Here is a 144,179-nt window from a genome sequence, read left to right as displayed (position 1 = left end):
ACTGTATATTACGCGTTTGATTGGCTGTTCCACAAAACCCTGTGGGTGGCACTATTGTGTAAAAATGTGTATATAAGAACAATAAAACCACAGTTCTGTCTGTTCTTGCTTGACCCTCAATACAGAGCCTCGTCTCATACTTGGGGGTGGGAGGGGTGGGGGGGATTTATTTGTATGCTTATCCTGTTCGGCTGTTTGGAGTTTAAATCATTCGTATGGTTTTTCCAGTTCGGCGGATTGGTGAATTCTGTAGCTGCCTTTATCTTTGGAAAGGTAACATCTCCTAAACAGCTTTAACCCCTTTTATACCTGGGGTGCCATCACAGTGTGTATCTGTGTGTGGAAATTTATATAAGTATCTGTGTCATTATGTGTGTGCATGCATGTGTGGCAGTGTATATGTATATCTGTAAATGCAAATGCACTAAAAAATGTCCTGCGCTCAAATGCCCGCTACTCATGGGTGGCAGCAAAGACCATAGTACACATCAGCCAATAAAATTTAAAGACAAAAGGTTTCCTTACAATATACAAATAAAAGTACAGAGTCACAGCGTGTTACCCAAATATAAACCAACAACGCTCAAAACACCCGTGTGGTAACCTCTCTATCCACACTAAAAATCACAGCAAATCATATACATACAGTGGGTGGAATGTTGTGGTTCAAGATTAGATACAGTGATATTGAGGTCGATGAAGTAACTGTGGAGATATAAACGTACAGATACCTAGTGCAATATTGTACTGTAAAATACAACTTCAACATACAGTGTATAGCTCAGTACTCACAAGGAGGGAGCCAATTGGAAATGGCTCAGTCCTGACGCCTGTGGGATAATTAGAAGGGATCCCACTCCCTTCCAAAGTGCAGGTGCTTTTCTGTGTCTTTAAAAAAGGAATGTCCACACCAATGTGAGATTGGGGACTAAGTCCTTTTATTGGTAAGATAAAAGTGGATATGCAGCACAGCAAAGTGCAAATAAAATAAAAGCAAAACAAAAACAAAATTGATAAAATCACTAAAATAGTGCTGTAGTAAATAAGTCCACTGTGGGGTAAAAGAAATTACTTGCAAAACGTGTTTCGCCCAAGTCCTGGGCTTCCTCAGTTGCTACAGGTGTCTTTCAGATGTTCTGTTTATGTACCCACTTCGGAGGGTGTTCATTTCCGGGTTCGCGCCGGTATCTCCACTTCCGGTCGCGTGTCGATGACGTACTTCCGGTCCGCGGTCCTGTTGTTGGAACGCATATGCGTTCCAAATCGTCAATAACTTTATTGTTCTTTGACAAAGTCCCATATACATGTCAAATCCGATGTCCATTTAGTAAAGTGGAAAGAAGAGCAAAAAATAATAACAGATCTTCATATTAAGACCATCCAAATGGCTAGAAATATATAAATTGAGTTAGTATTGGGAAAATGTGATAATGAAAGAAACAGTAAACCTGGTGAGAAGGTGATTTATGAGTATCATCTTTCATAGGTGGAACGTGCAGCATTTAAAAGTGTATGAAATTAAATACTGTGGTAAGGGATTTGTGGTTAGAACATCAATTGGAATATATAGTTTCTAAACAGAATTTAAGGCATAAATAATTATAAAACAGAATAAAAAGAAATAAAAATCGAAATAAAAATTGATATTAAAATGTTATAAACAGAAACTTAGTTTAAAATAACTTTTCCATACATGTTATAAGAAATGGCATATTTCAAAGTCTGCATTGAGGCCGTTGGGTATGAGGGTATTGAAATTAAAAATGAATTTCATCTCTTCTTTGCCTAATTTATTAATATAGTTACCTCCCCTCCAATCCTTTTTAACTAATTTAATTGCACAAAAGAATAGTCCTGTAGGGTCCTGGTTATGTCGAGTCTTAAAGTGTTGGGAGACAGAGTGCGTTTCCAGACCTTTTTTTATGTTGCGGACATGTTCTGCAATCCGTACATTTAGGGGTCGTATGGTTCTTCCTATATATAGGAGATTGCATGGGCATTTAAGTACATAGATAATTCCCTTCGAATGGCATGTAAGGTGGTCTTTAATTTTATACGGGCGACCTATTATTGCACTTATGTCTATGAAGTGTCTTTTACTGTTTTTGGTGCCTCTACATGGTAGGCACTCTCCACACCCATAAAATCCTATCAGGTCGTTAATAAAGTGCTTAGGTACTGTGGTTTCTAAATTGCTTCTAACCAGCGTATTTCTTAAGTTGCTGGTGCCTCTAAAAATCATTTTTGGTTTGGGGGGTAAAATATCCTTAAGTATGGGGTCGTCCTTCAGGATGTGCCAATGTTTATTGATGGCTTTCTGTACTTTTCTAGCATTTCCATTATATTTACTAATAAAAGGAACCCCTTCGTAATTGCGTGTCTTTATTTTGGGTTTGTATTTTAAAAGTTGGTTTCTTTCCAGGAGTCTAACTTCTTCCATGTCTTTCTTTAGGGTGTCCTCATTATACCCTTTCTCTATGAACTGTTGTTTTATGTACTCGGCCTGTTTGGTATACTCCGTTTCCTCTCTACAGTTCCTCCGGATTCTTTTGAACTGTCCTTTGGGGGCATTGGTTAGCCAGGGCTTATGGTGGCAGCTGTCTCTGTTGATGTAACTATTAGAGTCCACCGGTTTGAAGTAGTTCCTGGTAAAAATACGTGATTCTTTGATGTAAATATTTAAATCTAGAAAATTAATGTTATTGTTACTCACATCACTAGATAGTTTAACGCCCCAATCATTGGTATTAAGGAATTCTAAAAACTTGGTTAATTCATAACTACTGCCTGTCCAGATAAAAAATATGTCATCTATGTACCTGCGGTAGGACACCAAGTTCGCCCTCCATTCATGGCCACTAGAAATAAAAGATTCTTCCCAGTATGCCATGAACAAGTTTGCGTAACTGGGGGCGAACTTGGTGCCCATCGCTGTACCGCAGATCTGTAAGTAAAAACAGTCTTGAAACCAGAAAAAATTGTTGGTTAAAATTAATAAAATCCCTTCTAAAATGAACTCTATTTGTTCCTTTTTAAAAGATGACTTCTCTAAAAAGTATTTGGCTGCTTCTATTCCTTTATTGTGGGGGATGGCACTGTACAATGAGCTGACGTCACACGTACAGTGCCATCCCCCACAATAAAGGAATAGAATCAGTCCCCAATCTCACATTGGTGTGGACATTCCTTTTTTAAAGACACAGAAAAGCACCTGCACTTTGGAAGGGAGTGGGATCCCTTCTAATTATCCCACAGGCGTCAGGACTGAGCCATTTCCAATTGGCTCCCTCCTTGTGAGTACTGAGCTATACACTGTATGTTGAAGTTGTATTTTACAGTACAATATTGCACTAGGTATCTGTACGTTTATATCTCCACAGTTACTTCATCGACCTCAATATCACTGTATCTAATCTTGAACCACAACATTCCACCCACTGTATGTATACAAAAGGTTTCCTGCCCACTACCAAAATCTCTTTGCATATTTATATAAATGGAGGTAATTTAGTAACTCCAATGGTCACTAGATGTAAGCCCACCTGCCACGTAAAGGCAAACCTCTTAGGTGGGTTCTACACTAACAATTTGTGTGGTTTCCTTCAGCTTCAGGCAAAGAAATCTCTAATGAGAGAGATAGGGATATGTTTCTAAACCCCTACAATACCCCTTTCTTTACATGAAGCTCAAGGAAGCAAGGTGAATTGTTAGGGTAGGACCCACTTAAGAGGTTTGCCTTGACTTGGCAGGTGGGCTTACATCTAATGGCCATAGAAGTTACTAAATAACCTCTTGTCTGTTATATATTCCTGGTAATGAACAGGTAAGCACATAATGGTTTGTACTGACCCTGTATATATTTGCAGGGTGCTATTATATCCCCTCTGAGGCAACTGTTTTTCTGAAGAAAAATACATTCAGTTTTACTAGTTTTTCCTCATAACTAATGTTTCCATTCCCTTTGCTAACTTTGTAACTCACCTTTGCACTTTTTCTAGTTCTGCAATATCTTTCTTTCAAAATGCTGCCCAAAATTGCACCACATATTCAACGTAGGGTCTTATCCTTGATTTATAAGGAGGCAAAATTATATTTTGATCACGTGAATCAATAACCCTTTTTATCCATGAAAGCACCTTACCTTTGCAACAAAAGACAAGCATTGCAAACTGTTGCCAAGTTTGTGATCTATAAATGTTTCCAAGTCCTTTAATGTAATGTTATCCTTCACTCATCAGCCTAAATCTAAAAGTAGCGGAGCGCAAGGGGCGCACGATAGCCCTGGCATTAAAGGAAGGGGGCTCTGACTTCATACACCTCCTGACGACATAAGGCTCAGAGAGACAAAGGGGGCAGTGGACGACAGGAGCTGACACGCAGAGGGGCTAGATATACATACAAGAGAGTACCGAAATTCCTAACCAGAATGGGCTGGGGGAGAACTCCGGGGGACTATAGGGCACGACATCACCACCCTGCAGTGGCGTACACATGACCCATGGGGCCCCGGTGCGAAAATTGATCCGTGGGCCCCCCCCCTCGCGCTTACTCTGCGCGGGCCGGGGCAGCAACACATGGTGGCGGGCACCTGGTCGCAGGGGTTGCAGGGCTGCGACCGCGGTATGTACGCCAGTGCATGCAGATGCACACACACTTAACCCCTTAAGGACCAAGTAACACACAGTAACACACTCACTGACACTCACTAGCAGACACACACACTCTAACACAAACACCAACACTCACACTAACACACACATACTAACACTCACACACACTAACACTCACACACACTAACACTCACACACACTAACACACTAACACTCACACACACTAACACTCACACACGCACTAACACTCACACACACTCACTCACTCACACACACACTAACACACACACACACTAACACTCACACACACACTGACACTCACACACACTCACTCACACACACTTACACACACTCACACTCACTCACACACACACTAACACACACACACACTCACACACACACTAACACACACACTCTCAGGGGAGAGTGCTCCCTCGCGCACCGGCCAGCCTGACTGCCCGCCGGGTGTAAGCAGGGCCAGCCTCGGGGGGCCCGGAGGTGGCCGGCTTCAGGGCCCCCCAGGAGAAGAGGCTGGCCCAGAGCGTACATACTGGGTCGCAGGGGCGGCCGGGCCCCCTTGTGGGCCGGGCCCGGTCGCAGCCGCGACCCCTGCGACCCTGGTATGTACGCCACTGCCACCCTGTGTACTATCAAGTCGCCTGATAGGGGTACCAATGCCTTAAGACTCACACAAAGGGACACATCCTATAGTACATGCCTCAAAATTCCACACCCATAATTGACACATAGCAGAGTTCATACCCTCACAAGGCGGTACACACTCCAAACTACCTGAATAGAATATTGTTCGTCCAATTTGTCTTTTGAAATTACAGTTTATTTGAAAAGTATAGTTCATGTCACCTGAAAAATGTGAAAAATAAAGAATGTCAAAAAAATTATAACTAAAAAAGGTTTAATGATATTCATTGTGGCATACATTAAACAGGTAAAAGATAAAATCTTCCTACAATCTCTGATTACTTTTTAAATTAAAATATAGGAATAATGTAACAGAAAATAATAGGCAAAGTTCCTTTTGTAACCGCTGGCCCTTATTCTCCGGGTAGAAGATGGGCAGAAATCACCCCCTGTTTTCTGGATAAGTGATGTGTAAATAGCTATTTAGGCACCATCTATAGAGTGTCCTGAGAATGCTCATTTTATATTAATGTTGTCCAATTTTCTAGAGAAAAGCTTCATATTTCCTCAACTAGTCCATGTTCTTTTTTTGTTCCTCCATGGGTCTATTACTTTTACCTTACTGCAGCTTAATCCCTGGTTTTGTAAATGAATCAATATTTTATTTTAGGTGCATCAGTTCATCAAAAAAATGCAACACAGATAAGAGGTTAATATATTTTGTTACTATGTATCAACTAGAGACTGTAAGCTCATTTGAGCAGGGTCCTTCTCAACATATCATTCCTGTAAGTTTTCTTGTAATTGTCCTATTTATAGTTAAATCCCCCTTCTCATAATATTGTAAAGAACTACGGAATCTGTTGGCGCTATATAAATGGCCACAATAATAATAATAATCATAATAATAAAAAGTGAACACAAAGTCTAAACCATATGTGGGTGGAATTTGGTAGGGAATGCTGCCCTCATGTGCTAAATGTTTGTAGTGCATGTTAAGGTTAAAAGAGTATGTATGGACAGAATATCTTGAACTGAGAGTAAGAATCTTAGCAGGTATCGATGTTGTAAAAATGGGTAATTTTGAGAATTCATTTTATGTCTCTGTAGTTACACAATTATTGCTTGGGAACATTAAAGGTACTCTGTAGGCACAATAACCATGTCATCTCATTTAATGGATGAGTGCCTGTAGTGGCCCTGTGCCTTCATTTAAATTTCCACTTATCAATTTAAAAAAAAAAGTTTAACACTTTTAGTGAAACATAATTTTTTTTGACATTTTGTAAATTGCGTTTTTTTTGTGTTTTTTTAGATAAGTTAACTTTTTTATCTGATTGAGCAGTCATGTTGTGGATTCAGGGGTTTCTTCTTTCCACCAGGAAAGGAGAGAAGAAACCCTCTCAATCCACAAAGAAAAGAGGAAAATAACTTTTTTTTCCCGATAAAGCTAACATACAAGGGCACTGCTGAATCAATTCTAAGACTCCTGATATTTGAAAAAAAAAACAATTTGTTTTTGTCTTTTAGAACAAAAATAACACTGCACATGCACGCAAAAAGAAAAAAGCAAGGAGGGAGCCGGCAGCACTCCCCCTCCCCCTTCCTTCCCCCCCCTCTCCCTACCCCACATTAAAACCTATGGGGGTCACTATGATCCCCCATATTAATAAAAGGGAGGTTAAATCCTCCAGCATGTCCCTACTCGCGGCATGACATGTCGACTAAAAAAATGTAAAACTACTAGTTGCTGCTCGCTGTCATTTAAAACTGGATATAAATAAGTATGGGGGTCACTCTGAAACGAAAGGGCAAATGCCAAATGCATTACCTTTTCATTTCATTTTGTTTCATTAATAGACTCCGTGCTGCAGGGCAATTAACCCCCACAGCACGGAGAAATAACACTGCACAGGCGGGGGAAAAACCTATGTGGGAAGAAACCCTCTTCATGGCCAGGGACAATCCTTGAAAAGTTGTTTGGATAAATGCCTGACCAGAACACACGATGACCATCCACTACTGTTGATTAATCCCTTTGCATAAACCAACTGTACTACAAAAGTGCAACAAATCAAGGTTAGATCTGTTTGAATTTAGCTAAACAATGGTCAGTTCAAACCCATGGTAACTAATTTGCAGGAGGAAGGTCCAGGAAAGCAAAGTGTTGTCATAGAAGTGTAGCCAATATATAGAGTTCCACGTTTTCCATTGAGAAGATAAATCGATACAAATAATGGTCCATATAACAAATTATTGTTTTTTTCCTAATCTTTATCTATGTTCTTTTGTATGTTTTTTTCTCTATCAAAACAGTTACATGGCTTAGTCACCATTAGTATAAAGATGAAATACTTTGTATGTCACGTGTTTTTCAAGGTCACTGCCTCATCTAAGTTATTCACTGCAGCTGTTCTGCAACTTGCAAATTTCTCTTGCTGGCTTTACCAAATTAGAGGCTGGTTATACATTTAAAAACGAACAAGCAATATGTACTTCTATTTGCTTTAAGAGCGTGTACATCCTTTTCAGATGGAAAGTATTCATTAATAATTTCAAGAATTACTATTGCACTCTCTAAAGTTCATGGATCATTTTAACCCCAGAAATCCATTAGTCTTTACAGACTGTTGCAATAAACAGTAGAGCGAACAATTACTGAACGAATAATGAATGTATTTGGGACTCGACAGCCAGCAAACTTTCACACCCTTCCATTAGGAAGCAGCACATGGTAGGAAATTGATGCTTCTGGTGCACAGATGGCTCATCAATGCTTCTTACATGCCTCATCACTAAGGAAAACTTAGGATGAAAGCCAACGTATAACGCCATATACCAGCTCTCTCATTCTGTTTTAAAGCAAAATAAGTTTTTAGTGCTATCAAAAGCATATAATTAGTTATCTTCATATGTACCATGTTGGTAGAACCAACATACATCATTCATTACTACTAAGATTATCATGTTTGGTAATAGAAGGTAAAGTTGAGTTTTCTTTCAGATTGTTTTAGCTATAGAGATTGTAAAGTCACTAGCAATCTTCTAGTCTAGTTTTCTCCAGAGTGTAGCTTGAGTCTAAGAAAAGATGGTTAATTTGTGGTTTCTTTTTTTAGCCATTCCCTTTGACCACGCGTCTGAGAGCACCTCAGTTACGGGATTATTGCCCTGAGAGTTATTGAACCAGAAACACTTGAGGAAGTACTGGGAAAATTAGTCAGCCCAGTTAACCTGTAGAGGTAGGACATGTCTGGATCACTCAGGAACAGAAAAAAAAGCTAGGCCATAATCATTGAAAGGAGTCTAGGACAAATCAGAGGAAGCTATGCATGAGTATCTGAGAACATTGCATGAGAGGTGTGTAACATCCAGGCATCCTTCAGACCAGCGATATCCAAATGGTCTGATTGTGCGGTGAGCTTTAGCAGTACTTATTATGGGTTTTTGCAAGGAGATATGCCCACTGCAGTTTCAAGTGATGGTTCGAGTTCAACCTGTACAGAATCCATTCAAGATGGAGGAAAACCGTGGACATATTATCGTACAAAAAAATACCAACACATGAAAAATTGTCCTTTAGTCCATAAGGAATCGCAAGACATACCCAAGCAGGAATGCAAGGAAATCTCTGAATTTCTTCAAATGAATTTGGTTAATATGTCTAAGAGAGATTTAACTAATACAGAGATACCTTTACTTTCAAAATGTCTTTCAAACTTTCAAAAACCTTTTGAATTAGACAGTTGTCTTAAAGTGATGCATGTCCCTTTAATTCTACCTTAGTTCTGGAAAATTCAAATCTGGAATCAGGTTTCTATACACACAATGAAACAGAACTATTTAAAAAAAAAAGGTTTAAAAAAGGACTCTTCCTTTTAACTAGTACACTTTTGGGGTGTTTCAAAGGACTGTGGAAGCTAAATTGATGTATCTGCATGAAAGTGTTCATGATAGAAAAATGCGAGTTTCTACTGACAACTTATATAAAACAGAAATATTAGCTACTAAAAGTCCAAGTCAGGGATGCCCAATAGGTAGATCTTCAGATGTTTTAAAACTGCAACTTCCATGATGCATTGTCATTCTAAAGGCATACAAAGCATCATGGGAGTTGTAGTTCTACAGCATATGGGGATTTACCTTTTTGGTACCCATGGTCTAAGTGATGACTGAACAATTGTTATTAGGGATCAGGATAAGGGAGGAGCAGTAGTATTATTGGATAGCGATACATACAGAAGTGAGACCCTTAGACAATTAGAAGAAACTAGTACTTACAGTGATTTGAATTCTAACCCGGTCCTTACGTTTAATTTAGAACTTTCTCATTTTATTAATGATGGTCTTGAACTTGGGATTCTGGATAAAACTGTTAAATGCTTATTATTGTAGAGCATTACATTACACTGATAAATAAATCACCCAGTGATCATCCTGGCCAGCCAATTGTGGCTGTTCTGATACCACTGGGGGAATCATAATAAGTTTATTATTTTGTACAATTACTAGTTTGTGGACTTCCAAATTATTTGTCGGCCTCATATTCTTGTTTATTCTGGAACAATAGATCAATAATGACTTCAGTGTTCTGTAAAAGTTTCATTTTAGAAGTTGGAGTACGATTGTCTCTTTGATAAGCACTTTTTAAATAAAAAATTAATGAATTAAAGGGACTCTCCAGCGCCAGGAAAACAAACCGTTTTCCTGGCACTGCAGGTCCCCTCTCCCTCCCTACCCCCATCCCAAGTTGCTGAAGTGGTTAAAACCCCTTCAATGACTTACCTGTATCCCGCGCCGATGTCCCTTAGCGCTGGGTCAGGCTCCACCTACGCTGCTCCCCCGCGGATGTCAGCCGGCGGGGGATACCTATTGCCGCGCACGTGCATTAGACCTCCCCATAGGAAAGCATTGAATAATGCTTTCAATGCTTTCCTATGGGGATTTCGGCAACGCTGAAGGTCCTCACATAGCGTGAGGACGTCCAGTATCGTACAACACACTTTTCGTGTTCTATGAACACGGAAGTATCCTCTAGTGGCCGTCTAGCAGACAGCCACTAGAGGAGGACTTAACCCTGCAAGGTAAATATTGCAGTTTATGAAAACTGCAATAATTACACTTGCAGGGTTAAGGGTAGTGAGAGCCCATTGGAGTGGTCTGGGTGCCTGGAGTGTCCCTTTAAAGAAAATGTCAAGTTGCATTGATGAGTCTATTGTACATCCATGTAAATTAAGGTTTAACAATATAATGAAGGATCTAGTGCATGGAAGCAAAGCAAGCAGTACTTTGCTTTATGTAAAAAGAACAAGTGCCAATTCAAAGGTAATTTGAAATCATTTTTGGAAAGCAATAATTAAAAATCATAAGTTTATTTGTTTAAGTGTATTTATCTTGCAATTAACATATTTAATTTGCACTGACAAACCTTAAGAGTCTAATTATCGGTTTTATTCTGTTTCTTTACGTGAGATAAGTAGAACAATATTGTTTATAGAACATTAGAATTACAAGAAATGTTTCTATCCACTGAGTACTAATCACTATACGCACTGCAAAAGCACAAAAGCAGAGCAAATATTGTGCAATGGCATATTCTAAGTCACAGTAGTAATTTGAATTAAATCCACAATATTTTATTCACAGAAATATAAAAAAGTAAATGAATACAGCTCTAAAACACCGTGTGACAATTTTACATGACATGAATTAAAAAAAGTAAAACATTTTCTCTTTTACAGAAAATATAGGATTTGGCTTAAATTGTTATTATTATTCACAGTTAGAGATGGATGAATGTCCATGCAACGTGTAGGAGCCAATCACAAATGTATTCACGTAGTTTAACAATCATACCATACATCTGTGGCATTTTGTTAAATATTAATCACCACTTGTACAATTCCTTTAAAAATAATTTTGTCATTGCACACATTTCCATTGTATATATGTTAATGTATGTGTATGCACCACTTTTATGGCTTGTTTTTGTGGGTTTTTTTTTTCTTCTCCGTCATTGTTTTACTGCTTTTTTTATATAACCAAAGAAGGTTTCAGAGAGGTGTTTGGGGGCTATACAATGAGTAAGGAAATTAATTAAAGGAAATATCTACATTACAAAATTAATTCATTTTTAATGCATTTCAACAAAACACCTTACAAATATGGATTTTTATTCATTTTTATGTTTTTATTTTCTTCCTAATTGCCTAAACCCTTAACTTTTCTTACTTTCTTGCTTTCTACTGCTGAGCTGATCTACCACCTTTTTGCCCAACGCAAAAGTTCTTGTTTGTTCTGGGCTGTTTCCAATCAAGTGCTTCATTTTGTTGAGACTCCATCGGTGCTACCATGCTTGAAGGCTTCATCAAGTGATCTGGCTCTCAGGCCGACGGCCAATCCATTTCTCATGACAAAGGAGTATTGGAAAATGATGTGTATCCAAATGTGTTACTCAGTTATTGTAGAGGAAGTGCCTCTAGTGACTGTCTGGGAGGTTTGTTTAACCTTGCAATGTAAACATTGCAGTTTCCTCAAAACTGCGATGTTTAACATTGCAGGGCTAAAAGGACAGGTACATTACATCAAGATCACTTCATTGAAATCAACTGATCCGTTTAACTTTAGTGGTCCTTTAACTACCTTTTGTCATGTTTAAATAAATTTGCTTCCTGAGTTGGACAGAATAAAAATTATTTTACTGTAAACCAAAACAATGTTTCTCTCCACAGCTATCTCAAAAGGAAAAAAGATTCAGCACATATTTACATAAAGGCTGCATCTAAGTCTACATGAGCAATGCAATATTTAGGTGATAACTAAGCCCTGATTTATGGATAATCCTTAAGATAACTGGAATTCCTGCAGGTGTCTGATGATTTCGCAAGGAGGAAAATGTATGTTTTACAACAAAGCTTGAAGATTAGGGAAATATACAAAAACTCTAGCTTGCCAAGGTCCGATATAAATTAATCTATAGAGGGAAGATTCTTAACAAAATTGAAATCCTAAAGAATAGTCCGTAGATTCTTAGCTGAGGTCCGTCATCGGAGCAGCTTCCTACATTAATCAGAATTTGCGAGGATAATCTGTAAAATGTAGCTGAGGATTCAAATCCGGGCAATCAGTAATACAATTAGGAGGGGTATAATGAGGCATTAAGCTGAACAGGAAATTCTGCAGAATGGTTTATGGAGGTGTGGAGCCAATCTCTGTAGTTTCAGTAGCAGCTGCAGTGGGGCCAAAACTGTAATTTCCGGTGTTTAAACAGATAAGAGATAATGGAGCACAGTAAAGGGTTAGACACTTTATTAGTGTGAGGTTATCCTGGCAGGATATATGTCTAAATAACCAGAAGTAACATGATACAATGGGATCACACAGGAGCATCACATATCGCAATACACCGCAAGGACATCCCTCATTTTTGTAATAATATATATATATATATATATATTTTTTTTTTTTTATTATTATTATTTTTTTTTTTATTATTCCTGGGTCTTTTTGAGATTGTTTTTTCTTAGAGTTAAATTGGAACAGATTTTGGAAGGAAGTATTTAGTATTAGAGAAAGGAGAAGTGGTATCCAATGGTATGAACATGAGAACATAGTCATAATTGCTATGAAAGGAATTGGGCTTAGTAGATGATTGTTTACTTTTGCTGTATGCAAACTTGGCTAGAGGTAGAGGTTTGACCAATCATCTTGCTTGCTATTCCATTCACTCTTTTTTGCACATTAGTTTGCGGGTGACATTTTTTCTGAGGATTTGTTTGTTATGGATACAGAGGTAAAAATGGAATTCCAGAATTGGGAGGTGAATTGAACACCTCTGTAACCAAATGCATTATTTGATGAAAATGTGTGACAAGGTTCGTTTAATCCAGAATTGAAGTACATGGTATAAATGAGCCATTTTAGTGAGTCTGTCAATTATAACCAATATACTAGTGTATCCATTGGATTTTGGTAGATAAACAATGAAATCCATGCTTATGGATTTCCATGGAGAATCCGGTAGAGGGAAAGGTAATAGGAGACCTACGGGCTTGAAGGGGAATTTTTTTGACAGACATCACTTATGTTTGCATAAAGTTTATAATAACAGCGGGGACACCAGAATTTTCTTTTTAAAAGAGATACGGTTTTACCTATACCAGGGTGTCCAACTAAAGGGTACAAGGTATAGAACTTCTGATCTCATGGGTTCTGTTATATACAGGTTATTGTTTGAGTACTATCACCCATTGTATTTTGTCAAAAATGGTAGATTATTTATCTCTTGGTCAGGATGCTGCATCTTTAGTTATGGATAGATGATTGTGTCAGAGCATCTCCAAAATGGCAAGTCTTGTGTGGAATTCCTGTTAGGCAATGGTTAGTACCTACTACAAGTGGTACAAGAAGGACAACCGGTGAACCAGCATAAGGGTGTATGTGAGTCATTTACCTGGTGAGGAGATGGTAGCAGCATGCCCTATGGGGAGAAGGCATAACTGGCAGAGGCAGTGTTCTGCTTGGAAACCTTAAATCCTGGCATTCATGTGAAAGTTACTTTGACATGAACCACCTATCTAGAAATTGTTGCAGACCACATACTTCATGGTAATGGTGTTCCTTGATGGGAGCAACTGCAGCAGGTGTAATTGTAAGTTGAAAAAAGTCAATGAGCAATCGACAACCCATTTACTCCTTCCACTCTGTAATAAAAAGGTTAATTTTATATTGATCACCGCTTCTTATGTTGCAAAGTTCTCATAATAATCTTGTGTTGCAAAGTTCTCATAGTAATTTTCAGTTTTTTTTCAAAGTTCTCAGAATTACTTTCAGGCTCTTTGCAAAGTTCTCATAATAATCTGATGCTGCAAAGTCTTATTGTAATGCATGACTTCCATGTCTTGGGCATCTGGCCAATGCTTCAATATCAAGTGACATCATGTTCTCACGAGAAGCTGCACGTCCATACTCTTATTGCTGCGCATGACAGCTGTTATTAGAGTTCTATAAAGAAGGGAAATTCTGGGAGATTTGCCAGAAGCTTCACCTGTGAGCAAATGTGCTGAGAAGGAAATTGCCTGATTTATTTACTCCTGGCAAAGGCTGACCGGAGCTTCCCAGCATAGAGTGTGGACCTGGATGTTATATATAAATCGGTGATGTCTTCTTCCTTAACTCTTGTAAATATTCTTTAATGATACTATTACTTTGCATCCCAGAAAATTGCAACACACACCCTAAGAAGCTATTCCACACAGCTGTAAGAAACTATGACCCTATTAAAAGGTTATTCTTTTAGGGAATGTGTGACAAATAAGGCACAAATACAAGTGTATAATATAAATGTATTGTTAATAGTGTCTATAACGTATATACTTGATTATAAGCCGAGTTTTTCGGCAAATTTTTTGTGCTGAAAAAGCCCCACTCGGCTTATACTCGAGTCAAGGTCAACTTACATTGCCATAATACAGACCAGGACCGCCTGGCTCATTAAAAGCCCGACGGTCCTGTTGGGGGCCGGAGCAAGCTGTTACTTACCTTTACAGCAGCTCCAGTCACCTCCGTTCAGCTCCCCTGTTCAGCTCCCTGTGTAACTCTCGCAAGATCCACGGCCGTCAGAGCCCGTGGCAACACTTCGCCTGCGGCACGCAGACCGCGAGAATTACACAGTGAGCTGAACGGGGGAGCTGAACGGAGCAGAGGTGACCGGAGCTGCTACAAAGGTAAGTAACAGCTTGCTCCGGCCCCTCCCCCCCTATACTGATACTATACTGCTGATCACACAAAACACATTACAAGGGCAGCTGACAGCTATGTATCATTGGCCATCGTAAGGTTTGTGGATGTTTATTTTTCTTACGTAGTAACTTGTTTTGAAAGAGTTAACATACTTGTCCACATAGAATAGTGTGCTCTATGTTACTAATCGAGCACCACTTTTATAAGGTTATAACACTGTAATCATACCTTGTCATCTGTTCAGTGTCATACACACAGAGCATTTCTGTGGTTTTTTTTGTTTGTTTTTATTAAAAAAAAGTTATTTATTTATTTTTCATTTATTTCATGCACTTATCTCAGTAGTCGCCTTTTCATTCTTTATCAACAAGCAGGGAGGGGGGACAAAAAGTTATAAATTAAAATAAAATAATAAAAATATTAAAATAATGCCCTCCTCCCACCCAGTGTATGTATATCACACACTACACAAACACACACACAAACACTGCATTCACACAAACACACACTCTGCATTTTATACACACACTGCATTCATACAAACACACTCTGCATTATATACATACACACTGCATTCACACAAACACACACATTCTGCATTCATTATATACACAAACTACACATATACACACACACACACACACTGCATTCATTATTTACACACACTACCCAAACACGCACACACACACTGCATTCATTATCTACACACACTGTAAATAAATAGTCAATTAATTTAATTTATTGTGATCTGATTTTATTTAGAAATTTACAAGTAGCTACTGCATATCTCACCCTAGGCTTGTACTCGAGTCAATACGTTTTCCCAGTTTTTTTGTGGTAAAATTAGGGGCCTCGGCTTATATTCGGGTCGACTTATACTCGAGTATATACGGTAAAATACAGTGGAGGGCTTACATTTGTTAATATGACATAATACACCTAGTGCAATCAAAGAAGGTGATACCATTTGTTTATGTATCCTTAAATATCCAATGTCGAGAGTACTTTTAAGATAAGTATAAAAAACTAAAATAGTGCAGAGTATGGTTTCACAAATAAAATAAAAGCATAAACCTTTAGCAAGTATATACTCTATTTAAACTTCATATCTAAAATATCAAATCTACAATAATAATAATTTGCAATTTTTATAGCGCTTTTCTCCCTGTGAGACTCAAAGCACTTTACAAGTAAACAAACATAAAGACGTAAAAGTTAGGAGTTTCTGAAGGTCAGATGAGCGTACTGAATGCCTGATGGAAGAGGTGGGTCTTTAGCTTTTTTAAAAAAAAAGACTGTAAGGACGGTGCCTCTCTGATTGCACACAGTAAAGAATTCCAGAAGGTAGGGGCAGCGTGGCTGAATGCCCTGGAACCTGAGTCTGTCTTTATTCTTGGCACTGACAGGGGGGATTTGCTGTCTGACTGAAGTGAACGCGATCAAATTTAGGGTGTCAGGAGCTCAGGAGCTCATTCAGGTACTGTGGGCCCTGATTGTTTAAGGCTTTGAAGGTCAGCACGCCAATTTTAAAATATGTTCACCATTTAATTGGAAGCCAATGCAGGGAGTGGAGAACAGGTGTTATGTGGCAGGAGCTAGTTTGATTATTCAGTAGTCTGGCTGCTGCATTTTGTACAGTCTGAAGGCGATGGAGTTCTTTTTCTGGGAGGCCGAAGTAATGTACATTGCTGTAATCTAGCCGAGAGGATACGAATACATGTATTAAGATTGGCAAATCATCCGGTGGAATTAAGTGTTGTATCCTGGCTATGTTTTTTTAGATGAAAGTAGGAATATTTTATTACGGAGGAAATCTGCTGTTTAAATGATAGTCCAGAGTCAATCAGCACTTCCGAGGTTTGGTACCTTTGATGAACTAACAATTTCAACGATTTCAACAGGGCAGAGAATCCCTCTAATCCATGTACAGGTCGTTCTCCTTCAGCCTTTTTATACGAGGGTCCCTCAACAGGCACGACAGCATGAAAGACCCCATTTGCTACTCATGTCCCGTTCCTTGTCCTTAGTGATCTCACTGAAGGTATGTTCTTCTCTCCAGCCACATACAACACCACGGGTACCATAGAGGTGACAACGAGCACCCTGGGATGCCTGTTGTGGTTGGTCTTCCGCAAAGCCACATTCCTCCTCTGATTCCTCTTCCTCACAATCCTCCTCCAGCATTGCCGCAGGTGCAGCAAGCAATGCTGATAAGGCTGTTTCTGGTGGTGATGGTGACCACAACTCTTCCTCTTCCTCTTCACGCTCATCTACGGCCTGATCCAGCACTCTTCGCAGGGCACGCTCCAGGAAGAAAACAAATGGTATGATGTCGCTGATGGTGCCTTCGGTGCGACTGACTAGGTTTGTCACCTCCTCAAAAGGATGCATGAGCCTACAGGCATTGCGCATGATCATCCAGTAACGTGGCAAAAAAATTCCCAGCTCCGCAGAGGCTGTCCTAGCACCCCGGTCATACAAATAGTCGTTAACGGCTTTTCCTTGTTGGAGCAGGCGGTCGAACATTAGGAGTGTTGAATTCCAACGTGTCGGGCTGTCGCAAATCAAGCGCCTCACTGGCATGTTGTTTCGCCGCTGGATATCTGAAAAGTGTGCCATGGCCATGTAGGAACGCCTGAAATGGCCACACACCTTCCTGGCCTGCTTCAGGACGTCCTGTAAGCCTGGGTACTTATGCACAAAGTGTTGTACGATCAGATTACACACATGTGCATTGCACGGCACATGTGTCAACTTGCCCAAATTAAATGCCGCCAACAAATTTCTTCCGTTGTCACAAACCACTTTGCCAATCTCCAGTTAGTGCGGAGTCAGCCACTGATCCACCTGTGCGTTCAGGGCAGACAGGAGTGCTGGTCCGGTGTGACTCTCTGCTTTCAGGCAAGTCAACCCCAAGACGGCGTGACACTGCCGTATCCGGGATGTGGAATAGTACCTGGGGAGCTGGGGGGTGCCGTTGATGTGGAGCAAGACGCAGCAGCAGAAGAGGACTCAGCCGAGGAGGTTATGGAAGAGGATGGAGTAGGAGGAGTAGAGGAGGTGGCAGCAGGCCTGCCTGCAAGTCGTGGCGGTGATACCAACTCCTCTGCAGAGCCACGCATTCCATGCTTGGCAGCCGTCAGCAGGTTTATCCAATGCTCAGTGTAGGTGATATACCTGCCCTGACCATGCTTTGCAGACCAGGTATCAGTGGTCAGATGGACCCTTGCCCTAACACTGTGTGCCAGACATGCCATTACTTCCTTTTGCACAATCGAGTACAGGTTGGGGATTGCCTTTTGTGCAAAGAAATTTCGGCCGGGTACCTTCTGTCATGATCTGCTCTGCTCTGTTCTGATGTCTGGACTTGGCTTCTGGTATCCAGTACTCTTGTTTCAATTCTTGTTTGGTTTTTGGTTTTCTATTCTATGTCTGGTTTTCTTTATGCTGGGATTTCTGGGTTCATTCCTATAGTCCGTCCCTGGATTTCCCAGTCTCCAGGTTTCCTTTAAATGTTTGTTTTATGTTGCCACACCCGTTTGTTTTCCATCATTCCTTTCTGTTTCAGAGTCCTGCAGGCAGCTGCTCAAAGCTTCTGCCCTTTCTTGCAGGTAAGTGCTATATATGTCTACTTAGGATGTTTTAGCATACATTAGGCAGTGTAGGACGTTGTTGGCGTTGTTGGCGTTGTTGGCAGGCTTATGAAATGTATGATCATATAGTGTGACTAAATCCCCATGATTTCCATATGTAGTACTTAGTTATTTCTCCTCTTGTTTTGCCTTCATTATCTTGTTTTGTTTTAGTTTGTATACCCAGTCCATGTATAGTCCAGTCCAGTCATGCCCATGTTATGTTCATGTTTTCCTCATGTCTTGTGTATATGTTCTGGGTTTAGCTTACTATCCTTCTCTGGTTCTGGGTTCTATTAGTTCTGTCTTGTTTTCATGTTTGGTGCCTATCTCTAGCCTTGCCTTGTTTCTAGTACTGGATACAATCTTGCTGCAGAGCCTCCCTATTAAGCTCCTGGGAGGTCTGCTTAATTTCCAAGCTCCTAGTTCCTGGTATCCGCTGAAGCTGATTCAGGGTCTTGGTATGTGGCTGCACAAACGCTGGTGCTCAACTCCAGGGGGCGTGCGGTTACCCTGCACCAGACCCTGCTAATCCACCTCCACACTGTGACTCCTACTTATCATCAGGCATTATAGGTACCGGTCGATGCGCCGCCGCCTGGACACTGTGTCCCGGGCACCAGACCGCCACCCTGACACCTTCCACTGCGGTGTCCCAATAGCTACAAATTTTTGGAACGCCTCAGACTCCACCAACTTGTATGGTAAAAGCTGGCAGGCTAAGAGTTCAGACAAGCCAGCTGTCAGACGCCGAGCAAGGGGGTGACTTTGTGACATTGGCTTCTTAAGCTCAAACATGTCCTTGACAGACACCTGACTGTGGGCAGATGAGCAGGAACTGCTCAAGGCGAGAGACAGAGTGGCGGATGGTTGAGAGGGGGCAAGGAGGACAGCAGTGGTTGACGTGGCTGAAGATGCTGGACCAGGAGGAGGATGGCGGCTTTGAGTTTGTGTGCTGCTTGTACTCATGTGTTGATCCCATAGGCGTTTGTGATGTGCGATCATGTGCCTTCGCAAAGCAGTTGTACCTAGGTGGGTGTTGGACTTCTCACGACTCAGTTTCTTTTGGCACAGGTTGCAAATGGCATCGCTGTTGTCAGAGGCAGACACACAAAAAAAATGCCACACTGCTGAGCTCTGCAATGACGGCATTCTGGTGGTGGCAACAGCATGCGTTGATTGGCGTGCTGTATGGCTGACCCCGGGTGCCGATGCATGCTGTCTGACTGTGCCACTAGCTCCTTGCGACGACCTCCCCCTGCTTCCAACTCGTCTCCTCCTCCTCCTCCTCCTCTCTGTCTCCCCATCTGAACTTTCCCCCTGTTCTTCTTCTCTTCTAGCGGGCACCCACGTGACATCCACGGACGCATCGTCATCATCAACTGCTTCACTTCTGACAACTCCGCAAAGGAAGCTGCAGCGGGTACAACATCATCATCATCACACCGTACGTCCATGTGTGTAATGCTGCCTGGCTGAGACATATCCTTGTTATCTACATCCTTTGGCAATAATGGTTGCGCATCACTCATTTCTTCCAACTGATGTGTAAATAACTCCTCTGACAAATCAAGTGAAGTGGCTGTGGTGCTAGTGTTGGTGGTGGCGGCAGGCGGGCGAGTGGTAACTTGAGAGGTGCCCGAAGCTAAGCTGGAGGAGGATGGTGTGTCAAGGTTCCGAGCGGAAGCTGTAGAAGATTGGGTGTCCTGTGTTAGCCAGTCAACTATGTCCTCAGAACTTTTCGAGTTCAGGGTATGTGTCCTCTGAACACTGGGCATTATTCTAGGGCCAAAGGGAATCACAGCACCACGATGGCCCCTGCGGGGTGGCCTGCCTCTGCCTGTCATTTTTTTTTCGATTAGTTGTACTATGCGTGCAAGCTACTGTGACAACAGATATGAGTGGCACTGTGCACTGGCAGAAGTTGGCAGAGTAGACGCTGTAGGCCTGACACACACGCTTGCAGACAACTAACTGCTATTCAATCTATTACAGTCAATTTTTTTATTTTTTTTTAAATGTACACTACTGTTACACCAGATATGAGTTGCACTGGTGTGACACTGTGCTCTGGCAGGCCCTGAAACGCACACGTGTGAAGGAAACTGACTGCTATTATATTACAGTCAAAAAAGTTTTTTTTTTTTTTTTTAAATGCAAGCTATTGTGACACCAGATATGAGTGGTGGTGATGTACTGGGCAAGTGGGCACAGTATACGCTGTGAGCCTGACACACACGCTGGCAGGCAGGCAACTGCAATTAGATTACACAGGAAAAAAAAACAAAGCAGACTGATGTTCTAGCCCTAAAAAGGGCAGAGATCAGATGAGTCTTTTAGGACTGTAGTGGACACTGAATACACTAGCCTAGCTATCAATTTCCCTATTAAATCAGCAGCAGTATACTGTCCCTCCTCTCACTAAGAATGCAGCTTCAGAATGAATCTAAAATGGATGCTGTCCAGGAGGTGGGAGGGTCTGGGAGGGAGGGTCTGCTGCTGATTGGCTGGAATGTGTCTGCTGACTGTGAGGTACAGGGTTAAAGTTTACTCAATGATGATGAATAGGGGGCGGACCGAACATCGCATATGTTCGGGACATCTCTAATCTTTACTCAAGTCCTTTCTTTGATCTCTTCCCCCCCCCCCAGCTATACTATAACATTCTTTAAGTGACTTGTTATGGTTGGTTTTTGGGTAGATTGGACCGGATGACTTGGGAAAACACATACTTGCTTGGTTACACCTAGATGTTAATTACTCTGATCTCCTAATAACGTGCATGGAAAACTGGTAGGCAGGAGAACTTCTAGAGGGATGATTGCTATTGTTGCATTAGCTGGGTGCTGTAAAATGCAACTGGAAGCTTTGATCATTATCACACTGTTATTAAGTAGATGACCCCAAGTTGTGAAACTAGTCACATACACAGAAAGTTTTATATAATATTGCGGTTTTGCATATCAATGTCCTACACATCCAGTCTGCAGTGTCAGTGACTGTCTTTCAGTGTGGAGAAAACAGCACCCTATCAGCTTCAGAGGTGGCTCTAGACTTGTTGAGGCCTTAGGCGAAACTCAAACATGAGGCCCCACTAACAAAAAGGTGAATTAAATTGAGTTGCAATACATGCACACTGTCACATATACACATTGATGCACAGTTTACCTGTGTATGTGCCTGAGATTGTGTCTGACAGAGTATCCTTTTGTGGCTTGGTAGGTAGTAATGGTGTGAGGGAGGGGCCATGTTGGGGAGAGGGAGGGGGGCTGGTAATGAGAGGGATGGGGTGATGGTGAGAGGGGGTGATAGTGTGAGGGCAGGGGGTGATGTGAGAGGGAGGGGGGTGATGTGAGAGGTAGGGGGGGTGATGGGAAGAGGGAGGGGGGTGAATACCTTTATTTTATTCCCTGGTGGTCCAGTGTGGGCTGCCTGGTGGTCCGGTGGCCATTATATCCGGTCCACCGAGCTGCAGACCATGTATCTTGCAAAACCCGTCGCCATGGTAACCATCAGACAGGAGGGGCCTTGCACCCGGCGGCATACTGAGAAAGCTGCCGGGGCCCCTCCTGGTGTCGCACTGACCGAGGACTGGACCAGGTCTGCCCTCAGGCGGTTTAGGGCACCGCGAGGCCCCAGTCAGCTCGAGGCCTTAGGCGGCCTTCTAAACCGCCTGTGATGGACACGCTGGCACTCCGACCGAGTACCTCTGCCAATCGATGCTCCTAGTGCTTGCCGAGGACTCCAAGCACTCCAACCGACGCCATCAGCACTGCAGACCTATCCCATCCCCCAAACATGAGCCAAGGCTTCAAGAAAGGGTCAAGCAGGTCTGTTTAATGAGCACACAAAAGCAACAGCACTCATGCAGCAAAACCACTCCTCCTCAGAGGAAAACAAAATGACAGTTAAAAGGGTCAGACAGACCACTCACACCGCAACGAGACTGAGACCACTCAAAAGACAGAGCAGGGCTATACACAAACTAATACAAGATCATCACTACTATGATGCATGGAGGGCAACGCATATAGGGGAAAGGGGATACTTTCTTCTCGCCAGTGCACAACTCATAACCGAGGATAGATAGCATACTGATAAAAGGTCAACATTTAGAACAGATAAGAGAATGCTCCATAGAACAGATCACATGGTCAGACCATGCCCCAGTTCAGGCAACACTGATGGACCTGTATGAGTCCACACATAGGAGCCCATGGAGACTAAATGAATCCCTCCTCACAGATGCCAACTTCACGAACGAGATAGAAACCGAACTAACACACTACTTCACTGAAAACAAAGCAGACCAGACGTCACACAACACGGTATGGTTAGCACACAAATCCGTGATCAGGGGGAAACTCAAAAGCAGGGTGTACACCCCGAAAAAAAAAGCACACGCACGGCTGAGTGAATGGCAAAAAGAACTCCATGATCTGACGCTCAGGAATCAACTGCACCCCACAAACGAACTAAAGTCACGCATAATGAGAATAACGCGAGACATACACAAGCAGGCACTAGATAAGACGGGACATCACCTACATAAACTGAAAGCAACCCAATATGCACAGGGGAATAAAGTGGGCAAATCAATAGCACAAAGGCTACAAGCTAAAAAAATAGCACACCTCCTATCGCCAGCAGTGCACAAAATCACGGCCCCCAAAGACATTAACAACATCTTCGCACAATACTACGCATCTCTATACAACTTAGCATCAGACCCTCAAACCCACCAACCCCAACGACAAGATATACAAACCTACCTGCGCTCCGTTCCAATGCCCAAAATCACACCACAACAACAACAAACACTAGCAGCAACAATCACTAAAGACGAAGTGACCACGGCCATCCTAAACCTCCCACAGGGCAAATCACTGGGCCCAGATGGCTTTGCCAACTACTATTCCAAAAAATTCCACCACATTCTCACACCATACCTAACGAATGCATTCAACATCCCGACAAAAACTGCCTACCGAAACAATACTGGCCCACATTATCACACTCCCAAAACCAGGAAAACCACCCACATGCCCACAAAACTTCCGACCCATATCCCTACTGAACACAGACGCCAAATTGTACGCCAAAATGTACGCAACGAGACTTGGCCACATACTCCCACATATCATACACACCGACCAGGTAGGATTTATAAAAAATAGACAAGGAGGCGACAACACTAGGAAAGTACTAGACATACTCCACAGCGCCCAACGTATGAGAAAGGGCTGCGTGATGGTGTCACTAGACGCAGAGAAAGCCTTTGACCGCTTGGAATGGGAGTTCCTGGAGCAGGTCCTCATAAAGACAGGGATTCCAGAGGGGTTTGTCTCAGCGGTCAAGGCGCTCTATAATGCACCGCACGCGAGAGTAGTTAACGCGGGATTCATCTCAGACCCCTTCACCATCACTAATGGATCCCGACAGGGCTGTCCATTATCCCCGCTACTATATGTGTTGGCCCTAGAACCACTAGCGATAGCCATAAGACAAAACACATCAATTCATGGAGTGCAGGTGGGAGACAGGGAATACAAGGCAAACCTCTTCGCAGATGATATCCTCCTAACAGTGACCCAACCCCACATATCCCTACCCAACCTAATGGCGACCATCATAGAATATGGTAAACACTCATATTACAAGCTGAACGTCTCCAAAACTCAAGCCATAGGCCTTGGGATACCACAGGACACACTGTCCCGACTCAAAATAGCCTTCCCCTTCGATTGGCGAACCGGCCACATAATGTTCCTAGGAATCAAAATACCGTCCAACCTTAATAAACTATTCGAGAAAAACTATGTCGCATTACAAACAGAAATAGCCGCCACTCTGAAAAACTGGGAAGGGAAATACCTCTCATGGGTGGGGAGGATAGCGGCAGTAAAAATGATGATACTCCCGAAATATCAATACCTCTTGCGCACACTGCCCATAGCACTATCAAAAACACACTTAGACAACATACAACGAACCCTGACCCGCTTCATATGGGCTAACAAAAAACCCAGAGTGGCAACTAGAATCCTGCAACAACCAGTAGCGAAGGGGGGACTGGGAATCCCAAGCATAAGGACCTACTACCAGGCAGCACATCTGACTGCAGTCAAAACAGCAGTGGCAGAGGGAGAGCCAAGACAGTGGACCCAGATAGAAGCTCACTGGATAGGCCAACGACAGCTGGGGGACCTGTTCTGGCTCCCCAGCTCACTGAGGCCACGGACCATGCGCCCCCTCCCAACCACGACGCTAACATTAAAGCAGTGGGACGCAGCAAGAGAGAGAGCGGGGGGTCACCAACTACACTACACCAAGACACACCAATATCATGCCTAGCAGTGGGCATCCCAAACCTAGACACCAAAATTTGGAGGGAGGCGGGATGCACAACACTTGCCCACATATACACAACTAACAGCCTGACGCCATTTCAAGACCTTCAAACCAAATACAGACTGCCTAGCAGAGTAGTGTTTCCCTACCTACAAATAAAATACTGCTCACGGGGATAGGAATAAGGAACAAAGAGACCACGCATGCAACCAAAGTTGAACACATCTGCCTAACCCCCGAACACCCCAAAAAAGCACTCTTCACACTATACACGACCTTGCTGGACCCACGCACAGACTACACGATGACCTTTCAACTAGAGTGGCACAAAGAGCTAGACATAAACAAAGAGGAATGTCTTCACATCGCATAAAGGGTACACACTGTGCACCACACACCTGGAAACCATACACAAACTACAATACCGGTGGTACTTGGTACCGGAGAAACTGGCAGCTATATACCCAGGTATGTGTAGTAGATAGGATATTTTTGGGATTCTGTAAGTGTACCTATAATAGAGGACAAAACATAGTGCAAATATTGCTTTAAAATTAAAATGAAGCTTCCAATGATTAGAATGCACTCACATATTCCAGGACAAATAAAGCGTGTTATAGGTGCCTCCCCTTGGTGGAAGAAAAAGGGGGGTATGTTCCTTTAAAAGCTCCCTCCTCGAGTGATAGCCAATGGGGTATCCGGGTCAGCTAGAAGATTCACAGACAGCAGACCAAACGGAGTACTTAAATGGCAATTTATTCACTTGTAGAAAGGTGTATGATAAAAATCATAAAAACAAATTAAGGTAACGATGCTGGTCCTACGCGTTTCGTCCTTGTACAAAAGGACTTCCTCAGGGACCTCCTTCAATGATCAATAATCAGACAGGTACATAAAATCACAGCAGCATCCTAAACATACTAACAATAAAACAACTTATATAGGGCTAGTCCCTTAAAGTCATTGGTGGAATAGTGGGTGTCTTCAAATCCTGCAGTTCTAATTCGTCAGGGTATTCTCCTTCAGGTGTATTTACTTTGCTGAGATGAAGAAAGCCGGGTCCGTTTCCCTTGTCGGCTACTTCCGCATTCGTCATCTGTGACGCGTGCGTCACGTGTGTCATCACGTGATCCTCATGCGTTCCATGCTCGGACCAAAAAAATGGCTGTGCGTTCCACAGCATAGAAAGCAGCCTAAGGGAGAGTGTTTCTTATACCAGATACTTATATATACGTAGCTGCAAGATAGAAGACTGTTAGAAACCATCTTTTAATCCAAAGTATATAAAAAAGGGTAATGATGTGTCCTCTATATAAATAAAAAACGAATAATCAGTTTTAGAACAAAATGATGAATGAATGAAAGACACAACTTCCTATCTAAGTTGGTCATTCATAGTGAGTGTTTGTGACTTTGCTGAAATAATCAAACATAATAAAATAGAATAATATTGATAATAATAAATGATGATTAAGAGATACTCTTACTCATAACCAAATTTTAACAAACCATTAAAGTGACATACAAAACATGTCAATTGCAAAATCATCTTGTGTGAAGTGACATGAATATTTATTTATATATTCAATTACAAATCCATATTGTATTAAAGTGACATAACTAATACCATATTTAGTAACATGACTGATTGAACACTTGATATTAGTTCAGTCTTAAATGGTGACAAAATTTTGGTTATAACAACCTTAACCTCTAAATAGGTGTTTCTATTAATGAGTGTTTAATTTTAATATTAATATGTGGTATATGGTGTGTTTTTCCCAGACACAACGACTTCATAATTCATTAATTCAAAAAGCAGACAATATCCATATCCACGTTTAAACCCCTTGGTGTAAGGGAACGTAATCTATGGATCCAATAAGATTCTCTCTGGGCCAACCTCTTTTCTTTATTGCCCCCTCTCCAATGTGGTTGTATCTGTTCGATCCCTATACAACGTAATCCCTTTAAACTAAATAAAGGACAACCATTGCAATGGAGGGGAACTGAATGTGTGTCCAGTTTCCTCTTTATATTGTTTATATGTTCCAAAAATCTTATTTTCAAACTTCTTTTTGTGCGGCCAATGTATTGGCTACCGCATGGGCATTGAAGGAGATACACCACACAGGTCGAGCGGCAACCAATCTCTGATTTAATAGAAAACTGTTCCCCTGTCACAAAGCTACTAAATTTAGTTACCTTCTCCGTATTCACCTGTGAACAGGCTTTACAGCTTTTGCAACCCCTAAAGCCTTTTCGCCCTTTTATGTTATTTTTTAAACCATTTTTCAGAGCATAGCTAGGGGCCAAAAGATTTTTAAGGTTCTGTTTCTTTCTATAAATGATTTTAGGTCTTTTAGATCCTGGGGGAGCATCTTTCTAAAAGACCTAAAATCATTTATAGAAAGAAACAGAACCTTAAAAATCTTTTGGCCCCTAGCTATGCTCTGAAAAATGGTTTCAAAAATAACATAAAAGGGCGAAAAGGCTTTAGGGGTTGCAAAAGCTGTAAAGCCTGTTCACAGGTGAATACGGAGAAGGTAACTAAATTTAGTAGCTTTGTGACAGGGGAACAGTTTTCTATTAAATCAGAGATTGGTTGCCGCTCGACCTGTGTGGTGTATCTCCTTCAATGCCCATGCGGTAGCCAATACATTGGCCGCACAAAAAGAAGTTTGAAAATAAGATTTTTGGAACATATAAACAATATAAAGAGGAAACTGGACACACATTCAGTTCCCCTCCATTGCAATGGTTGTCCTTTATTTAGTTTAAAGGGATTACGTTGTATAGGGATCGAACAGATACAACCACATTGGAGAGGGGGCAATAAAGAAAAGAGGTTGGCACAGAGAGAATCTTATTGGATCCATAGATTACGTTCCCTTACACCAAGGGGTTTAAACGTGGATATGGATATTGTCTGCTTTTTGAATTAATGAATTATGAAGTCGTTGTGTCTGGGAAAAACACACCATATACCACATATTAATATTAAAATTAAACACTCATTAATAGAAACACCTATTTAGAGGTTAAGGTTGTTATAACCAAAATTTTGTCACCATTTAAGACTGAACTAATATCAAGTGTTCAATCAGTCATGTTACTAAATATGGTATTAGTTATGTCACTTTAATACAATATGGATTTGTAATTGAATATATAAATAAATATTCATGTCACTTCACACAAGATGATTTTGCAATTGACATGTTTTGTATGTCACTTTAATGGTTTGTTAAAATTTGGTTATGAGTAAGAGTATCTCTTAATCATCATTTATTATTATCAATATTATTCTATTTTATTATGTTTGATTATTTCAGCAAAGTCACAAACACTCACTATGAATGACCAACTTAGATAGGAAGTTGTGTCTTTCATTCATTCATCATTTTGTTCTAAAACTGATTATTCGTTTTTTATTTATATAGAGGACACATCATTACCCTTTTTTATATACTTTGGATTAAAAGATGGTTTCTAACAGTCTTCTATCTTGCAGCTACGTATATATAAGTATCTGGTATAAGAAACACTCTCCCTTAGGCTGCTTTCTATGCTGTGGAACGCACAGCCATTTTTTTGGTCCGAGCATGGAACGCATGAGGATCACGTGATGACACACGTGACGCACGCGTCACAGATGACGAATGCGGAAGTAGCCGACAAGGGAAACGGACCCGGCTTTCTTCATCTCAGCAAAGTAAATACACCTGAAGGAGAATACCCTGACGAATTAGAACTGCAGGATTTGAAGACACCCACTATTCCACCAATGACTTTAAGGGACTAGCCCTATATAAGTTGTTTTATTGTTAGTATGTTTAGGATGCTGCTGTGATTTTATGTACCTGTCTGATTATTGATCATTGAAGGAGGTCCCTGAGGAAGTCCTTTTGTACAAGGACGAAACGCGTAGGACCAGCATCGTTACCTTAATTTGTTTTTATGATTTTTATCATACACCTTTCTACAAGTGAATAAATTGCCATTTAAGTACTCCGTTTGGTCTGCTGTCTGTGAATCTTCTAGCTGACCCGGATACCCCATTGGCTATCACTCGAGGAGGGAGCTTTTAAAGGAACATACCCCCCTTTTTCTTCCACCAAGGGGAGGCACCTATAACACGCTTTATTTGTCCTGGAATATGTGAGTGCATTCTAATCATTGGAAGCTTCATTTTAATTTTAAAGCAATATTTGCACTATGTTTTGTCCTCTATTATAGGTACACTTACAGAATCCCAAAAATATCCTATCTACTACACATACCTTGTTATATGGTTATCAGCTGGGAGATAACCTTGGGAAGTCGTGTGCCTATAAGTTAAGTTTTTTGTGTTTTTATATATTTTATATATTTTCACATTTGTTCACGGGGGTCCGTGTGTTTGTTATTTCTGTTTTTCCCAGTATTGTAATACAAATCCATATTGTTAGCAATGGCTGAGAGTAGTAGTAATTATCTACAAAGGATACAAAAAGCAAGATCACAAAAGTTTGAATTATTGTTTAAAAATGTGGCCAAACCAAAACCTTTGGAAGGGCTTGATGAATTTTTTAAACAAAAAGAAAAATTGTTAAATTTGGAAACAAGAAAGTGGTGGGAAATCGCATATCTGGGGAGCTATCTAGACGAGGGTCTCATCCCTAGGGGACTCCGTATAGATAAAACCCCAGCGTTTGGTTTAGAAAATGAGGAGTTTTTGAATAAATGGGACGAAATCTTGTTTAATTGTTCACGTCAATTAATTACTTTATTGCTGGATTTTTCCAAAGCAAGTAAATTAAAAATTGAGGAAGATCTAGAAACTCTAGATAAATCAGATGTTGGGAATAGAGAAGATACGGAGTTTAAAGAGAGAGAAGAGACTCTCTTTAAAAGATTACAACATCTAGATGGAAAAATCTCTGATACGAAAAATAGTAAATATCTGAGAGACAAAGATGATATGGCCCATAATAATTTCTCAACAAAAAATAAAATTGCCCGTAAAAGATTAGGAAGACCGCATGTTAGATATGGGTTTATTAGAACTCCATCTAGGAATTTCAGGAGGAAAAGTCCAGAGAAAGATAGGAAATCTCAATATAGGTCCAGACAGGGATCTCGTTCTTTTGGGACTAGGGACATCACTCCAGTTCGAAATAGGTTCCCACAGACCTTTGATAATAGTTCCCCAGAAAGGACAAGGGACATTGCACATAGGAATCAAGAAAGAGGGGAAACATCGTTCAAGGGTAGGATGAATCTTGCCAGTGGAGCTATCCAACCCCCACATAATAGCGACCACCTCCCTGGGACTTATGCACAGGTGGTAAGGAATAAAGATGAAAAGAGAAAGGGGAATCCTTTAGAGACCAGGGAAACTGAAAATTTTCAGGAAAGATCAAGAGCCCCAAAAGAGAAAGTTATCACCAACTATTTTCAGCCTCGAGAGAAACGGTGGGAGCATCCCAACCGCTTCTCGCATCTATACAGAGAATCCCCACCAAAAAGAAAGAGAGCAGAGGAACAGGAGAGGAATCTAGGGAGAGATTAGAACTATCAGAGGATGAATTAAAGAGAGGGGTTGTCAATCTGTCTGGAGTTGATTTGACAGAACAGGAAATGCAGCTCTTAGAGAAGGGAATGAAATTTGCCCCCAATCAAGAGGCAGATGACTTTCAATTGTATATAGACCTCAAAAAGTTTATTAGATCTATGACAGTGACAAGACATTTTCTAAAACACCCCTATCCATTTGTAAATAAGAATGATGGTGAATTAAAGGACGTACAGAATAAGTTTAAACCTAAATCCAAATTTTTCCCTGTACAGAGTAAAGGGTCACATCTTGAGACCTTTGAAAATCTGGTAGAAAAAGATTTTGAAAAATGGATAGGTAAGAGGAAAAGAAAAGGAGGAGACCAAGTACAAAATTTAACCAAGGGGGAGCAAACAGCATTAAAAGATCTTACCTCAAGGGAGAACATTGTAATAAAAGAGGCAGATAAAGGGGGAGCAATAGTCATCATGTCAGATCACTATTACCGCCAAGAAGCTTTTAACATTCTAGCTGATGGCAAAACTTACCAAAAACTCAAAAAGGACCCTTCCCAAATATTTAACGTGGAACTAAAAACTCTTTTAGAGGAGGCCAAAAATGAAAATATCATCACAAAAAGAAATTGTGATTTTCTTTGGAACCCTCATCCAGTTATTCCCATTTTTTATTTCATCCCAAAGATCCACAAAAACTTAACATGTCCCCCAGGGCGCCCAATAATAAGTGGTATCGAATCAATCACAGCTAATCTGTCAGCCTTCCTTGATTCCTATTTGCAAAAATACGCCCAAATGGCATGGTCATACACAAAGGATACAAAATCTTTTTTACAAGAAATTGAAAGTATAGAATGGCAAGAAAATTTCAGTTGGGCCACACTAGATGTGACCTCACTGTACACAGTTATCAGCCATAATCTTGGTTTAGAAGCAGTGGCCTTTTTCCTGGACCAGGATGACACAATCTCTCGAGGCCTTAGATCTTTCATTTTGTGGGGCGTCCAATTTATTTTGGAACATAATTATTTTCTTTTTGATCAGTCCTTTTATTTACAACTAGTAGGAACCGCCATGGGTACCAGGTTCGCCCCCAGTTATGCCAACATATACATGCGCAGATGGGAGGACCTCTGCGTACGTTGGGGGCATGACTGGGTAGCGAACCTGGTCCTATGGCGGCGATACATTGATGACGTCATTATCATTTGGAGGGGAACGGATTCTGAATTCATGACCTTTGTTAACCATCTCAACCAGAATGAATATAATTTGAAATTCTCCCCAGTGTGGAATTGTAAAGAAATCAATTTCCTGGACTTGACCTTGTTCTGTGAGGGAAATGAGATAAAATCTAAATGCTTCTTCAAACCCACCGATGGTAACAGCTACGTCCATAGACGCAGCTGTCACCATCAGCCTTGGTTGAAGGGCATCACAAAGGGACAACTTACCCGAGTAAGAAGGAATTGCTCACATACTGGAGATTTCCAGATACAGGCTCAACATATTGCTGATAAGTTGGTTAAGAAGGGTTATAACCAAAAACAGATAAATAGAGAAATTCATATGATGTCGAAAAGAAATAGAAATGAACTCTTAGCGGATGGCCCCAGTAGAAAGAAAAAAGAGGAAGATTTCAAACAGGCTTTTTTCACTCAATATAATGTAGACCATCCAAAAATCAAAAGGAGTCTACATAAATATTGGCCAATTTTGTTGGAGGATCCCATCCTGGGGGAGCATCTTTCTAAAAGACCTAAAATCATTTATAGAAAGAAACAGAACCTTAAAAATCTTTTGGCCCCTAGCTATGCTCTGAAAAATGGTTTCAAAAATAACATAAAAGGGCGAAAAGGCTTTAGGGGTTGCAAAAGCTGTAAAGCCTGTTCACAGGTGAATACGGAGAAGGTAACTAAATTTAGTAGCTTTGTGACAGGGGAACAGTTTTCTATTAAATCAGAGATTGGTTGCCGCTCGACCTGTGTGGTGTATCTCCTTCAATGCCCATGCGGTAGCCAATACATTGGCCGCACAAAAAGAAGTTTGAAAATAAGATTTTTGGAACATATAAACAATATAAAGAGGAAACTGGACACACATTCAGTTCCCCTCCATTGCAATGGTTGTCCTTTATTTAGTTTAAAGGGATTACGTTGTATAGGGATCGAACAGATACAACCACATTGGAGAGGGGGCAATAAAGAAAAGAGGTTGGCACAGAGAGAATCTTATTGGATCCATAGATTACGTTCCCTTACACCAAGGGGTTTAAACGTGGATATGGATATTGTCTGCTTTTTGAATTAATGAATTATGAAGTCGTTGTGTCTGGGAAAAACACACCATATACCACATATTAATATTAAAATTAAACACTCATTAATAGAAACACCTATTTAGAGGTTAAGGTTGTTATAACCAAAATTTTGTCACCATTTAAGACTGAACTAATATCAAGTGTTCAATCAGTCATGTTACTAAATATGGTATTAGTTATGTCACTTTAATACAATATGGATTTGTAATTGAATATATAAATAAATATTCATGTCACTTCACACAAGATGATTTTGCAATTGACATGTTTTGTATGTCACTTTAATGGTTTGTTAAAATTTGGTTATGAGTAAGAGTATCTCTTAATCATCATTTATTATTATCAATATTATTCTATTTTATTATGTTTGATTATTTCAGCAAAGTCACAAACACTCACTATGAATGACCAACTTAGATAGGAAGTTGTGTCTTTCATTCATTCATCATTTTGTTCTAAAACTGATTATTCGTTTTTTATTTATATAGAGGACACATCATTACCCTTTTTTATATACTTTGGATTAAAAGATGGTTTCTAACAGTCTTCTATCTTGCAGCTACGTATATATAAGTATCTGGTATAAGAAACACTCTCCCTTAGGCTGCTTTCTATGCTGTGGAACACACAGCCATTTTTTTGGTCCGAGCATGGAACGCATGAGGATCACGTGATGACACACGTGACGCACGCGTCACAGATGACGAATGCGGAAGTAGCCGACAAGGGAAACGGACCCGGCTTTCTTCATCTCAGCAAAGTAAATACACCTGAAGGAGAATACCCTGACGAATTAGAACTGCAGGATTTGAAGACACCCACTATTCCACCAATGACTTTAAGGGACTAGCCCTATATAAGTTGTTTTATTGTTAGTATGTTTAGGATGCTGCTGTGATTTTATGTACCTGTCTGATTATTGATCATTGAAGGAGGTCCCTGAGGAAGTCCTTTTGTACAAGGACGAAACGCGTAGGACCAGCATCGTTACCTTAATTTGTTTTTATGATTTTTATCATACACCTTTCTACAAGTGAATAAATTGCCATTTAAGTACTCCGTTTGGTCTGCTGTCTGTGAATCTTCTAGCTGACCCGGATACCCCATTGGCTATCACTCGAGGAGGGAGCTTTTAAAGGAACATACCCCCCTTTTTCTTCCACCAAGGGGAGGCACCTATAACACGCTTTATTTGTCCTGGAATATGTGAGTGCATTCTAATCATTGGAAGCTTCATTTTAATTTTAAAGCAATATTTGCACTATGTTTTGTCCTCTATTATAGGTACACTTACAGAATCCCAAAAATATCCTATCTACTACACATACCTTGTTATATGGTTATCAGCTGGGAGATAACCTTGGGAAGTCGTGTGCCTATAAGTTAAGTTTTTTGTGTTTTTATATATTTTATATATTTTCACATTTGTTCACGGGGGTCCGTGTGTTTGTTATAGCTATATACCCAGGTTTACCAGACACATGTTGGAGATGTGGGGAGGAGAAAGGCTCCCTGGGACACATATGGTGGGCATGCAATAAACTCAAACCACTCTGGAAGGTAGTGGAAAATATAGCGATAGGCCTCCTGGGCAAACCATGGACACCCAGCATTGAACAATGTATACTATTCATACCACAACATGTAACGCACAAGGTAGAACAAAGTCTCCTATTCCATCTGTTGATAGCCACAATCCCGCTGATAGCCAGACAATGGAAATCACAGACGGTACCCACTAGAGAGGGGTCACCTAGATCAGGTCACCTTGAACTGGAAATATGTAGAAATGGCAGACAAACACCTACGACCAAGGAAACATATTAAAAAAGCGGGAGAGAAGTGGCGGGAATACTTGGGAGAACATACACATAACATTTCAGCAGAGGATGAGGGGGCAACATTAAGTACGAGGCAAGGGCACAGAAGGGAGCAAAGTTAAACCAGACGGTGACAAAGTAGAAAGTACATGGCAGGGTAAACCCTTGGGCTACAGGGTAACACATGAGACACAGAGAGCACCAACGAACATAGAAAAGGAACAAAATTGTAAGGTATATTGTGTTGGAATGCGCTGTATGTAACCAATCCCACTATGTATCATTGTACCTGCACTATCCCATACTTTCATTCTGTACCCTGGCGAGCAGGCGCCAACGAAGCGTGAGCATGACAAATGTGAAACACCAATAAAACCAAGTTTCAAATTGAAAAAAAAGGGTCAGACAGAGTTTGAAAATATGACAGTTATTAAGGGTTTAAACTGGTATTCTAAGAAGGGAGGGGGGAATAAAACAGTCAAACTAAGTCCATAAAACAGGGGTTTTCTTCACACTCTGCATCCGAAGTGCATAGCAAAACTGCAGATCCTTTGTCAGAGCATTTAAAGGGCCAGAACCAGTCTAATAAAATCCACTATGCCCAAATAACGTATTTAAAGGGCAAAATCTATCAGGGGCCATAGTCGCAGGGCAGGAGGCTGGCAATTAGTCCTCCCCAGGTCACACCGCCTAATTAGAGAGCCGCCCCTGATCAGCAAGGCTCAGCCAGGCAGGGCAAAAAAACTAGAATGAAAGGCAGCAGCAGTAGTTATTTCATTTTAAAATACATATATATTTTTATAGCAGATTTTAGAATACTTTTGAAACAACTTTGAAGGGAGAATTGAGTTGGAGTTCAGCTAGTAGCTGTGGGGACATTTCTGAGCATTGGGGATTCAGGATGTTCCCTGTAACAGAAATCACTTGCTTGCTTTGGACAGTAGTTGATGGACATGACAATAACTGCTGGGCAACCAGACACAGAGCAGGTCACACACTCTTCTTCTCATCCAAGTATCTAAGGTTGTCATCAGTAGCAGGCAAAGCACGTTGAGACAGTTAATGTTGACCATTCAGAGGCAGTGCTCTCCTTTTGACTGTTTGCTGATTTACTTTATGCTCCCAAACTGCCAAGAGCCAAAACCCAAACCGCAGATGCTAACCTCTGCTGTCTTGTGGTTACCATGCCACTGCTGCTGAGAGTAGTATCCAATGTTAAGTTCAAGATGCAAATCTTTCTCAATCAGCATTCTTCTCTGTAGTTGCAAATCAGGGACCATGTTAGTAATTTTCTCACAATATAAATACAATAGTCCGCACACAGGGTTGAGCCCCTATAGTCCATAGAAAAAAATAAATGGAGGATATGGAAAATATGAAAAAAGTGCATATTTATTGGTATAAAAAAAGAACATAAACAAATGGCATTAGATTGTCATGGCAGCCCTCATAGGTACTTGAGGGTTCAAGCAGGCATAATGTATTATACAGATGACATATTGTCTCCAAAAATAGCATAGATATCCAAGCAAAAGAAACAAGCTTTGCAAAAATAGGACAGATGAATCAGAGGAATAACAAATTATCGTAATACCTGCTACAGCCAGACAAGGGAGAGACCACCCACACCACTACCCGAAAACCAAGTGATGCAAGTACCCTGGACGCGTTTCGCACCTCCCTGGTGCTTTCTCAACATGTAAAAAGTGGGTAAAGTATTTTTTGTACCACTTGAGAAAGCCCTAAGGGGATAAATGTGTTGTGGTTTTTATGCTGTTGCTAAATAAAGTATTGTGGCTACCTGCCTTTTAGCCATATATTTTTAGAACGTATTATTATTTATTTTAAACTTTTACCTGACATCTGTATCCATTACCTGCTGCGGACAACCAACCAAAGAAATCCTTTGTGGGGATTATACCTCCCAGGCTTGATACATAGAGTGGCTAGTCTGTTCACTCTATTGTAAGTACATTTTTATTTACCTTATTGATACTTACCTATCTATATAGAGAGCACTATTGGCTGATTTTTTGTCATTCCATATGATCTATATCGACGGAAGGTTAAATGGCGCACAAGGAGGAAAATATATGTATAGCGAGCATACACAATATAAATCGAAACAAATAGCTGCAACTCACTGGGAGTCCTGGTGAGATCTCCTAAGTGCTAAATAGGTAATAAGGAATAGTGAGTGCGCTTACAATAAATAAAATACAGTGTTAATCACACCTAAAAAATCTGAAGGGCATATAACACATTTGATTACAATGCAATAATACCAAAGTGCTATAGTGCTTTAAGAAATTTACACAATATGTGGAGTGCCAAAGTGCATATATGTGCAGACAAGGGATATCCAATATAAATAAAAAAAGGACTGATATACTTGCAGAGCTTCTGGAACAAATAATACACGGCTCTGTAATACAAATAATACAACACCTAGTGCAATATGTTTGTACAGTGCAAAATTAACAATAAATAAATAGGTATCTCACTCACAATGGTGGAGTGGTTGTAGTACCACCCCAAACTATCAGGCTCCAGGGAGGATCAGCCCCCAGTGATCGTGGGATCCACTCAGTGTAGAAAGAACGTGGGCCAATCCGGATATGTGTAAACCAAGAATTTCTTTATTACCAATGCATAAAAAGATATAAAACACCAGTCTCCTGCAACCTGCTACCGATAGTCCGAGAAAGAGAGAGAAGGTCTATAATCAGAGTGTCCTCCTCGCAGCTCAATCCTCATGGATACACGGATACACGGTGTAGGTGCAAAAACTTCCGGATTGTTCAGATGCAATGCATTTCTCCCCTCCCACGGGGCTTTTTCAAGCACGGGGCTTTTTCAAGGCTTGAAAAAGCCCCGTGGGAGGGGAGAAATGCATTGCATCTGAACAATCCGGAAGTTTTTGCACCTACACCGTGTATCCGTGTATCCATGAGGATTGAGCTGCGAGGAGGACACTCTGATTATAGACCTTCTCTCTCTTTCTCGGACTATCGGTAGCAGGTTGCAGGAGACTGGTGTTTTATATCTTTTTATGCATTGGTAATAAAGAAATTCTTGGTTTACACATATCCGGATTGGCCCACGTTCTTTCTACACTGAGTGGATCCCACGATCACTGGGGGCTGATCCTCCCTGGAGCCTGATAGTTTGGGGTGGTACTACAACCACTCCACCATTGTGAGTGAGATACCTATTTATTTATTGTTAATTTTGCACTGTACAAACATATTGCACTAGGTGTTGTATTATTTGTATTACAGAGCCGTGTATTATTTGTTCCAGAAGCTCTGCAAGTATATCAGTCCTTTTTTTATTTATATTGGATATCCCTTGTCTGCACATATATGCACTTTGGCACTCCACATATTGTGTAAATTTCTTAAAGCACTATAGCACTTTGGTATTATTGCATTGTAATCAAATGTGTTATATGCCCTTCAGATTTTTTAGGTGTGATTAACACTGTATTTTATTTATTGTAAGCGCACTCACTATTCCTTATTCCATATGATCTACCTCATCGCTATCAAGTTGTGATTCACTATCATTCTACTGTGTACCAAAACCAGAGGGATATCCTGCAAGTGGGGATTGTATACCACTGCATACTGTTTTACCTAGAGCTGGTTATAGCTCTACCGTATGTGAGTTGACATCTTATCTAAGTGTCGTTTGTCCTACCACATACTACCATATTGCACTATTGGTTTGCCTCTGTTTCTGCTTCCTTTTCATATACTGCTATTAAGCGAAGCTACCAAGAAAGTCCCATACCGGGACTAGAAGATCTATTGCCACCTTTGAGACTGTGCCGTACCATTTGGTATTATTTATTATTTAAAGTTTTATTGTGGACTCTTTTTATATCCTGTGTTTTTTTATTGCTCTTATTATTATATACTATTGTTTTTAGAACAAGTCAAACAACAATATACAGGTAGCACCAAGAACAATACTCCAGTTTCCTTGGGGGTTGGATGGATTCCCCTATTATCAGGTGTGCTGCTTCCCATCCTAGTGTTCTTAGTTTGTTCAGTGCTGCTCTATTCCTTGTTCATATTCTGATAACATGCTGCACTCATCTTGCATCAATTTTCACAAGACTCCCCATGCCTTTAGAGCGTCAAGGCCCCCTCCCACGGCGCTGAAGGGGTTGATAACCCCTTCAGTCACTTAATTAGGTCCAGCGCCACTGCCCACGCTCCTCCCCCACCGACGTCTGCGGCAGGGGAGACCTAATGCACATTTGTGGCAACGGCAGCGCTCACATTAGAATTTCCCCATAGGAAAACATTATTCTGGATTCCGGTGACACTGGAGGTCCTCGTGCATAGCGTGAGTATGTCCAGCGTCAGACTACCAAAAATTGTCTAAGAACACAGAAATCCCTCTAGTGGGTTCCTACACTGTCCCTTTAATATTCTCTTCCATCTTTATAAAGTTCCATTACCTTGTTACGCAGGTCTTTTGACAGTTCTCTTCTGCTCCCCATGGCTCAGTATCTAGCCTGCTCAGTGCATCCACGTGAGAGCTAACAAACTCATTGACTATTTATACACAGGCACTAATTGCAATTTAGAAAGCCACAGGTGTTGGAAATTAACCTTTAATTGTCATTTTAACCTGTCTGCGTTACCTTGTGTGTCTGTAACAAGGCCGAACATTCAAGTGTATGTAAACTTTTGATCAGGGCCATTTGAGTGATTTCTGTTTTCATTATGAATTAAAAAGGAGTCAAACAACTATGTGATAATAAATGGTTCATATGATTACTATCTTTCAATAAAATAATTTTTTTGCATGATCAAATATGATCAAGTCATATTTTCAAAATCAATGCCACAATTTCGCAAACTTTTGAGTCCAACTGTGTATGTGTGTGTGTGTGTGTGTATATAAATATATATATAATATATATATGTGTGTGTGTATGTGTATGTGTGTGTGTATATATATATATATATATATAATATAGCACCAAATTATTTGTTTTTCTTTTTTCTTGTTATATGTTGTGAGAACTTAAACTTCATAAAATAATTTGCATGTAAATATATTGACCACTTAGGTATTGTATTCAGCATGGTTCTCACTTACCTTACTTTTATATAAATAAGTATAATTTATATTTTGCCAACTTCATATGTATGTATGTGCATATATCTACTAGTAATGTATTGTGTTTGAATCTGTTAATACAGTGCGTATATGCAGCTGTGTCAATGCATGCAAGGTTAAACATTAAGTTAGAAGTGGTAAGGGAAAAGGGGGGAGAGGGGTTAGGATAGAGGGGCATTATTGACAGTTAGGTTACACATGGTGTTTATTGTTAAGAAGATTAAAGGGATTGAAGTGGTCTGGGTGCAGTGTCCCTGTTGCACTTACTGTTCCAGAAAAGCTGCAATATTTACATTGTAGCACTAAGTCTGCCTCCAGTGGCTGTCTCCCAGACAGCCACCAGTGGCGCTTCCTGGATTCTAATAAACCTATGGTCCGGTAACTGACGCTGGACGTCCACACGCTCTGCATGAAGACATCCAGTGTCAGAATTTTTTCCCATAGGAAAGCAACGATTCAATGCTTTCCTATGGGAGGTTTAATGTGTGCGCAGCATTTGCCGCGCATTAGCGCCCACTCGTCGCAAGACGTCAGAAGAGGTGATGTCGCGACCCAGTGCCGAAGGACATCGATGCTGGGATAATGTAAGTAAATAAAGGGTTTTTAACCCTTTATTCATGTTGGTGGGGGGCTGCGCCAAGGGAGGAAGTTGGCAGAGGGACTTATAGTGCCACGAATACAGCTTTGTAATCCTGGCACCTATAGTGTCCCTTTAACATCTTTAGAGGGGTTGAAGTTGTAGTACAAGGGCTGTTTAGGATCATACAGTTTAGGTCTAGAGTTGGGTTAAATTCAGTATTGGAGTGCATGAGGAGTTTAGTTTTAAGAAGAGTTAAATATAGGATTAAGGTAAACTGTTTATTTTCGGGTTTAGGCTTTAAGTGCTGGAGTTTGAAGAGTTATTTGCAAAGTACTCACTTTCCCTCCTATTTCTTCTGTAGACCAGTCAACCTTCTAAAATATGATAGCTGCAGGAGTGGTTATTCAGGGTGTATTCTAAGAGCTTCCCCTGCTCCTTGAGCAAGGCATTTCCTGTGTGAGAGGCTGTTAGTGGGCAGATGGGAAGTGATCCCTTCCACTTCCTGTCCAACCTCACACACAGACACTGGAAGAGCTGGGACAGGACTGAGTTTTGCACCCACTATCACTGTCCTTGCAGCTCCGCTATTAAGGCAGACTGGACTACAGATTACACAAGCCAAGGCTCATGCTAATTATCTCTCACTGTTTAAGCTGAAAAAGGCACACTATAAGTGCTAAAAGCAGACGTCCCCTTGTGAACAGGTACCTGTAGGCAGGGGCCTACTCTGCCTATTGGGAAACCTGGCCCTGGTTCCCGACTTTCTTACCTAGAGTGCTTGGAGGTGAGGCTTGAAGCTCATTTCTAAGCCTTCTAATTAGTATAATATTAACACTTGGTCAGCATTCTGCTGAGAGAGGCTACTGCCCTCAGGGAACATCATTGCCATGAACGGGTATACAAGGTTTGCAACAATCTCCAGGTAGGTGGTACATTGCAAAGGAACATCTACCTCAATTCCAGGACCCAAGGTTTCCTAGCAGAACATTGCTAGAGCCTCCGCCAGTCTGTCTTCATCCAATATTGCATCTTGCTGCCATCTCTTCCCCATATAAATGACGCATGCAGACTCGGTCATCCACCTGACCTAAAAGAAAATGTAATTGATCACACCAGGTTCCATGGTCCAGTTGTGACGCTTACGTCCTCATCAAAGAAGCTTTCGGTGATGGATTAGGGTCATCATGGGCACTTTGAACGGTGTGTGGCTACACACAACCATACGCAGCAAACTGTGAAGCACTATGTGTTCTGACACCTTTCTATCATGGTCAGCATTACGTTTTTCAGCAATTTGAGCTGATTTAACCAGGTGAGCTAGCCATCGGTTCCCACATGCATCAATGAAATTTGGGTGCCCATGATCCTGACTCCGGTTCACCAGCTGTCCTTCCTTGCACTACTTTTGGTAGGTACTGACCACTGCATAATGGGATCACCCCACAACATTTTTCGTATTGGAAATGTCCTGACCCAGTCGTCAAGCCATCACTATTTGACCCTTGTCACTCAGATCTTTATGCTTGCCCAATTGTACTGTTTCTAATACCTGCTGCCCAATATATCTCACTCTTTGACAGGTGCCATTGTAATGATATAATCACTGTTCTTCTCTTCACCTGTCAGTGGTTTTAATGTTGTGGTTGATCAGTGCATACCTGACAACATGAAGTGTGAATTAAATATTAGAAACCCCAAACCACCACCCAACCCGGTACTAAACCTAACCCTATGTTTTCATTAACTCTAATCGTACACCCACCCTAACATTATCCCTAACTTTAAAAGGACCAACCGAGCAACATAACTTCATCAAAATCATGTTGATAAGGTGCCAGGAGGCCCCTGGAGCTGGTTTAGGGGGTTAAACTTTCACAAACAGTTTGAACACAGTCCCCTATACAGCACCGGATCAGTCTGCCCCCCTCCACCATGCACTTGCTGAAAACCTTCAAAACAGAAGCCAAGGACTACTGGAAGTATGGGAACCCTGATTGGCTTAGAACAGTCAAGTGATGCTCTCAGACAATCAGTTGCTACCCACTACCCATTCACAAAACGGCTTGAGAAACTTATTTTTCTCAAGCCATTTTTTATGAATTGGAGCTGCTGACTGTTCTAAGCCAATCAGCTGCCTCCTGCCCACAGCAGCCTGTAGTCTTGCTATGCCTCTGTATAAAGATCCGGGCTTGCCTTTTCCACTGTATAGAAGCATATACACATCTGTGTCTCTCTGTGTTTTTGTGTTCTCCAATTTTTAAGTATAAGGAAAATAAAATACTTTTAAAAAACTGTTAAGCAGGGCGTGAAAATTGCTGCCCAACACTACAATAGTTTTAAAAGTCACCAAAAGCAGCAATTTTCACACCCTGAACATCAATATGAAAAACAGTTTTAAAAAAAAGGAGAATACAAACTTTTAGCAAATTCATGTGCAGGTATGAAAAGTGCTGCCACACTATTGCATTGGTTTTTAAAGTCACCAAGGGCAGCACTTTTCACATGCTGCACAACAGCATAAAAAACCCATATAAAATGACTTTTAAAGTCAACTAAACAGTGGTATCAACTAATTTGGTATCCTTTGATAGACAATCCCACATAAGGGTACCAAATTAGGGATCTTTCTACTAAACATTGTCCAAATTTGATATCCCAAGTAGGGGAATCCCACACCAGGCTACCAAGTTAGGGGAGCAATCTATTAAACATCATAATCTATTAAACATCATAATATGGTATACTAAGTAGTTGATCCATCAAGGTACTAAATTAAAGGAAAATTAGTTTGAGGGTGTCAGCTAATGCAGAGCAGAAACACATCTTTTAAAATCAGCCTGGAGAACATAAAAGGTGAAGGGTGGTATGTGTCCCAAACTGCAAAAAAGTTTAAATTTGCCCCCAAATTGCAATTATTATTTTCATTGAAGGCAATCATGGGGCACATTTAGAGATTTGGAGTATGCACTATTCTCACTGAAACAGTTCAGTATCTGATTTTAAAAAAAAAATAGCACCAAAAAACAAGAATAAGTGGTGTGGTAACCAATGCTTTGGTAGTATACCCCCTAATTTCAAAAGTCTTGGGTCATAGTGTTTGCGTTAAAAAAATAAATACATTTCACAACCAAAATTAAGAGCTGGGGATCCCTTTTATTCCTAGAAAAAAACACACATTTATATTATGGGTTAGGCACATACACCCTGTTCCAAATTATTATGCAAATTCTATTTAAGTGTCACAAAGATTAAATATTTAGTTTTTTCAGTTTAACTCATGGATAGCATTGTGTCTCAGGGCTCTTTTGATCACTGAAAACAATTTCGGACACCTGTGATAATTAGATTGCCAGGTGAGCCCAATTTAAAGGAACACTTTAGTCACCTAAATTACTTTAGCTAAATAAAGCAGTTTTAGTGTATAGATCATTCCCCTGCAATTTCACTGCTCAATTCCCTGTCATTTAGGAGTTAAATCACTTTGTTTCTGTTTATGCAGCCCTAGCCACACCTCCCCTGGCTGTGATTGACAGAGCCTGCATGAAAAAAAAAACTGGTTTCACTTTCAAACAGATGTAATTTACCTTAAATAATTGTATCTCAATCTCTAAATTGAACTTTAATCACATACAGGAGGCTCTTGCAGGGTCTAGCAAGCTATTAACATAGGAGGGGATAAGAAAATCTTAATTAAACAGAACTTGCAATAAATACAGCCTAAATAGGGCTCTCTTTACAGGAAGTGTTTATGGAAGGCTGTGCAAGTCACATGCAGGGAGGTGTGACTAGGGTTCATAAACAAAGGGATTTAACTCCTAAATGGCAGAGGATTGAGCAGTGAAGCTGCAGGGGCATGTTCTATACACCCAAACTGCTTCATTAAGCTAAAGTTGTTCAGGTGACTATAGTATCCCTTTAAGGAAAAACTACTAAAGGAGGGTGTTCCACATTATTAAGCAGAGCACCATTTTCATGCAATATGGGGAAGAAAAAGGATCTCTCTGCTGCCGAAAAGAGTAAAATAGTTCAATGCCTTGGACGAGGTATGAAAACATTAGATATTTCACGAAAACGTAACCCCTTAAGGAGACATGACATGTGTGACGTCATGATTCCCTTTTATTCCAAAAGTTTGGTCCTTAAGGAATTAAGTGTGATCATCGCACTTTTAAGAGATTAGTGGGTGATTCAGAGCACAGATAGGTTCGTGCAGATAAAGGCACATTGCGGAAGATTTCTGCCAGATCCATGCATCGGATCAAGAGAGCAGCTGCTAAAATACTATTACATAGCAGCAAACCGGTATTTGAAGCTGCTGGTGCCTCTGGAGTCCCATGGACATCAAGGTGTAGAGTCCTCCAGAGTCTTGCAACTGTGCATAAACCTTCTATTCGGCCATCACTAACCAATGCTCACAAGCAGAAATGGCTGGATTGGACAGAAAAATAAATGAAGACTGATTTTCAAACAGTCCTGTTCACTGATGAGTGCCGTGCAACCCTGGATGGTCCAAATGGATGGAGTAGTGGATGGTTGGTGGACGGCCACCCTGTTCCAACAATGCTGCGACGTCAGCAAGGCGGTGGTGGAGTCATGTTTTGGGCCGGAAGCATGGGAAGAGAGCTGGTTGTTCCCTTTAGGGTCCCCAAAGGTCTTAAGATGACCTCTGCAAAGTATGTGGAGTTTCTGACTGACCACTTTCTTCCCTGGTACAGAAGGAAGAACTATGCTTTCCATAATAAAATCATCTTCATGCTTGACAATGCACCATCTCATGCTGCAAAGAATACTTCTGCATCCAATGGCTGCTATGGGGATAAAAGGAGAGAACGTCATGGTGTGGCCTCCATCTTGCCCTGACCTCAATCCTATTGAGAACCTTTGGAGCATCCTCAAGCAAAAGATCTATGAGGGTGGGAGGCAGTTTACATCCAAACAGCAGCTCTGGGAGGCATCTGACATCTTGCAAACAAATTCAAGCAGAAACTGTCCAAAAACTCACAAGTTCAATGGAAGCAAGACTTGTGAAGCTGCTATCAAATAAGGGGTCCTATGTTAAAATGTAACGTGACCTTTTTAAAATGTTTAAAAAGTTAAAATGTTATAAGTTTGATTGAAAAAGCTTTTGATTTCAGTAAAAATGCTGCAAACACAACAAATGATAATTTTCAGTGTTTTGAAACTTACTGTGTGTAATAATTTGGAACAGCGCATTGTAAGTTTTTTATGTTTAAAAAAATACTGTTATCATTAGGAGGTTTGTTCAATAAAATTTGAATTGTACTTAATAGTTGATAACATGAGAATTATGCTGACTGTTATTTACATCAATTATTTAGGTAAATGAGAAAAATATCATTTGCATAATGATTTGGAACAGGGTGTAATATCCTGACAAAAAATAATGCAGATTAATTGCAGAGAAATTGCAGTTCTCCTTTAACTCAGGTGTATTATACCTTCATCAAAGCAGTGAGCTAAATCTGATTATTACAATGTTTGAGCTAATCAGGAGCATCCATTATTTAAGATTAATTTGGTTGGTCTTTTCTTTTTTTTTTTAAATAATCCCTTTCTTTTTTTCTTTAGATTGCTATGACTTTAAAATTAAATATGAATAATAATCTGATTTTCTCAATAAAAGCTGTACAAGGAGACAAAACACCACACCTTTCTCTTCAGTACTTTACAAGTACTGAAATTGATTTTACAGTTAGAATAGTTGTGGCAAACCTCAAACCTAGCCACTTCTAGACTGTATTGTAGAAAGGTTGTCTGTACTATGTGCTGTGTGTATCTTGCTATGTGTACTGTGTGATATATGGAACTTTACTGTGAATCTGGGATTATGGTAATTCGCCTGCTGGCAGCCGTAAGCTACCAGCATGCGAGCACTTCGTTCGACGAACAGCGGCTATCCGGGCTGTTCGTGGAACGAATGCAGGCTCCCCTAATAGACCACACACTTAGAGGCGTGTGGCGCTTGTTAACCGATTGCAACAATGTTGCAATCTGTAATTAGAGGATCTCCTAGGTGGCCGTCGTTCGGCTACCGACCATGCGGCGGTCGGCCATCTTGGATCGCCTATTCTTCAGCGGTGTTTGGTCATCGAGCGCCTGGAACTGAAATCGGCTACTCGATGACACGAACACCGCTGGACTTCCAGACCGTTCGGGAGCCCGGTGTTCGGTAGGATTGTTCCCCTAAGTGCAATCGGCAGATTGAGGGGAACTTCCATATATAACTGTAATTGTTGCGGCATTCGGTCAGTTCAGCTGGGAACTGAGCAGTATTCTCTCAAAAGATGCGCTCAGCCCCCAGCTATCTACCGAACGTTCGGTTAACTCTGTATACCGAATAAAACTCAGAAACGGTATTTTAAAGTAAATTGTCAGTTTTGCTGCACGAGGGGATAATCCACTTAATCGTCCATTTTAGTGGGAGTATCCTTCTCGTGCAGCAAGGCCTGTTGGGAGAATTATATTGCATGATGGGATAAATCCCCTGAAACCTCTGTAAGGAGACCCCTTGCATGGGGAACTGTATAAATATGCAAGCATGTGAATGAAGCCAGTTAGTTGACTCCCAAACTGTGTTTCGTCCGGTTATTGGGAGGATTGGGATATTGCCTTACTTTTCAGCGCTGACTGTGGATTTACCTGTGATACCAGCGGAGATCGGGGATTCTAATACTGCACTCCACTACAATTGGTGGCAAGCAACGGGATCCAACCTTACAGCCGAAAAGCGCAATTCGTGCAATTATAACTGCCGAATAAGAAAAGGGAATGGCAAGCAGAATACAGCGAAAGAACTGACTACCGAAGTGAATGGAGACAGATTATTCTAAGCTGAAGAGGCAAACGTTAAAAGAACTGCTGGAAGCCAGGGGTAAGATAGCCAGCAGCAAACCCAAGGCTATACTAATTGCCGAGCTGATGGAGGGAGACCGAGCCCGCAGCGCTACACCCCCAGCAGTTATGGAAGAAACTCTCTACCAGAGGGAAATGAGGACCAGGCTAGAATTTTTGCCTCAGCCTGTATCGGATGCCATGATGAACCTGGTGATGGCGAATGTACAAGAGTACGTAATGGCACACAGCCCACAGCATACATTGTCTCGAGCAGAGTCTGCAACTGGGTCCCTCTACAACCAGGTAAAACCCCAAATTCCTTATCATGCCTTCAAAGTATTTTGCGAAGAAAAGGATGAAATTGATGGGTACTTGCAGGACTTTGAGAGACTATGTGATTTGCATGACTTAGAGCGGGCAGTATGGGTTCCACTGCTGGCAGGCAAGCCCAGTGAGGACAGCAAGGACTATGAGAAGGTGAAGCGAGCGATATTAGAGAGGTATGCCATTACCCCAGAGGCATACCGGCGCAAGTTCAGAAACCTGCGCAAACCAGAAAGAGATTCTCACGCTGAATGGGCTCACAAGCTAGACCAGGCCTCCCAAGGGTGGATACAGGCCAGCCAAGCCACCACCATGGAAGGATTGCGTCAGCTGATGTTGTTGGAGCAATATTTTAATGGATTATCCCCAGAGGCACAAGAATGGGTGCGGGACAGGAAACCCCTCACCCTAACCGAAGCAGCCAGGTTGGCTGACCAACACTTTGATGCACGGAGACACCATGGACCTATAGCCAAAAGTTACCCTCGACCCACGGGACTACCCAGCACTATACCACCTCCAGCCCACACAGCCTCCCCGTTTCGTCCTTCCAAAGGAAATTTACCCCCACCCTCCAGGTATAACGGGCGGGCCAACATCCAATACCACTCCTGCAAACAGTGGGGGCATATGGCCCGGGAATGTACCCAAAACCGTGGCAAGCCCGCCTGGAATCAAGGACGCCCAAACCCAGCACCCAGGGCTGCTGCCCATCACTATCAAAGGGAACCGGCCACACAGGAGTTGTGGAGTGTTCACGCAGAGGAACCCCTGGGCATTTTACATGAAGTGATGTCAGTCCGAGCCACAGATAACCGGCAGCATCACCGACAGCTGGTAACCCTAGAGGGGAAAGAGGTTCAGGGGCTGCGAGATTCGGGGGCCACCTTAACCCTGATCGCACCCCATTTGGTCTCCGATGTGGCACACACTGGCGGATCTGTGGCAGTCCGAGTGGCAGGGGGGGCAGTATACCGACTACCCACTGCTAAAGTACATTTGAATTGGGGTGCGGGAGAGGGGACAGTAGAAGTGGGACTGATGCAAAATTTACCAGCAGATGTTGTACTGGGGAATGATTTGGGCCAGATGACCTCTGCTTTTGTCCCACAGGCTCCCTACCAGGAAGCCCATCCAGTCACCACACGGCAACAGGCTCGCACCACGGCTCCTCCAACACACTCTGAGGCTCCGGTAAGAGACCAAGACCCCCACCCGACACGTATGTCCTGGGATACCCCAGCTAAGTTTGAAGCCGAGGTGAAGTCCGACCCCACACTACAGGTGTACAGGGACAGGGTACGCACTGACCAGGGGGGGTTAGAGGGGAAGCGGTACACTTGGGAGAAAGGGCTACTGTACCACATTGCAGAACGGGAAGTAGGAGGGTCGGTCACAGTGACCACCAAACAGTTAGTGGTTCCCCATAAATACCGTCCAGAGCTACTTAGGATTGCTCACGATATCCCCTTGTCCGGACATCTAGGGATGACCCGTACCCGATATAGGTTAACCCATGCATTTTTCTGGCCAGGGATTTCTAAAGATGTGAGACAATACTGCACATCCTGTGATATATGCCAGCGGGTAGGTAAGCGAGGTGACCGTCACAAAGCCAAATTATGTCCCCTCCCTATTATTTCTGAACCTTTCAGTAGAGTGGCCGTTGACATAGTAGGGCCCTTACCCAAACCCAGTCCCTCTGGGAAACGGTTCATCTTAACCGTAGTGGACTATGCCACCCGATACCCCGAGGCCGTAGCCCTCCCTAATATCCATGCAGAGACAGTGGCCAAGGCTTTAATGAAGATATTCTCCCGGGTGGGGTTTCCCCAAGAAATAATATCCGATAGGGGCACCCAATTTACAGCCGAGGTCACCCAGCAATTGTGGAAAATATGTGGCATTAAGCCTATAATAAATTCAGCCTACCACCCCCAGTCCAATGGGCTATGCGAAAGGTTTAACGGTACGCTAAAACAAATGCTCCGTACGTTTGGAGAAGCGCACAAAGACTGGGAGCGGTTTCTACCCCACCTGCTCTTCGCATATAGGGAGGTACTCCAAGAATCGACAGGATTTTCTCCTTTCGAATTACTGTTCGGAAGGAGGGTACGAGGGCCATTAGACCTAATTAGGGAACATTGAGAGGGGGAGCATAGCCCAGAGGGGACCCCTATCGTATCTTACGTATTGGAGTTCCGGGACCGTCTGGAACTGTGCGCACCAACCTCCAGGCGGCCCGGAAGACTGTGCGCACCAACCTCCAGGCGGCCCAGAAACGCCAGCGCCGCTGGTACGATAGGGGAGCCAGAGACCGCAGCTTTCAAGTGGGGCAGAAGGTTTTGATTTTAAAACCCGTTCGCACAGACAAGCTGCAGGCCATATGGCAAGGCCCATACCAGGTGGTGGAACAGAGATGTGACACCACCTATGTGATTGGCCCCTGCTCAGGGGTAGGGAAGAGACGCATGCTACATGTAAACATGCTCAAACCCTACCATGAGAGGATAGAGGATGTGGCGGCGATATGTGCCTCGGCCTCAGAGGATCAGGAAAACCTTCCCCTACCCAATCTAATAGAACCCGAAGAACAGATAGAGCCATCCCGGGGGGTTCAGCTGGGGGAGCGGCTGATCGTAGCTAAAGGGGCTACCTTCTCCAATTTGCCTGGGTACACTCCATTAGCCACCCACCGAGTCGAAACCCCGGGGCAGCTACCTATGCGACAGGCCCCATATCGTGTCCCTGAATCAGTCAGGACACATATGAAGGTGGAGCTGGATGAAATGTTGCAGCTAGGGGTTATCGAACCCTCCGATAGCCCCTGGGCATCGCCGGTAGTGCTGGTACCTAAGAAGGATGGCACGACGCGCTTCTGCGTCGACTACCGGAGGCTCAATGACAAAACAGTGTCTGATGCCTACCCGATGCCCCGGATAGACGAGTTGCTAGATAAGATGGCCCGTGGTCAGTATCTCACTACCATAGATTTGTGTAAGGGATATTGGCAAATCCCACTAGCCGATGATGCCATCCCCAAGTCGGCCTTTGTCACCCCGTTTGGTCTGTACCAATTTCGGGTCATGCCATTCGGGATGAAAAACACTCCGTCAACCTTTCAGCGGATGGTAGATCGGCTACTGGATGGCTTCCAAGGTTATGCATGTGCGTACTTAGACGACATTGCCATATTTAGCCAGACCTGGGAGGAACACTTACAACATACAGGGGCCATCCTAGATCGTATTGGAGCGGCAGGGTTAACCCTGAAACCCAGCAAGTGTCATATAGGGATGGCAGAGGTGCAGTATTTGGGCCACCGGGTGGGGTGTGGGCAGCAGAAACCCGAGCCAGCTAAAATTGAAGCCGTAGCCAAGTGGCCCACCCCAGGACCAAAACCCAAGTGTTGGCATTCCTAGGTACTGCAGTATACTATAGAAAGTTCGTACCCAATTACAGTGCCCTGGCCAAACCCCTGACTGACTTGACCCGCAAGAACCTTCCCAGACAGGTTGTCTGGGCCCCAGAGTGTGAGCAGGCATTCCAACAACTCAAAACTGCTTTGACTAATGCTCCTGTACTTGCCACTCCTGATCCAACTAAAAGATTTCTTGTCCACACAGACGCTTCAATGTTTGGATTGGGAGCAGTGCTGAGCCAAGTGGGAGCAGATGGCGGAGAACATCCCGTAGCTTACTTGAGCCGAAAGTTGTTGCCCCGTGAAGTAAGCTACGCCGCCATTGAAAAAGAATGCCTGGCCGTGGTGTGGGCTCTCAAAAAATTACAGCCTTATTTGTATGGACAACCTTTTTCCCTACTCACAGATCACAACCCGTTGGTATGGCTGAACCGTGTGGCTGGGGACAATGCCCGGCTGTTGCGCTGGAGTTTGGCGCTGCAGCCCTTTGACTTTACGATTCATTACCGCCCAGGGAAACAAAACGGTAATGTCGACGGGTTATCTAGACAGACCGAACTTGAAAAGTGATCTGTGAGTACTCTCCCGGACATCCCCAAGCCGATCCGTTGGGATCAGACTGTGTATGCCGGCTTGGTTCTGGGGGAGCATTGTGGCAAACCTAGCCACTTCTAGACTGTATTGTAGAAAGGTTGTCTGTACTATGTGCTGTGTGTATCTTGCTATGTGTACTGTGTGATATATGGAACTTTACTGTGTATCTGGGATTATGGTAATTCGCCTGCTGGCAGCCGTAAGCTACCAGCATGCGAGCACTTCGTTCGACGAACAGCGGCTATTCGGGCTGTTCGTGGAACGAATGTGGGCTCCCCTAATAGACCACACACTTAGAGGCGTGTGGCGCTTGTTAACTAATTGCAACAATGTTGCAATCGGTAATTAGAGGCTCTCCTAGGTGGCCATCTTGGATCGCCTATTCTTCAGCGGTGTTTGGTCATCGAGCGCCTGGAACCGAAATCGGCTACTCGATGACACGAACACCGCTGGACTTCCAGACCGTTCGGGAGCCCGGTGTTCGGTAGGATTGTTCCCCTAAGTGCAATCGGCAGATTGAGGGGAACTTCCATATATAACTGTAATTGTTGCGGCATTCGGTCAGTTCAGCTGGGAACTGAGCGGTATTCTCTCAAAAGATGCGCTCAGCCCCCAGCTATCTACCGAACGTTCGGTTAACTCTGTATACCGAATAAAACTCAGAAACGGTATTTTAAAGTAAATTGTCAGTTTTGCTGCACGAGGGGATAATCCTCTTAATCGTCCATTTTAGTGGGAGTATCCTTCTCGTGCAGCAAGGCCTGTTGGGAGAATTATGTTGCATGATGGGATAAATCCCCTGAAACCTCTGTAAGGAGACCCCTTGCATGGGGAACTGTATAAATATGCAAGCTTGTGAATAAAGCCAGTTAGTTGACTCCCAAACTGTGTTTCGTCCGGTTATTGGGAGGATTGGGATATTGCCTTACTTTTCAGCTCTGACTGAGGATTTACCTGTGATACCAGCGGAGATCGGGGATTCTAATACTGCACTCCGCTACAATAGTGTTAGTTTATTTCTCATTGATTGTTATAACTTAAATTAAAGGGACACTATAGTCACCCAGACCACTTCAGCTCAATGAAGTGTTCTGGGTGCCACGTCCCCCAGGTTTTAACCCTTCAGATGTAAACATAGCAGTTTCAGAGAAACTGTCATGTTTACATAGCAGGGTTAATCCATCCTCTAGTGGCTGTCTTCCTGACAGCCACTAGAGGCGCTTCGAAATTCGCATCCAGCGTGCAGAACGTCCATAGGAAAGCATTGAGAAATGCTTTCCTATGGACTGTTTAAATGCGCGCGCATACACATTCCGCTCCACTCGGGAGCCGACGTCGGAGTGGGACGAGAGGGGAGGAGAGGTCACCAGCGCCGAGGGAGCCCGGCGCTGGATTAAAGTAAGTAATGTGTACAATCAACATTCTGTTATAGATTTTTACCATTTCTCTTAATCAAATTTTTCTTTTTAAAACCAAACATTCTTCAAATTAATTAGTTATTATTTATTGTCTTCTTTTTTTTACTCATTAATTTGTAATATTGTTCCAGTCTTTCAAATTGAAGCCAGTTCTAGCATTTGCCAATGTTTTGTACAGGCATGTGACGTTGTAATCCCCCTCTCTCCCTCTCTCTGTGCTTGGAAAGAGTTAGTCAGACACAGTGCTCCCCCCTTCCTAGGCTGTGTGTGAATGGTACGGTCCTGCGAGCCCTGGATGTTGCTAGAATGTGAAGTATCATCCTCTCTGTGTGGGGAGATCAGAGGGTTCATATTATAAGGAACATCTAGGGATTCCAGACAGCAAACTGCAAGAGGCACCAGGACCAGACCATCATGACGCAGGGGAAGGTAAGGACAAGTATAGCAGCACAGGGAGCTCTTTACATATATGTAAACAATATATAAAACAATATATGTCAATGCAGGTAAACTGAATAGCTGAGCACCTAAATTATAAGCAAATTTTATAGGGATATTCACTAAATTAAGGACTGCTGAAAAAAATTCTCCAATGTAACAGTTTTTTTTTTTTCAGCTTGCCTATTCCGTACTAACATTTCCAATTTTCTCGTCAATTCCCAGTGTAGTGAAAACCCCTGTTGGATAGCTTTATTTCTAACATACAGAACGTTGAGGATGTATCTACGCAGAGTATTAACATAGCTGTGTGATAGTAATGTAATCAAGTCAGAAACTAACAAAAATAGCAGATTTCAGAATGGATCCTAAACTGCGACAGCTCGGGATTTATAAACTAAATACATTTAGGCAACATTAGTTGATTAAGAAAGATTCTCCAGTCCTGCTATAGTCACAGCTTTTGCTATTTTAGCCTAAATTGTGAAAATAGGTCTTTACAATGTGGTGTTTCATGAATTACCCTTCTTGTATTTAGCGGTAACCCAATAGGAGAGCAAAGGGATAAATAATACAGCAGCTATTCACGTCTACAGAGGTTAAATTGAAGCTACGCATTAAGAAGTGTATGACAAGCCTGCAGCAGAGCTTCTGGAGATGGCTGGGGAATGAATGAACGAGCTGCCTGCTGTTCAGGGCTTAAAGCAGAGCTGGTAGAATGTAGCTGTAGGAAAACAGCGGGGTCAGGATTTAACCCCTCTACCTCCCTGCCTTGATCTAACCCACAGCTTTGGATGTCAGTTCCAATGCCAAATTGTCTTTTTGTAATGCAGGGGTAATACAGCTGTACAGCACATGTATTGATGTGCTATCATTTGCTATGTTCTGCAGCTTACTATGGCTGACTTTTTAAAAAAAATGTAGATTTAATCAAGTTCTTGTCCAAGGTACTGAAAGGGATGATATTGACATTTAAAAGGGAATTGGCATTTCTTTTGAATATACAAAATGAAATACAACATTGAAAATCACCTACATATTGTGTTAACTTTTTATACGATGCTCTGTTAGGTGCAAAGTGCAAAGTTTATAGCAATGACTGACAGTGAGCTAAGATGGAGACTCCAAGTTGCAGGATATAGAGGGGTGTATTATTACTTTTAATTTTATTTTTTGCACCTTACCTTACAAATACAGTTTTTTTTTAAATATAGAAGATTATACATAATATAAAAAATAATGGCAAGTTCCTTTTGATTAATAGAGCAGAAACTTTAAAGTTGCTGTATGGAAGATACCAGTCTTGTGGGATCCTGCATAAACTCTGTTTTATACTTTGCAATGTGCGATTGAGCATAGGAGTTAAGCCACTAGCAGCCGAAAAAATATTGTGGCAAGAAGAAGGCAGAGTCAAGGAGGAACAGCTTAAAGGTAAACTATAGTGCCCGGAAAACAGTGGTTTTCCTGGTACTATAACTCCCAACTCCCTCATCCCCCACCCCCTCACCGTGCTACAGAAGGAGTGACTTCTGTCACTTACCTGAGTCCAGCACCGATGTCCCTCAGTGCTGACTCGGCTCAGCTGGCGGCACAGATCTAATGCGCATGCGCAGCAATGGTGCAGCTCACATTAGGATTTCCCCACAGGAAAGCATTTTATAATGCTTTCCTATTGGGTTCTGGGGGATGCTGGATGTCCCTATGCATAGCGTGAGGACATCCAGTGTCAGTAAGGCCACCAAGCTAATTCTTGTACTTTCTTAAAAACTGCAATAATTAGCTTTGCAGGGTTAAGGGACCTGGGACAGTGCACCCAGACCACTTCAATGAGCTGAAGTGGTCAAGGTGCCTATAGTGTCTCTTTAAAGTAATCATATTTCCCTATAGGCGCTCTGCTTGACCAACTCCAACAAGTAGACACTTCACTCTGTGGGGTATTTTTTCAAACAATGTATGGATTGTAGTAATGTTAGGCCGATAACAATCCTTCTGTAATTAGAGTGGAAACACAATTTTCCCTCCCTTTCATCACACGGCTGGCTGAATGACGAACGTAGTGGTTAAAGATTATGAGAATTGTAGTTCAGCAGCAGCTAGAGGTCTACATTTTGGCCCTGTTGCTCTAGAACCAAGTTTGGCAGTTCATGTAACATCTGTTTATCTCCTCTCCCCTGTGCAATGTCTCAAATGATCTAATTACCATCCCTTGTTATTAACAAAGTACCTGCTTTAAAGGATCACTATAGTGTCAGGAAAACAAACTTGTTTTCCTGACACTATACCCCCCCTTCCCCCCCACCCTCAGGGCCCCCCTCCCTTGTCGCTGAAGGGGTTAAAACCCCTTCAGTTACTTACTTTAAACCAGCGCCGGGCTCCCTTGGCGCTGATGACCTCTCCTCCCACTCCAACGTCAGTTCCTGAGTGGAGCGGAATGCGCATGCATGGCCAGAGCCATGCGCATTAAAAACACCCATAGGAAAGCATTTCTCAATGCTTTCCTATGGATGTTCTGCACGCTGAATGCGATTTTCGCATTCAGCGTCACAGAAGCGCCTCTAGCGGCTGTCAGGAAGACAGCCACTAGAGGCTGGATTAACCCTGCAATGTAAGTATGTTTATGTTTACATCTCAAGGGTTAAAACCTGAAGGACCTGGCACCCAGTCCACTTCATTGACCTGAAGTGGTCTGGGTGACTATAGTGGTCCTTTAAGTATGAAAAATAGCATGCTAATTGTAATTATAAAGACTTCTAACAATTAAAGGAACACTGTAGTCACCTAAATTACTTTATCTAAATAAAGCAGTTTTAGTGTATAGATCATTCCCCTGCAATTTCACTGCTCAATTCACTGTCATTTAAGAGTTAAATCACTTTGTTTCTGTTTATGCAGCCCTAGCCACACCTCCCCTGGCTATGATTGACACAGCCTGCATGAAAATAAAACTGGTTTCACTTTCATACAGATGTAATTTACCTTAAATAATTGTATCTCAATCTCTAAATTGAACTTTAATCACATACAGGAGGCTCTAGCAGGGTCTGGCAAGCTATTAACATAGCAGGGGATAAGAAAATCGTAATTAAACAGAACTTGCAATAAATAAAGCCTAAATAGGGCTCTCTTTACAGCAAGTGTTTATGGAAGGCTGTGCAAGTCACATGCAGGGAGGTGTGACTAGGGTTCATAAACAAAGGGATTTAACTCCTAAATGGCATAGGATTGAGCAGTGAGGCTGCAGGGGCATGTTCTATACACCAAAACTGCTTCATTAAGCTAAAGTTGTTCAGGTGACTATAGTGTCCCTTTAACAGTGTCTGTAGTGATCGGACATTATCTAAAAAATTTCAGAAACGTGATTTCAGTACAGCCAGTGAAACGTTATCTGACCCTTTCAAAGTGCAACTGCCACCTCCAGGTTCTCCACTGTCCAGCCGCAACCCTGACCGACACACACACTCACTGACACACACACACTGACAGACACACTCACTGACAGACACACACACACTAACGGACACACACATACTCACAGACAGACACACACACACTCACTCACTGACAGACAGACAGACACTCACTGACAGACACATACACACACACACACATTTACACATTCTTGCACAGCTTCACATTATTTTATTTATTTTTTTACAAAAAATAAAACAATAAATAAATAAAATGATTGAAAGTGTATTGTAGCGGAGTAGTAGTTTAATACACGGCATCTCCGCTGGTAGTCAGGATTCAGCATGCAAAATACAGGTAGCGTAAATACAATCCCTTTTTCCCAAGAACTAGACAACACATAGTTTGGGAGTCAACTGAGCTTTTATTCCAATGTCACCATTTTTATACAAGTCCCCATGCAAGGGGTTTCCAGACTGGCATTGCAGGGGTTTTCCTCTGGTGGACTCTGTGGAAAACTTAACCTGCAATGCTATTTCCCATCATGCATTGCTGTACTGGAGAGATAATTGTGCAAGAGTATACTGTTATTTACATTATCTCTCCATACAGCAAAATATACTATTTAACATTAAATTCTATAAATCATACAATTTTACACTGAATTGACCGAATCCTTAATTGAATAGCTGGGATCTGAGCGCACCATCTGGCGAAATACCGCTCAGATCCCTTCACTAGAACAGTAAAGCCATTCAAATGAAGGGTTCATACAAACACCATTGATAGTATATGGTTCAGTGTAAGCTGTTATAACGCCGCTTTATTTGCACGAATGAGTAATTATACGAATGACATGGAAGTTCAGCTGTGTTCGTGTGGTCGAGTAGCCGATTTTAGTTCCAGGCACTCGACGACCAAAAATCGCGGAGCCTTCATGAGCAAAGATGGCCACCCATAAAACCATTAACATTTAGTGGTTAGACTGTTGCAAGTTTGCTAATTGGAGACACACGACTCCCTTTGTGTGGTCTGCCATTGGGTTGTTCTTTCGTTTCACGAACAATATACTCCAATACTGTTCGTGAAACTAGCGTATGAATGCTTTAGTCTTTACAATACAATATTAACACATGAATACAGTTTTAGGCACTCTGAAGTGGCTAGGTTTGCCACATGTATCATCCTTGTTTAACTCTTCTCTGCTGCACTTATTGTATTTCAATTTTGATTAATCCCTATGAATATAATTTAAGTAGAGAAGACAATAATACTTATTTAATACATTTTATATAATTATATTATAGGTTTCAGTGAGTAACAAAAGTGCAGAAAATGAGGATGGACATAGTGAGATACCTACAAAAAATCTCACTCCCTTGGCACCCCCATCGTATGAAGAAGCCACAACAACTGATGGGAAGAATACTTTTCTACAGACATCATCGTCTATGAACACACAACCCAAATGGACGCATGAGGATACTTGTAAGTATACTAAAAAACGTAAGTGCTAAAATACTTGCTCAAATCATACCTTTTATTCCCACTGGATATTAAACTTGTTAGTAACACTCAAATCCGTGTAGCTAATCCTGATCGAAGCAGTCACATTGATCAACAACATCTTCTGATCATGTTAATAATGACAATTTTCTATTGTACTATAACATCACAAATAGGTCACTATGACATCACAATTCTCTGATTCTATTCAATATTCGGATGGAATGGAAACTAGCTAGAAGTATTCAAAGACATTCTTAATATGTTTCTTATTTGTTAAAAGCAGCAAATTGTGAAATTGTAATGAAATAAAGAGAGACCCTTTAAAAGTACAAAATATCTTAAGCTAGTTCAGGAATAAAAAATATTAGGCAACAAAGATGCAGTAACTAGAAAGAAAAGACATGACTCTGCTACTTTGATATTGATACTTTACAGAGAGTTCAGAGAAGGGCTACTAAACTGGTTCATGGATTGCAGGATAAAACTTACCAGGAAAGGTTAAAGGATCTTAACATGTATAGCTTGGAGGAAAGAAGAGACAGGGGGCATATGATAGAAACATTTAAATACATAAAGGGAATCAACACAGTAAAGGAGGAGAGTATATTTAAAAGAAGAAAACTACCACAACAAGAGGGGCAAAGGTTTAAAAATATCAGGAAGTATTACTTTACTGAGAGGGTAGTGGATGCATGGAATAGCCTTCCAGCTGAAGTGGTAGAAGTTCACATAGTGAAGGAGTTTAAGCATGCATGGGATAGGCATAAGGCTATCCTAACTATAAGATAAGGCCAGGGACTAATGGAAGTATTGAGAAATTGGGCAGACTAGATGGGCTGAATGGTTCTTATCTGCCATCACATGCTATGTTTCTATGACCAACTGGGAGAGACTAACTAGGTATATATATCATTGGAAGACCATGGGACAGCTTCAAGGAGGCATCAAGTGGCAAATGAGAAGCATTTTAGCTGCAGACACCTGTCCAAATCTTAGACAGCAGCAGTCCTGTTTATATTGTTATTGTAGCCTTTCTAAACATCATATAAATAATTTTTATACTAAAGGACATCGTGTTGAATGCTGTTTTCCAGATGATTATTGCACTCTTACGCCTTTTATCCTATTATGGAATTAGATAAAATGAGAAGTCATGTATGCGATGATTGGCCACTTAGTCATATCACATGATGGTAATAAATAGAGGTACAGTAAATATTTTTATGTAATGGCAGAAACTGAAATATTTTTCTGGGCAGGGTAGAGTGCTAAAGAAGTTATTCAATTGATCTGAATTCTCTCTTTAACTATGGCATTTAAAGGAATAGTCTGGACATAACAAAGTGCATTTGACAGCAGACTTAGGCATTCGGTTTTAAACAAATTGCACATTGTTTGAATTTTTGGCGATCTGTGTTTCGTCGGAAATCCTGCACTACAGAGCATTGTGTGGACAAATCAAGAAACAAATGAAATGGATAATGTACATAACTGGTTGGTTAGTTCCATGATGCAGAGTTCTGTCCGTGGCACTAACAAAAAAAGATGATTGATTTAAAAAAAAAAAAAAGATGACTGATGGCTAGAGGACTGAAACTAAATTTTGATTTTATTAACAGATCAAATGAGAAGTGACCATTAGAAAAAAAAAAAGCAGGAACAGTAAAAATAAATCTATATCCATATATTTTTAATTTAACAAATATATGTGTAGATTTTTTTTACAATTCCTCCTTTTTTTCCCCTCTGTTAATTCTTACAGGATCTGTGAACCAAATAGTGCGAAAATGTGCCTAACATTGTACCTTAAAATATATACATAACATTTCTATTTTATAGTAGACTGACCAATTTGTGCGTTTTTTTGTTTCATTCTTATCGGTTTTCCTGAAACTCTCACATGGATGAAATTTATCTAAACCGAAACGCCACATGGACAAAACTCGAATCGGCTGAAACAAACTTTTTTTCAGTTGAACCAAATATTTTTTGCCATGCAAAAGTCTATATGGTAGGCTTTGACCTTATGTTTATGTGTGTTTTTCTCTCAAATTCACATCTAGTTTTAAAAAGAAGAATTTTTCAACTTTCTGCAGCATAATAAAGTTTTATTGAAAATGCAGTCTTCACACCTAAAAAAAAAACCCAAAAACATCTTAGCTCAACCAAAAATCAGAGTGAGCGAGTTGACACCCAACAGCCAATTATTGTCCTCTTCTTATCTACATATTATACCAAAGCTGTGCTAAGGGAATAGGTGGGCAAATTGTAAGAGGACAGTGATTGGCTATGGGGCAAAGTGTCAGCTGCTCACACTGATTTTTCATTGGCTAAGCTGAATACCAACTCGGAGTACTTCTACTAAGGAAGTTGCTTTGTGAAAGGAAGGGGCATGCTAAGGGTATGGAGGTACATTGCAGCACGCTGCAGAACTTTATATATTATTATTTTTGGGAAAATAAGACACCTCAAACTTACCTTTCTCCTATTGTTTTCTCTTCTCTTCTTCTTTCATAATCTGTTCTTCTTTTCTTCGTGTCTAATCAATTTCTCTTTAATACATAAGGCAAAGTAGGGACTATTTCCTGACAATTGTGACAAAAGGGTGAAGCTTTAGCAGGGGTCAAGTCCTGGGGGAAAAAGTGTGGGAACTCACCTGAGATCCCCCACCCCTCCAAAGATACACTTGTATGCATAGACGCATGCACGCACGCACACACACATACTGATGACATTCATGTGCACACACTCTGACAGGCTCACACATACACACACTCACAGACACACACACTTCCAGACACTCACAGACAAACACACACACACACTTCCAGACACACACACACACACTCACAGACAAACACACTAACAGACAAACACACTAACAGCAACACACACATAAGCTCACACTCACATACACACACACTTCCAGACACTCACAGACAAACACACACACACACACTTGCAGACACACACACTAACAGACACACACACTAACAGACGAACACACTAACAGCCACACACACATAAGCTCACACACACAAACACACACACACTTCCAGACACACACTCACAAACACACTAACAGAAACACACTCACAGACACACACACATAAACTCACACTCCCAGACACAGACACACAAACACTCCCATACACAGACACATACACTCCCAGACTCACACTCACAAACATACATTTTTACAAAATGCTTAACAAATGTCCACCCAGCCTCCCTACCTGGAGAGCTGGCGTGGACTTGTCCCTGGGGTCCAGTGGGGCTAAAGCCCGGCGGGCGGCTGTGGTGCCTGATACACGCGGCGAGGGAGCTGCTGGCCTGTCTCCTCTGCTCCCTTGCGGGCTGTCTATTAATGCCGGGATCCTGAATATGACGTCATATTCCGGCTTCCGTAGACAGCCTGCGAGGGAGCAGAGGAGACAGACCAGCAGCTTCCTCGCCGCGTGTATCAGGCACCACAGCCGCCCGCTGGGCTTTAGCCCCACTGGACCCCATAGCAGGGGGAACACGGGGGCTCCTGCAGGAGCAACGGGAACGGCCGTTCCCACGCGTTCCTGCAGGACTCTAGCCCTGAGCTTTAGGCAAAATCCCCCTCCTTTGTCAAGTTAACAAAGTTTGCCTTAACGGAACACTTTACTAACATCTAGTGTATTCTATGTAATATCTATCTATCTATCTATCTATATCGACATGTTATCTATTAATAAACATTATTGGCACCTATTCATTTGCTGTAATTTTTTTTATTTTATTTTAAAACAAGTGTTTACCTTATTACAATCTATTTTTTAAGTGTCTTTACGGCATTACACCCCACCCCATTGTGCATCAACATTTTCCTGTGGGTGAGGTACAATCAGTAGCTTTTCATAGTAAAGCATTATGAACCGTATGCTCATGGGTGGTACTCAAATTATGCTCAAAGGGAATCATTGCATTTAAGGAATACATAGAAACATAGAATGTGACGGCAGATAAGAACCATTCTGCCCATCTAGTCTGCCCAATTGTTTTAATACTTTCATTAGTCCCTGGCCTTATCATACGTCTAGGATAGCCTTATGCCTATCCCACGCATGCTTCAACTCCTTCACTGTGTTAACCTCTACCACTTCATTCTCTATGAAAAATCGCAAATGCTACATTGCGCATACATACGTCATGGGCATTTACAAGTAATAAGAATAAGAGAGTAAGAGATCAGCTCACTGTTGTGTAAAGTCCTTGATAAAAGGGCTTGTTGATTTGCCCAGGAGCGCAATATCATAGGCGTCAGGGCGCTATGTGTGCTGACGTCACGGTATGATTGTGTATGAGGCAGGGAAGTTACATTTAAAGCTCTAAGAATTGGAGGGGTTGAGGGAGTGGCTTAAAGCCACGCTTCAAAGCCTTCATACAGATAGGAAGAGACTTAAACAATAAGAGAAGGTGGAACATATTTAAGGCACTCTAACAACGTAAATAAGATTAAGTTGTTAAAAGGCCCACAGTGTTCCTTTAAGTTCCACCCATTGTTAAGATTGCCAAGTGTAGGAAAAATATATAAGACAAAGTAGGGATCTAACAATAGATCAGCGATGAAGAACAGATTCTGAAAGAGGAAGAGGATGCAACAGGGGAAAGGTAAGTTTGATGTGACAGAGAAACTTTAATGAATTTACTCCCTCTTTGCCATTCGCATTTATTTATATTTATTATCTTTAATTCCGTGTGCCGGTTCTCAATATCTGGTTGCAGCCATTTTATTCCCCCTTGCCTATGATGGCTGTTTACCATTCTGTGGGATTGATTTTACTGATGGATTGTGGGTAAATGTGATTGATAACCGAAAAAGAATCTTGCTTTAAGCTCCGTCAATGGACACGTTTGCCAACGTGGCTGCCACACACGAGGATAAGTAGTCCCAACTTTTATTTATGTATCTAATGAAAACTAGAGCACTCAGGAAACAAATAAAAAGTAAGGCGTTGTGAATAGGATGGAGCTCCCCCTAGGACCAAGCACAGCTGGAACGCAGTAGTTCTGTCTGGTGGAATGAGCGAATGAGTGAATCACGCGTATCAAGCGAATCACGATTCAGTTGCTTTGTCAGGAACTGGCACTTGAGGAGTCATCTCCACTTCACAGCTATCAAATGGTCCAATCAGACTCAATCTTTCGAGAGGGGAGGTAGGAGCTTAGTCTACTGATGAGCGATCCAATCTGATTCACATTGTATATTTTGACATTTGTGCACGTGTAAATATAGGTTTTATACGGTATACACTATGGGTCTGTGATTTGCTCATACGTACCGTGTTTCTCCGAAAATAAGACCGGGTCTTATATTAATTTTAGTCACACAAAACACACTAGGGCTTATTTTCAGGGTAGGGCTTATTTATTTACGGTACCGGTATGTACATTGAACCCCCCTTTAATTAATCCACCCCCCTTTAATTAATCCACCCCCTGTCACGACTAGTAATGTGGTACAGCACGCAGAAACTATGTAAACATATACATAGGTAAGAAAAGGAAAATAACAGGATAGAGCGTAAACCGGACCTTAGAATGGCCGGACTAATACGCTAGAGACAGAGAATAGTCAAAGGGAAAGCCGAGGTCAAGGAAGCCAGAAAATACTCATAAAACAAGCCAAGTCAGAGAAACCAGAGATCAGAATAACCAGGGAAACGCCAAGGATCAGGATACCAGGAAATCAGAATCACGGAAATAGCACTCTCAGGAAATCAGGAAACTGAAACCACGACAGGGCAAAGTACTGGAAAAAGCTAGGGGTTTAAATACCCCTCTCTAGGCTATGATTGGTCAGAGGGCGACCTCTGACCCCAAAACGCGCGTGTGCGTTGACGTCGTGACGTCACGCACACGTTGGTATAATGCTCGGAGGCGGAGCTACTCTTAGGCGCGACCACGTGGTCGGCGCCATGTTTGATTCGGGCGTGATGCCCGGAAGAATGGAAGGAGCGGTTCCCGGCTCGCCGACGAGCAGGTAAGCTCGTGTTGTCGGCGCGGCCGTGCCGGTTGGGCACGGCCGTGAGGCTCGGCGGGCCGATGACCGCAACAGTACCCCCCACTCGAAGACCGCGCACCGGGCGGGAAGGACCCGGCCTAAGAGGAAAGCGGTTGTGAAATGACCGGATAAGACGGGGCGCATGGACCCGGTCAGCAGGAACCCAACAACGTTCCTCGTGGACCATAACCCTTCCAGTCAACGAGATAGGACAAGACACCTCGCCATGTTTGATTCGGGCGTGATGCCCGGAAGAATGGAAGGAGTGGTTCCCGGCTCGCCGACGAGCAGGTAAGCTCGTGTTGTCGGCGCGGCCGTGCCGGTCGGGCACGGCCGTGAGGCTCGGCGGGCCGGTGACCGCAACACCCCCCCTTTAATTAATCCACCCCCTCTAATTAATCCACCCCCTCTAATTAATCCACCCCCCTTTTTAATAAATCCACCCCCTTTAATTAATCCACACCCCCTTCTAATTAATCCACCACCCCTTTAATTAATCCACCACCCCTTTAAATTAATCCACCCCCTTTAATTAATCCACCCCCCCCTTTAATTAATTCACCCCCTTTAATTAATCCACCACCCCTTTAATTAATCCACCCTCCCTTTAATTAATTCACCCCCTTTAATTAATCCACCCCCTTTAATTAATCCACCCCCTCTTTAATAAATCCACCCCCTCTAATTAATCCACCCCCTCTAATTAATCCACCCCCTTTAATTAATCCACACCCCCTCTAATTAATCCACACACACCCTCTAATTAATCCACACCCCCACTCTAATCCACACACCCCCTCTAATTAATCCATACACACCCTCTAATTAATCCACCCCCCTCTAATTAATCCACACCCCCCTCTAATTAATCCACACCCCTTTAATTAATCCACCACCCCTTTAATTAATCCACCCTCCCTTTAATTAATTCACCCCCCCTTTAATTAATTCACCCCCCTTTAATTAATTCACCCCCCCTTTAATTAATTCACCCTCCTTTTAATTAATCCACCCCCCCCTTTAATTAATTCACCCCCCTTTTAATTAATCCACCCCCCCCCCTTTAATTAATTAAGTCCCAGACATAAAATACCAGTATCTACTCACAGTTCAAAGAGTCCGACCACTGGGTGCCTCACCGCCCGGAATGGATCCTTCCGCTGAAGATCCATGAAGGCAGACTGACGGCGCTGCGCACGTCGTCATCACGCTGCGCGATGCCGCGGCCCGCAACGCTCCTCCCCCTCCTCCTCATAGAAGAAGGAAGTCCCGCCGGGCCGCAAAGGTAAAATGCCTAGGTCTTATTTTCGGGGTAGGGCTTATATTGCAGCCCACCCCGAAAATTCGGCTAGGGCTTATTTTCGGGGTAGGTCTTATTTTCGGGGAAACACGGTATGGATTTCATCACAACTTTTTATGGACAAATTAACTGATTTTTATGCAGCTTTGTTCACTGACTTTGCACTTTGTGCAGTTAGGGCTGGCCGAAAAGCTCTGCATGTTGTGATTTTTATATTTGCATTTTTTTTTTTTTTTTTTTTATAATTTTCCATTTTTCTTAATTAGCAGTTGCACATATCAATGCCGTTACATAGTTATGTTTTGGGATTTTTTTTTATGTGTTTTTTTTTTTTACAATGGAGAATGGTCACTCCTTTACCTGTGTAGAGCAGATAATACCCTTTCCCGCATATATTTTTGTAGTTTTGTCTGTATGTTTGCTATCTCATTAAGTAAGTGACATTTTCATGGTAAATTAATGCCACCCACCGCCCGATTTTTTTTTATTTCCCACTCTTATCAGTGTTGTATCTCCTAAACCAAACATTGACAGTGGACATGCTGGGGACTGCAACTCCCATTACTCCCAGACAGCATATAGTTCGCCTTCAGTGCAAAACTCTGATCCTATACCTTAACCCCTTAAGGACCAAACTTCTGGAATAAAAGGGAATCATGACGTGTCAGACATGTCATGTGTCCTTAAGGGGTTAAGAGATTGGATGGAGTGGCAGTGCAGAGAATTTTCAATTTGTAGGATGAATTGCTACTATTTCCCTTAAAGGAAAACTATAGGGTCAGGAATACCAATGTGTATCCCTGACCCTATAGTGTTAAAACACATTTTAGCCCACTGGGTAGGGTGGCATTTGGCCCCCACCTCCAATCCACCTCCTAGGCAGATCTCATCAGAATTAATAATCTCAACCAATCCAATGCTTTTCCTTAGGAAAGCATTGGATTGGCTCAGATGTCAATTCTGATAATTTCTCAGCCAAAGAGGTGTGGCAGGGGCAGATCCAAACGCTGCAGCCTAGGGACACCTCCAGAGGCAGTATTTCAGACGGCTCTAGTGGCCGTCTGAGATACTGCCTCTGGAGGTGTCCCTAGGCAGCACTGTAAACATTGAAAAGGCAGTCTTTACACTAAAAAAGCTTGCAGGGACAACTATACTCACCAGAACAACTACATTAAGCTGTAGTTGTTCTGCTGACTATAGTGTCCCTTCAATACACCCAACCTACTCAATGTAATTAACAGTCACTCTCTAACTGCTCTTAGCTGACAGTGGAAAGCATGCCGGAGATCAATGGCAGTTAGTCTGTCGATTCAGGCAATGGTGGGTGAGCAAGCAGGAAGTGGCCCCAGTAGAACTGCCAACTGGATCTACAGCCTTATTAGGATTTTGTGAGAGTGCAGTGAACCTGATGTAAAGTGAGATGTACTGGAAGAAGTAGCACATTCATTTAAATATCTACATTTCTCAATTCCCAGAGTTAGAGTATGCTTGCTAAATAATACATTTCTTTTAGTTTGTGAAATTTGCCAATGTATAGGCAGAGCAGACTGTACAATTATATTGTTTACCAGAAAGTCCAGTGACCAGCCATTAGTTGATGATATCTCCTTCACAGACATATAGTAACTTTGAAATGTTTTGCTTGAGGGGGATAAATACTGAAAGATGTGGACACAAACAGTATATTTCAAAAATGAAACCAAAAAAATATACATTTTTATTTACGAATAAGGTTTTAATTAAAGGGACACTATAGTCATGCAGACCACTTCAGCTCAATGAAGTGGTCTAGGTGCCAGGTCCCCCAGGTTTTAACCCTTCAGATGTAAACATAGCAGTTTCAGAGAAACTGCTATGCTTACATTGCAGGGTTAATCCAGCCTCTACTGGCTGTCTTCCTGACAGCCACTAGACAGTGGTGTATCCTGGTTTTGTGCTGCCCTAGGCAGGACAAAACTCAGGCGACCCCCCCCCCCTCCCCCCCCCCGGGCCACCTGAGCCCAACCATTCCCCCCTCCTTGCATTCTAAATACAAACACACACATTCACTGACAGATACGCATACACTAGCTAACAGAAACACACACTCGCTAAAAGAAACACACACTCACTCAAAGACACACCCTAACAGACACACACACTCACTCACAGACACAAACTAGCAGACACACACACTCACTAACAGACACACACTAACAGACACACACTAACAGAAACACACTAACAGAAACACACTAACAGAAACACACTAACAGAAACACACTAACAGACACACATACTAACAGACACACATACTAACAGACACACACTAACAGACACAAACTAACACACACACACTAACACACACACTAACACACCCACTAACAGACACACACTAACACACACACTAACAGACACACACACTAACAGACACACACTAACAGACACACTAACAGACACACACACACACACTCACCCACCCACATTAACACATTTTTTAAAATTTAAACACCCCCCCAGCCTCCTTACCTTTGGGAATGCTGGGGGGGGGGGGTGTCTCTTCCTCCCTGGTGGTCCAGTGGCTGCTGGGCGAGCGGCACTGCCTGGCAGGCGGCTGGCGAGGGAGCACTTCCTCTGAGCTGTCTGCTCAGCTCCCTCGCGCGCCGCAGAGTGAGGCTGGGAGCCGGAATATGACGTCATATTCCGGCTCCGACTCCCAGCCTCACTCTGCGGCGCGCGAGGGAGCTGAGCAGACAGCTCAGAGGAAGTGCTCCCTCGCCGGCCGCACACCAGCACCGCCCGACCTCCCAGCAGCCCGCCGGCAGCCCAGCATGTCTGTTAGCCGCAAGGCTAACAAGACATTTGCCTTGGGCATTTGGGGGCGGCTTTTTTTGGAGCCCCCTGGAAAATGCCGCCCAAGGCAAATGCCTTGTTCGCGGCTAATACGCCCCTGCCACTAGATGCGCTTCTGCGACGCTGGATGCAAAATCGCATTCAGCATGCAGAACGTTCATAGGAAAGCATTGAGAAATGCTTTCCTATGGATTGTCTGAATGCACGCGCGGCTCCTGCTGCGCATGCACATTCTGCTCCACTCTGGAGCTGACGACGGCGCAGGAGGAGAGGTCACCAGCACCGAGGGAGCCCAGCGCTTGATTAAAGTAACTGAAGTGGTTTTTAGCCCCTTCAGTGCCAAGGGAGGGGGGCCCTGATGGTGGGGGGGGACCTAAGTGTTATATAATGTAAGGAAAATGAGTTTGTATTCCTGACACTATAGTGATCCTTTAATATAAAATATATATTTAAAATATTGGGGAGCATTGATTAAAACAGCTCTGTAATGACACTGCGCTCTAATTAGTCAATTTCTTTTCCCATCTTGATTGCACCTTAAAAATGGCAAAGCGGCATTTAACAATTAAGCAGGGAATTATTTTGATTTTTCCTTGCCATTATTTGTAGTCGGGGCAATCTGGCCGTAATGAAAAGGGTAACATTACATATTATAACCAATCAACACATACAAATGGACACCAGTAGGCCTGTAATAAAAGTTGGCCCACCTTAGAGGGTGATATGAATAGAGGGAGTGGTGGGAGGGGTGACTCGCCAGACAATCCACGATAAGTTGGGAGTGGATTGTCAACCCTTTTAAGGGGAATTCAAGACCCTCCCATAACTACAGGCAAAGCCTTAAAATGTGTAGTCGGGGCAATCTGGCCGTAATGAAAAGGGTAACATAACATAGCATATTATAACCAATAAACACATACAAATGGACACCAGTCGGTTGTGGTGTGCCAGAACCGAGAAAGCAGTAGGCATGTAATAAAAGTGGGCAAAAAGAAAAGTACCATACAAAATTTATACACATAACAAAACATTGTTTATTTGGACAAGTCACGAAAAGCTTGTGTTAACTGGGTTTGGAATGTAAACAGTATAGGCGGAGGGTTTCCAGCGTCCCATAGCCTTGATGATATGAGTTGGAATGTGGTTGGAGGAAGCTGCAGATGCTGCCCTATCCGGAAGGAGTGTCCTGGAAAAAGGTTTGCATTTAGGCAAAGCCTAGTTAATAGTAAGCGAACTTAAAGCATGAATATAGATGTCATAGGGATGGAGCTGTGACGTTCTAATAATGGTTGGTTGGCTTGGTTGTTACGGGAAGGTGATGAAATATTACCCATTGTTTTTAGTAGGGAACAGAGTTATTTTAGGTTAAGGTGGCAAAAAGAAGTGAACCCCAAAATAGATACCACAGCAAACATTACTATTCTGAGACAAAGTGGCTGGGTACTGGTAGGCTAGCTAGATGCCAAGCGGCATCTAGAGGAGTCCCTACTAATTGCCAAGCGGCATGAGAGGCGCTACCTATGCGTTGGCCCGAGGGGAAATATGAGGCCACCGAAACGTTGTGGCGGGGTGTCGGCCTCTCGGTGATAACTAAAGCATAAGATAGAAGGGGAGTGACATGGGAGGCCCTCTCTATGCAACCATGCGAGGCGGCTAACTATGATTTGGCCCGAGGGACGTATACCTCCGATTATGAGGATGCGTGTTGGCCTCATGGGACCACTAGCTTATGGATTAAGACCAGAAACAGAAACCTAGTTGGACAACCTAAATCTCAGGAAGCCAGTACCACTCAACCTAGAAAATGTACAGGGTTATGACATCGTACCTGATAAAGTTTGAGTCAGGCTGATGCTAAGTGGAAAGATATGAACGAGAGAGTGGCAGTAGAGGACGTGCTGCGACCCATGGATAGGACGTGCATGAGTATCTGTGCGTATGGGTATATTGTAGTAAGCCAGCTCGTGAGCCCCAATTAAATAAAAGGAACCTACCAGATACTATTGGTGAGCAGGGAAAATATGACAGAGGCAGATGACGGGTTTTGTGTTCGTAAAGCCACCGTCAGTATGGTCCAGTATGCTTAATGTAAATAAACAGCAGGATCTAAGACACAGTGCAAAGTGGACTAAAAGGTCATAATTACAACACTCAAAGCTCCATCACAGCCAATGTTTAACGCACAGACTATTGAGTATATAAGTTTTAACATTCAGATACATTCCCTATGTATTACCCCTAAGTGGAATTTTTAAATGACTGTAGCATCATATGTAACCAGCAGGGGGGGATGTACCATAAATTAGGTGAAAATACGTGCCTATTTCATGCGTTTGGCCGTAATTTACCGAAAGGATAGAATGTATGAACAGCTGAAACAGGCGAATGAGTGTATACACTGTATCATTTGAATACCGAAAAGATATATACAGTAAATTTTCCGAACGGCCGCGTTCGAAAATATACATGAAGTGAAACATGCGAAGCATATGTGTACTAGAATTAGCCGAATGGTTTTGATCGGTTGCAATACATGACAGAAAACCAAACGCTCGGTATAAACGAACGGAGCCCCGCCGTTAAAGGTAGCAATTTTGCGGCTGTTGTTTTACGGCAGGGCCTGACTTACGGTTGAATCCGGTATTTGGAGCTGAGAACGATCTGCGCGGACGCCGTGGCGGGTAGAAGAGCCAGGGAGACACCGGACCAGGAGACCACGAGGAAGACAGGTAAGAAACAATCCAAAATGGCGGTGACTCGCCAGACAATCCACGATAAGTTGGGAGTGGATTGTCAGCCCTTTTAAGGGGAATTCAAGCCCCTCTCACAACTACAGGCAAAGCCTTAAAATATATCATGTTGTTTTTTTCAGTCATATGATGTTTGCTTCCTACACTTGGCTCAATAGTCAGCTGTATTTGTAGGCCAATAAAGCTGACAGTTACTCTGTTTCAGGCACCAGTCCTGGGTTCAACAGTGGAGCTTATTGTGGAGACACAGAGATGCTGACAGCTCTGAGCTGGGATGATAAGGAGGTGCGCAGAGGATTTATTAGAAAGGTATGTGAAGTGAGATTTAAAAAAAATGGGATGAAAGTCTAATATAAATTGTGCAGAATTGTTGAATCTAGCAGATCTATGTTATATGGAATTTGAGTCGATAAAGTACTATACAGAGAGTGGGTACAAACAGCTACAACATGAAGAAAATGAATAAACAAAGCTGTGCATGTGAAACACAGAAAGCTATTGTTGTGTGATTTGCAGGATAATATCTGATGCTCTACAATGGCTACACATTTTCTGTTTCAGGTTTATTCCATACTCATGATCCAGCTCTTAGTCACTCTTGCGATTGTGGCTCTGTTTACCTTCAGGTGGGTTGTTATTATTAAAATAATAATAAAACATTATTTTATTAAATTTATGCTTGTTTATTTTTCATACTTCATGTAAATTTGTATTGTTTGATTATATAATTTTAGGGACATAGCTGCTGCCTCTGAGAAAAGGCAGTGTTTACAATTTGCAATGCCCACCCCTACAATCAGACATATAGCCACTAGGGGCTTCTGACACATTTAAATCCAATAATCAAAAATGTCTGGTGTAGCATGTAACGTATACTGATGCTGTGTGTATCCAGTTGGATTCAGTGCTTCTCATAAAGAAAATTGCAACAATTGTTGCTTATGCGTGTCTACGATGCTTCTCTTTCAGCACAGGTTGACAAATTGTGCTCTCTTTCACAGATAACTTACCTTGTGTCGTCTGTAGATTTTACTTTTAGCAAAATTCTCTATATTATAGCTATTTTCAGTACCAGGTTTACCCATTACCGTAGTGGATGAATGAGCCAATCATTAGGCCCAATTTTGTGCTCCAAACCTCCAATTAGTACAGTGCCAGAGGGTTTCCCATCTCCTAAGACAATAATATTGTCCATTTCACCCAAAGTGCATTTCAAGACGTTGTCTGACGGTTTGGCACTTATTGTACCTTTGGCTGCCCAGCCTAAATACTAATTTAGCAACCTGAAAAGTGCAGTTTACAAATATCCACCAAGCCTAGTTTTTACTACAATAAATTAATGGACCAATTAGTATGGTCCATTAACACTGACATGTTAAGTGAATAACAAATTGATATGATTATATTATAACAATGGCACCTTCAACATGTGGGGTATATTAGGCAGCAAGTGCACAATCAGTGCTTCAATTTTAAAGGGACACTGTAGTCACCAGAACAACTACGGCTTAATTACGTTTTTCTGGTGAGTATAGTCATCCCTGCAGGCATTTTAATGTAAACACTGCCTTTTCCAGTGTTTATATTGCCCGCTAGTAACACCTCCAGTGGCAGTCACTCAGACGGCCACTAGAGGTGTTTCCTGGGTCAGTGCTGCACAATGTGATTCAATGCATCTCTATGAGGGGATGCTGATTGGTTTGCTCGGCCCCCCATCCTGCCTTCTTGGCTAAGCTCATCAGAATTGACAATCTCAGCCAATTGAATGCTGTCCCATAGGAAAGTATTGAATTGGCTGAGATCGCCAACTCTGATTATATTAGTCAAGACTGTGGAACGGGGCACATGAAGTGTTGGAAGCAGGAAAAAATGGGCAAGCAAAAAGATCTGAGTGAGCATCAGGGGCATGGGCGCCTATGGCTCATTGATACATAAGGGGAGCAAAGGCTAGCCCGTATGATCTGATCACACCGAAGAGTGCAAATTGCTGAAAAACATAAAAGACATGTGACAGAGTGTCCATCATGACCCCTGTTCACTGCCGAAATTGCCTTCAATGGGGACGTTAGTGTCAGAACTGAAGAAGGTTGCAACCATTGTTCAGGAATGGTTTGAAGAACATGACAAAGAGTTCAAGGTGTTGCCTAGGCCTCCACATTCCTAATATCTTAATCCAATTGAGCATCTGTGGGATGTGCTAGAACACTATTCCAATCCATGGAGGCCCCACATCACAAATTGCAGGACTTAAAGGATCTGTTGCTAATATCTTGGTGCCAGATACCACAGTACACATTCAGAGGTCTTGTGGAGTCCATGGCTCGACGCATCAGAGCCGTTTTGGCAGCACGAGGTGGACCTGCACGATATTAGGCAGGTGGTTTTATTGTTGTGGCTGGTCAGTGTATATTGTCCATAATGCTCAATGTGTTTTGCTAGGGGAAAACAACACCCAGGTTCTAATAGTGGCCGTGCCTCCCATACCCCCACTAAAAATAAATTCAGTGCCTTTAAATGCTCAACCTAAATGCTGGCTGAGCCTGAGGAAAAAATCATTCGTAAATATCTGTAGTACTAATTTTGCCATCGCTGCTCGTTATTTATTTACCAATTCTGGTACTGTTACACTCAGGTTTGGAACTCAAACCCTTTACAGAATGTTTGTAACACACGTTTCAATAATTCAAAGTATAAAATACGTAAAATATGTGTGCTGCCAGCATGTTATTTTATGATCAGATTACGTAACCTCGGTATAATTAAAAATTCTTCTGAGTCCCTTTAGGCAAAACTAAACTTACTTTTATCCCAGTACTATGGCAGATATATCGATAGAAAGACTAATGCTGCATTTAATACGGTTGTAATATAATACTTTATAAAATTATCTAATACAGCTAGTGTTTAGGAGGAACTTTACTGTTCTTTTTAGAATCATTTCCTTATAGTTAACTATGTTTGTGCTTTTGATCAAATATATTATGAATCGTATCACCTGTCTCAATCCACATATTTCTTCTTTCACAATGACATATTACACCTTTCTAAGTAACGTAATGTTAGTTGCATACAGTTTATTGCTTATGCAATCTATTATCTCATATCCATTATGAATACTGATTGTAATTGTAGATGTTGCTTCTTCTTACAGTGAGCCTGTTAAAGATTATGTCCAAGCAAATCCTGGATGGTACTGGGCTTCTTAGTACGTATGTCTCGTAAACTATTATTCTGATGATTATTTATACTTGTATCCTTGATAAAACCTTGGTCTACTCATTGTTATATCACCAGTATTTTCAGTTAATAATATAAGAAGTTGGCATAAACTGCCATGACAATATATCACATGTGCACCTTCTAGTTTTTATCTATAGAAGATTTTTAAATAGATTTAATTTTTTTCATTTTATGTTTGTGTTTTTATAGTGTTGTTTTCTTTGTCACCTACCTGACTCTGGCTTGCTGCACAGGTCCAAGGTAAGGACATCAGCCAAATCACATGGTGCTTGATAACCCTTTCACTTCTGTGATCTTTTTATTTAAAAAAAAAAATGTGTGGTTTATTGGGAATAATATCTAGCCATTGTATACACAGGTTTGAAAGAAAGGGGTTAATAGTTTGTATGGCACATTAGTGCACCATAATGTTTATACTATGATGCCAGATTCCATTTTGCCTTGTAGCTGTGAGGCATTTTTAGTACAAGTAAAAAGCTAAATGAAAAAGGCCAATATTAAAGAGACAGTCTATGTGTCTGGAATACATTTACTGTGTACCCATCACAAAGTTCTGTTATTTAACGCCCCAGACTTTTACTCTCAGGCCTATGGCCTCTTACACGCCATTCCTATTCCTTCCCACTCTGTGTTCTATTGCTTTCAGCCCACTACCATGACTTTAAGCATTTTGTTCTTTCCATTACCTCTCTCCTCTTATCACTCCTTTCCCCTTTCATACCCTTTTGGAAAAGTGCTATGCATAACACTGTTATATAGTTTGCTACAAGCGGTACAGTGTATGTTAGTATAACCCCTCATGTACCGAGCAACAAAACTGTGGCTCAACCCAAGACTATAAACAGTATAAAATAATTGTTGGTATAATTTTCATTTGTAAGCAAAGAGAATGCATTTTTTTACTTACTATAGCAGAAGTGGCAGAACTTACTGATGGGTAGTTGTACCATTACAACTGTTGGACATATACCTACAATCCCACCTTACAGGCTTTATATAATATGCCACTAGAACAGAGCATCCCGGAGTATGCAAGAAACACAGGACACCAATAACGTCAATAATATATATTGTAAGATAAAAAGATTTCTTGATCCAAGTTCTTCTCAGAATCAATTATTGGGGAAAAAAAAAAGGGAAGAAAGTGTAGGACCACAGTAAGTTAAAAAAATGGTCTAGGGAGCTTAGAAGAAAGATACTGCATTTCTCCCAACCTCTTGGCTGAGGTTATTGCAATCAAAAAATGGTTTTCCATGCAAGATGTTTCAGGGATTTTGATTGAAGAGGCTTAAAGGGTTGTTTTTCACATAATGCTGATTGGATAAGATTAAAGTCCCAATGGAACCATCTCTTTTTTGGGGAAACCTGAACCTAGAGATAGTCTTTACTAAGTGAATTAGCAGATTCAACTTTAGACCTGAACCTTGAGAGAAGAAACTAAAAGGCCTTTTGAAAAAACTGTCTGTAGAAACTTGAAGTTGAACATATAATTCCAGAGGAGATAAACTGAACTAGTAACACCAGCTGATATGTCTCCTCCAAATATTGAGATATATTTCTCTTATTGATCACTTTCTGAAGTGAAGCAGAATACTGATAATGTCTTTGTATAAATCTTGAGACATCATCACTAATCTTTTAGAAGCCATAAAGTTAAATGGAATATTCAAAGTTGTTAAACAGAGACTGCTGTAAACTGAATAATTTCTGGACCAACCAGTAACCTCTTGATAGTCTGAGAACTTATGTGCACCATACTAGTCCAAAATGGAAAGATGGCAGCAACTGCTGTTTTGAAAGGCACGATCTTCATCAGGATTCTGGGAATTAATGCAATATGTGGAAAAATGCAGAGAATATCCCACAGTATTGATAGAATAGCCAGAATTAATGGGTGATCCAAGCGACTAAGTGACACAAACCATATCAGTTTTCTAGTTGATCTAGAAGTCATTAGTGTAATGACTGGAATGCCGAATCTCTCCATTAATTGTCCAAACACTTTCTGAGACAGGAGCTATTTGGCATCACTCAGACTTTCCTGCTAGTGTCTACAACCTGATTTCTGAAAAATGTTATACATGATACGTCTCCAAAGACATAATGCTGGCCCTCCAATATTTTTTATTTTGTACCCTTTGTCTGTTCATGTAAGACAGTTGTAATATTGTTCGAAACACTTGTTTTATCAGTAGATGAAAGATCTGTAAAATTAACTGAAGGAACAAGTCACAGCTTTCATTTCTCAGAACTTTTATGATCTATTTTCATCTTCTGGTGTCAAGATTCCCTGAGCTATGTGGTAATTTACTCGACCCCCCCACCCCCCATCAGAAAACCAAAAACCCAAGAAAAACTAAACAAGAATGGTAAAAAGAGTACTGGATAACAGAAGCCAAGGCTAGGCATCTCCACAGAACAGAGCAGGATGTGGTGGGTAGTGGTGTATCCTGGTTTTGTGACAAAACTCAGGCGCCCCCCCACGCCACCCCCACCAAACCTCCCCCCCGCATTCTAAATACACACACACACACATTCACTGACAGATACGCATACACTAGCTAACAGAAACACACACTCGCTAACAGAAACACACACACACTAACAGACACACTCACACTCAGTAACAGACAAACACACTCACTAACAGACACACACTAACAGACACACACTCACTCACTAGCAGCCACACACTCGCAGGCAAACACGCACACTAACAGACACACACAGTCAGACACACACACTCACTAACAGACACACACACTCACAGGCAAACACACTAACAGAAACACACACTAACAGACACACACACACACTAACACACACACACACACACACACACTAACAGACACACACACTAACAGACACACAAACACACACTAACAGACACACACACTAACAGACACACACACTAACAGACACACACACTAACAGACACACAAACACACACTAACAGACACACACACTAACACACACCCACATTAAAACATTTTTTAAAATTTATTTAAACACCCCCCCCCCTTACCTTTGGGAATGCTGGGGGGGGGTCTCTTCCTCCCTGGTGGTCCAGTGGCTGCTGGGCGAGCGGCACTGGCTGACGGGCGGCTGGCGAGGGAGCACTTCCTCTGAGCTGTCTGCTCAGCTCCCTCGTGCGCCTCAGAGTGAGGCTGGGAACCGGAATATGACGTCATATTCCGGCTCCCAGCCTCACTCTGCGGCGCGCAAGGGAGCTGAGCAGACAGCTCAGAGGAAGTGCTCCCTCGCCAGCCGCCCACCAGCGCCGCCCGACCGCCCAGCAGGTCTTGTTAGCCGCAAGGCTAACAAGACATTTGCCTTGGGCATTTGGGGGCAGCTTTTTTTGCCGCCCCCTGGAAAATGCCGCCCAAGGCAAATGCCTTGTTTGCCTCGCGGCTAATACGCCCCTGGTGGTGGGGGTAGGAGGCTTGGTTACAGGCAGAAGAGGAAGCGGAAGAGGGAGCTGAAAAATTATTTTCCTCTGAAAAGCACAGTTAAATCATCTGTAATTATTATAAGATAAGGAACATGGAGGTAAGCATCCCATAAAGAGACACTCCACACATCTTAAGCACTCTTGCTTGCTGAAGTGCTTTATGTTTAAATGGTTTGACCTTGTTTTTTTCAAGTTGCAAAAAGTGCAGGTTTTAATAGAAATTGGCAATTTTACAAAGTAACCTTGTTAAACTGCCCTGGCTGTTACTTCCTGGTTGGTTAGCACAAAGGAGCTAAACAAGAGATCTGTAGCTTTTGCAAGCTGTTTTCAGATATACCACAATCAAAAAACACATAATTTTTGTCATAAAGTAGCCTCCCCTATAGAAATGTTGTATTTGCAAAATTTCTGCTGTACATGAACCCAATTATCTTTTATAGTCTAATAATAGGGAGCGGTGGGGCAACAGATTTTTCTTCACCAAAATATTGTTGAATACAAACCTAATTCTCCTCCTTTTGGAGGCACATTCTCTATAACTGTTCTATTCTCTATTAGCTGTGCTGATCATACTGAAGAGAGCAGACATTCTATATAATAGCCCAGACTGTTTGCATGACTTGTCTGATAAAAATTTCTTCCATGTATTCCAACTTTCTTCCTACTGGCCATTTGGCATCAGAATTTCTTTGACTTGTCATTTTGGGATGTACCAGATCTGTTCTTGTATTTGTCAGAATAAAAAGGCCTGCGGCTTTGCTTGTTCCTAGGAAAACAAATGTATCTCTCATGGTGCATATTGCTAAAAAAAAAATAAAAATAAATGTTACAACCCTTCTTTTTTTTGCAACAAAATATTTTCCCCTTCCGACATTTCTTTGCGTAGTCCATCCATTAATTTATCAAACAAACTGCCCTACTCAAACAGAATTTTACAAGGGGCTTACAATAATTTAGAGTTGAAACTAGGACTAAATGGAGTATCACCAGGCATGGCACTGGGTGGGGATTGTAACACAGACACACATAATGACACAAATACACATACACACAGATACACACACATACTGACAAATAGACATGCATACTGACAAACACACACATACTGGCACAAATGTACATACACTGACAGATACAAACAAACACAAGTCAATATTTCCATACTTTTAGTCACCCTCCTGTTTCCATACCTTTTGGGTGCAGGAGGGTGTCTTCCCTGGGGACCTGTAGGTCCTGCTGGTTGAGGATAATGGGAGTATGGGGCTGCTGGAAGTCTGCCCCTTCCTTAGTGTGCCTCTCTTTCCCCCTCCACTCTGCTTTCAGTCTCTCTGTTAACTGGGAGGAAGTGATCTGCTCTCATTTCCTCCCAGCACCATCTGACAGGGCCCGGTCATGCTGTTAAAGGTCCATGGTGCCCAAACAGGCCCCTGATTAGATATGCCCATCGAGTGTTCCTTAGTGTGAAGGACACCCAATGGGCCCCAGCAGCATATGGGCCCCAGTGTAGTTTCACCGGGTGGTAGTTCCACCGCTGTTGCTAATAAATTAATACACTGATGAAATTGACTCCAGGACGGAATTACCAAATGGACAGGATGCCGAAACAACGCTTCTAAACAGGCACAATCCCAGTCAGACCGGGCCGTCTGGTAACCCTAGGCATATGCATATGACTGTAATGGAAGCCATTGACTGGTTGACTATTTCATTACGTCTAATGTCATATTGCAGATGAAATTAGATATTATGCTGATATTCCAGATCCATAATATAATTAAAATCATCTTCCAGGCATGAAAGCCATAGGGACATATATAGGAATTTGTCTCAGTATTAACACATAGAAAAGCAGCCTTTCAATTAATTAAAACTGATTCTCATACTTTGAAAGGCCCCTAGTACTCTTATTGGCTAAAGGAGAAACAAACTGCTGCTGTCGATGATCTTCACCCTCCAGTCATTAGTCATCCATCATAGATGGCCCTTATGTAGCTTTACAAATGCCAATTTAACATTTTTGGCGCCAAGACCATGCATTAACGAGCACTTATAGTAAAACTGTACAGATATCATGTAAAGCAGCACAACCTGTGCATTGCATGCCACACTATACTTCTGCTTCAAGCATAAAAAGACTCTGAAAAAAACACAAGAACATCTGGTATGCATTCCACCTCTGACAATGGCCATTTTGAAGATCTTTCAATCGACCCACAGTTGTTAAACAAGAAATAAATGTCAAAGCTAGTGTGTTGGTTCTGCAGGGATGAACCTTCATCCCAGGCAGAATTCCCAACAGAGCACCAGCATGATGCTCTATAACAGTAACATGATGCTATATCTAGCCCCTGGACAGGTAAAAAAAATACTGGGGTTGTCTGTTCTAGTTGCAGTTTAAACAGTTGGGGCGGGAAAATTTAAGGAGGAGCTAAAATTTTAAGTTTGTGCTAACTTGTCTGTAGGTACCTGTCCAGCAATGGGGATGGATAGAACTACTCATCAGTAAGTACTGCCACTTGAAAAACAATATTGCCTGTTACAAGTTCTGAATTCATTGTTCTAATATATTCTTTAAAGACAAGCTCTTTAGAAGATATTAAACACATCTCACATCTATTCTGTTTTCCTAGGAGACGCTTTCCATGGAATCTCATTCTCCTCGCCATCTTTGTAAGTAATAGACATCTTGCAGCTGTGAATTACAAGACAAAGTAAACATTGGTCATTTTTCTTGATATGCTCTTAATGAAAAATATAATGAATATTCTCTATATAGAAAAAAAATGTAGTTGTTTTTTTTACTTAAAATGTAGTTCTTATAAATTATTTAAAGTATATCTGTCACGACTAGTAATGTGGTCCAGCACGCAGAAACTATGTAAACATATACATAAGTAAGAAAAGGAAAATAACAGGATAGAGCGTAAACCGGACCTTAGAATGGCCGGACTAATACGCTAGAGACAGAGAATGGTCAAAGGGAAAGCCGAGGTCAAGGAAGCCAGAAAATACTCAATACCGATTAAACAAGCCAAGTCAGGGAAACCAGAGATCAGAATAACCAGGGAAACGCCAAGGATCAGGATACCAGGAAATCAGAAACACGAAAATAGTACTTTCAGGAAACCAGGAAACTGAAACCACGACATGGCAAAGTACTGGGGTGAATTAGGGGTTTAAATACCCCTCTCTAAGCTATGATTGGTCAGAGGGCAACCTCTGACCCCAGAACGTGCGTGTGCGTTGACGTCGTGACGTCACGCACACGTTAGTATAATTCTCGGGGGCGGGGCTATCCATAGACGCGACCACGTGGTCGGCACCATATTGGATTCGGGCGTGATGCCCGGAAGAACTACGTGCGCGGTTGCCGGCTCGCCGACGAGCAGGTAAGCTCGTGTAGTCGGTGCGGTCGTGCCGGTCGGGCACGACCGTGAGGCTCGGCGGGCCGGTGACCGCAACAGTACCCCCCACTCGAAGACCGCGCACCGGGCGGGAAGGACCCGGCTTAAGAGGAAAGCGGTTGTGAAATGACCGGATAAGACGGGGCGCATGGACCCGGTCAGCAGGAACCCAACAACGTTCCTCGGGACCATAACCCTTCCAGTCAACGAGATAGGACAAGACACCTCTGGATAATTTGGAGTCCATGATAGAACGGACTTCGTATTCTTCTTGATCACCCACTACCAAGGGCGGAGGAGGAGTGGATACCCTGGTGTAGCGATTGCAAGTAAGGGGCTTGAGCAGAGACACATGGAAAGTATTCGCTATTCTCTTATGAGCCTTGTAGTGCCAAAGAATAGGTCACTGGATTAATACGTTGGGTAACTCGAAAGGGACCTATGTATCGAGGGGCAAATTTCATGGACGGGACCTTAAGCTTGATATGTTTTGTGGAGAGCCACACCCTGTCACATGGAAGATAGACAGGATTAGCGCCCCGTTTTTTGTCAGCTTGGACCTTTGCTCGTAATGAGGCTTTTTGCAGAGCTGAATGGATGGAATCCCAGGTATCATGAATCGATTCTAAACGGGTGTTCAAAGCAGGGATTTCTGTGTCTGAGAATGCAGAAGGAAAAACAGCGGGGTGATAACCCTGATTTACAAAGAATGGACTATGATTAGAAGATTCATGAGTGGCGTTGTTCCTGGCGAACTCAGCCATGGGTAAGAGCTCATACCAGTTAGATTGATTGGCATTTATAAAGCAACGTAAAAAGGCTTCTAAAGACTGATTCGCCCTCTCTGCTGCTCCATTTGTTTGAGGGTGATATGCTGACGAAAAGGAGAGTTTGACGCCCAATTGTTTGCAAAAGGAACGCCAAAACCTAGAAACAAACTGGGTACCTCTGTCAGATACTATGCTTTTGGGTACACCGTGCAACCGAAAGATCTCTCTCAAGAATATTTGAACTAGATCTTGAGCAGATGGTAATTTTTTAAGTGGGACAAAATGTGCCATCTTCGTGAATCTATCAATAACCATAAGGACTGTATTAAACCCGTTTGAACTGGGTAGATCCACAATGAAATCCATGGCCAAGTGGGTCCATGGAGCACTAGGTATGGGCAGTGGTTGTAACAGTCCAGGAGGTGACCTAGGAGGAACTTTAGAAACGGCACATATTTGACATGCCCCAACATAATCTTTGATATCGTTTCTAAGAGCAGGCCACCAAAACCTCCTGGAGATGGCAGAGAGAGTTTTATGGACTCCAGGATGGCCCGCTGTGAGGTTGTCATGGAACATATCTAATACCTTTTTTCGAAACTGAGGTGACACATACAGTTTGTCCGGAGGTATTCCCACAGGTGCCTGAGTTTGATCTGCTATTATGGCACAGAAGAGTGGAGAAGACACTTCGGAAACTGTAGTGGCAATGAGGCATTCAGGAGGTATAATAGGATATATCACCTGTTCCGGAACTTCATCTGTCTCAAACTGCCTAGAAAGTGCATCTGCCTTGGTGTTTTTAGTACCAGGCCTGTACGTAATTACGAAATTGAATCGGGAGAGGAACAATGACCACCTAGCCTGACGAGAGGACAGTCTCTTAGCGTCCCCAATATAAGCCAAATTCTTATGATCAGTAAAGATCAAAAGTGGCTCTTTGGAACCTTCCAAGAGATGCCTCCATTCCTTAAGGGCAAGTACAATGGCCAAAAGTTCCCTATTCCCTATGTCATAATTCTTCTCTGCAGGTGTGAGTTTGCGAGAGTAAAATCCACAGGGATGTAAAGGCGTATCAAGACTTTCTCTTTGAGACAGAATGGCTCCAACTCCTGTTTCTGACGCATCCACCTCTAGGATAAATGGTTTGGTTGGATCAGGATGGGTCAGGACAAGTGCTGAGGAAAATAAAGATTTTAACCGTTCAAATGCCTCTCTTGCTTCTTTGGGCCAAGATATACAATTTGCTCCTTTTTTGGTTAAATTTGTTATAGGGGCAATCACGGAGGAAAATCCCTTTATGAATTTGCGGTAGTAATTCGCAAAACCTATAAAGCGTTGAGTAGCTTTAAGGCCCTTGGGTAATGGCCACTGTAAGACTGCCTCCAGTTTGCGGGGATCCATCTGGAAACCAGACGGAGATATAACGTATCCAAGGAATTGTATCTCCGTTTGGTCAAACTGGCATTTCTCCAGTTTACAGTAAAGGCTGTTCTGTAACAGGGTTTTCAGTACAATTCTCACATGTTCGTGATGTGTCTCTAGGTCTGGGGAATAGATGAGAATGTCGTCCAAGTACACTAGAACGAACATGTGAAGGTACTCTCTTAGGACATTGTTAATAAAATCCTGGAATACCGCTGGAGCGTTACATAATCCAAACGGCATAACCAGGTATTCGTAATGTCCCATTCTGGTGTTAAATGCGGTCATCCATTCGTGACCGTCCTTAATCCTAACTAGATTGTATGCACTTCGGAGATCGAGCTTGGTAAAGACTCGAGCTCCCTTCAATCTGTCAAATAGTTCTGATATAAGGGGAATAGGGTAGGCATTTTTTATGGTAATCCTATTCAAACCCCTATAATCAATACAGGGGCGTAGGTCTCCTTCTTTTTTAGAGACAAAGAAGAATCCAGCCCCGGCTGGTGAGGAGGACCTACGGATATGACCCTTTCTGAGAGCATCCTTAATATATTCCTCCAAACAAAGATTTTCCTGGGGGGACAAGGCATAGACTCCTCCCTTGGGAGGCATAGTCCCTGGTAATAAGTTTATAGTACAGTCATAAGGTCTATGAGGAGGTAACCCTTCTGACTGGACCTTGTTAAATACCTCTTTCAAATCCATATACTGCGGTGGAATTTGTGTGGTCAAGGGAGGTGTAACAGGAACATTAATGGTACCAATAGGTTGTGGGATTTGCTTAAAGCAAACACCTTTGCATCTCTCACCCCAACTCACAATCTCTCCTTCAATCCAATCCAAACGTGGATTGTGTTTCAGGAGCCAAGGGAAACCGAGTATTATCGGAACTGTAGGTGAAGATATGATTTGAAAGGTTATTTCTTCAGAGTGGAGAATACCCACTGAAACAGTGATTGGCAGAGTTTCGTGTGTGATGAAAGGCTGGGTAAGAGGCCTTCCATCAATGGCCTCGACTGCTATAGGTTTCTCTTTATGTCTTAAGGGCAGGAGATGTTTTGCAGAGAATTCTTTGTCTAGGAAATTCTCCGCTGCCCCAGAGTCAATCATAGCCTCACACTGAACAGTAGTGTTCTTGAAAGATAAGGTTACTTTGACAAGGAAACGGTTCTTGGTCAATTTAGGGGACATATACATCACACCTAAGGTCGGTCCCCGTACGTGCCTTAGGTGTGCAAATTTTCCGGCCGAACCGGGCATGACGATCTTAGATGTCCCTTCTTGCCACAATACATACATAACCCCTCGTTACGTCTGTGTTGTCTCTCTGCTTCAGTGAGTTTAGCGCTACCCAATTGCATGGGTTCAGGTTCTGGAAGAGGCGTTTGGCTACTCACCACTGGGTTAGAGAAACGAGGAGCTATGGACAAATTAGAACGTCTGTTACGTTGTTTGTTTTTCTCTCTCTCTCTGAGCCGGTTATCAATGTCTATCATGTAGGCAATAAACTCATTAAGATTAACCGGAAGGTCTCTAGCTGCAGTCTCATCTTGTATACTCTCAGCTAGACCTTCAGAGAAAGCAGCCACCAGACCACTATTGGTCCAATCAACCTCAGACGCTAATGTCCTGAACTCTATTGCATAATAGGCTACAGAACGACAGCCTTGCTTGATTCTCATAAGGGCTTTGGCAGCGTTCTTCTCCCTGCCTTTAGGTTCAAACGTAGCCTTAAAGGCCGTAAGAAAGGTACTGTAATCACGGGCTACTGCGTCACCACTTTCCCAAAAGGGGTTAGCCCAGGTCAAGGCTTTTCCAGTTAATTGGTTCATCAGATAGCCTATTTTAGATCTATCTGTTGGGAATGAACCTGGGGAGGCCTCAAAGTGGTATTCAATTTGGTTTAAAAAACCTCTGAATTCCTTAGAATCACCTCCATAACGAGGGGGCGGTGACAAGGTTATGGACGGTGGTTTATGTGGTACGGGAACCACTACAGGTGGCGGAACCACAGGTGGTACAGGAGGGACCTCTAAATAGGCAGTCCTCTGGAGCAAGGTCTGAAATGCCTGGGCAAATTGGTCTAACCTGTGGTCCATATCCTCCACCCTATTTTCACAGGCGATCATATGTTTGCATAGTTCTGCAGGATCCATGGCCATGTCGTAATGTCACGACTAATAATGTGGTCCAGCACGCAGAAACTATGTAAACATATACATAAGTAAGAAAAGGAAAATAACAGGATAGAGCGTAAACCGGACCTTAGAATGGCCGGACTAATACGCTAGAGACAGAGAATGGTCAAAGGGAAAGCCGAGGTCAAGGAAGCCAGAAAATACTCAATACCGATTAAACAAGCCAAGTCAGGGAAACCAGAGATCAGAATAACCAGGGAAACGCCAAGGATCAGGATACCAGGAAATCAGAAACACGAAAATAGTACTTTCAGGAAACCAGGAAACTGAAACCACGACATGGCAAAGTACTGGGGTGAATTAGGGGTTTAAATACCCCTCTCTAAGCTATGATTGGTCAGAGGGCAACCTCTGACCCCAGAACGTGCGTGTGCGTTGACGTCGTGACGTCACGCACACGTTAGTATAATTCTCGGGGGCGGGGCTATCCATAGACGTGACCACGTGGTCAACGCCATATTGGATTCGGGCGTGATGCCCGGAAGAACTACGTGTGCGGTTCCCGGCTCGCCGACGAGCAGGTAAGCTCGTGTAGTCGGTGCGGTCGTGCGGTCGGGCACGACCGTGAGGCTCGGCGGGCCGGTGACCGCAACAATATCTCATGTCAGTCATTGAAAAAAGTGTGATCTTTCACTATTAACTCACAAATTATCAATATTTAAAGTAAAATATTTAAAATTATCAATATAAAAAGTAGGAAATATTTGGTGCATAACTTGTTTTGTTTTCTTGCAGACTCTCTCAATGGCTTATGTCACTGGAATGCTATCCAGGTAATAAGTCAGTAATGTCTACCCATTGGGCACATAGTTAATTGAGCTTTTTGGGAATATTGCATCAGCAGCTGGTGTGCCAAAAGATAACTATTACTGTGCTAAGTGGTCTGAAGTAATGTAGAGTATATTGTCATTGCAATGTCACCATTACAGTCTCACCCTGTCGGTTTTAATTTGCAAAGGGCAAATAAATTCCTGCTCTTTGCTAGTGAAAATTCCAGTTTGAGACCCATGGCAAATTATGGGATAACGTTTTAAAGTGTGTCAGCTCACAAGCCCCTTTCTCCACACAAAGTCCTGGAAATATATACGTTTTAAATGTTATATTAATATGTTTAAATGTAAAGAAACATGCCTTTCCCACGATTTACAAGGGAGTCTGAACTGTAAACATTAAAACATCCGGTCTAATAATTTCTAGTGTGTTCTAGTGCTGTATAGCAAAGTTCACAGCCTCTTAACTCATTAGTCTGTTTAAAACCTTTCATATCCCAACACGTTCACATATGACCAATAGATTCAGGATTTTAATGACATGAAGGTTTTTGTTAGAGGAATTCTTTACTGCTATCACAATTACACACGTAATGCCTTGTATGTATAAGAATGAACATTTGTGCAAAGAGGATGTAAAAATGTATAAAGAAAAATACGGTTAATAATAGCTCAGTGGATAACACACTAGCTGCAGGATCTGAGTCACTGGCCTAATTAATGCCAAAGCCTGTCATCCTTTCAATGTTCTTGAAGCAAGATAAAAATCTAAATGTACGTTTCCTGTTTGAATATGTTGATAGTATAGATATTTTAATGAAAGAAAAGGAAATGACTGTGTTTTTTTTTGGATCATATCTCCTGCTTCGGTGGCGTAGACAAAGGGTTGCAGCAGGAACCATCTAGTGGGAGAGCTGTGGGTGCCTTGAAGTTTGGGTCTAGGATAGCCAGGAAATACTGTACTGGTTTTGCTAGTTAGAGTGTCTTGGACCTATTGCTTGGCTTAATGTCAAACTATTTAGCACCAGTTTGACATAAACAAAGGCCCTACCTAGAACCCCAGAGAGATGACCCCCTTCTCAGCTTCAGTAATGAAGAATGAATACTTACACATTATAAATGTCAGTTTTTTCCACCATGGATGGCAGTGATTGGCTGTGATTGCTGGTGGCAGGTTAGCCCGCCATTTGAAGCTAGTCAATGCAATGCAATTGACCATTCCTGTATGTAATAGTGAATAATAGTGCCCCTTTAAATATTTCTTGAGGGTCTGAGTGGTGGGGAATTTGACTGATTAGTATTGCGTACCAGTTTTAGAGTCCTTTACCATCTCCTTAACCCCTTAAGGACACATGACGGAAATATTCCATCATGATTCCCTTTTATTCCAGAAGTTTTGTCCTTAAGGGGTTAAGAAATATCTGAACCCAGTTAGTTTGAAGTATCAATAATAATAATAAGTAAGGATGACATAAAAGTACATTTTTAACCTGATGTTACAAACAACTTACAGGGCTGATCATGGCAGTATCATTTATGGGTAGCTCCATCCCCAGGCCAGATCAGGACATGAGTTGACCAATAAAAAAAGAGACTGCAGGCCAAAACAATTACAAATGCAGGCCAAAAGGGTTGTGTTGGTTTTGGCCTGCATTTTGAAACTTACAAGTCAAATCACCTTGAAGTATTGTTTATTAAACAAATCCCTCTGTTGCAAAAATTACAGTTCATGAGAATCATATGTCGTAGGAACATGCATCTAATCCTGTGTGTTTCTCTTTTATCTTAGCTACTACAATACCAAGTCGGTTATTCTGTGTCTTGGAATTACTGCCCTGGTCTGCCTGTCAGTTACCTTGTTCAGCTTCCAAACTAAGGTGAGGAGCTTTTAAAGGTTTATATTCTGTTATTTGTTGATTTCAATATCAAACGCTAGTTTAAAATGACCATATTGCACTACATCATATCTATGTGTATATTATGTAGAAGATACAAAGCGTGTATCATAAGACTGGGAACATATTTATTTTTATTTATATAAATTGGGTTAGGGTTTGAGTTAGGGGTTTGCATCGATGAAATACAGAGCTTACTACATCAATGGATGATGCCTATTGGAGTGAGTATATGCAGACTTGTTTAATTTGTAGTTTTGTGCTAGAGTGCTCCATGAAAGGCATCAAGTTGGATCAAACAGATTATTTAATTAATATGGAACGGTCTAAAAAATCAGAACATCACAATTGTATTGAAGCCAGGGTGGCTGTAGTCAGCATCTGTATGCAATTGGATATATACAAGTGCATGTGTGATATATACAGGGGCATATAGTTCTGGATCTGATATGGCATCCTGGAAAGGAAACCGATTTGTTTATTTTTAAAGCACTACACATAGCTTTGGGTGACTGGTTTCTCCGCTGCCCCTTATTACTATTCAATGTGAGAAAATGTACAGGTCGTAGAAAGCGTTTGACAGTCTGGCATCATTTCTGCAATGCCAAACAGTATAAGGACGGTGATGCACAAATGACACAGGTATCAGTGTGTCTAAACTGACGCAGGGAACTCCAGCCCCATAACATAACTGTTTCTCAGTGACCAGCTTCATTGCCATCAAAATGATGTGGGTCTCTGGAATGGTTCTATAGAGTTCCACTAGCATAAGTGACTTGTCATTTACGAATTTTTTAAAGCTTTGAATTCCACATGATATTTTGTAAAAGTGTAAAACTGCTGCCGATTTAATGTTTGTCAATGAGATGCTGTAAAATCACAAACATATTAAGCCTTTAGCTTTTTAGTTACCTTATCTAGAAGATAGCATAACTAGATACTCAGTAATGTGTGTAAGTAGATACTCTTCTTTAAATTCATACACTAAAAACAAAGCTTATCAAAGTAAACTGGGAGTCTAAATGAAAGATTTAGATATGATGTCTATATTGGTACTATCTTGATAAAAACATAGAAACATTAACAAGTATAGATGATTTGCAGAAATGTTTTAATAGTTTATTTTTAATAATTTGCTATTAATAACAGCATTTGAAGGTCTTATCTCTGTAATCAATACTGACAAATATTAGTGTCAACTAATTGTAAACTAATTGTCACATTTGTCTTTTGCAGATTGACATCACATCATGCCAAGGAGTTCTCTTTATATTAGTCATGGTCCTTTTCTTCAGTGGGATGTTTCTTGTCATCTTAATTCCATTCCAATATGTAAGTGTGTGTCTGCATACTGCAGTAGTAGTTTAAAAAAAAAAAAAATTAACAGTAACACCTGAAAGCATTTAATAAAAGGTATCTGCAAAATCTTTTTAAATAATGTATATAGATTTTTTTTTATTTCACCTTTATATCTGGATGAGGAGCTATGTTTGATCAGACTCATATCTAATAAACTGCTCCTCAACTAAACTTCCCTGCTGCTGTGATTGTATGAAACTACAGGAGCTAGCAAGTTAGGTTGAGCAGCAATTGGTCGGATAACATGACTGCTGACTCATATATCCATGGCCCCCACCGTTGCCCCCCAATAACACAGCAAACACCTTCTTAGTGGATAATGGCAACGGCCACAGCTTTATAAAATTTGTAACTTTAACATTAACATTATTCAACCCTGTCAGCTGTTGAGCAGTTGCCCAACAGACAGTTCCCCCAAACTTTCTCCATGAGCCTAGACAGCCAGCACTTGCCATCAGCTCCTTTGCAGGCTGTGGTCTCCCCAAAGGGACTCTTCATCTTAACCTTTTCCTTTGCACTGTCCAGGATACCGCCACCGCGATGCCCCTTTCGCCCGCCCTAATCCTTGCTGGCATCGCACCCTCCGCCAACAGCACTACCTCAATTCCCGACTGGAGTCCCACATTGAATGTCCAATCCTACCGGTGACAGATGCACCCCCGCATGACATTGGAATTGTCTTCTTCCAGTACAAAGTGGAGAACTACCACTCCTCCCATGCGTCGAATAAATCTCGAGACCATCATGTTGACTTTCCTCCTACACCGCTTTAGACCTTTCCTGTGCACACTCGCCCACCATACTGGGCGAGGGATGATTTCCAACCTACTATTGTCAAGTCTATAAAGAGAGCAAAGCAGAGCGCCATATCCTGTCTTATGGCATGGATGAGATCGACCGATCTACGTCTGCCAATATCATTCCCGCTCCTGTGCAATACTAGGGTGACTGGACCTGAAATGCTGCGGCTCAATTGAACACATTCCAAGTACATCTAATCCCAACGTAACCTCCTGACACGCCGCCAACGTACCCGCACTGACTCATATGGAAAACCCAAATTACGACCATAGACTCTGTCTTCCACGCGCCTGGCTGCCCAGTACATATAGGAATGCCCCATTATCCATACAAAGTGCAGACCCGTACTTAGAAGAACAGTCAGAAAAACCATTGGACACCTAGAACAACTTAACAAACGAGAAAAAGAGAAGTTGAAAGAGGGAAGAGGGAGAGGGAATGAATGAAAAAACACCATCACAACATATGCGGGCGAACATATAGTTAATACCTGCCTGATTTCCACCGCCCCAAGCATTTTAAAGCCTTTGTGGGGAGACCACCAATTCACCAATCCTAAGCGTGCCAAAGAAGCATAACAAAAAGGCCACCCTAAATAGCCGCACCTCATATGCAGACGAACACACCTGCGGAGGAAGGACAGCAGCTCTAATAGCACCTCGTAGGAGATCGGCCACCATGTAGCCAGCTTCCTACACCGAAGCCACCCTTTCACTACCCGAGTAACGCAAAAGATCTTCGACACATCCTTCCAACCGAACCATTGACACAAAAATGACTGAGGGGACAAGTACCGACTAGCCACTTACACTGACGCATAGCAACTCCAAGAGCTCCAATGTAGTACGTAACCTACCTGCCGACGATGACAGACCCCAAGCCGCTCTCATACCACACCAACATCACCATACTGCCGTATATGACCTCCAGGATGACTCAGAGAGAGATCTTCTGACCAACCTCCTAAAATGTCTGAAGTCAGGTCCCATAAGTCTTGCGGGCAATGTTTCCCCACCTGCGCCGCCTCCCGAAAGCGGTCCCACTGAAACCAAGAAAGAGAGTCGGCAATGACATTCAACACGCCTGGAACGTGACATGCTACTATCCACACATTATAGCGCAGGCTCAATAGAACAAACCACCTAGGTAGCACTAGCACAGGAGACAACGCAGACGTAGACTGATTGATCACAAGGACAAAGCCCATGATGTCCGTGTGAACCACCATCTTCTGATTGGCCAACTCCTCGCTCCACAGCTCCACCGCCACCACTATGTGGAAGAGCTCCAAGAATGGAAGATTGCCAATAATCTCAGTGTCCTACCACTGATGCGGCCAGGCTTCCGCACACCAACGATCGTGAAAGTACGCGGCAAAACCCACGGTCCCCGAAGCATCCGTGAATAACTCGAGATCTGTATTCGACTCCGCGGGATGCAACCAACACGACTGCCCATTATACGTAAGGAGGAAGGAACTCCACGTCTGAAGTTCATCCCTCAGCCATCTGGTAATCCGTATAAAGTGGAAGGGCTGACACACTCCCACTGTCGCCAAAGACAAACGCAGAGAGAATGCTCGGCCCATAAAGAAGCACAATTGAGGTGACCCAACAGCACCTGCAACTGTCGCAGTTGCACTTTTTTGACACCCTTCACCATATCGACCAAGCGGAACAACTGCCCCAACTTTTCTACTGGGAGACAAAATACCATGCACCTACATTGAAACATAGAATGTGACAGCAGAAAAGAACCATTCAGCCCATCTTGTCTGCCCAATAAAGTCCTACAGTGCTATAGTCCTACAATCAATCACTGTACCCAGGTAAGACAGGACCTCCACTGGTCCCACCTTTTCTCCTCCGCTAGGGGAACCTCCAAATTCCGCCGCGACGTGCCTAAATTACTACAAGAGACAGGCACATGTGTCTGACTCCCGAGTGCCGCCGAACAAAAAGTAATCCAAATAGTGAGTAACTGATGAACAGCCTGTGACCTGAGCTACTACCCATTCCAGAAACGAGGCAAACATCTCAAAGTATTATCACGAGATAACAGCCCATAGGCAAACACATATCAAAAAAGAAAGAACAATTCCACTGACAAACTAACAAATGAAAACAATCTGGATGAACTGGAAGGAGACGAAAAGCGGACTCAATATTCGACTTAGCAAGCATGGCTCCAGTCCCGGCCTCCAGAACCAATTCGAGAGCCCTGTCAAAACTTGGGACACTTCTTTATCAATGTCATCATTCACAGACTTGCCCGCCGGATAGGACAGGTGGTGAATGAGATGAAAAGCCCCTGGATCCTTTTTGGGCACCAAGCCCAATGTAGAGTGTGACGAAGTGCCCTTCGCCACTTGTGCCTGGAGAGGACTAATTGCCAGTATTCTGCCTTGTGACTATGGCCCCTGGGATATACTGCCAGTAAAAAACTCTATTTTAGCAGATTGGATTTTAAAAGACTCTTTCTGCCCCTTTAAATTATATTGGAGCAGTTCTGCAACTTTAAATTGGCACTTTGGATACAGCCAAAGTGCCGAAGTAGTCGAAGTGGCCGCCATTCAACAATCGAAAACGTGGCGGCGGCCATTTTAATTCATTCGAACACGTTCAGCGGTGTTTTGCCGTTGAGTTCATGGAACTAATATCAGATACTCAACGGCACTAACACCGCTAAAGTTTTACCTTCCCTGGAACAATTCGTTCGACAATTCTAATGGTTGCTGTTCGCCTATTTGAACTATATTTAACATGGGAAATAGACCGGCCACGAAGCCTGATTCTCTGGAACTGTTTTGGGCATGAAAATGTGCGTGCGGTCGGTCAAAATATGACTTCCAGCTAACTCCTGAACGGATTCGAATGATTTTTGTATATGTTTGTCCCCTAAGTATATTATTAATATTGGATGTATAATCATGAAGTTATAAAAGTTGTTTAAAAATGATGTTTTTCGCTTGGAGATAATTGAGTTAATCCAGCCATTAAACTCAATTATCTCCCAAGCAGAGGGGAGGGATGTTGTAATGAATGGGAGTGTTTTACCGTTTGTCTGTAAATAATTGGTTGTTGAATTAATGTTGTCAGTGCCCCACAAGGTCCACGTGGGTGGTAACCTTGTTGGAAAAATTGTATAAAAGAAGCAATAAAGTCTCAGTGCATTCAGAAGCCCCAGCTATACTCTCCTGGAGGAGAGGCCCAGCTATACACTCTCTGGGGGAGAGATTCTTTCCACACGCTCCTGGATCCAGAGGTTGGAGTCCCAGGGTGGGAAGGAGACAGCGAGATTCCCAACCAGGCTACGGCGGTTCGTGGAGTCTGCGGTGCCTATGGTGTCAAGTGCGGTGCTGATGGTCCTTGAGCAACGCTAGGAACATCCATTGGCGGAGGTGGTCCATCACATAGAGATTTGTAAATTGTGGAAAAGCAGATCTTCAAACGGGTCAGCCATGCGCCCCATGTGTACCTCCTTCTCCAACTTTTCTGCTAAAATACTGATGATGGTCCTTAACCCCTTAAGGACACATGACATGTGTGACATGTCATGATTCCCTTTTATTCCAGAAGTTTGGTCCTTAAGGGGTTAAGCAATGCTAGGAGCATCCTTACCCACCACCAACTTCAAATTACCAGATAGTGAGGGGAAATCTGAATACACAAACAGAATCCAGAATCCCACAGGATACCTGTTAGGATACCGGTAAAGCCACGGACGCATCCTTACCAGGCTCACCAGCATCCTCCGTCCAAGGAACGTCGTCTCTGGTCACACGCTGACCCTGCTTACCCTTCTTGAAACAGCGCAACGCTGGATGGGCTCCTCCGCAATGGGAGCACTCGTGCTTAAACCTGCAAGCTCTGTACCACTTGAAGTGGCTCTTGTTAAAGAACCAGCAAACTCCCTTGCGTGTTCCTGCCGACGCACTGGGCTGTGCGCCGGCCTCACCTGAAAAGGGGGCTGGCCTCAAGGGGGTCATCAACAGCAGACACAAGCTGCACCCCAAAATCCATCCCGTCACTTACCGCCATGTTTTAAAGAAATTGCTGCTTGTAGCGGAACCAGTATTGTCCACCATAAACCGTATATGCCCCCCAAATCAGATCCACATACCCAAACAGAGCCGGGGCCCTCTCCGGGAAACTCCGCGACACTATGCTCGCATACACCATAAACCCTTGGAGCCAGTTACCAAAGGTACGAAGAATCTTACCTTTCTCAACATCCGCCACGTCCCCACACCGCGGCCTGTCCACGGATTCCCGGTCGGGGGACACCAGAGTTAACACATCTACATACTCACCCTTCAGGATTTTATCCTTGACCTCCAGGGGCTTGCATCCCTAGAGGCGCCATCTCACAGCCTGACATGGGGAGACGGTCGCAATACTCACTGGTAGAAGTCTCAGGCACTGCCACTGGAACTGTAGTCCTCTCCTCCTCCGATCAAGACTGGACACTGCCCTCTTTAGAAGGAGACTCCGGGACACACGGCCGCCTTCACAGCCTTCCGGATGAACCGCGGTCTGTACCTGCAGCTCCTGCCTTCCTGCTCTGGTCGATGAGCCCAGGCCTGGGATGGGTGCTATCCTACTCTCGCTGCCGTCCCGTACTCGCCCAGCGTTCGAACGTCGACTTCCAGTGCACGTTGCGTGCGTGATGACATCACTTTCATTCCGGCCAGAAAAGACAGTAAAACATATCACAGCGATGATATTGTCAGTGAAAGTGACTTTTTTTTGCATTTTTCACACACAAACAGCACTTTTACTGATGATATAATTGAATTTTGAAACACTAAGATTTGTGTTCATCAAAGTCTCCTGAGTATAACAGTACCCCCCATGTACAGGTTTTATAGCGTTTTTGAAAGTTACAGGGTCAAATATATGGGTCAAATATTTTTACATTGAAAATGGCCAGGTTGGTTACGTTGCCTTTGAGAGCGTATGGTAGCCCAGGAATGAGAATTACCCCCATGATGGCATACCATTTGCAAAAGAAGACAACCCAAGGTATTGCAAATGGGGTATGTCCAGTCTTTTTTAGTAACCACTTAGTCACAAACACTGGCCAAAATTAGCGTTCAATTTAGTTTTTTACTTTTTTCACACACAAACAAATATGAATGCTAACTTTGGCCAGTGTTTGCGACTAACTGGCTACTAAAAAAGTCTCGACATACCCCATATTGAATACCCTGGGTTGTCTACTTTAAAAAAAATATGTACATGTGGGGTGTTATTTAGCGATTTATGACAGATAATAGTGTTACAATGTCACTATTGATACATTTTAAAAATGTATGTTTTGAAACCGCAATATCCTACTTGTACTTATAGCCCTATAACATGCAAAAAATGGCAAAAAGCATGTAAACACTGGGTATTTTTAAACTCAGGACAAAATTTTGAATCTATTTAGCAGTTTGTTTCATTCGGTTTTGTAGATGAGTAAAAGATTTTTCACATAAAAGTCAAAAAACATGTATTTTTTTCAATTTTTCATCATATTTTTTCATTTTTTAAAAATTAAATTACATGAGATTATATAAATAATGGTATGTAAAGAAAGCCCCGTTTGGCCTGAAAAAAACAATATATAATTTGTATGGGAACAGTAAATGAGAGAGCAGAAAATTACAGCTAAACACAAACACCACAAAAGTGTAAAAAGATGCCTGGTCGCAAATGTACAACATCGCAAAAACAGTCCGGTCCTTAAGGGGTTAAAGTACTGTAGCGTTTTGTAGAAATGTACCTGTCAGCCACTAACGCTCACCAAAATCAGAAACTCTGCAGGAGTATGTCAAATACTGCAACAACGAGCCTGTATAGACCATATTATCTTCAGATTGCAGCCATGTTGCCTCTTTGTCACAGACACAAAAACACATCATAACACGCACACACAAATACATTAATACAGGCACAGATATACACTATCTGATACATGTATACATACACACATAGATACATGCATCCACATACACCAAAACATTGACACTCACTATTTGTGTGTTTTTTTCTGTCTAGATTCCCTGGCTGCATGCTGTTTATGCTGTGCTTGGAGCCATTGTCTTTACCATGGTAAGTAGCACTATTTCAGTAGTTTTGGTGATCCTGTGCCTATGGCTAAAGTAACACCTCCAATCAATTGCCCCTTTTATGTCATTTCACTCCATATACCACAATTTATTCTCATACTCACTTGTCATTCCACTTTAGAGATAAATATGTAGAGATACATATTTTGGATAAACAATGGAATATAGTTTCCATAAGGTTTAAAGGCACACTATAGGCACCCAGACCACTCTATCTCAATAAAGTGGTCTTGGTGCCAATTCCTCTAGTTAGTTAATTAAAGGGATAATCTATGCACCAACACAAATTTAGCTTAGTGCGGTAGTTTTGGTGTATAGATCATGCCCATTCAGTCTCACTGCTCAGTTCTCATTTAATACTTAAACTTTAATACTTTGTTTATGCAGCTCTAGTCACACCACTCTGCACATGACTTACACAGCCTTCCTAAACACTTCCTGTGTGTTTAACTATCTTTATTGCACATTCTGTTTAATTTAGAATTTCTTAGCAAGAGAATTAAACCATTTTTTTCATGTAGGCTGTGTCAGTCACAGCCAGGGGAGGTGTGGCTAAGGCTGTATAAACAGAAACAAGAGTGATTTAACTCCTAGATGATAGAGAATTGAGCAGTGAGATTGCAGGGACATGATATACATTTAGGTGCATCAGACAGCCATTAGAAATGTTTCCAATGAAATCTGTCAGATGGTCTCAGAGAGACCATTTGAATCACGTAGCACGGCATATGCCGCACATCCACTCTAGCCTTCCAATACTTTCCTAATCACTGGATTAGCAATAAAACTTGATAATGAGAGTCCAGCACTGTGAGGGAGAAATGGTAAGTAAAATGCCACTTTTTTTTTTTTTTTTGCCCTGCAGATGAGGACCAGAGACCTAAACAGCCAACAACACACTATAATGGTATAGTGTTCCTTTAATTACATTTTACTAGCAAATTCCCACAAAGATATTGCCTTTAGTGCAATTTTGGTCAATCTTTTAAGATTCTTGCCCAGATATATTCCTGAAAAAAGGCAAACAAAAACTATTCTAGACCAATTTCATTTCTGCATTACCGTGTATACTCTGTACAACTTTGTAATGCAATCCATTTTTAAGAAAATAATTTTATACATTTTAAGGCTAACAATGTTCATGTTTTTATTTCCACAGTTTTTGGCATTTGATACACAAATGTTGATGGGAAGCAGACGTTACTCCCTCAGTCCTGAAGAATATATTTTTGGAGCACTCAACATCTACCTGGATATAATCTACATTTTTTCATTTTTCCTCCAGCTGTTTGGCACAACACACGACTGAATAAGTGCAACTCATATTAAACTTACATTAAACTTACATCTGCAAATGTTTTTTTTACCACACATCTCCAGCATCTAGGGAGCCCAGTAAACCTTGCCGTCACATCATTCTCAAAGAACCACACACATGTATCCTTGAGTGATTCCGAAATATCCAAGAATATGTTAGCAATGTGACAGACAGAGTTATGTTACTGTTACAGTAAATGTCATTCTTTGTTAAGATTATTATAGTTGTTCACTCATTCAGAGAATGTGCAGTCCATTGTAGATGACTACAAGGATGGGTTTTAGTGATGAGATGCAGAGTTGCACAGTTATGGTAGCATAAACCAGTAACTTGTAGAAACTGAGGTTTTTATACAGGAACCAGAAGGCTAAATACCAGTGAAACATTGCACGTTGATCGTACTGTTGACAAATTAACTAATGATCATGCCACCTATAACATCTAAAGCTATATAAATTTTAGTTTCATGTTGCTCTATAGTTTGTATGTTTATTTTCCTAGGGGTGATAATATGGTCCTGCTTTTCCTTGTGATGACTTTTATGCTTGCATCCTCTATTAGCAGTATTTACGGTGAACTTATGCAAGTATGCAGGTTGATCAAATAAAAGATATTATTTTCTTGTGAGCTTGACTTTGAAAATTTATTTTTGCTTTACCGTTACACTTCAACATCTTCTTCTGACTTTATCAGGGTTTGTGACGTCCCAGAAAAATCCTCAATAGTTATACCTGATTAATTGACTTTAGTTTCTGCAGTTTTTGTGGGCAAAAGACACTCCACTTACATTTTTTGCCTTCACTTATACACATACTGTGTGACACTTACAAAACACATACTGCACACACAAGCATCTATACTTACTAACACTTACACACACTCACTGACACAAAACCAATAGCCAAGTCTGCAATTCTGAGCCTCACTAGTATTTTTTCTTAAATCAGCCATTCCATTCCAGTGTCTGTTGAATTCCAACACAGGCACACTTCATTCTACTTAATAAAGTACTGATTAGGTGGTCACCTGAACCAAATCTTACTTAATGAGGAAAAATATAAAAAACACTGCATTGGTCAGCACTATCCTCATGCAACAGTTTCGAAACAGGCTACTCGGAGGCAGGATAATGCTAGAAAAACAACCTTTATCATGATGTAAAAACTTGATTTTATTAAGACACGGAGGCGAATATTATGCTTAACCATTTCTTAAGCAGCAACGAAAATATATTTGAACTTTAACAAGTTTGGCATACAAATAGCTAACATAGTTTCATAACATATCCAATCAGAATATCCCACAATACATCTCATCAATAAAAAGGTGCATGTAACCCAAAGCTCCTCCTCTTTCTTTGATGGTGGACAAACACAACATAAAATATAACCTAGAAATATTTTATTTTTAAAACTAACATAATAAACAGAAAAACACAAAATCCGTAGCAAAGGAGAAAGATGTCCATACATCTGTAGCATTGTCACATCCAAGATGAGAATAAGTTCACAATAGAAAGAAAGAAAAAGTTCATGGTAATATTGATGAATGGGAAGGAGATAAACTGCATTTGATAAGAAAATACAACTCAGTGGCATATACAATAAACTCTAAATATACATTAACAAAAACCATCATGCAAAATCATACCTGGCAAATTAACCCTGTCTTTGCAAGGCTTAATGACAGGAGACAAGGTGCCTTGAAAGCTATTGTGAGCCCTATAGATTTGTATTGCCCATGCCTTAGCCTTAAAATGCCAACTCTATATAAAGGCACGCTCTAGGAACCTTAGGCCGACAACCAGTGTGGGACAAATATACTGCACCATTATAGGACCTCTACATCAGCTGTTTGATTATGCTCTGCTTCATACATTATCGAGACCTGCGTATCTCTGGCATCTTACTCTGCAATACAGATCTGCGTAACTTAGCTGTTAAATATGATGAATTCTGAGTGTTTTGTAAAATAAAAATGTCTTTAAGAAAAATATATTTACAAAAAACAAATACCCACACATATGAAGGTTCTGGAAAATATATTACATAAAGTAAAAGAAATAAGGGGGAGAATATTTGCCTCTGTGTCTTCATAAAATAATGACTTTACGCCACGATTATAGTAAAATCTTGAAATTTTATAAAGACACAGAGGCTCATATAATGCATGTTTAAAGATGAGCAATAACACCAGATGCAAAATGTAGTGCAGGCCTTAAAGGGACACTCCAGGCACCCAGACCACTTCTGCCCATTGGAGTGGTCTGGGTGCCAACTCCCACTATTCTTAACCCTGCAACTGTAATTATTACCTTGCAGGGTTAACTCCACCTCTCTTATAGACAGCATTTTCAATGCTTTCCTATAGGGAGCGCATGCGCATTAGGTCTCCTAGGCCGGTGGGCGGGATCCGTCTCGGCCACCGGCTGACACGGAGCATCCACCACTGTGGATGGCTGGAGTAATTACATTGTATCAGTGTGCAAGGTTATTTGTTTGTCTGTGTATGTATGTCTGTGTATGCCTTGTCTGTATGTCTCTTTATGACTGTCTGCAAATGTATGTCTCTGTATCACTGTCTGCGTATGTATGTCTCTGTATCACTGTGTATGTATGTCTCTATATGCCTATCTCTATGTTTCTTTATGTCTGTGTCTGTATCTGTAGGAATGTATGTCTGTGTTGGTATGACAGTGTACCTGTATGTGTAGATTGTATGACTGTTTGTTTGATTGTGTGCCTTTTATGACTGTGTGTCTGTATATCTTTGTGACTGTGTGTCTGAATAACTATGTCTGTGTGCTTGCATGGTTGTGTGTCTGTATGTTTGTGTATCTGTGCATATATGTATTTTTGCCTGTATCTATGTCTATATGGGAGAAAAAGAGAGATAGATAGGGGCTGTAGGGGAGAAGAGACCGAAAGGGGCTGGTGGTGAAGTAAGAAATACATAAGAGGGGTTGTAGGAGACACACTAAAGGGTCCACAAAGGGGCCAAAGGGGTAAGACATTCAAGAGAGTGGATATGAAACACTAATGGGGGTACGAAATTTAAAAGAGGGGCTACGAGACACAGAGGTGAAGATGTATTTTTGGGGGGAGAAAGGTAAGGGGGGCTCAAAATGCATCTTCGCCTGTGTAGTCAAAAATCCTTGCACCAGCCCTTGGCGAGACACATCTCGAAAGACTGAAGTTTGGAATTCATACTGGGATAAAAAAAAATTACTTGATGGAAGTCTTGTTGCATCTAGGGATATCAAAAGAAACCCTGGATAAGGTAAAAGAGCAAGTAGCTCTATCCAACACCGGAACGTCAGACACACCCTTGCATTATATAAGGCATAACAATTTAGTAGACAAATGATGTAATGACAGATCCAAGTTAGAAGGTCATTGTTCAAGAATCTGTGAAACAACAATGACATCCCAGAGCATAAAATATCTTGGTTAAGGAGGTTGTTCCAATCTGATGATACAAAGTAGGCGACAAATCAACAAATGTTTCCCAGCTGAAAGTCCATCAAATCCGGAATGTCCAGTAGAAATAACAGACTCGTACATATTAATAGTGCAGTAAGCTAAACCTTTTTTGAACAGTTAAGTGGGGAAATGAAAAATGTAATTCACAGGAGTTGATACAGACTTTATATCTTTGAGTTCCAGGCATGGAGGTACGATTTTCTCATATAGGGAGCCCAAGTTCCTGCCAAAGGCATCTTTTTCAAGGTCTTGCAGGTGTGGTATCCAACTGTAGAATCGTAGAAGTTGAGCAGTCATACGTGAAGTGAAAAGATACAGATCTGGCTGTCCCCGGAGGTGCATGATCTTGTAAAAGACATTGCAGTGTAATTGCCAGTCACTGGAATCAAGCAGGAATTCTACGCTGCAATAGTATTGGTAAATCCAGGGATATGTTTTGCCAGGACTGACATGTTGCGGGTTAGGCAAAACTGCCAAAATTCCTTTGCTAGATCTGACAGAAGTCGTGATTTTTTTGAGGTGGTTTATGATAAATTGTCCAGACATAGGAGTATGGAGTGAGACTGCGAAGGGTGAAAGATCTGGTAAGCAGATCGATACAATTTATTAAAAAAATGTTTTACATTTTTAATCTCGATCAAAAAGGCATTACAGTTTAAGAAGGTTGTTTACAATGCATCAGGAGGCAGAGGCGAGAGGTGAAAGATTAGAAAAACTGTGAAAATACGTAATTGCATAGTGCATTAAAGTGTTTTACAATTAACAACAGTGTATATTATTGTGCTTAACTGGAATCAGGGCTATGTATGCCCTCCATTTGAATTGTTGGTATACAAAAAATGTGAACAGAAGCTGTAGGTTAATCACTGGGTGGACTCTGCCTCATCTCTTGGGTACAAGGAAAAAGTTGCTGAGAAAAGGATAAAATAACCCCCTTGGTCAGCTAAAGCCCAACCTCCTGAGTCACTAGAAGTTCATCGTGTTTGAAGAAAGAAATTGTGAGGGCGTAGCTGATGGAATCAGAGATGTTAGGCAGACAAGAGCAGGATGGGCAATGAGATATATATACCACACAAAAGTGTGCAGGGGGAGTGTTAAAACTCAACACTAGTCCACTGAATTAATGTTAGGCAGCACAGTAGAGTAAAATAAAATGCTCAGCATCTAATCCAGAGCAAGGGGAAACAAAAACAAAAAGACAGGAGGAAACAGCCGAGGTGGTGAATGTTAAATCCAGCACCCAAATCCAGCTTGGAGAGGGAAGTAGAAGGAATAACTAGGCAGACAAATAAAGGTATCAATAAAGGTACCAATAATAAATGTACTAATCTAAGAAGACTGGTAAAGCAAGAGAAATCTGCTAGGCAAATATTACAGTGCAGGTCTAAGCCGCAAAGGAAGAGGAAGAGCTTTGGGTTACATGCACCTTCATATTAATGAGAAGTATTGTGGGATATCCCTCATCCCTTTCAGAAAATGAGTATTTCATGAATATAGAATCTTTACTGAAATTCCAACCAAGTCAAAAGATATACTAAGACAAAGTAGGCATACACCTGATATCTTTACCTGCCCCCCTGGCCATCGGACCCCCAGTGCTGATGTCAACATCGGGTGTCTTTGTGGATTCTGCAAAGTTCCCACTGCTGCTTTAAGCATAATATGACCCTTGTGTTTTGATAAAAACAGGGTTATTCCCTCAAATATTGATTTCTGAAGTCTTCCTGTGGTGGAATCTCGGTAAAAATAAATTTAGTAGGCCGAGATTACCACGTGGCATGTGTACGTGCATATGCTGACGTATCGATCAGTTGGTTGCACGAGGCAAGATACGATCAGTAGTGTACGGAGCATGTGCAAGAATACAGGATATAGTATTCCCCTCCTCCATTGTGCTGGACAAGCCATGCGGTCAAACAGGAAGTTAATTCTTATTTGTGTTGATTGGTTAAGAGAATGTGCGGGTGGAGCTTAATATGGGAGGAGTTATGTGCCTATATAAGGAGCCTGCACTATTGTCCGTGGCTCAGAACTTGCTGTATTTTTGGTGACAATAGTCCCTCTGAGTCCCGATCGGTGATCCAATAAAGAATCTCTTCCTTCCTGAAGAAACCTGTGTCCATCTCTCTGTGCTTCGCTTCCGTCAGTTTCTCCGGTATCATTTGGTGCATTGGCCGGGAAACTCATCGTTCAACGGTAGCTGAGAGGCAGAGGCGTGAGACGGTCTATCTTTGCCCACGTTCTCTACGGCTGCACCCCTGAACTTCTGCGTGGACCTCCCTTCGTCTCGGCGCCACTGGTCTGTTGTCCAGGAGATCATCGGCCTCTATGTAAGAAGTGCTGGGGTGTCCCCGTCGATGAGTGTGAACTCAGGTTCAGGAACGAGGAGGTAAGACAACTGCTGTTTTAGACGGCAGACCCACTAGGGGTATACCGATTGTGCGGTAGGCCCATAAGGGGTTTGAATTGTGTATGGAATCTGCCCCCTCTGTCGGAGGGAAGGAGCGAAGGCGCACCGCTCGATCGAACGCTCTTTAGTCAGACCGTTTGATTTTGTTAGTCAGGCGGGGTTCTGGTGTAAATAGCCCTAGCCGGACACCGGTGTCTTGTCTAGACTAGCGTTCTAGGGTGTATATTTTGTTCGCTAGGTCGGAGGGACCGGGAGACTAAGCGGCGTCTGTGTAAATTCGGTTCGCTAGCTCTCAACCTATCTTGGCTAAGTGGGAAGGCGTGTAAATTTGGAACCCACTAGATTTTTGATAGTTATCGACTAAGAGGCGTCTGTGTAAATTCGGTCCTCTAGCTCGCTATATGTGGTGCTTGGGCAGTGTGGCTAACCAAAACGGATGTAGATAGTTTTAGGTAGTCCATTCAAGGTACTGGCCAATAGTTTAGTTGGGAATTGTAAATGTGTTAAAGATTGTTTAGTAAAGTGTATATCTTGTTAGATAGCGCGAGCTCAGCCGTCTAGCGAGAGTGTTAATAGTGTGTTGCTGTATTATAGTGCACGGTACCATAACCCTGTATATTTACTGACACTGTATATAAGTACTAATCATTGTCGTCTAATGCATGTTTAACACCATAACCACTAATAATTGTATTGTGACCTTAAATTGTGCTTTTACCTATGCTAACTGTACTGTAACCGCTATTTGTAAAAGACGATGTTACTGGGGTGTGTTATAGATGGGTAATTCATATATAGAGAATTATAGCGTGGGTGACTGTAGAGTTTCGCCAAAGGGCATAATATTGATTATATAGTGACTGGTGTAACAGCTGTGTGTGTACGGGAATTCCCTGAGTGTTTATTGTGTTATTGTGTACGTTTCACTTGGTAACCGTACCACGTGGTGCTGTTGCCAGAGGAAACGGGTGTGACTGTTGAAAAGTACGTGTGTATAGTATTCGTTGTCAACGACGTTCCATTGATAAGTATGGGCGCGTCGCAGTCAACGATTCCGGATACCTTAGGTTGTATGGTGAAGAATTTTAAAAAGGGATTCAAAACTTGTGATTTTGGGGTTAAAATGTCTCCTGTACGTTTGGTCACTTTGTGTACTAGGGAGTGGCCTACCTTGGTTGCGGCATGGCCGCCACGTGGCAGTTTGGATCCAACTCTGGTACAGCGCTTACACGTGGCTGTATCAGGTAGGCCTGAACTTTACGGGCAGTTTCCTTATATTGATTGTTGGAGACAGGTCGTAAATGACTCGCCAAAATGGATTCAGACATGCCACGAGGAGCAATGTCGCCTCATGGTGGCTAGGACTTGTTTGTCCACTAGGACTGGTGTTAGGCCCATTTTGGACACGCCCCCTGAGTTCGAGATCCCTTTGCCGCCCCCTTACTTTCCTTTAAGAGGAAGTGACGCAAATGCAGGAAGTCCTGCACCCCTCCCCTCATTGCCCTCATCCACTTCCGCTTCCTCCTCCAGTACAGAATCCACCCCCTCTCGTACTAAATCTCCCCTTCCGGAATCAGAGCCAACCCCCATTAGATCTGAATATCCTGATTTGGCGCCACTTCAGACTTCCGGTCAAGCTTCTTCTAGCTCGGCTCGAAGTGTTTTATTTACTACCTTTTCCCAAAACCAAGCTCCCACATCCTCATGCCCTATTTCTCCCCGACTGGAACCCATAACTGACGCCCCTCCACGTAGCCCCATACAAACCCGACAACTGACCGGTACCCAACAATTAAAACATTATCAGATGCCTCTTCGTCTGAATCCCGGGTCAGCTTATATTGATGCCGCAGGTCAAATGGCACATGCTGACCCAGTCTTCGTATATGTCCCGTTCACGACAACCGATCTCTTAAACTGGAAGACCCACAATTCCTCGTATACTGAGAAACCACAAGCTATGACCGATCTGTTCACCTCGATAGTTCAGACACATAACCCGACATGGGCTGATTGCCAGCAGTTATTAATGACTTTGTTTAACAATGAGGAAAGGACAAGAATTAATCAAGCGGCCATTAAAGCGCTAGAGGATAAAGCCCGTGCTTTGAATCAAGCCAATCCAGCAGCATGGGCCGCAACACATTATCCTAACACCGATCCCGACTGGAATGTTAATGGCGCAGATATGGTCCAACTTAAAGCCTATAGAGACGCTATAATTGCTGGCATGAAAGCCGGAGGAAAGAAAGCCATTAATATGTCGAAGATAGTTGAGGTGATCCAGAAAAGTGATGAAGCGCCCAGTGTCTTTTATGACCGATTATTGGAGGCATACCGCTTGTATACCCCCTTTAATCCGGAAGACGCAGATAATTCCCGAATGGTGAACTCCGCCTTTGTCAGCCAAGCTTACGGAGATATTAAGCGCAAGCTACAGAAGTTAGAAGGGTTTGCAGGTATGTCTATCACCCAACTAATGGAGGTAGCGAATAAAGTATATATGAACAGGGAAACAGAAAGTAAGAAAGAGGAGGAGCGCAAGATGCGTAGAAAGGCAGATATGCTAGCGGTAGCGATCGCAGGCGTAGATAGACGGGGCCCAGATAGAGGCGATAGTAAGTGGAATGAGGAACCGCTAAGTAGAAATCAGTGCGCATACTGTAGGGAAGAAGGGCATTGGAGAAATGAGTGTCCGCGAAGAGAACAGTATGAGAAAGACAGACCTAGGACAGGTTATGGAAACTATAGAGGCAGAGCGAGAGGTAGAGGAGGCCCCGGAGGGAGTAATGGTAATAGAGGGAGCAATGGGAACAGAGGAAGTGTTAGGGAAGATAGGTATTTCCCAGCAGCGCAAAGGTCCCGCGATAGAGAAGGTAGGGACTTTGTAGGATTGGCTGACACGGTCATGGAGGACTATTGATACCGACCGGGCTCCATCCCCCTTGGTCGAGCGGAGCCTATGGTCGATGTATCAATAGGGGGAAAAAGGAGTGCGTTCATGATCGACACTGGTGCTGAACATTCAGTGGTGACTAACCTAGTTGCTCCTCCATCTGGAAGGACTATTACTGTGATAGGAGCAACTGGAAGAAGTGCTGAAAAACCGGTTCTTAAAAGTCGACTCTTTACATTGGGAGGCCACGTAGTTAAACATCAATTCCTTTATATGCCTGAATGTCCAGTCCAATTGCTGGGACGTGATATGCTATCTAAATTACAAGCGCAGATTACGTTCCTACCAAATGGAACAACATCCTTAAAGTTTAATGGACCTTCAGGTATTATGACATTATCCGTACCAAAGGAAGAAGAGTGGCGACTTTATACAGCGTTGACTAGCCAAAACCCTAGGAGTGATGAGTCCTTATTCAACATACCAGGAGTTTGGGCAGAGAACAACCCACCAGGACTGGCCCGCAATATTCCACCTATTAAAATCGAACTAAAACTTGGGGTTTATCCAGTGAGCCTAAGACAATACCACATCCCGCAGAAGGCTGAGAAGAACATCCAATCTTATCTGGATAAGTTCATACGGTATGGTATCCTAAAATTCTGTACTTCCCCCTGGAACACCCCATTGCTGCCTGTTCAAAAGCCCGGTACAGATGAGTATCGACCTGTGCAGGACTTGAGAGCAGTCAATGATGCGGTTGTTAGTATACATCCAGTTGTACCCAATCCATATAACCTGCTTGCTTTAATTCCGGGCGGGGCTACTTACTTTACAGTCTTAGATCTAAAAGATGCCTTCTTTTGCCTCCGAATTGCCGCAGAAAGTCAATGTATCTTCGCTTTCCAATGGGAAAACGCTGTAACGGGCTCAAAACGCCAAATGACCTGGACAAGACTGCCCCAAGGGTTTAAAAATTCACCTACCCTATTTGGTTCAGCTCTAAGTCAAGATCTACTGGATTTCGAGTCCATCCCAGGAGAGTGTGTATTGTTACAGTATGTAGATGACTTGTTGATAGCAGCAGTTACAAAGGAAATATGTCAGCAAGCAACGCACGATCTACTACACATTCTCTGGAAGGCAGGATACAAGGTGTCTAGAAAGAAGGCTCAGTTGTGTTTGCCAACTGTCAAATATCTGGGATTCCATATCTCTGAAGGTCAAAGAATTATGGGGCCAGAGAGAAAAGAAGCTGTGTGCCAAATACCGATACCCAAGAATAGAAGACAAGTGCGAGAATTCTTGGGGGCAGCAGGCTTCTGTAGGATATGGATTCCCAGCTAGGCGATACTGGCAAAACCTCTGTATGCAGCTATCAAAGGTACAGAGCACGACCCCTTCTTATGGACTCAAGAACAGCAAACGGCATTTGAAGATGTGAAGAAGGCTTTGATGAGTGCCCCAGCATTAGGTCTACCTGATCACACACGACCATTCTACCTGTATGTACATGAGCAAAGAAGAATGGCTGTGGGAGTATTGACACAGTACTTGGGATCATGGCAAAGACCTGTTGCCTACATGTCTAAGCAACTGGATGCAGTGGCCAGCGGACTTCCACCTTGTCTAAGAGCCGTAGCTGCAGCCGCCCTGCTAGTAGCTGAAGCCGATAAACTCACTCTGGGTCAAGAACTTTATGTACGAGTCCCACATGCAGTACAGACGTTGTTGGATTACAAAGGAAATCATTGGTTTAGTAATAGCCGTATGACCAAGTATCAAGCAATGTTGTGTGAAAACCCAAGAGTGCATTTAGAGACTGTAAACACCTTAAATCCAGCTACCCTTTTGCCACAACCTACTGAAAGTCAACATGATTGTTTGGAAGTAATGGATGAAGTATTTTCAAGTAGACCAGATCTTCGTGATTTTCCCATCCAGAACCCCGATGTTCAATATTACACCGACGGCAGTAGTTATGTGAAAGAAGGGATCCGCTATGCAGGATATGCAGTAACAACAATAGACAAGGTGATAGAAGCTCGGCCACTGGCGAAAGGAACATCAGCACAAAAGGCAGAATTGATAGCACTGACACGAGCGTTACAATTGGCTGAAGGTTTAAGAGTGAACATCTACACGGACTCCAAGTATGCGTTTTTAACCACTCATGCCCACGGAGCTTTGTATAAAGAAAGAGGACTATTGAATTCAGAAGGCAAAGAAATCAAGTATGCAGCTGAAATCCTACAACTATTGGAAGCAGTGTGGGAGCCGAAAGAAGTCGGTATCATACATTGTCGAGCGCATCTGAGAGGAGATGGTGATGTAACTAAAGGAAATCGGATGGCAGACAGTACAGCTAAGCGTGCCGCTGAATCGGGAAGACAGGAATATGTGGGGCATATAGCTGCTCTTATACCAACTCCACTGTCTCAATGGACTCCAGTTTATACAGCTCAAGAAGAGGAGTGGTTAAAGACTGAACCTGGAAAGTATTTGGAGAACAAATGGTATCAGTTAGAAGATGGAAGAATAGTCATTCCAGCATCACTAGCGGTAGAAATTGTCCAAAACTATCACAACGGGACACATTCTGGGAGAGACAGCACAGAAGAATCTCTCAGAAAACATTTCTACATACCAAGATTGTCCAACTTGACTCAGGCCATTGTACGAAGATGTGTAACGTGTGCTAAAAATAATGCAAGGCAAGGACCAGTAAAGCCACCAGGAGTCCAGTTTATGGGGGGACTCCCCATGTCCGATCTACAAATTGACTATACAGTGATGCCTAAATCGGGTGGACATCGTTACCTGTTGGTAATTGTGTGCACCTATTCAGGCTGGGTAGAAGCATGTTCTACTCGTACAGAGAAAGCAGGAGAAGTTGTGAGATTCCTGCTACGAGAAATAATACCCCGATATGGACTACCCTGCTCTATAGGATCGGACAATGGTCCAGCTTTTGTTCATCAGTGCCTACAACAACTGACTCATATGCTTGGTATAAAGTGGAGGCTTCATACGGCATATAGACCCCAGAGTTCTGGTAAGGTAGAGAGAATGAATAGAACTATTAAGAATCAGTTGGCTAAAATGTGTCAGGAAACCCAACTTAAGTGGAACGTTCTCTTACCCATAGCTCTATTGCGAATCCGCAGTACCCCTACCAGAAGGATGGGCCTCTCTCCTTTTGAAATCATGTATGGGCGACCACCTCCCGTACTTGGTAACTTAAGGGGGGATTTGAGTCAGTTGGGAGAAGGAATTACCCGGCAGCAGGTTGTAGAGTTGGGTAAGACTATGGAGGAGGTACAGAAATGGGTACAAGATAGATTACCTGTGAATATTTATCCCCCAGTTCATAGTTACCATCCAGGAGATCAAGTGTGGATTAAAGAGTGGAATAATGTACCGTTAGGGCCCAAGTGGAGAGGTCCTTATGTTGTTCTTTTGTCTACCCCTACAGCGATAAAAGTAGCCGAAGTGACTCCGTGGATACATCACTCCAGGGTTAAACCAGCAGCAGTCGATTCTTGGCAAGTTACAGCAGATCCAGAGAATCCCTGCAAGATCCGGTTAAAACGCACGACTCAGTCGGAGTAACGAGGAACTTTGTGGATTACAAATTTTATTGTTACAGAGATTTGGTGAAGTGAGTGTTTAGACGGCCATAATAAAGCCTGTCCGCTCACCGACATATAGTGTATAAGCCAGGAAAGTCTCGAAGGGACTCCTGTGAAGACGAGCAGAACTCCATTCCCTGCAGCCCTTACATCCTGGAAGCTGAGGTGCCTTCGCACGGACGAAGACTGAGGATGACGACGAAAGATGTGTTTATGATAATGTTTATTTATGTGTGTTTTTATATTCAGGAAGGTAGAGGTACCGACACTCCTAGCTGTGAGGTATGCATTAAGACTACAAGAACAGGTAATCATATTTCCCAAACCCTAATTTGGCATTCACAATACGAGTGTAAAGGAGATGTATCAAGATGTAGATACCTTAATATAGAATATAGTGTGTGCCATTTAGGAGTAGGAGAACCTAAGTGCTTCAGTCCGGAGTATCAACCTCGTACAATTTGGTTGACTCTCAGGAATGGAGATCCTCAGGGGACCCTAATTAATAAGACGGTGTTAGAATCCGTACATTCTTCGGGTGTTCTGCTATTTGATGCATGTAAGGCGATATCAAGTGGTAGAAAGCCGTGGAATGTATGTGGGGATCTTACATGGGAGAGGACGTATGGGTCTAATGATAAATATATTTGTCCCAGTAGTAAAAATAAATATGTGAGTCCTAGATGCCCAAATAGAGATTATAACTTTTGCCCATATTGGTCTTGTGTGGGGTGGGCAACTTGGGGACAGACAGTAGACAATGCAATCCAGTCCATATACTTATAAATAACCCCGACAAGTTCTTAGATACATATGGTAATTTATTTGGGTTTCAAATATATGGGACGGGTTTAGATCCTGGGACAGTATTGTTTATAGGGATAGAGACTGATACGGTATCCTCCCAAACTCATCAAGTATACCATTCCTTTTATGAAGAGATGAGCATAGATAATAAGATCCCCCATAATGCTAAAAACCTGTTCATTGATTTAGCTGAAAGTATTGCCGGTAGTCTTAATGTTACCAACTGCTATGTGTGTGGAGGTACTAACATGGGAGACCAATGGCCTTGGGAAGCAAAGGAGGTAATGTCCGGTTCTGAGGCAGTTGACCAATTAATATCTACACAAGCCGATTATCATATGAGTGTTAGAGGTAAATCTGAGTGGAGATTAAAGACCTCCATCATAGGTTATGTTTGCATAGCAAGGAAAGGAATGATGTATAATACTTCTGTAGGAGAATTAACTTGTCTAGGGCAAAAAGCTTATGATGATGATACAAAGAATACAACTTGGTGGTCGGCTTCAAATGTCTCAGAACCACCTAACCCGTTTGCTAGATACGCCAATTTAAAGGATGTGTGGTTTGACCTATCCATCACATCTACCTGGAGAGCCCCAGCAAATTTGTACTGGATCTGTGGTAAGAAAGCCTATTCGGAGTTGCCACAGGACTGGGAAGGGGCATGTGTGTTGGGTATGCTCAAACCATCCTTCTTCTTGTTACCTATTGAAACAGGTGAGACTTTAGGTGTTAAAGTGTATGATGTGAATCATAGGAAGAAAAGGGGACCCATAGAGATAGGCGCCTGGGAAGATAATGAATGGCCTCCCCAGCGTATTATAGATTATTATGGGCCAGCCACGTGGGCAGAAGATGGTACCTTTGGTTATAGAACCCCTATTTATATGCTCAACCGTATTATAAGATTACAGGCGGTGGTTGAGATTATTACTAACGAGACATCACAAGCGCTCAATCTTCTAGCGAAGCATAATACCAGGATGAGGACAGCAGTCTACCAGAATAGATTAGCCTTGGATTACCTTTTGGCAGTAGAGGGAGGTGTATGTGGGAAGTTTAACCTGAGCAATTGCTGTCTTCAAATAGATGACGAAGGGCAAGCAATAGCTGAGCTTACTAGCCATATGGTTAAACTAGCGCATGTGCCTACTCAGGTATGGAAAGGGTACAATCCAAGTAGTTGGTTTGGTAGCTGGTATGAGTGGTTTGGAGGGCTTAAGGCAGTGGTAGGTGGAGTCCTACTGATTTTAATGTTGTGTCTACTCCTGCCGTGTCTTATACCCTTAGTAGTTAGATCTGTGCAAAGCCTGATAGAAAATATAGCAGAGAGGAAGGCTGCTGCACAGATAATGGCAATTTATAAATATGAGGCTCTAGATCAGGGAGAACCAATGCAGGAAGATGAATGTTGAAGATTCACATCATAAGATAAGTCTGGTCTGGTTCAAGGTAACTTGCGGTGTATGCAAACTAAGGTTAAGTGATGCCTCAAGTAATTGTGAAATATCAAGAGGCATCAAAGGGGGGAATGTGGTGGAATCTCGGTAAAAATAAATTTAGTAGGCCGAGATTACCACGTGGCATGTGTACGTGCATATGCTGACGTATCGATCAGTTGGTTGCACGAGGCAAGATACGATCAGTAGTGTACGGAGCATGTGCAAGAATACAGGATATAGTATTCCCCTCCTCCATTGTGCTGGACAAGCCATGCGGTCAAACAGGAAGTTAATTCTTATTTGTGTTGATTGGTTAAGAGAATGTGCGGGTGGAGCTTAATATGGGAGGAGTTATGTGCCTATATAAGGAGCCTGCACTATTGTCCGGGGCTCAGAACTTGCTGTATTTTTGGTGACATTAGTCCCTCTGAGTCCCGATCGGTGATCCAATAAAGAATCTCTTCCTTCCTGAAGAAACCTGTGTCCATCTCTCTGTGCTTCGCTTCCGTCAGTTTCTCCGGTATCATTCCCAAGTTAAAACATTAGTATTGTGTTGTTTAAAAATTAATATGAACATGTTTTCTTTGTATTACAGGTCTGAAAACTCGTTTTTGTTATTTTGACCAGTTATTTTCTACAAATAAATGCAATATGACAATACTTTTTTTTTTTTTTTTTGTAATTTGGGAGAAATATTGACAGTAGTTTATAGAATAAACAAAAAAGTTCATTTTAATAAAAAAAACATACTTATGAATAGTAAACCAGATAAACTAACAATTTTGCAGTATTAAGCACCATGACCACTGGAGTGATTAAAAGTGATCATGGTCAATAGAATCTGTATGAGTAGTGTTTGTAAGCCACAAACTGCAAGTCAGTTTTCATCTCCCCACAATTCTAAAAAAAAACAACAAAAAAAAAAAAAAAAAACACTGCTATATAAGATTACAAAAAATAAACAATAAAAAACGTACCACTCAATATATATTAGAAAAAAAACTACTGACATACAATTTTTAAAAATGAAAATGTTCCTTCATACCATCCCTAAATTATTGATTATACCTGCTTTTCTATCATAAAAAAAATCCTTTCAAGTAAATTAAATATATTTTGTCATGCACTGAGAGAGCTTATTCTCCCATAAAAATCGGTATCTTGACAGTATATTAACTGCAATAATTATTCAATCATGTAAATCCAGTAAATAATGTAGGGAATAGGTTTGTCATATGAAACACTAACTTGGATGCACATCATTGCACTATGCCAGGAACCAAGATGGCGGCGAGAGCACAGCGTGCAGCTTTGGTGTAGCAATATGACTGAAACCCAGGAAGTGTACTGTGCAGCATGCTTCACTCTGCTGCCTCAGTCACGTTGTGGTAATGGAAGATCAGGAGATTGAAGCTCCTTACGAGGACCCGGGTGCTGCTCCATATGGGAACTTCCCTAATTATTATAGTTTTAATCCGCCGGAGAACCGTATTAGCCTCCTACCTCCAGGGAAGCTTCGTAGCCTGCTCCACAGATCATGTGAAGCCCCAATCATGTGTCTGGACGTTGGGTGTAACTCAGGAGTGAGTGGTTTAATTATGTTTTAATTGAGCTTTGTTGCTTTATTGTAACTCCCATCACTGTCCCATTTGTTGGGGGTATAGTCCATGTAAAATATGTGTGTGAGAGAGAGAGAGAGAGAGAGATAACATTTCTGTTTTAAAAAAAAAATAGGATTAATGATTGTTAATGATAGATATATAAATATACTGGGACATACATGATTTATTTATTTCCAAGTAGAGCCTGGAGTATCAGTGATGGTAATGCTGGGGCCATCTTTCTGGGGTGCCTGCATAACTGGCTGACATTTAGCTTTGCTGGCCAGTCCATTCCACTTTTGATAAAGTACATAGTGCGGTTTAAAGTGGCACTGTCACCTTCTGGGGTCCTTGCATACTTTGCAAATACCCAATAAAGTGATATCCCTTCTCGGGGTGCGGAGGGTAGTTACACTTAAATCTTTCTCGTACAGGTGCCGTCATTTTTTGTCTTAAGCTCCTGACAGCTAACCATCCATGAGCAGCATCAGTACTGTATTCAGTCATGTCATAAACGTTGATGTTTGTGGAGGATTTCGCTAGACTGTGGGTCATGGTGCTTGGAGTAACCCTTTAATTTTGCGACTTGATTTTAAATTCTCAGCAATTTGATAGGGGTCTTTGGGGTTACATGGCACAAGATCTGCAATGCCAGGCCCTTGTATTTAAAGTTATAGTGGTTATGGTGCCAGAAGTGCCCTATTGCCCTTCCAGAATCAGTTTTAGAAAGGTTTCACAGCTTACCTGGGTTCTGCCGGAAGCATATGGCCATGCAGAGAGAATCTGTCTGCAGAGGACACAAGGAGCAATGACCAGTAGACCCCAAGAAATAAGTCAATTTTCAAATGTTATTGTTGGCACCATAACCACGACAGAACGATTCTCTTACCCTTTTCAAGTTTTGCTTTAAAACCCTATAAATTAATGGAGAAGTATTATGTAGAAGTCAGACAGCCAGGGGTGTTCTCTTTCTGACTGTCTGATTGTGCCCCCAGCACAAAGTGGTATGTAATGCTTCTTATTTTATTAGATTGCAAACAAAGGAGGGATCCGCACTTGTAGACCTCAGTGCACTGTACCTAGGGCTGGCAAACCCTCATTCCATATAGTGAAGACAATGTAATCCAGGCACTCAGGGTCTTTTTCAAACCGCAGTTTTTTCTTTTTTTTGGAGAAACACAGCAAACACTGCAACGTTTTGATCCACGCTCGAATCTTTAAGATCACTCACTTGACAGAGATCTGAGTGTGTAACGTTGCTGTGGTTCTCAAAAAAAAAAAAAAATCCTGGCAAGTGACTTTAATGGTTAATGGTTGAAGTTATTATTTTGCTAAATAAACTACATAGGAATTACAAATTCAAAGCAAAAAAAGCTGGAGTGTATGTTTAAATTCTGCATTTTTAGTTCAGACTTTGCATTAAATTTTCTTTTCATTATTGATTTTATTTATTCAATATCCACTTACCATGATTCCAAGTTTGTTAATAAACCCTTCATCCATCAAATTTACAGCAGCTTAAAACACTTGTGTGGAAATACTCTTATCCACACCTAAAAAAAGTCCAAAATCTATAAGGCGGTATAAGTGAAAAATCTACATCTATAAGTGGAGCGCTTAAAAAGTGGCGGGGTACACTTACCCCATACAACTTGATGACAAGCTTTGTGTATAATACACGTGGAAAAAAAAATAGAAAAAGCAATATAGTTCAGATGGTACATCAAAATAAAATCAGATACAATGGTGGTGAAGTGGAACACTCACATTTAAAGGAGCCTTTATATGAACACTGGCTCCCTAATCAGGCATGTATGCTTTTAAGGCAGCATCACACCTACAGTCCACGATATGATGTATCTCAAAGATAAAACATGGAGAGAAGGGAACAAATGTGCAGTCTTACTCAAATTGTATGGAGGTGAGAATAATTAAAGTGCTCACCTTATTCAGTGCCCTGTATCCTGGCTCTGAGGAGTAGTAGCTACGTGCCAATATTTGTGGGGATGGCACTTCCCCTAACTAGATTCAATAGGCTCCAGAGGACTATTCTAAAATAGTTTAATTTATTAGTACAATGTAAACATATAACATATAATATAAAATCTAGAATAGAAAAGTCCTGGATAAGCCTAGGTTATGATTGAGTAAAAACATATTTTCTGTGCAATTGGAGAGGGGCCGGTCAACTAAATATTTAAGTCAGGAATACATGTATGTATTCCTAAAACAATAGTGTTTCTCTAAATTTACACATGAGGAAGAGTAGATGTCATGGGTATTTATCTTATGCAGATAATGAATATATTCTGATTTGACACACCAGATATTTTATACAATGTATCTTTTTTTATTTATTTTTTTATGAAATTTTTTTTTTTTTATGACTTTTTATTTTTATTTTTTACACTTGACTTTTGGTTAAAGTACCAGTGGATGTAAATTAAAATTTGTTTGATTTTAAATTTACATCCACCCAGCCTCCCTACTCATTTCCTTGGGCTCCAGTGGAGCTGCTGCGATCCTGTAATCTTCAGGCTCTGCTCTCTAGCTCGCTGTTTAGTGATGCCACGGCCCGAGTGACGCCATATTCCTGCTCCCGGCATTACAGCAGGGCGTGCTAGAGAGCAAAGCAAGAAGTTTACAGCTCGTTCACAGCCGCCAGCCTCTTGGGGGACCCCTAACACAGGCAGCTGGCAAGCTTTAGGGACCTCCATGTCGGAGGAACACAAAGGGCCTAGAAGATGCACTTGCGATCCCTGAAGTCACACCACTGCACTGGCAAGCATCTGTGCAGTGTTCAATGGGCTGACAAGCACCCAGAAGCCAGGACAAACTTGCTAGTCACCATGGCGATCTGGCGCCTGTCATGTGTCAAGCCCTGCCAGAGAATATACAAAAATATATAAATACAACAATAGTGTATAAAGTTTACAATTGAATGTAAAACACTGATAAACGTACCATTAAGTACAAAAATCGATATGTTTGACAATGAGACGGCATAAAGTGCTTATCAAAATAATCCAAAATACAAAGATTGGTTTTATGATAAACCGTTTTAGGTTATATATTGGATAGACTGTAGCACTATTTGTCTTAAAACCAATAGCACTTTGTATTTTGATAAGTATTTTATTAGATTATGTTGCCATGCAGTCGCATTGACAAAAATCTTCCTTTTTTTTGCTTTATAATATTTGCCGTGCAATTGTAAACATTACACACTATCCATTTAGCAGTCCTCCAAAACGTGAGTGTTGATTTTCTGTGACTTGTTCACTATGGTGTAAGCGTTTAACGAGGTTATTATTATTATTATTATTATTATTGTCATTTAAATAACAGATTCCGTAGCGCTTTACAATATTATGAGTGGGGATTTAACTATAAATAGGACAATAACAAGAAAACTTACAGGAATGAATGGTGTCTATGTTCTATCAAACCTGTCTTATCTGCACTTATGTCTCTTCAACCCCTGTATCACAACTCAACTTTGAATTTGATATGTCATCTTGCTCAGACATGCTTCAGACTTGAGAAAGGGAGGTTTTCCTGAAAGCTTGTCATTAAAATATTCTGTTAGTCCAATAAAAAAAGGTATTACAAGGGCGTGTCCTGACCGCACATGTGAGCGGACGTGAGAGACCGGAGCTCCTCCGATATCGCGGCTAAAACAGCTTGATATAACCGACGGATCGCCGGCAAAACGCACAACATACAAGGGGAACCGCTCTGCTACCCGATGGCGACAAAACCGCAGAAAAAAATGAAACAAAAAACCATAAATGCCCATCTGGAGAAAACACTGCCGCCGGAACACGGTGAGCAAGATGGCGCCGGTAGGCCGCGATCCCCAGCATGTTACTCTGATACTGGTGACTACAGGCACAGACCAGACAGCCCAGCCACAAACTCATCCATCAGGGCGATCATGCAAGAACTAAAAACCTCATTTAAAACAGACTTACACCAAATAGCAGCAGACATCAGATCTGACATCAACAGCATTGGGGAGAGGACTGCACGCCTGGAAGAGTGCACAGAGGAACTAACAGACGCGCATAACTCCATGGCAGCAGCCTATACCTCCTTGTCACAAAAGATCAAGACACTGGAAGAGAAAGTTGCTGACCAGGAAGACAGAAGTCGGAGGAATAACGTACGCATTAGAGGTATCCCAGAATCTGTGACACAGACAAGTTTAACTAAATATGTTCAAGATCTCTTTAGAGTGCTTATCCCCTCACTAACAGAATCAGAACTGCTCCTGGACAGGACGCACCGTCTCCCTAAGCCCAGACATCTCCCACCTGACACGCCACGAGACACCATTACCAGGGTCCACTTCTACCCTGTCAAAGACCGCATTATGCAGGCAGCCAGAACCACGAGCCACTGGCCAGCGCCCTACAGAGATGTTAAGCTCTTCACAGACCTCTCATCGACCACCATGATAGCGCGCCGCACTTTCGCGCCCATCACTGCAGCGCTGCGGGCAGCGAACGTCCCCTACAAATGGGGCTTCCCCACAAAGCTCTTGATCAAGCGGAATGGCGTGGATAAACCAATATTCAACCCAGAAGAGGGAAAGAGAATTCTCCAGGAATGGGACATTCCACTACACTCTGACAGCCCTGAAAGGGCCCTGCAGACCACCGCTGCACCAAAACCGATAACCAAAAGCTGGGAACACCCAATGAAGACTTCCCGCACATCCTCTGACCGCGGAACCTCCCTAACTTGAAAGGACTGCTGGTTCTACTCAAAATTGGTGTCAACTGAATGGACTAGACGCACAGGTTTTATGTTTTGAATCATTTGCTTAATCCCTTGTATTTTATTTTAATTTAATACTGTCGGTTATACAATGCAATTCATTGTTACTGCCGCGACCGGGGGAAATGCCACCCGGACTCACTATGTCATACATTTGTACAGTTGTAGATCTTCCGTGCTGTAGATCTCAACATCCTGCCCTTAAAGGGCCACCCCCAAGGCTCCCTAGTAGCCGTAAATATCCGTTACCTCAGGTACCTTGATGTCACCCCTTGGTGACACACGGAACATTGTACATAGTTCTCACCCAGTTACCCCCACTCCTTCCCTTGTGCGTATACCGACCAACTGTCCCATATACGATCTCCACTATGACGCTAAACTCTTAAGAACTAACAAAACTGCAGCAAACCCCGTCATTATACCATGGTGATTAAGATCATGTCCCTAAATACGAAAGGGCTTAATTCACCAAACAAACGCAGGCTGGCCATACAAGAGGCTAAGAAATGCGGCGCTCTCGTAGCATTCTTCCAAGAGACGCATTTTAGATGGAAGGATAAACCCAGGTTTCACTCCAAATGGTTCCCCCACGACTACCACGCTTGCTATACAGCCAAACAGCGAGGTGTGTCTATTTTAATCAGCAAAAATGTAGTGTTCTCTTTGGTCCGTAAAATAGCAGATAGGAAGGGTCGATATCTAATTCTCCAATGTTTACTTAATAATGCCCCGTACACGCTGGTCAATGTCTATGGCCCCAATGAAAACCAACATGAATTTATAACCTCAACCCTAGCAATCCTTGACATGTATAAATATGGGGAGGTAATTATTGGAGGTGACACAAACTTCTTACTGGATAGCAAGTCTGACTCGTCCTCTGCTACTGGGCTATCGCGACATACCATGCAACAGAGAACGGTTCTCACAGCCAAAATTTGCAATACACTAGCCTCACACCGTATGATAGATCCATGGCGCATCCTCCACCCCACAGAGGTGGACTACACCTGCCACACAGCTGCACACAACAGCTACTCGCGCATAGACCGCTTTCTAATTCCAGCTACCTCCATGCCTAACATAGCGGAAGCCACTATTGGTACGATTACTTGGTCCGACCATGCCCCGATTACCCTCAGTATTAAAGAAGCATTCCCCAACAAAGGGACTGGCACCTGGAGACTCAACGAGTCCCTTCTAGCCGACCCATTCGTAGTGTCGCAGATCACCGCTGACCTCAAACATTATTTTACTGAAAACACCACACAAACTACCTCCATAGAACAGGTATGGCTGGCACATAAAGCGGTCATACGGGGTTGCTTTATAAAGCATGCCAGTAGAGCTAAGAAGATGAGGCTAGCACGCTACAACTCCTTGGTAACGGAAATCACCACACTGACACACTCCAATAAACGCGACCCAAGCACGACCACCTATAAAAAACTGTCAGACCTCCAAAACCAATTACGTAACATAGAAATGGCCAAAACATCGCACCTATTGCGCAAGGCAAAGCATAACTTTTTTTCCAATGGAAATAGAGCTGGTGCCAAATTGGCTTCACAACTAAAAGAGAGAAGTGTCGCCTCCAGAATTGCCTTCCTAATAGATAAACAAGGGAACAAGGTACTGAACCCGCAAAATATGGTTGATCTCTTTGCAAATTACTATAGTGAGCTATATAACCTCAAAAACGACCCCAATATGTCTCTACCGACCCCTAGCGACATCGACGGCTTTCTACAAGACCTCGACCTACCGACGCTAAAAGACGGTGACCTAGATATACTACAACGACCATTCTCCACAGATGAGCTCGCAACTGTAATCTCACAACTCCCTGCTCACAAATCCCCCGGCCCAGATGGTTTTTCAAACGCTTACTACCAGAAATTCTCAACCACTCTTGCACCACACCTCCTAACGCTCCTTAACCACTGTGCCTCCGTAGGTGCCTTGCCTGATGAGCTGCTGTTGGCCCACATATCCACCCTTCCCAAACCCGGCAAACCCCCCACACAGTGTAAAAACTTTAGGCCTATCTCCCTGCTTAACGGAGATGCCAAGATATATGCCAAGCTTATCAGCAACCGGTTAGCCCCATTACTCCACAAATTAGTGCACAATGACCAATCCGGGTTCATAAAAGGCCGCCAAGGCTCTGACAACACCAGGAAAATCCTAAATATGCTTTCCTCACTAGACTCAAGAAACTCGAAAGGCCTCTTTCTCGCCCTTGACGCGGAGAAGGCCTTTGACCGATTAAACTGGGCATACATGGTCAAGACTCTGCACAAGTTTAACTTTCCTACATCTACTATTAGGAGTATCATGGCACTGTACCACAAACCAGCAGCCAGAGTCTCCCACGGAGGCTTCCTGTCCAGCCCCTTCCATATCACAAATGGAACACGACAGGGTTGCCCCCTATCCCCCCTACTATACATCCTGGCCCTAGAACCCCTGGCATGTAAACTCAGACTGCACCCCGAAATACGAGGCATCCCTATAGGAAACAAGACATATAGTTTGGCTCTCTTCGCAGACGACATCTTTATAGCACTGACAGACCCCATTCGCTCTCTACCTCATATGCTGACTCTCATAACCCAATTCGGAAAAGTCTCCTATTATAAATTGAACCAAGACAAAACACAGGCCCTACCTATCAACCTAACGAACACCCTAACAGATACCCTTCGCTCCACATACAAATTTGACTGGAGGCATACATCCATCACATACCTAGGGATTAAAGTGGCACCCTCCATCCCAACCACAATCACATCAAACTACACCCCACTGCTGGCACTCTGTAAGACAGAAATGAACAAATGGAAACACACCATGATTTCTTGGCTAGGGAAAATCAACGCCTACAAAATGATGATTTTACCCCGCATCCTCTATGTCATTCGGATGCTCCCCCTCAGAGTTCAGCCCAGTTACTGCAAAACATTGCAAAAACTATGTAGTACGTTTATTTGGGGAGGCAAAAAACCCAGAGTGTCCATATCACTGCTACAGACAGCCACTAGCTTAGGAGGGGTTGGGCTACCAAATATCAACCAGTACTACAAAGCTGCAATTCTATCCTCAGGTGTCCTCTTACATACACCACCCAACACGATACAATGGGTAGACATGGAAAGGGAACAGTTTAGCAATCAATCCCTACTTGACTATCTGTGGACCCCCAAAACTCTACGACAGAGACGGCAGAACCTCTTCCCAACTACCCAGCTCACAATAACGATATGGGACGAATTCATGAAAGCAATAGGGCACAACGCCTACTTTCACCCCAAATCACCTATCACAGCCCTCAGAATGGTAGTGCCAAACATACCGCTACAAGACTGGCACGATGCAGGGCTTACAAAAATATCCCAACTAATGACAAACAAAGCAGTGACAGCCTTCCCAATCCTACAGACGCAGTGGCGACTCCCAAGTCGAGCCACCTTCTCTTACTTACAACTTAAAAGTGTGCTACAAGCACACGCGACACCCCCTCAGGACTCCCAAGATCCACCCTTGCCCACCCCACGCCTGCTATTAGACAGATGCTGGTCCGCTCCTACTAAGCCCAAAACCCTTTCTATGTGCTATAAAGCCTGGCAAGAACTCATACCACACAAACCGTCCCTACATAAAACCCAGTGGGAAAAGGACTGTGGGATAACACTGTCAGATGAGGAGTGGCTTAAAGCCCTGAACGGGTTGTCCAAACGGACACGGTGCTTCTCCCATGTGGAAGCCCACAGAAAACTCCTGTACAGATGGTACATGACCCCACAAAGACTACAACACCTGTTCCCCATGACAGACCCGACATGTTGGAGATGCCACTCAGCCACAGGCTCGCTATTGCACCTATGGTGGTCCTGTAGGGATATTCAGCCTCTCTGGACTACCGTAAGGTATATCTTAGACAACCTGGGCATCCCACAATTCGCCCTGACGGCGTCTATTTGCCTACTGTTGTTATTCCCAACAGGGATAGATTCAAGCCACAAACAAATTCTGACGTTGGTTCTAATGGCATCTAGAAACCTCCTAGCACTCAACTGGAAATCCCGTGCCTGCCCCTCCCTAGCCCAGTTAGAGGACAAGATAGAGCAATTCCGTTTATATGAAAGATTAGCAATTACGTCCTCGACTCAGGTTCAACAATTTGACGCCACCTGGGAGACATGGGGAAAAATGATTAAAGAGAAATCAGCGAAGAGACAACCACGGAAGGACAACTTGTGAACGCTGGCTAGACAGCTCACTGAGACCATTATAGCCTAACACTGTAAGTTAACACTGGGACAAGGCTTTTTTCTAATGAACATAGGTAACAACTACGCACCCTCCCCCCACCCTCCCTGCCCAACCCACGGTTCTCCCCTATTCAAGTTCACATCCTCCTCCATCACCGATTCTGGTACCCCAACATAGTCCATACCATCCGTACACATATAGGAATAGAAGGTAGACCGAGACACCCAAAGACTGCCTCAAACATTGGTGACAAAGTCACAGACGTGACAAATCTCAGGTTCAAGAGAAAATGTTTGATGTATTGTCCTGAACATTGTAGATGTGTTAAGTAGAATGTCTCATGAATACTCTTGTCATGCTGTATTGTGTCCACCAGTATATGGATGGAAGTTTTGTACTGATACCTAAATCTCCTATTCTTTATTCTGTACCCTGAATCATTTTTGCTCATGAAAAATAATAAAATATAAATTTGAAAAAAAAAAAAAGGTATTACAAGATATGAATGTCATCTGTTTTTTTTACATCCACATCACTGGACTAATACGGCTACAATTTCTACTATAACACATATATGTATATGTATATGTATATATATATATATATATATATATATGTGTGTGTGTTTTGTACTTGACCGGCAGTGTTACATAATGAATTGTCTAGCCTTTATAACCCTAGTAGGTTTGTTCTATAATAGTCCTTTCTAAATATTTATTTGTTACATTTTACTTGTTGGTACATTTACAATTTCACGGTTTCATTAAGAGCTGACTCTACTATGTTGTGCTAGTGTATCTTCGTGCAAACATGTTTAGTTATTTTTTTTTAATCTAAGATCTAACAAACTGTTTTTGTATTACAGGACCTGAGTGTAGCGTTTTATAACCACCTCCTTCAGCCATTGGAGCCAACAGATGTTCCTGTGGACGTACACTTTCTGGGCTGTGATATTGATGCTAATCTAATTGCAAAAGCTCAAGCTTCCAACCCCTTCCCAAAATCCATTTCATATGTTACTCTAGATATCATGGATTCCTCTGAGCCGGAGGATCCCATACAGCATTTCCTTAATGGATTCAACCGTTCCACCTTTGATCTAGGATTTTGCATGTCAATAACAATGTGGATCCATTTAAATCATGGTGACCAGGGCCTGATAGACTTTCTGGGCAAGCTAACAAACCTTTGTGACTATTTATTAATTGAACCTCAACCATGGAAATGCTACCGTAATGCTGCTCGGCGCTTACGCAAACTTGGGAGGCAGGACTTTGACCATTTTCACTCACTCTCAATCCGTGGGGACATGGCAAAAAGAATTACTGGTATACTTAAAAAAGGTGGCAGAGCTGATCTTATTCAACGCTTTGGTAAAACTAGCTGGGACAGGAGCCTTCTTCTGTACAGAAGTAACAGACCCACAAAATGACTTCTTGTAACTATTCTCAAGTCTCTGTTAGAGGTGATCACAATCAAGAGCTTTTAAATTAGTTTGATGGCACATGTGTAGTGTTAGAATATATGAATGTTTACAATAGATTGGTTATAGGATTGCATGGGGAGAGGAAAACCAAGCAACCCTACTCCTATGTACAATTGGAAACCTTCGTATGTATAGTGTAAAAGTGTACCGCAAGTGAACTCAGTGTTAACTGTGTAACTTATATGGTAAATTATTTTTTGTGTTGATGATAATAAACACAATATTGTGGTTTTTTTAAAGCATTGGTTCACTGTGTACTACTTTGACTGACTAAACAAATGTATTTCAGATGTCATATTAATTTAAGGGACACTACATTATCTTAAAGGAACACTCCAAGCACCATAATGGTTATAGCGTACTATAGTGGTTATGGTGCCCAGAGTTTGCTAACTGTTTGACTTCTTACTTGCCAGATGACGCTACCTGACACTCTGCACCCAGAATTTTTGTTTTTGTTTTTTTTCAGTAAATCAAGACACCACTCAAATATTAGTCAGGCCTGCAAAATTCAAGGCAGCTAGGGTGAACTCTGCTGATAGAATACTTCACAACAACCCCAAAGTGTTCAACTTTGATATGTCAGTGTAAACCAGGGTCTTGCACATTCAAGGTGAATACGTAGTCTGTTTTATTACCCCTCTATTCCTATAGCTGGTAACAAATGTCAATGTTCTTTATCTAAGGTCAGTTTACAAAATGTAACATTTTAGTTAAAGGGAAACTCCAGTGCCAGGAAAACAATCCATTTTCCTGGCACTGCAGGTCCCCTCTCCCTCCCATCCCTGGTTGCTGAAGGGGTGAAAACCCCTTCAGTCACTTACCTGAGACCCCCGCCGATGTCACTCGGCGGTGGTTTCTGGTCGCCGCCGCTCCTCCTCTGTATTACGTCGGCCGGTGGGCGAGACTGATCCCGCGCATGCGCATTAGAGCTCCCCATAGGAAAGCAGTGAAAATGCTTTTCAGTGCTTTCGTATGGGGAATTGAGCAAAATCTGTGCTAGAGACACGGAAGTGCCCTCTAGTGGCTGTCTAGTAGACAGCCACTAGAGGTGGAGTTAACCCTGCAAGGTAATTATTGCAGTTTATAAAAAAAAAACTGCAATAATTACACTTGCAGGGTTAAGAGTAGTGGGACCACTTCGGGCAGAAGTGGTCTGGGTGCCTGGAGTGTCCCTTTAATGACAAAAATGTTGTGCAATTAATTATTTTGGGAAATAACATCCTAGAAGTACTCTTTTTCATTGACAAGGCAAGAATCTTCATATTCTGATGTTTACCAATACTATATCTATTTTTTTTTTTTTCTTTATATGTGTTTGGGGAATGCACAAATGGGATTCTAGGGACCATGGCAATACTTCTAATCATTTGCCATGTATAATAATAGTGAGTGTTTTTACAATGTTATACCTGTCCATCTTGAAGAAAATGAAGAACTTGTGATATAAACCAGGCTTGTCACAGGTGCCTCATTACAGGCTCATTTTAGACATTGCCCTTCATGGACCCCCCAAGAAAATGTTTCATGTAAGTGAGTGAATCTCGCAAGAGCAGTCATTAGGTTTGTATAACCTGACTAAATGGGGGGTACTTTGTAAGACGTGGCAGGCTTTTGCAGTGTATGAAATATGTAACTAAACCCCCATTATTTGCCCAAGCCAAACTCAGGTGATTTATAGCATTGAGCTTTGAGCTTCGATTGAAGTGGAGTACACTGGATGGGTTTATGGGATAAGTAACGCGACTGCTGTCGGTGTACTCCGAAACCAGTTAATTTAATGTAACGGGTTATTTTTTTAAATTTTTTTTAATTCTATATTTTTGTGCATATAGTAAACGCGGTACCAGACAATGCCACAACAGCTCTTATCCGCTTAAATATCAACAATCGAAACATAGGTAGCATCTGTAGACATTACACATTTGTATTTTTATAATTGGTTAAGCAGTAGTGGAGGTCGACTCTTTTACCTTATGTGGGTGTGCGGCCTGACAGTTGTGCATGTGAGCGTTGGGGTAAGGTCGCCTGTATAGTGGCATGGGTGGGCGGGGAGATTGAGTATGCAGTATAAGTGACAAACTAGCGTTGGTCTCGTAGTATGGAGGCCCCTAGCTTTGCGTAAGTAACTCTTGTTGTTTGTGTGTATGGTTGTCATAGTGTGTGTGTGTTAGTACCGTCTAGCTGCCAGCAGAGCCCCGTCGGAGGGAGGTTAGCGTCAATTAGGAGAGTAGTTTGAGTTATATAGGCAGCCAGCCTGACTTGCAACAAAAAAGTAAAATATAACTAACTTTAGTGTAGGGTATTGCAGTCCCAAGGTATGCTGGATATGGTCATCATGGGCAACGGAGCAGGTTGTCCCCCTGAGTTGGGTGCCTTTTAACATTTCAGGTGGTGCCCCTGGCAGGCGATGTTCTCTGGGGCTCCCTTGGGGTGAATTCTTGAATATTCGCAGGGTTTAGCCGGGACAGTCCTGTTCCGTGTGCTGGTGCTGCTCGTAGTATTCCCGCAGACATCAAGATGGATTCTAAGTCTTCATAGCTTTGGGCCTTGTGGATGGTCCCGTCATGGGTGAAGGATACCGCTCGCGGTGTTCCCCAGCGGTAAGGGGTCTCTCTGGTCCGAAGGTGCTGTAGGAGCGGCTGTAACGATTTCCTCCAGGTAAGTGTACTCTTTAGTTCTGCGCCTTCAAACAACAAGGGAGTTTTCCCCTTTATTGCGGTCAGGAGGGAGGTTTTATCCGTCAGCGACTGGAAGCGCAGTATTAAATCCGTGGTTGCATTTGCAGGAGCCCGTGCTGACTTTGGTATTCGGAAGAGCCCATCCAGCTTCATGGATTTAACATGTTTTGGGGGTAATAGGATCCAGAGGAAGCGTCTAATATAATGGGGTAGTTCCGTGAGAGCGACCGTTTCCGGTATCCCCTGGATTTTCACGTTATATCTTCTCCTTTGGTCCTCTAGGGTATCCAGCCCGTCTGTAGTGGTGTTTTGCCTTACTTCCAGGCCCATCACTCTTTGTTCTAGCTTGATGAGTCTGGAATCCTGTGTACTCGAGCAGGCTTCAAGTTGGACAATTTTAGCCGCAGCTCCTTCTATGGCCTCTTTATAGTAGGCCATGTCTGCCGCCAGGTCCTTGCGTAGCTCCGCCAGCATTGTTTTTATTTGGTCCGCGGTGACCGGATCCCTGGTTGACTTAGTCTCTTTGTTGCGGTCCAGTGCAGGTCTGAAGGAGGCTCCTTCCATTAACTCTGTAGTGAAGTCCTCCGAGGAATACGAGGAGAAGTCGTCAGTCAGTGCCATTTTGGGCCATGCAGCCTGTTGCGTGTTCCGCAGCATGTCCCCAATATCCCTGCCGAGGGAGCCTTTGTCTGCCTTTACTTTTTTTAGTTTTTCGGCCCATAGTCCACTCGTTGTTGGTAGTGCGGTATGTGAGTTCTTTTGGGTTCCGATTCCCTCGTATAAGGTATAGTTTAATTATGTGTGAGCAGGAGCTCCAGGAGATGCGACTGCTCCGTTGCACTGCTAGCTCCGCCCCGGAACAGGTTAATTTAAGCTCTCAGCAGAGCATTGGTGTATATCTATGCACTCGTTGGCTCTTTCACCTGAGGGGAGAGGGCTCGGACCAAATTGTGCATGCAGCATGAAAACACATGACAAACTTGGACAAAATTTATGTAGTTGGTCATGAAGCAAAGTTTTTGAACTAAGTTGTAGAAGCAAAAACGTAAAAAATATCAGTGTTTTGAAACGTCTGCACCGACGGGTTCCTTGAACCTTAACTATTGCAGGAAGCTTTTAATTGGTTATGGTTGTTAACACAGGATGGATAAAAAAAAAAAAAAAGGACTAGAGAACCAAAGGGCGACACGGAGGTAAAGACCGTATAGCCCTCACGAGTCCACTCTCTGGAGTGAGGAGAACAACCCTTGGAAAAATAATAAAATGTAACTTTTAATGAATTCATCTAAAATCCCAACGAATATGTGGAAAAATTTCATTAGAATCCTAATCAGTGCTAGCTTACGTGAATACACAAGTTAGATCATAAATGTTGCTAAGAACCATGCCTAACACTCGCTAGCAGAATCCCGACGTGCGTATCACCAAGTGCTGGCTCTTCCCCTAGGCATTTAGATTATGGATGATGCTGCATTTATCTTTATATACTCGGACAAGCCACCTCACTACGATCTTATAATTAGATCGATTTTGATTTAATACTTGCACCTTTAATTTTTTTTTATTTTTTTTGTTGTTGCTGGGGTGGCTGTGGGATTAGGGCTTTGCTTTAATTTTGAAGTGATATCTTGGGAACGTGGGAGGTGGTTTAAATATTAGATTTTTCTTAAGGGGTGCCCTCGAAGTCACGTTGAGGTATAGCTTGCTTGGACCTGATGCTAGTCCTCCCTTGTTAACCCGTTGTCTTTTTAGACAGGTTTTACTTAACCATTTTTGGTTTCCCTTTCCTCCCCCCCCCCCCTTATTGTTCTTAGCAACATTTATGATCTAACTTGTGTATTCATGTAAGCTAGCACTGATTAGGATTGTAATGACTGAACTTTCCCATATATTCGTTGGGATTTTAGATTAATTCATTAAAAGTTAAGTTTTATTATTTATCCAAGGGTTGCTCCTCTCATTCCAGAGGGTAGACTTGTGAGTGCTATACTATCTTTACCTCCCTGTCTCTCCTTGGTTCTCTATTCCTTTTCTATCCATCCTTATCTATAGGGGTTACCCCCACCACCTCCATGAGCAACCTGACACATACTCATTTAAAAGTCCCATTAATTCTGCTTATTCAAGCAGCCGCAGAAAACCCCTCCTAATCTAGGTAGTCGTTATGCCAATTAGGACCTTCTGAGTTTGCTTTATGGTGTCTGATGTTGTCCACAAATCTATGAGATGTGTAGTTAAGCCTTAGCCCTAGATGTTATAAGGTGAACAGATGGATAAGCTGAGAGCAGCCTAATTAGTGACCGTTTAGAATGTGTCTCTGATAGGGGTTACTATCTGATCAATAAGCAGATAGTTTTTAGATTTAGCACTCTCCACTGACTCCACTGATTTCTAGTGGCTTTACTTTTGTGTATCGTAATTTGTTTAAGGCATCACAGGTCCATTCTGGAAATACTGCATACTTGAAAAGGACTGTGCAATCACTAGCTAATTGTTGGCTATTAATTGTGCTTTAAATAAAAGCTTAAAGGAATACTTTAGTGTTAGGAATACAAAGCTGTATTGCTAACACTAAAGGGTCCCTCTGGCCTCACCTTTTGAAAGTAAAAGGTTAAATAACTTTTTTACATTTTCAATAACCTGATTCCAGCGTCTATTTACCTCTGCACTGGGGCAGGCTCTGCCGACGTCGGCAAACACTCGTATTAGGTGTTCCTAATAGAAAAACATTGACTCAATGCTTTCTTATGGGGTTTCAGAAGACTTTGAATGCAAAGCATAGATGACGTCTAACGTAGTTTTAAAGTGTCAAACTCTGTGAAAGGTCAGAAAGCATCTCTACTGGCTTTTTTGGGAGACAGCCACAAGAGGCTGTCTTAACCTTGCAATGTAAATATTGCAGTTTCCCTGAAACAGCAATAGTTACAGCTGCAGGGTTAAGGGGACCGGGACCCTGCACCCAGACCACTTCAGTCAAATGAAGTGGTCTGGGTGCCTGTCGTGCCCCTTTAATAAGACTTTTTTTTTTTTTATTTGGCAAATTTATATAAGCAAAACATTGATTGTGTTTAGCCGTGCTTTGGCTAAAATGTTACTGAGGTGACCTTTTTATAAAACAGGTGATAAGAACATTATATACAGTAGATATAGATGTAGATGTTATTGGTACTGCGATAAGCAGCATTGACAGAATAGATTAAGGCTCAAGAACGGGATCGTTCCACACGACCCCCCTTAAGGGACGCTTAAAGGGATGGTCTCCCTTGCGACCCACAAATTCTCATTTTTGGGAATTTATGTAAATATTCTCTATATTTCTATTCTTTGTTTCCTTTTTTTTTCTTTTCAATTTAAATTTTCTAAGTTTTTGTTTTTTAATTTTTCCTTTTTCTTTTTCGGTTTCTATGTAAGGTCTATAGTGAGTTTAAAAGTATGTAACTGGGTGAGGAAAAATGTAAAAGAAAAGAAAAAAAAAGGGACAGAGGTAGGTTAAAACCTTCTTGTCAAAATAACTACAGAAGAAACCATTTCCATAGAGATATTTCTGACTACTAGAGGTAAAGCAAAAAAGAAACTCGGTTTGGAGTATGGCCTATTACATTAAATGTATGTCTATGAATGTTAACGGGTTAAATAGCCCATTTAAGAGACGGGTAGCAATACAGGAGATAAATAATTCTAAAGCATCAATAATATGTTTCCAAGAAACACATTTTTGTACAAGAAACCCTCCTACTTTTAAACCTAAAAGGTACCCACAAATATATCATGCGTTTTCACCCCATAAAACAAAAGGGGTTGCTATAATGTTTCATGAGGATTGGTCATTTAATCAGGAGTTAATATATAAAGATAGGCAAGGTAGACTACTGATAGTGGTTGGAAATTTAAATGGAGTTCAAATAACAGTAGCCTCGATATATGCCCCAAATAATTCACAAATCTCCTTTTTGAGTAGAGCATTTTCTAAAATTAAGGCCGTGTGTAAAGGTCAAACTATAATTTGTGGAGACTTCAATTGTACAATAGACCCAAATATGGATATAAAGAGAAGTAACGCTAAGAACCCACTACATCAGACCACCCTCCTGAGTTCTAAATTTTCTAAACTTATTAATTCCCATGATTTGTATGACACATGGCGCTGTCTATACCCAGGTGAGAAAGATTATACCTTTTACTCAAACGTTCATAGCACTTATTTGAGAATAGATATGTGCTTAGTGGATAAAATATCATTACTGAATGTCACTGAGACAAAAATAGGAATCAGAACTTGGTCAGATCATGCTCCACTTGTCATCACTTTTAAAGCACAATTTGCAGCCAGGGGTAGAAATATATGGCGACTCAATGAACCACTTTTAAATGAAACAAAGTTAGTTTCTAAAATTTGTGTAACAATTAGGAACTTCTACAATGACCATATTCATGACCCCTCAAGTATTATAACAAAGTGGGTGACACTTAAGGCAGTTCTTAGAGGACTATGTATACAAGCAGGTTCGATAAGGAAGAATAGGGCAGTGGAAGCTAAAGGGAACCTTCTAAATAAACTCAGTGAACTAGAGAAAGCAAATAAATTAAACCCCACAAAAACTCTAACAGAGCAAATAATAGGTGTTAAACAAGCAATGCAAGAGCAGTCTATAAATATAATGGAGAGTCAAATGAGAAAACTTAAACAAATCCACTATGTACAGGGTAATAAGGCTGGCAAACTATTAGCGAGCAAATTAAAGTCGCAATATTTACAGACTAAAATACAATTTCTGCTAGATGCAAATGGTACAAAACTGTATAATCCACAAGAGGTAGCAGATGAGTTGGCTTCATATTACTATAAACTATACAATTTAAAATTGGACTTAAAACTGCATCAGCCCTTAAAAGAGGAAATATCTACCTTTCTTAATGAGGTTAATATGCCTAGACTGACTGATCAACAAAGTATGGCTCTGTGTGAACAAATATCTGAAGATGAAGTAAGAAAGGTGATATACACATTACCTAAAAATAAAGCCCCGGGCCCAGATGGGTTTTCAAACAATTTTTATTTAACCTTTGAACCTCAACTTACACCTCATCTCACAAACTTATTTAATCAATTTAAGATCTTTGGGTCTTTACCAGAAGAAATGCTTCTGGCGCACATAATCACTTTGCCCAAACCAGGTAAAGTCCCTAACGAGAGTGCTAATTTAAGACCTATATCCTTACTAAACACGGACATTAAAATATATGCAAAGATTTTAGCCATGCGAATTAAACCTATGTTATTTGATTTGATCTCACCAGAACAATCGGGGTTTGTCCCATCAAGACAACCAGGAGATAATACTCGCCATTTTCTAAACTTAATCACCTGGGGACAAACTAACAATCAAAGGGGCATATTATTAGCTCTTGATGCTGAGAAAGCATTTGATCGACTAAATTGGACTTATATGCAAGAGGTACTGATAAGTATGGGGTTTCCTATAGCTTTTTTGAGTAATTTAATGGCCCTTTACTCTAAACCTTCGGCCAAAATATATAACTCTGGCTTTCTGTCCAAATCATTCCAAATAACAAATGGTTCCAGGCAAGGCTGTCCACTTTCACCATTGATTTTTATTCTTTGTATGGAGCCCTTAATAAGATACAATAAATCTCAGGAAGCTATTAAAGGTGTAATTACGCCAATAGGGGAACAAAAAATTGCTTTATTTGCGGATGATGTCCTTTTATTCCTATCAGATCCAGAATCATCAATCCCACAGCTACTCACCACGTTGGAAAGATTTGGACAAATATCATATTACAAAAACAACTCTAAAAAATTACAGGCATTGGTTTTAGGACTCCCAATAGATGTCACAAAACGATTAAAAGCGACATATATGTTTGATTGGCGGAAAACATCTATTTCCTACTTAGGCATTAAACTCCCTACAACACATAAGTTGATAATAAAAGAAAACCACCTTCCACTTATACATAAACTGGACTATCAACTTAAAACATGGGAGAATAAAGAAATATCTTGGCTGGGCCGTATACAAACAATAAAGATGATGATTTTGCCACATATTCTTTATCTTTTCCGCACACTGCCAATTACTATCCCAAATACTATACTCCGGAAGTTTCAGTTATTGATCAATGCACACATATGGAAAAGGAAACCACCAAGAATTGCACAAGATCAACTTTGGCTTCCATTTGCTAAAGGGGGTTTAGGGGTCCCAAATGTTAGAATGTATTATAAGGCTAACATACTTGCCCAAGGCCTCTCATCTCTAGATAGGGCCTCTTTGCCGTTATGGCTACCATTAGAAAGCTCTCAGTTTACACAAGGCCCACTAACTTCCATTTTATGGTCAGGGATTAAAGTACATAATAAGGCAGTAGACATGCTCCCATCCACAAAAATTCTTTTGCGTATATGGAGAGAGACTATTTCGAAACTTTCTATAGGACAAGATTTATTATTTGCAGCACCCTTGCAGACTCTCTCTGTTTTTACCTCAGACTTGCAGCTAGAAGATTGGACAAAGTTAGGGGTATGCCAAATACGGTTACTATATAACGATTCAGGTATTAAATCATTTCCTGACTTGGTTAAAGAATATTCTTTACCATCCAGGGAATTATTTACATACTTACGTATTAGGAATATTTTGCAAGTAAATAATATGCAAAAAATTCAGCAACTAACACCATTCGCTTTAAAGTGTACAGGGAGACTGCCTAATATTAAAGCCTTGTCCTTTTGTTACAATACTCTTCTGACACAAGGGGAACCTAAGAAACAGGAATATGCTCTAAAATGGGAAAGAGATTTGAAGGAATCATTTTCGTTATCAAGTTGGTTTCAGGCATTAAAGATAACCAAAGGGGTTTCCAGTAGTCTTAATCATTGGGAAGACTATTGTAAGATTATTATGCGATGGTACTGGGTGCCAACTAAATTAGCAAATATCTTTAAGGGGACGAGCAATTTATGTTGGAGATGTTTAAAACATGAGGGGTCGTTATTACATATTTTCTGGCTGTGCCCTAGTATTAGTAAATTATGGGAGGAGATAGATACATTTTTTAGGGTAGTACTGAAGGTTAATATTCCATACAGTCCAGAGTGTTTTTTACTTCATATATTTCCCACACAGCTTCGGGAAGAAAAATTTATGATTATCCATTGTTTAACAGCAACAAAAATTTCAATAGCTTACAAATGGAAAAATAGACAAGCACCAACAATAGCAGAGGCTTTGTGTAGATTTGATTCCTTTAGCATATATGAGAAAATGGCAAGCCGAATAAAGGGAAGAGAAGATTTATATAAGCGTAGATGGCATCAGTGGCTGGTAATAAGAGATCAATATGCACTATTGCTAAATAATGTCAAATAGACCTTACTTTATACTTTATCTTTTGCTGTATTTTATTTTTATTTTATATATATATTTTTTTTTTTTTATATATTTTTTCTTTTTTATACTTTGTTTATTGTTATCTTTTTTTTTTTTGGGGGGGGGGGTGCATTGCATTTAGAAGTATGGATAAAGGAGAAAGAATAATGGTATAAAAATATAGTAAGAAGTTGATATTACTATTGTATTGGGGCGGTATTAAATGTTAAGCATGTTCCCCATTTTCCCCTGTTTTTTTCTTTTTGTATCCCAGTTTGATGCTTCAGGGTCATATGATATGACCGTTGTTATCAACATAAAATCAAAAAAAATAAAATAAAAATGAGACATATTAAAAAAAAAAATAAGACTGCAACTATGTCCTGTGATTCTCTAAATGTTGGGAGTGATGGAAACGTGTTGCCAATCGTAACAGATCACCCAAAAAAAAGGGGCCCCGCAGCGGAAATTGCCATGCGGCCCCCAGCCTCTCCATGTGTTTTATTCATGCCCTACAGGGGGTGTGTGGCATGGTTGGGGAGGGGGGTGAGTATGACATAATTTGAGGGGCTCATGTGATAGGGTTAAAGGGGATGAGTGTGACAGAGTGATGGAGAATCACTGGGTGACTGGGGCATCTCAGGGGGCCTGCGCCACTGGGTCCACAGGGCGGCCTGGTCCTCTGTAGCCTCTGGCTCTCTGCACAGCAAAACCTCTATGGTGTTTTTTTAGGTTGAGACAAAGCAGTGCAATTACAGGTGGGTTTTTTCTGCTTCTTAAAAGGCCCATGGGTGAGATAGCAGATAGTGTTGCTTAATAGTTCTAAATCCAGTATCTTTGTTTATATGTAAAGGCACAATGCCATGGGACACAGAATGGAAGTAAATTAAAAACATTAGGCAAAAAGTGCTGTATTTCTAGCACTATACCACCCCCCATGGTGCTGAAAGGGTTAAAAACACTTCTGTAATCTGATTCCAGCACCAATGTCCCTTTGTGCTGGGTCAGGCTCTGCCGACATCAGGTGGGGGGGAGGAAGATGGGGGTTAATGTGCGTGAGCGACTAGTGCCACGATCGCATTAGGACGTCACCTTAGGAAAGCACTGAATCAATGCTTTCCTCTGGGGTTTTAGCTGGACGCTGGATGTCCTCATGCAGGGACCTGGAAGCGGCTCTAAAGATGGACTTAACTCTACAAGGTAATTATTGCAGTTTCTCAGGGTTAAGGGGACATGGACACTGCACCCAGACCATTTAAATGAGATCAGACGTCAGCCCGCAAGGGATACCACATGCACGGCAATGGCTGCGCTTGCAACAGAACAGCCCCATAGTAAAACATTATACAATGCTTTTCTATGGGGTTTCTGGTGACGCTGGATGTCCTCATGCATAGCGTAAAGACGTCCAGTGTCAAGCGACCAAAAGTCACCTAATGACCAGAAAGTCCCTTTAGTGGCTGTCTGGTTAAAAGCCACTAGTGGTGGTGTCTAGTGGTGGTTACCATAAAGATAATTATTGCAGTTTATTTAGAAACTGCATAATTACCTTTGCAGGGTTAAGGGACTTGACAATATGCACCCAGACGACTTCAATGAGCTGAAGCTGTCTGGGTGCCTATAGTGTCCATTTAAACCTGGGCTCTCAAATCCTCTCCTGCTGTACTAATTGAAATCCATTCTTACACAGAATTTGTGGGTTTTAAATAATCAAGTGAGGGGGCGTGGCCTGACGCTGGAACTGGTCGGACGCATGTAAGAGCAGCTCCGCCAAGACGAAGCCGAAAGAGCTTAAAATAATCGGAATACTGAGCAAAAACCTATACACAAGACGAGAAAAGAGGCAACCATGTCACAGAGACAAAAAAGCAAAGCTGGGAAGTCTGAACGTGCTTCTTTCTTCCTAACGAAAACCGCGGCCTCCAAACTAAGAGAGAGCCTGGAGCCAGCGCAAGATGGCGCGACCAGAGGAAGCGGGAAAACTCCCTCTCACCGCGGACAACATCTCCTCACACAGCAGATGACTTACCACTGACGCTAGGAGGAATCCGCGCAATAATGGCAGAAGTCACAGACAACATACAGCAAAACATGAAAAAACAGCTTCAGGAACTGGCATCTGAACTCCGTAAAGAGGTACAGGAGATGGGTACCCGCACAGCACAGATCGAGAACAAAATGGATGAATACGCCGTGGCACATAACAGTCTGGCAGACAAGATCCAGGAAATGGATGATATCCTGGGGGCACAGAGACTAAAGTTGGCAGATATTGAGGACAGGTCTAGGAGAAACAACCTCAGATTCCGGGGAGTTCCAGAATCAGTACAGAACACAGACCTTCACAAATACCTTTCCGAAATGTTCCAAACCCTCACGCCTGAAATACACCCGGACCAATTGATCATCGACAGAGCACACAGATTACGCAGACCAAAGCATCTGCCACCAACAGCAGCAAGAGATGTAATAGCCAGGATACACTTCTTTCACGCCAAGGAAAGAATCATGAGGGCTAGCAGAAACGCAGGCATGCCAGAAGAATATAAAACAATTAAAATCTTTGCGGACCTGTCGGCGGAAACGCTCCATTTTAGGAAATCGCTAACACCCATCACCACCGCCCTAAGAGAACAGAACATAAACTACAGATGGGGATATCCAGCTAAACTCCTGATCTCACACCAAGACTCAATACACCCAATCACAGAGACGGCACAAGGATTACAAAAGCTGAAGGAATGGGGAATACCACTACCTACCACATCATCCGCTCCATCCACAAAGGTTCCGAGAATGTCGCCGGAGTGGTCGACCCAGTGAGCCAGCTTGGATATACGTAACTATGTACCACACACACTATAAATTTAGCACCAAGGGTTACACACATGACTGAAAGCTAACGCACTTTATACCGCAAGACGAAGCCATATATGCCTAGATCCTCCTTGGCACCAAATATTGTGGACTGGAAACATAGCAGCAATCCATGCTGGTTAGACTCTGACTCTGCCCAATATACATTGGAACACGGTCCTGAAAATTGGTGTAGATGGCGACATCCTTTTCAGCCATTGGGGTTTAAAATATTTATAACTCTTAAAGTTGTGTGTTACATAGACGAGATTCATGTTTTGCAGACTTATGTTTTATAGGTTTATGTATTCAAAACTGTAATTGCTCTAAGGTTTCCAAGTGAATGACTGACATGTTAGGCATATTCACCCCCCATCAACCGCGCCTACTTGATAGGCCGCGGGAAAAGGCCCCAGCTTTGGGCGCCGAATTGGGCACACCACCCACAGTTAGTTTTGTTCCCCCTTCACATCCCCACCCCATCCTCCTCCAGGCAAGCAAATAAATGCCCGCAAACTCAGCTTACTAACCAGCGACACAGCGATCTGTTTATGGATAGTGGAGATAGCCACAAACCACTAGCACAACTGGCCATTGAGCAAACGACCATAGCACATTGTAATAAACCGCATATACAACATGAAAATAGTGACTTATAATGTTAAGCGGCTGAACACCCCGGATAAGAGAAGACTACTACTGCAGGAACTTAAAAACAAAGGGACAGACATAGCCTGTGTACAGGAGACACATTTTAGTGATGCAAAAACCCCTGAAATATATACGAAATTATTCCCAAACCAATACCACGCGATATCGACGAATAAGACCAAAGGGTTGATGTAGATTAATTTAGAAATAAACAAATATAAACATCTATCCTAATCCACAAGAATGTGGCATTTGTAGAACAGGATAAATTTATAGATCCTCAGGGCAGATATATCATCCTGATAGGCCTTTTTAACAATGCCCAATACACTTTGGTCTCCGCATATTTCCCTAACACAGGCGCAGAACCATTTCTCAGACGCTTATTACAAAAGATTGAGCAACATAAACTAGGTGGCCTGATCCTCTATGGAGACTTTAATTTCATCACATCTCCCGAAGAAGACACAACAGCACAACACAGGGGGGCGAGAAAAAAATATATGGTATCTGTATGTAAAACATTAACAAAAAGACTTATGCTCCACAACCTATATGATAGCTGGAGAACCCTACACCCGGGGGAGCGAGACTATTCCTTCCACTCTAGAGTACATAATACTTACACCCGCATAGATACATTTTATGTAGACCAACCAACATTGGCACAAGTCTCGACCTGCACCATAGGGGATATAACCTGGTCGGATCACAGCCCTGTGTACTTAGAATTATTTGACTCATTTCAATTTAAAGGGAGAGGGACATGGAGGTTAAATGAATCGCTCTTACACGATCAGACTTTCTTACTCCAGATGAAAAAGGAACTGGCCGACTATTTCCAAAATAACTCCAATGGAGACGTATCTGAACAAACTGTGTGGTCAGCGCACAAAGCAGTTGTTAGAGGCCTCTTTATTAAACGGGCCTCCTACCTAAATAAAAATAGACAAATGACACAGTTAGAATGCCAGAAACAACTAGCTATAGCGGCTACACAAAACAAACTGAACCCCTCACCAACCTTGGCCCATCAGGTTCAGACTCTGACAAATCGACTAACGGAACTTAACGCCGCCAAAACTGCCTACTACTTACACAGGCTCAAAGCAACAGCATACCACCATAGTGGGAAGGCCACAAAATACCTAGCAAACCGCTTAAGAGCGAGACTAGCATCAGCTAGAATAGCACACTTACATACCACAGACGGCAAAAAAATACAAAACCCCCTAGAGATCTCTCAGGAATTCGCGAAATACTACTCAAAACTATACAATCTACAAGACCAACCCAATGCCAAACCACTAAACGAAACCTTGATTCGCGAATACTTAGAAAAAATTCCCCTCCCACAATTTCAAAAGTCCCACATTACTGAACTCCTAGAACCGATCACCTTGGATGAGGTCCTACTCACCATAAAACGACTACCCGCAGGGAAATCCCCAGGAGCAGACGGGCTATCTAACCTGTATTATAAAAAATTTGCTGATATACTCGGCCCAAAGCTGGTACAGGTGTTTCACACAGCGACAGACTCAGGAAAACTCCCTCCAGAAATGCTCCTAGCCACAATTGTGACCTTACCCAAACCGGGCAAAACCCCAGACCAATGCAAAAACTTCAGACCCATATCGCTACTACATTCGGATGCCAAGATATATGCTAAAATTTTAGTGACCAGAATAAGTAAAATCCTTCCGACTCTAATTCAAGATGACCAGACGGGGTTTGTCCTGGGGAGGCAGGGGATGGACAATGCCCGCAAGCTATCCCTGGTAATAGAGAAGATGAGGGGATCAGGCCCAGGCGGTCTTCTACTAGCACTAGATGCTGAGAAAGCCTTCGACCGCCTGGGCTGGCCTTTCCTCAATCAGGTGCTGGGAAAATTTGGGTTCCCACAGAAACTCGTCGATCAGATATTTGCCCTATATGCCCAACCCACAGCTCAAGTACTACAAGCGGGGTTCCTGTCACAAACTTTCAAGATAACAAATGGCACGAGACAGGGGTGCCCCTTATCTCCTCTGTTATATGTGTTGGCCCTAGAGCCACTACTTGTAGCGATTAGAGACCACCAAGACATAGATGGGATCAAATGGCACGGGAGACAAATAAAAATTAGCGCATTTGCAGATGATATATTATTATATATAACAAACCCCGAAAAATCCCTACCTAATATTATGAACCTTATCACAGAATATGGGAAGTTGTCCTACTACTCTCTTAACACAACGAAGACACAAGCACTAGGACTCCGATTAGAGCCACAGGTACTAATGCGATTGCAACAAAAATATTCTTTTGAATGGCGCACTGGGAACTTAAAGTACTTAGGCCTAACATTTACTAAAAACCCAAACGATATGTTCCCCTCCAACTACAATAGAGTATGGAATGAGTGTACGGAAATCTTGAAGGGCTGGGGTCAACTATATTTGTCCTGGACGGAACGCATAATAGCGATAAAAATGTCCATCCTGCCAAAACTCCAGTATCTCTTTAGAAACCTCCCCCTGAGAACACCAAATTCGTACTTCAAAAGCATTCAAATGAAATTGCTGCAATTCACTTGGGGTATGGGAAAAGCGAGAATCTCACAAAAGGTATTAATGGCCCCTGCGAGGAGCGGAGGGATGGCGTTCCCCCACGTCAAATCTTACTACCAAGCCGCAGTACTATCCTCCTTGCTCATGCACCTTACAACGGTGAACAGACCCCAATGGCTAGATATGGAGAATTTAGCTATAACCCCCTTCCGGATTCAAAATCTGATGTGGCTACCAAAACACGCTAGACCAACAATCCCAAACATACCCGCACAGATTGGTTTGGCACTTCAAACATGGGAAGTTCATAGAACGCACTTTGAAACTAATCACCCACTATCCATGGCAACTCCTATAGACGCTATCGTTCACAGCATCCACACATTCCATGCAACACCCTGGAAAACTATAGGCGTCACCCACCTAGCTCACATGCATGCAGCAGGCACACTAATGTCCTTCCCGAAACTTTGCTCTCTCTCTGACGTTTCACATAAGATGCAATACTCACACATACAACTCCAATCCCTACTTAATAGATATAACAAAGAACAGACAAATAACCTTGATTCAACGAGTGGATTGTCAACATGGGAAAAAATAGGGATCTCAGGAAAGACCCCACCCAATTTTAAACCTCTATCTGATTGCTACAAAACCATACACCCACATCAACCGTTCCACAGCTCCACACAAGCACAACATTGGGCCTCAGACCTTCACACTACCATCACTGAAGATCAATGGAAGCGTATGTTGGCCTCAGTAAAAAAATTGGTTAAATCGGCACAACTTATAGACCAATACCAAAAAACAGTGTACAGGTGGTACATGGTACCTACCCGATTACATAAGATATACCCCCAAACACCCCCGATATGCTGGAAATGCACAAAAGACATTGGGTCTGTGCTACACATTTGGTGGAGATGCCCAGAACTGAAGAGGTTCTGGGAAAACATACAACGAATAATAACACATACCACCAAAACCACAGTAGACCTTGACCCCAGGATATTTCTATTATTAGACATACCCAATAGAATTCCATCTGCTGCGAGGAAATTAATGTACCATATCCTGCTGACAGCACAAAAGTTAGTAGCGAGATCCTGGAAGTCCACAAATATCCCGCCCATACACCACCTTGTCCAAGATATAGATAGACAACTAATCTACGAAACGCAATACAGCTCACTGCACCCAAACTCACAAAAACACAGGGAAACGTGGGATCTGTGGACCACCTGGCGACGTAACAAAACAGACCAACCAAGGGCACAAGACCCAGGATAGGCCATAGAAGGGATCACCTCAAGGAAAACTATCGAATTACACCACTCACTTACGGTGGATAATAACAATAGGCCAATAACAGAGACACACCACAGCACTATTAGTTGGATAGGGCCACAACATCACACATTCCACTGCAATGCTTGATGATTGTACGTAAAATGTATAAAAATCTGTATGGTAATTGCTTGCCTTCAACCCCCCCCCCCCTCCCTATCCCAATCCCTTTTCTTCTGTACCCCTTCCCCCATCCAACCCCCATTCTATGTTACCAAAACTCAATAAACTTCAAATTTCAAAAAAAATAAAAATAATCAAGTGATGATGATAACAGTACAATTAGCATACAGCTCATCTGGAATGAATATCTTCTGTCATGCCACTTAAAGCATTATGCCTCCCTTTTTTATTCACTAGATGGCAGTAGTGCTCCACATCAGGACACTGAAATGAAGTTGAGAATAACACATTTTGCAAGAAAGGGTGAGTCCTAACTCTTAGCTATGGGATTAAACGAAATGCTGTTTCTCCAGTTTAGTTGTATACAACGCCTTTTAAACAACCCCATAAACGAAAATGCATCACCCTGTCTGACTTAACAGCCATTGACCTATGTAGTCAGAATTGTTAATCTTCAGTTGTAGATGTTAACGCAATTGTTACCACAATGACTGGGTCTGTATTTTGATTTGCAATACACGTAATTAGGCCTTTTAGATATTACAGTTTCTTTATTCAACTTTAGATGGAACTTGTTTTAATCATGTACTAAAATGTATTTGCCATGATTATGCTAATATGCAAATTGTGTGCTTTAAAATAGTAGTGTTAAGCATGTTGTGCCTCACACCTGTCCAGGTTTCTGAATATCCTTGCATAAACACAGGTAAGGTAATCAGGTATTTAGTAGGTGGCTGGAATGTTCAGAAATCAGATCGAAATTGCGATTTCACAATCTTCAGTTTAAAAGGTGAACTCACTCATCTCTGCACAATTATAAAACCTACAGAACACACTTCAAAAAAAATGTCTACCTACACTTTAAATCAGGCTTTTTCGAATAAAAGGAGCTTGCGCTGGCTGATATAGATATGCATTGCTTTCTCGGCAAGTTTGAGATTTGTGTCTCAAATGGATGCCTTAAATTGGCATTCAGTGGGTACTATAATATGCTATACCAGAAACACTTTAAAGTGACTCTAAAGGCACACAAACTACATTGGCTCAGTATAAAGTGGTCAGAGTGCAGTGTCTCTGTCTTTCGAAGCCTGTAATTGAAAACATTGCCATTCTTTAGGAACAACAGCAACTAGAAGTTGCTTCCTCTGCTATAGATCAAATGCTGCTCCTACAACAGCATTGGATTGGTGCAGTGCAGTGTTTGACGTACATGCGCTGTAGCCTCCTAATGATTCCCTTTTAGGGACATTGAGTAGAGCAGCACAGCCATGGCTGAAAAGTAAGTAATACCAAACAAGTAACCGTTATCCTTTAAAACACAAATATCAATTGACGATTAAATATTTAGACTCAAAGTGTGAATAACCCATGTTTTTGCATATATTACTCTTGTGGCACATCCGAGGATGTCCACTTGATGGAGCAAGTGCTCTACGTCAACAGGAATAAGGTGTGTTTAAAAAGCTGAACTCTTAACTTTTACTGCTTGATTGGCTAACTTTTCAAAGAATGAGAATGCATTTCATTATAAGGAATGGATTTGTGTGATGAGAAATATCTAAAGTATTTGGCTTAAGGTTTTCTTTGAGGTAGGGTTTTGGAAACTATGCCATGCCAAGTGTTCACTATGCATTCCTTCATTCATGTATTTATACAGATAAGCCTTGCAAATAAACATGTATGTGCATATTTAGATTGCCATAAGTATTTTCTTGTCAATGCTTAGCAAACGGACT

The 144,179-nt window shown here is 42.0% G+C and overlaps 2 protein-coding genes across 2 annotated transcripts; both read left to right on the top strand.

Moving 5' to 3' along the window:
- Positions 1 to 53,268: 53,268 nt before the first annotated feature.
- Positions 53,269 to 98,641, top strand: FAIM2 (Fas apoptotic inhibitory molecule 2). Its single transcript, XM_063428547.1, has 12 exons — positions 53,269 to 53,429; positions 58,154 to 58,334; positions 71,474 to 71,577; positions 71,830 to 71,894; positions 74,420 to 74,473; positions 74,698 to 74,748; positions 80,590 to 80,629; positions 86,492 to 86,529; positions 88,316 to 88,403; positions 89,658 to 89,753; positions 96,626 to 96,679; positions 97,856 to 98,641. The coding sequence occupies exons 1-12, from the start codon at positions 53,415 to 53,417 to the stop codon at positions 98,003 to 98,005; spliced, it is 936 nt and encodes a 311-aa protein (XP_063284617.1). The 5' UTR covers positions 53,269 to 53,414; the 3' UTR covers positions 98,006 to 98,641.
- A 15,327-nt stretch (positions 98,642 to 113,968) lies between these two features.
- Positions 113,969 to 125,005, top strand: BCDIN3D (BCDIN3 domain containing RNA methyltransferase). The gene is made up of 2 exons (XM_063444826.1): positions 113,969 to 114,266; positions 124,210 to 125,005. Exons 1-2 carry the CDS (start codon positions 114,075 to 114,077, stop codon positions 124,774 to 124,776), a joined length of 759 nt encoding a protein of 252 aa, XP_063300896.1. The 5' UTR covers positions 113,969 to 114,074; the 3' UTR covers positions 124,777 to 125,005.
- Positions 125,006 to 144,179: the final 19,174 nt, after the last annotated feature.

Source organism: Pelobates fuscus, chromosome 1 (genome assembly GCF_036172605.1).
Source record: "Pelobates fuscus isolate aPelFus1 chromosome 1, aPelFus1.pri, whole genome shotgun sequence".
Classification (NCBI taxonomy): domain Eukaryota; kingdom Metazoa; phylum Chordata; class Amphibia; order Anura; family Pelobatidae; genus Pelobates; species Pelobates fuscus.
This window is presented reverse-complemented; position numbering and strand designations above follow the sequence as displayed.

Coding starts and splice junctions, on each gene's coding strand:
- BCDIN3D (XM_063444826.1), top strand. CDS start 114,075: ATGGAAGATCAGGAGATTGAAGCTCCTTACGAGGACCCGGGTGCTGCT. Junction 114,267..124,209: donor ACGTTGGGTGTAACTCAGGA/GTGAGTGGTTTA, acceptor TTTGTATTACAG/GACCTGAGTGTAGCGTTTTA.
- FAIM2 (XM_063428547.1), top strand. Junction 71,895..74,419: donor GTGGCTCTGTTTACCTTCAG/GTGGGTTGTTAT, acceptor TTCTTCTTACAG/TGAGCCTGTTAAAGATTATG. Junction 96,680..97,855: donor GAGCCATTGTCTTTACCATG/GTAAGTAGCACT, acceptor TTATTTCCACAG/TTTTTGGCATTTGATACACA.